This window comes from Pempheris klunzingeri, chromosome 7 (genome assembly GCF_042242105.1).
Source record: "Pempheris klunzingeri isolate RE-2024b chromosome 7, fPemKlu1.hap1, whole genome shotgun sequence".
Taxonomy (NCBI): domain Eukaryota; kingdom Metazoa; phylum Chordata; class Actinopteri; order Acropomatiformes; family Pempheridae; genus Pempheris; species Pempheris klunzingeri.
In genome coordinates this window covers 21,320,727-21,464,905 of record NC_092018.1, presented here as the reverse complement: position 1 = coordinate 21,464,905, position 144,179 = coordinate 21,320,727, and the positions used below count along the sequence as shown (strand labels likewise).

The following is a 144,179-nucleotide window of genomic DNA, read 5'->3' as shown; positions in this document are numbered from 1 at the left end:
TGGAGTGTGAAAATGATTCACGCTCCATCAGGCTCTCTGCACCACAGGTCACAAGACTTCATCTCCGACATGACCCAGTGATTTTCCTCGACACCGGCTCTGGTAGTTAGATTGGACATTGCACGCTGCACTTTTCTTTCCCTCGTGTTGCCGGGTCACAAGATCGTCTGCATCACACACACACACACACACCTCACTATATGTTAGAGGAACACGAGAGGACGTGGTGCGTGCAGGCGTACGCAGATTTGGACCACCAAAGTCTGACTCGTGCTCTGTTTCAGAGGGCAACCCGGAGGAGACAAGAGAGATTAGAAGGTTAAATAGAGTGCAGTGAAAGATCAGGAGGATTATGGTCACCCTGAAAAACAGCCGCAGATTTAGAAGAAGCAGAAAAGCCAAAAGAAAAGGAGTGCACAGATTCACTGTTGCAAGCAACTGCTAATCCTGACCAGACATTTTCACTGCTTTCAAAATTCAACTGAGAGTATATGTCTAAGGTCACTACACAAGATAAGTGATCTTCCTTTGTTAAACACACATGATATTTTGTCTTTGTGTTTACTTTGGTCTTGGATGCCCCACAGGCCTCTTGGTATCTGGCCTGAGTATGTGACCACCAGGTGACAGGAGGCTGCAATATAGAACTGTGAAATATTCTGTATGTTTGAGGTTCAGGTCTCAACTGTTGCTGCTCACAGTTCTTAAGAGATTAAAGAGACCAAAAAATGAAAATTAATGAATTAAAAAAATGAGCCAATATTGTCATTATGCAATCAGGCCACATGACCATAACAAAGACTTTACATGACAGTGTAGGGGCGGGTGACACATTGTGTCAGATGATATTCACGTGTCTCCCGTGAGAGAGTTTGTCATCCACTTTACATCCTGAAATGCATCTGGGTGTGTTAGGCTACAAATCAGAACTGCCTTCTAACAATGTTGGATTTCTCTGTGATTTTTGTGGTGAAATACTTTGATACAGAACTTTGATAAAAACAGACATTCATTTCTGGTTATTGAATCCATCGTCCGTCTTAGTGAAAATGTTTCATATCACAATTTATATAGATATGAAATTACATATAGATATAGAATTTCATCCGTACTGGTCAACCCTGCCTAACTCTCTATTGCATGGTGTCATATGGCAACAATTACTATCTCATTTTTACTAAAAGGCAGTGATATAAAATCCATGTTTTACTTTTTAGTCATCAAAATGGTGTCCTTTACTATGTTAACCCTTGTGCACCCCTAGGTACATTTTTTGCACGAAGGGTGCAAACAGTATGACGTATTATGGGCTGTTTTTTGTATAAACTATCAATTATATTACATTAATTTCATTGTGGAAATTGTAGGTTATACATTTCACCAAGTATTAGTTGGACTTGTTTAGTCTTGTTTTCAATAAAACCTGGCCTTTTGTACACGTAAAACAATAACAAGCAGCCTCTATAGACATCAGTTTGTTTAGACCCAAAGGTTTTGTACTGAAACGTACATTTAAGCACACGTTAACTGTTTTTTTTTCCACCCGACAGCTTTCAAGTCCAAGATCAAGGAGGTGAAGCGAGAAAACATGGACCGCAAGGTTATCCTACAGAAGAGGAAGAAGATGTTGAAACAAGGGAACCTGAAGAAGAAGGACATGAAGACACTGGTGTTGTACCTGAAGAACGGCGCGGACTGCCCCTGCCAGCAGCTGGACAACCTGGGAAACCAGTATCTTATCATGGGCCGCAAAGTGGATAAGCAGTACCTCCTCACAGGCATCCATAAATGGGACAAGTCCAGCAAAGAGTTCAAAAAGGCCATCAAGAAACTCAAGACCTACAAATGTCCTGCCTTCGAGAACGTCTTCAAATAACACGGCCTCCATCCGCCTTTGGTCGCATCTCATCCACATATGAACTTGCACAAGCATTAAAATCCCAAACTTTGCTTTCTATCAACCTGTTTATACATCTATATAACTTTGTATAATTACAGATGTACTTTGAAAGTTTTAGTTGAGCATGGTGAGTAACAACGCCACAAAAGAAGGTTGGGTTTCCCTTTTTCTTCTGCTTCAGAAAAGGACATTGTAGTAAAAGCCCCTCCTCAGTGAAATCATTTCCACTATACGTATGTAGATACTTTGTTACACTCTTACATTACAATAGATAGAATAGCGGATTTTGCTCAAAGGAATAGTTTGACATTTTGGCAAATACAACTTTGCTTTATTACTGAGCGTTAAATGAGAAGATTGATACCACTCATATGGTTGCATGGTGCCTATGAAGCTGGGACCAGAGGCTGGTTAGCTAAGCTTAGCTTAACAGAAAGACTGGAAGCAGGGGGGGGGCAGCTAGCTTGTCACAATGTATGCCCAAATGTGAAAACCATAAACTGTTGTTTTTCCATTTTCTTTTTGTACAGATTAAACAAATGAAACGGACTGTATTGATTAGTGAGTTTTAGAGGTGCTGGTGGTCAGTTTTCTGTGGATGCAGGCTAACCATGTGTCCGTCCTAGCTTCATACAAGCATACAAACCTGAAACTGGTGAATATCTTATCTGAGTCTCAGCAAGAAAAACTATTCCTTTGAATCTCTCATTCTGAGTGCATAGTGATAAATCATATAATCAATGATTACAGAACGACTAGAGAATCAGCAGTTGCAGGTATTTGGAGCTTAAAAACCACACACCAGCTCCATGTATTGGTCCTATTGAATAACTTATTGGCAGATGTTTGAGAGAGTGCTGCTGTCAGCTGATTGTTGTTCCAAACTGCACTACCAATCATTATGATCACTTTCATATTTTCATTTCATTGTTCCATTTTTTCTGTTACTTGAAAAACTTGAAGAGAATCATAACCACCATCAGAAGATAACATGTAGGCCTGTGTGGCAAATTTCATGATTTCTTGAATTCCTTGTTGTGTGTTGTCAGCTGACCTTTGGCTGTCTGTCTCTTTACATCCAATCTACCTGCAGTAATCAGTATTCATCGGTCATGTATTCATACATGTTTCAAAGTGCAAATATTTCTGACTGTGTTCTGGTTTATTTTGCTCAAGTGTCGCTGGTCTGTTTTAGCACTATTTTGTTTCAGATCTGAATGTGAGCAGTGCATTACTGCCTATTACATGTACATACAAATTTTACATAAATATGAAAAACTGAATTGTGTCTGTGATATTATTTGGTCTTCTTTTATGGATTTATTTATGGAGCTTTTCCACCAGTACCTACTCGGCTCGACTCGACCTTTTTGGTTTTCCACTCTGTCTTGTCAGTTTTGGTGCAGTGTGGTCTACTGGGAGCAGTGCTGCTTGTAGAGTCTGACAGCTGCTAGAAGGAAGGACCTGCAATCCACTGAGGGTGGAGGAGTTTGTTGCTGAAGGAGCTCTCCAGTGATGTCAGTGTGTCCTTCATGGGGTGTGGGAGTCATTCCGTCTCACGGATGACAGCTTTGCCATCATCTCCTCTCTCCCACCACCTCCACTGGGTCGTGGGGGCGACCCAGGTCAGAGCTGGCCTTCTTGATGAACTTGTCCAGTCTCCTCCAGTCCACAGCTGCGATGCTGTTCCCCCAGCAGACCACTCCATATAAGATGGGTGATGCCACAACAGAGTAGTAGAAGGTCCTAAGCACTCCAAAAGTCCTGAGCCTCCTGAGCAGGTAGAGTCTGCTCTGCCCTTTCCTTTAAAGTGCATTTGAATTGTCAGTCCAGTCAAGTTTATTGTTCAGGTGAACACCCAGGTACTTGTAAGATGTCCCAATCTCCACAAATTCCTGCATTAGTTCTCTGTACTCCCTGTACTCACCTTTCATCTCCATCACCACCAGTGGAGATGAAAGGCTGAAATGATGGCCGAATCATCAGAGAACTTTTACAGGAGACAGGTGTGTGAGTTGTCTGCAGTGTAAAGGATGAAGAGAAATGGAGCCAGGACCATTCCCTGCAGGGCCCCAAAGTTCCCGGAGGTGTGGAGTCTTGGGGACAGGTACCATGCAGGATGTTTTCCACAGCTGTGGCACCCTCCCCAGCTTCAGGCTCAAGTTGAAGATATGTTCCACAATCCTGCACAGCTGGTCTGCACAAGACTTCAGAAGCCCGGAGCTGATGCCATTTGGACCCGCAGCCTTCTTCGTCACTATCGTCCTGAGCTGGTTCCTCACCTGGAGTGTGCTGTGAGGGACAGGTTGGAGCAGGGGGGCTGTGTAGCTGGAGTATGTACTAGATATCTAAAGCTTGCTCATGTGGGGATTCTTGAATCCTTAATGTTGAATTCCTGAATCGTTGGGTCTCTCTCTAATTAAAGAGTTTGGTCTGAGCTGCTCTTTATGGAAAGCGTCTTGAGATAATACTGTTATGAATTGGCGCTATATAAATAAAGATTGATTGATATGTGATTTATTCAGCATATATAATGATAAAGCTTTTTATTGATCCTGCAGTGGGGAAAGTTTGCTGTTATTGCAGCGCAAAGAACAGACATAAAGCACACAATCAAAGAAAGAGAAAATTAAATAAACATAATATATACAGAAAAGCCTTATATACACAAAAGAAGATTATATACACAATAATTATAAAGAAACAACAACAGGGTGGGATGGGATGGAAACATTATATGGATTATTGCACAGTTGTCCATGGATTGGTTGAGTAATAATACAGTGCATTTAGTAGTGGTTGTGGTTGTGGTTGGTGCAGCAGGTTATAGTGCAGCATTGTACAGTCTGACTGCAGTCGGAATGAAGGACCTGTGGAGGCGCTCCTTCTTACACCTGGGGTGTACGAGTCTTTCTCTGAAGGAGCTGCTTAAGGCCCCCACAGTCTGATGCAGAGAGTGGGAGGTGTTGTCCATGACGGTGGACAGTTTGGCCAAGATCCTCCTCTATGGAGTCCAGGGGGCAGCCACAGACGGAGCTGGCTCTTTTTATCATTTATTTTTATGACCCTATTTGCAACCCTAAACTGAGAACTACAAACGTGATGCTGGTTTGCATTAAATTGCATGGTGCAGTTCTGGAGAATTGTTTTTTTTTTTTGTAAAGAGCTCTCTAAAACAGTTGGTCCCATGTGTGTAACCCCTTATGATGCTGAACTATAAGCCTTCAAACATGAACTGAGGTCAAGGTTTCCAGGTCTAATTTCAGAGAGCACTTTGAAGGCCCATTTACGTTAACATTAACATGCATATTAGCACAGAATCCAAAGAACTCCTAATGAAAGCAGCAATGCGGTGAAGTAAATCTTCACAGAGCCGCAAATGCTAGGCTGGATTAGCCAACAGGCAAAGCAGGAAAATGGCTCAGAGGCCCAGAGCCTCAGGTCTCCAAAGAGTTACGGCTGTGGATGAGGTACTTACTAGTGACCTGATTAATTCCAAATATTTCAGTTATTATGGGGCTTACATAACACGTGTCGTGTGCTAAAACAAATGTATATTTAATCAAAATATCACAAACTAATAGAAACATTGTTATGCCAGGAGGCGAACAGAACCAGAACCCACACGCACGACTCAAAAATATCAAAATAAACTTAAAATAAAGACAAATAAGGACAGGAAGTCTGAAACGAGAGGAGGACAGGGAATTTCAAAATAAAACCGGAAGTGACAAGAGACGAGACAATAACTAAACTCAAGATCATAACAAACATAGGCTTCCCATTGCAGCTGCTTCAGTCATTCATGAAAGAACATCAATCATATCCATTAACTAAAGTGTACGCGAGGTTCAAATGAATGAATGAATGAATATATTGATTCTCCACTTGAATAGGAGAAAATACAGCCTAAATATAAAAAGTTCTTCATTGATTGATTGATATCATTTCAGTCTTTTGCACATGATGTGTGATGCTGTTAAAACAAAATGGAGTATTAGAGTGTGAAGTGCCAAGACAATCAGGTAACGCTCTGACAATCATGTCAGAGTGCACTTTCATGCCAAACTAACAATTTCACACTGTTTGGAAAGATAAAGCAGGTCGTTGCCAGATCTTCACACTGAAGGATGTCTCCCAATCCCTCTGATGATGATAAATTCTTATCTGGGTGTCTTCAGGTCCATTGTGGTTTCACAGGCTGCTGGTGTGACGGTATGTGTGTGTTATGTATGCTCATCCTGACATCTACATAATTAGCAGCTCATGCTGACGGTGAACTTTCATGGTTTCTTAACCAAAGGGCAGCGCTCTTTAATCAACTCATATTTCAATGGTGGTTCTTCACTAAGCCTGTGCGGATGGATATGTGTCCACGCTGAACAGGCCTGATGTTCTCATGCCATTCGATTTGATTCATGAACAGTAACAATGTGTACAGAAACCAAATCACTGAAAGAGGCAGCTTGTGTTTTCTGTGAGCAAGAAACATAGTTTTGAGTAACTCGATGACAAACATTTTAATGTAAATACTTTTATGAGCTGAAATCCATCATGTCAGTACAACATGCGTAAACAACAAAACATGAAACCATTCTGTCAATAAAAAGGCTTGTTAAAAACCAGGAAGTATCAAACAGACCAGCATCTTGGCCATCTGGTTCCAGTAATGGCTTTGGTATTGGAAAATACATCTCAGATGTGGACTTTGCTTTCTAATCATTACTTCAGCTGCCTTCAAAAGAGCCCCAGAAATCCCGGGGCCAAGAACCAGCTTTGTCCTATTAAGAGTCGATCTGCAGAAAACATCCTGTTGGATCCATCATCTCACTAAAAACCTCAAATTGACAAAGCTGATGAAATACTATGTTGATTGGTTCCACGTCAGAGGCTAGGAGAGTATTTAATTATCCCTCCAATATTACTACCACAGACTTGATTTCAGTCTGTGTGATGACATGCTACTAAGTTAACAACTGGAGAGTCCGTCTGGATAGAGAGTTCTCAGTTATAGAGGCAACACAACCTTCCGAAATGTGCCTCTATTTAATCAAAACCCTTTGGCCTGATGAAAAACTACACTGCCTTTACAGTATATTGTGTATTACACAGCTGGTAAAAGATATATAGAAATGTAGCTCCAAATACTAAGTGATCAATGCGAAATGACATGCTAAATATGGAAAACCAAAACAAATTCAAATGACACCGGCATAGTAAAACACAATCCAGTCCAACAGCAGCTTCATGCACACAGTGTGAGGCTGAATCAACATCTCTGTCTCAGCTAAGGTTAAATGTTATAATATAAATCCTACTGACAGCATTAAAGTTATTATCCTCAAGGCTGCTCCACTCAATATTTCACACTGACAAAGCAATAGAATTATTACATATACTTTTATGTACATTTAATTCTACGTACTTTTGTTTTGGCCTGAGATGTTGAGAAATTGAAAAGAAAACTTTTAAAGCATTTGAATGTCTTTTATCTCATTACTTTTAGAAGTTTTAATGCATGTCTTATCCACAACTATTAGAACTTTAAATCCTACAGATGTTTTTTTTTTTTACACTATTTACAAGTGTTGCAACACTTTCTGCAAAAGCCTTCAGCAGCCCACCATTTCAGAGAACTACTTCCCAGAGACGTTCCCCTGTGTTCTGGGAGATCACAGTGAATGTTGTCTGTGACTAATAACTCCACAACAGAGGAGACTCTGCTTACCTCTCTCTCGCCTCTGTGCTTCAAAGACACATCTGGAGAACCTTTGGACACCACTGTCTATTTAAGATGCAGCTCCACATCCTCACATTAACAGGAGGAAACAATAAAGTGTTATTAAGACTTATAGTGCAAATATTTGGCAGCAAATAAACTGTCGTAACGCAACTTTCCTTTTTTCATTGTCTTTACCAAATGTTTGGTTTCATGGATCTCTGAGCCATGACTGAGCCGTGAGGTTTTAAAAAGTGAGGCACTTCTCTATTCTTGATCCACGTATGTGCTTTCAAAGCTGCTGCCAGTTTCCCAACTGCTATAAAAGCATCCATGTATTTTATGGTATAGCTGCGTTCTCTGTTTCATGGCGCGCCATCAGCAGCCAGCAGCTTAACAGGATATTTTTGCATAGAGAGCTCAGTCAGCCATCATGGGCCATCATAAAGGACGAGCGTACTGTAACTACAAACGGCATTTAGAATGTAGCACTGAAATGATTCCCTGGTGGCACAAGGGTGACATACATCCCCTTTAACACATTTTGGTCTGGAACTGACATCCTGTGTCTGTGGCTCTTATAGTGACCCTGAGCTACGGAGCAAACCGGTAATGTCTCTAGCTTGTCTGCAGGATTCAGGCAGCGGGATGAGTCGACATATTGCGTTAGCAACCAGGTTCCTGTTAAATTCTGGGAAAGCAGTCAAATTGGCAGATTAGTCAGTTCAATCTTGTGGCTGTTAACCACCCAGAACCTCGGGCTGGTTGCCTCGCGCTAGTGCCGCTCGTAGCGTGCTGTTACAAGTCCAACAGCCACTGAAATCCTGAAGGAGAAAAGGATAACTTGCAAATAAAATAACACAAAGAAACAATTGTTTTCTTTTTCACCCAAGTCCACAAAGGGGAGAGTGTGTGTGTGTGTGTGTGTGTGTGTGTGTGTGTGGGGGGGGGTTGGATTTCATATGTGGCCGGTGGCCATATGTTTTTGAATAGCCATTAGTTTTAAGAGGATGATGTCATTACAAGTTCGCTGTTCCAGTAACTATATTCCTGCAGTCCTGGATCGGATCCCTGAAATGACTCCTGCTGTGATTCTTAGTCCTCACTGAGGAAAGTGAGGAAATATTTGCAGTAAACATAATCTGATTGGTGAGTGGAGTGTACTTCCTCAGTCGGAGCATGTGAAGTTTTAATGAAATTTTGGCTTTTGTTGCACAAGGGATTGACCTGGAGGATGCATGAAAAGAATCCCATGTTCTTCCAGCAGTGGTAGATTTTTGATTCATTGTGATTTCAATTCATAGCTTTTAGCATAGCTTCCTGTTTAGAAACCCCACTGAGTTTTCTCCTCTTCGCCTGTGGCGAGGATGTGAGCAAATATGAGTCTCTGGATAAAGTTGTGTGGTGCCAGTGTCAACATGGCTGTGCTGGTTTGGGAGCACTTCTCTGACTATAAATCACCAGCGACAAGTCGTAAAAACATTTGGTGAAAAAATGAGGATTTATGATTGGCCCCGTCAGAAACAAGCACAGAGGGAAATGTGAAGTTGTGCTGCAGTGGAAGCAGCTGGGTCAACTTTGGGGACCTGATCTTAAAATGTTGTGACGTACTGGTGGATGTTGCTTTAAACAGGAATCAGACAGTGACATTTAGACATTTAGAAGTTATTCACTGGTTTACACTGCATTATTAGTGGGTTATGCAGTTCAAATCCATTCTACATTCCCACAACGCATTCATTTGTGTAATTCTTCCTCATAAAGTGACTAATTCATGTAACGTCAATCAGTTAGCTACTTCTTACTATAAAGATTTCAAACATAGCAAACTGTTCCACAAATAAAACTGTGGGTAAACTGAGCTGGGTGGGTTCCCCTGTTTGCAACTCACACCGCGTACATTTATGGCAAATTCTCCGGCAGCAGTAGATGCATGAGGTGAGAGCTCCGTGGCTCTGAGTCCGCCAAATGCATCATGACAGCCTGTTAAAAGTTCAGTTCTTGCTCAATAAAGCCACTCCTGCTTCCAAAGCCAACAATTTGAACTGCATTTCACAAATTGTTCCCCCAATAAACTACAAGCAGCTGTGGCCAGGATGTATGGGGGGGGGGGCTACACCCTGGAGTATACTCATTCCTCTGACAGGCATCTTCTGTACCTCAGTAGTGTTTACAGTAACTTCAAACATCAAAATCAACTGTTGTCCCAAATCCATCTCAAGTACACAGTGAACCAGTACTGGGGGGCTGGGGGCAGAAAAGGGGGAGGGCTGTGTACTTTTATTTCTGCTGAAGGGACCATTAAGGACAAAACGCTGTCGGCTCATGTCCACTGGAAGGAGACATGGAAGCCTTTTCTGATTTCCCAATCAGCAGGACATCAGTTTTCACTTCCTTCCAAAATGATTCCAAACCTTTTGCATTTCTTCCATTCTTCCTTTCTCTTGGGAGGACAGTGTGCCCTGAGAGGGGAGGGGGCTCAGTCTTCATGTGTGAGTTTTAGTGTAAAACAGTCTACAAGCAGGCGGCTCTCTGAGGTAATTACTATGAATTTTTAATTATGTCAATCAGATTGCTGATTGCTTAGAAGAGTAAAGAGGGCGAACCTCAAGGTGTCGACTACCCCTGTGATAAACTGAATTTTGACCTGAATGTTGAAAAGTCAGGGATCGAATTGAAACGTGCAAGGCAAATTTCATGATAATCCATACAGCAGCTGTTGAGATGTTTCACTCAAAATGATGAATATCGACCTCATGATGGCGCTAGATGAAAAGTCAGAGGATCACCAGAGTCAGTCCACTTTATTTTGCAGCGCAGAAGTAAGTTAGTCTAACTAGCTTATTTAGCTCGTGATTTTTGACACTGATTTAATGATAAGTATATGATTGTTTTGATTGTGACCTAAAATTCAAATACGTTGTGGAACATTAACTAGGCATACATATGGCATGCTATTTATCATGCACCATAAAAATGAGTAACTGGTTGCTGTCATTGTAGCATAACATTAAGCCGTTTTCCACTGAAAGATATGACTGGCATAGACATCGGGACATTTTCTCACCAGATCTGAAGTGGCAATGGGTGTGTGTGTTGATAACACCCTCTACATGCCAGTCACATCTATGTCGGCAGAAAATGGCTTAACGTTATGTTACAATGACAGCAACCACTTACTTTATTCAAAGTGTTTGTGGTGAATAATAAGTAATGTGTCATATGTACTCTGGGTTAACGCTCGACCACATGATATGTTGTATGATGTGATATGTGATAAACACGAAAAGGTACAATACAGTGTTATTTTCTGCCATGGGCTGCCAACATTAGGCTAACAATAGCCATGTTAAGTAAGGCTAGCTCTGATATTAGCTTTGGGTGCATTGGTAAGGATATATGAAATAAATGTTACTTCGCTGTCATTTCAAAAACATTGCACATATTCCAACAGCAGATTTAGAAAAGAGGAAGCTATAGATTCTTTTTTGTGTGTGCCAGTGAACCAAGATAGAGCTGCTTTCACAGTTTGTTTGTCTCAAGTGTCTCCTGGAAGGGCAGAAACTGTACATCAGTGAGAAAATTCCCAAAGCAAGGATCGCCTGGCAACGTCTTTGATCATTTCAAACAGCCCGCTGGAAAGTTAACAGTGGATCCATGGAGCCAGCAGGCATTGAAAGTTACTCACTCATTTATAATAGCAGCTTTCACTGAATACTGTCTCTCTCCAGGGTTTGTTCCATCATGCCCTTTGTAACCCCTTCACATTAGGGATCATTCTCTGGGTCAGGTGGCGGCTTTGAACTGTAACCGCCTACTCATTATGTTATCATGATATATTTAAGCAAAGAAGACAGCTTTATGGGGGTTTTCCACGTGAAATGAACACACATTGCATATTCTGTTTTCCTGGCATAGTTCCCTCAAAGGTAAAAGCGATCTTTGAAAAGAATCCACATATTTAGGAGCTGTGATTAGGAATTTACCCTTCCCTTGGGTAACAAGTGAAACTACTTACGTAAGAGTCACTGAATACACAATGCTCACTATCTGTAATTTGCAACAACTACATTATCTAAACTAAAGCATTCAGTTTATTATATGTCTTGCATGTTTAACCCTGCAGCAATAAGCAGGATCAAGGACCAAATAATTCATTGGAGTCGCCTCACTTATTGATAAAAATGGGGATTTTTGCATGACCTAGAGACATAAGCATGGGAAAGGATACCATGACTGTTAGATTGTAGACACTCAGATCATTTTGTAAATTATGGTTGATAGTGATTGCAGGTGATGGTAGAAAAACTGTCTACTGTCTGCTTAATGGCTTATCATTTAGATTTTGAGGCCCATAATTAATGGTGAAGCGAGTTAAAGGAATATTCTGACTGTGTACATCTGTTGAATCACTCTCATAAGTCACAATGTGGATTGTACTTCTAAACTGACACCCCAAATGTAACTCTGGCAAAGCTATGGAAGTCCGTTTCTGCCAGGAAAAGAACAAAAAAGAATTGTTAAGACTGACAAAACCAGACAAACTCAAACTGATTACTACAAAGTCACAAAAATATGAAAAAGTCATAGTTGTGAAATAAGTCAACATTAAAGTTGAGATAATAAGTCAAAATGTTACTTTTGACTTAAGTAAAGATTTAGATCCAGTATATCATAAATTGGACTTACCTTGAGGTTTTGTGTTGTTCTTCTAAAAGCTGCTTTGAAAGTACAGCATAACTTTTACCCTCACCCCAAAACCAACTTCACCCTTCAAAACCAGCTGGAACATGGACGTGAAAGATTACAGCCATAAACATAATGTGGCCTAATGGAGTGTTTACTTTGTGTGACAGGAAATGACAATGGTCCCTTAACAGGCATGATGTAATTGGTTGTTTTAGCTGGCTGTTCAAGCGAGTGCTTCCTGATAATATTACCTAGAAGAAGCATATATAAGGTAAATAGTATCGGTCCAAGCACTGAACCTTGTAGAACTCCATGTCTAACTTTAGTGTGGACAGAGGACTCATTGTTGACATGTACCAACTGAAATCAATCTGATCAATAGGACTTAAACCAGCTTAATGTGGCTCCTTTTATGCCAGTGAAGTGTTCCAGTCTCTGTAATAGGATGTGATGGTCAATGGTGTCGAAAGCAGCACTCAGGTCTAACAAGACCAGTACAGAGAGAAGTCCTCTGTCTGATGCCATAAGGAGGTCGTTTCTAACCTTCACCAGTGCTGTCTCTGTGCTATGGTTCGCTCTAAAACCTGACTGAAAATCCTCAAATAGACTATTGGAATTTTGAAAATTACATAACTGGTTGGCTACTACTTTCTCCAGGATCTTGGAGAGAAAGGGGAGGTTGGATAAAGGTTTATAGTTGGCTAATACACCTGAATCAAGAGTAGGCTTTTTCAGGAGAGGTTTAATTACTGCTACTTTAAAGGACTGTGGTACGTAGCCTGTTAGTAAAGACTGATTGATCATATTCAGTAAGGACGTGTTAATTAAGGGCAGGACTTCCTTAAGTAGCCCAGTAGGAATGGGGTCTAGGAGACATGTTGACGGTCTGGATGAGGAGATTATTGAAGTTGAATCAGAGTCTGTTGAGGACAGGAGGTGATGAATTTAGTCTCTAATAGTTAGAATTTTATCATTAAAGAAGCTCATGAAGTCGTTGATACTGAGCTCTAAAGGATCACAAGGATCTGTGGAGTTCTGGCTCTTTGTCAGCCTGGCTAACGTGCTGAACAGAAAATCTAGGGCTGTTTTTATTTTCTTCAATCAGTGAGGAGTAATAGGCAGCTCTGGCATTACAGAGGGCCTTTCTATAGGTTTTCACACACACAACCCCCAAATCCACTCTCCTGGGTTCTCTTAGCGTTAGCTTTGGCCACAGACAGCTAAAAAATTGCCAAAACAAGACTCCATAAAAGCAGAACAGGCTGATTAGCTTTAGCTCTTCCTGGTCATCAAGGACTCAAAGCATGCCGCTGGCGACCAGGTAGTGCAGCAGGACTCGATCAATATAGCACAAACTGAGGTACAGATTTCTTCAGTACATTTACCAACAACACTGACTGGACAGTTCCCTTTAACTCCATGAAATCTCCCATTCAACATTTTTTTGACAAGTCCTTGGGGTGTACCGTCCATATTCTCTCTGAAATCTAACTACACCTTGTACTATTGGAAGTTAAACAATAATCCTTTTGTTAGCATACAAAACAGCTCCAATGAAGATTTGCTGGCACACTTGCATCTACTTGCGTTATCGCAACTTAGTTTCTTCCATATTCATACCCACCAACCCTGTCTTTTCCTGTCACATTCTTTTCGTAGATTTTAACACGGGCAGTCATCATGTTTAACTGTCTGTGAACAGTAATAAGCCTAAAGTGAAATTCCTTCTGGATTATTCTTGTGCAAACACTATTTGTTGAGGATTGGTGTCACCTCCTCAGTTCTGTTCTGCGACTTGCTGCCAAGTCAGAGCTCATGAACAAGAACCTGAGGCTGCTTGGCACCTTGTGATGAGCCCATCAAGTCTGGGCATGGCCTCTGACAGCGGTTTGTTCACAACATGTCGGATGATTTGGGCCTTTGTGTTTGCTCTGATTAAATAAACTTGAAATCACAAGCTGCTAAGAAAGCACCCATAAATTTGATGTCAGAATGATATTCCAGTGGGAGGATTTTTCCAGCTCTATCTGTTTATATAGCATACTTAAAGGGAAAAAAAGATTCCCCAGAGGCCTCTTGTTCATGTGTGTGGGTGCTCACACACAGCGAAACACACACACACACACACACACACACCGAATCACATACACTAAAGTGGAGGCCTTGCCTCACCAACACGTGTTTTTCTACACTCACCTCCCAGGACACAGTGTGCTGACAGTCAGAGGCCAGGCTTTCTCAGCCTTTTCTTGCCCATCACACCATTTTGAAGTCAATTGCCGTCAGTGACCAATAGTACAGACAGAACTCCAAAATATCAGTGGTAGAAACTTCATTTTGGATGTTCTGATGCAACCAAGCAAAACCACATAAGATGTAGACTCCAGTTTTTTCCAGTGTTTACTGTGCTCTTGAAAGATTTGAATGCCATTTGAATGACTAGCTGATGTGGTATTTAGAAACACAAGATACACATTTTTTAAGGTCCAGTTCACCCAAAATCATAAAAAAACAAAATTTCTCACTGACCCCTCGAGCTGCCTCGCTGTGCAGGTGGTTTTCATCTTAGTTGCAAAGGCTTTGAGATATCCATGTCTGCGAGTCTCTCCTCTACCCACATGGACAGGGAGAGAAATGGGACTCTGTTCATGGTGCTCATTGTATTAACCCTGTGAGCGATCTACTGACCTTGTGAACATTCTCACTGAAACTACTTTCTACCAAAGAAACAGCCCCAATGAAAACTGTTCAGCTGAAGAAAGTGTCACAGCTGATAACATCTTTGCTAATGTTTACGACCAAGTAACAAGAGGTTTGCTTTTAAGTAACATCAGTGATCATCTTCTTTTTTTTGTGATCTTACATAATTTTACACAATTTTCAGTCGGAGTCAGTGAGCCTTCCTGTAAACTAGTAAGATTAAAGACATCAGAAAGAACTGAGGCCTTAAAGACGGACCTCACAAGTTCTAACCAAATCAGGCCTGCTTTTGTGTTATACAGTAACCATTGTCCTTAGAGAGCACTGACTGAAAGGTAAATATAAAGGACAGCCATGGATGACTAAAGGTCTGCAAAGAAAAAGAAACATTTGTTTTCTTGGTATGTTTTTTACAACTATGAACTAGTGAGAGTGAGGAAAAATATAAATTGTTTAAGAACAAACTGACTTCCACTAAAATATTAGAGGACAGTAAGCATAGCATTCAAAGGACATGGAAAGTAAACAATTATATTATTCAGTACAGAAGTTACAAAGTCTGAATTTCCAACTTATCTTTTAATAGATTAATTGTTAATATGTTTGCACTTTAATGAGATTTGTTAAAATTTTTGTCACCGATATACAGTTATTTCCCTGTGGGGGGAAACATATAAAGATAATTTTGTTTGGCGTTAATAAATTGCCTCTAAATATTAAGAAAACTAAATAAATGTTTCATGGAAATCGCCAAGAAACAGTTGGCGATATTAAACAAAAGCTCTGTCATGTCAAAATTGAAAGACAGCATATTGAAATTGTAAATCCTGCGATAATAAGTCATTATACTAAACTACACTGAACAAAAATATAAACGCAACACTTTTGTTTTTGCTCCCATTTTTCATGAGCCGAACTCAAAGATCTAAAACATTTTCTATATACAAAAAAACCCCATTTCTCTCAAATATTGTTCACAAATCTGTCTAAATCTGTGTTAGTGAGCACTTCTCCTTTGCCGAGATAATCCATCCCACCTCACAGGTGTGGCATATCAAGGTGCTGATTAGACAGCATGATTACTGCACAGGTGTGCCTTAGGCTGGCCACAATAAAAGGCCACTCTGAAATGTTCAGTTTTATCACACAGCATAATACCACAGATGTTGCAAGTTTTGAGGGAGCGTGCAATTGGCATGCTGACTGCAGGAATATCCACCAGAGCTGTTGCCCCGTGAATTGAATGTTCATTTCTCTACCATAAGCCTTCTCCAAAGGCTCCAACGGACTTTCAAAATAATAATAATGATCTGTGTTAATGCGCGATAAAACAATTGTCCGTGTTAATTAATTAATGCGTTAATGCATTAATTTATTTATATATATACACACACATCTATGTGAGTACAGAAAGCCAGCTGGAACCCAGTTCCCAAAGTGGATATAAACTGTGTGAGAACTGTTCTGTCACAATAGAGAGATGACAGAATCTGAATATGCCAGAGATCCTTGAAGATCTCCCTGAGGAGCTTAGGCTGCAGTCCATGTATGAAAAAACACATTCCCCTACCACCAAAGGAATAACAGAAAGAGATGTTGAGAAATAGGCTTGGCAATAAGTTTGGTAGTGAAATGAAATCAACATTGAGGCACTAGATGGATGTAGCATTTACTCTAAACTCTCATGATCTGCTTTTAATTCTAACCTTCTGTCTGGATGTTTTCTTCTGTTTTGTTCAAACCATGACCAGAAGCTTACACAGCTAACTTTGAATAAATTGGAGCTCTCAAAACATAAACCACAATCCCAAACCTAGCCCTAATGCTAATTTCAACAAACTAATTTTAGGTTTTAGTCACATTAGCAACATGGTCTGTCAGTGGATTGTCCACACTGAAATACTTTTTTCCACAGACAATCATGGTCTCTAGAGAATGAATCCTAAAAATTCCCTAGTATCATCACACGGTCCAAATTTGATGATTCCCAGAACTTTGGTTTAGAACCATATATAATATTGATGTGTAGAGGTGTCTTGGGAGTTGGTATCAGACACCAAGGGGAGTGACAAACTATTTGCCGATCTGGGAACCAGAACAGATTGATAATGACACAAACGTCTAATTTGTGCGAAGGCTGCATTTCAAAAAAGATGAGACCCTTCAATAAGCGCCAGACTTTGAATTTATTTGAAGAAAGAGTCTCTCCAACAATTGAAGTGAAAATAAATCAACTCCATTCCTGCTCAGCAAGTTGTAAGACTTCTCTGGTTTCCGGCATTACTGAATAGAAAACATAGAAAACTACACAATAGATGAACATTTGAACATGAAAAATGACTAGAGCTGGTTCCCCGCCTCGTAGTATAATGCATACCTTGTGCTGTGATGGCCATTATTAGCTGGGATACAGTAAAAAGGGAGGAATGCCTGTGTGAACCATGGACAGCAGAATAATCTGAAGAATGAGTCTGCGGGAAAGGCTGGCTCGTATTTCGTTGGCCCTGGATGGGAGACTGAAGTGCTATTTGTCCAAGTCTGCAGGGCTCACAATGAGCGCCATGGTGTTTCTGTTAAGGCCCTACGTATCAGCAATGTCAGCCAGAGCATGACCCACTGGTCTTATAATAAGGTGGGTCTCAGAGAGCCAAACACAAGAGCAAACCCAATTCTGCTGATAGTTAATATTAACACGTGGAAATTCATAAGAAAGTGGCAGACATGCGCATGAGATACTAACATGACTGAAACTGCTTTTAAAAAGCATTAAGGCTAACATCCTTCAAATAATAGATGGCGCTAACTGGCTGATGTATGGCTAACTAAAAGGTCAGTACTGATGCGCTGATATCGGGCTAAATCCAGAGGGAGGTGGGTCTAGAAACAAGTGTTGTGATACAGATGGATCCCTGGATGAATTTTGTGCCAGTGGCAGAGTTGAGCCGATTATAGGATGGGTGTAAAATGTGACTGAATAATCATCTTCCTCCACCACTCTCATTGAAATGTCTTTTTTTTCCTTCCTTTTTCACCAAAGCACATATTTTCCATCGTCCTCTGATGCAGACTGACATAGGAGAGGGAAACCCCACATAAAATCACTGTTCCTACCTTTAAGGCTAACATAAATGTTAATTTTGTGAAGGCGTGGCGCACATCATCACAGATAGCAGAGTCAAAGAGATGAAGAGGGGGATGAGGTCAGCGCTTTTATGTGGAAAAAAAAACAGACCTCAAGACAACAGATTTTTGTCTGACTGACATGAATCCTTTTCATTTTCAGCTACATCACACATTTAGCCACTGAACAATTATACCACAGTGAATACACGTAATTAACTAACATACATTGTCAACATCAAAAGCATTCTATGTAATTCAGCCTCATCGACTGCTGGACTCTTTATTAGATTGTTTGTTCACTTGTTTATTTCAGTGAACTTTGTAAAGCACTGTGAGACACTCTGTTGTGATATTGGGCTATACAAATAAAATTGAATTGAATAATTCCATAAGAATTACTTGAGTATAAGTCTGTTATGAGCAGGCTCTTATTATCAAGGAATTTGTCCCAACGAGGATCAAAACACCAAGTACTGTACTTGTACTTGATTGTACATTTCCATTTTATGCTACTTCTACGTTATGAAATCTCAAAGGGGAATTCTGTACTTGACATATTCACAACATAAAATACCCAACAGCATTTACTGGTAGTAGTACAGTGTATATTTGGGGAACCAAGCCTATTCAGTTTCATGCCGGGAGTTTGATGAAAAGATTGATAATGGTCACTCTCACATTTGTACGCAGCACTGGAGTTAATTTCCCAAAGGGAAATGTGACATTCTTATTTTAACCCACAGCATCAACTTTTCATAAACCCCACCAAGACGTTGTAGTGCCCAGACTGTGACAGTTTCATTTATTGTTACCAAGACGTCAAAGGTCCAATATCCCTGTGGCAATATTAGATGGTCAGGGGTGTCAGTATTTCATGAAGTGAGAAGGAAGAGTCGGCACAGCTGCTGTGAGAGTAGCTTTGTAATACTGACACAGGGGGGCACCTTGTGCTTCGGTATCAGAAGCCAAAGGAGGCAACGCGTTGGTATTTGACACCCTGGGAATGGAGAGGAGTTGAGGATACATACTGTAAACCTACTCATTTTTCCGTCGCCATTGCATTTATCCACTTCTTATATTATTTATTATATTATTATTCCCCCCTTATTTCACACCAGTCAGTTAACTGACCTACTGGCAGATTGATCACAGTTTGTCTTGAGCTGCATGTCTGGTAATTATGTTTTCCACCGCGATTTTCCTCTTGCTTGCTTTTCGTCCATAGGAAAGTGTAGAGAGCTGTGCACAGAAGTGCCCAGTGCGTTGTGATCTTCCAGCACTTATAAATGGTGATTCACATGGGCCTGATTATTAAAAGCCCCACATAACATAGTGTCTCTTATATTCAACTTGAACTTAACCATTGTGACAATCCTCGGACGAGACTAAAACAGTGTTTTCTCCAACATTCTGGCCCTGCAGGCCCTCATTATTATGCTGTCAGCTGTAACAATTTCATGATCAGTAATCAACTCTTGGACATATAATGATCATTACACAAGTGTCTGAATCAGAGAGGCCTCTGAAAACTAAATGAAAACAAGGTGGGGGCCAACTTTCAGTGGCTTTTTTTTCCCTAACCCTAACCCTAACCCTTTTTTTGGGGGGGGGGGGACTATTAGTAGCCTAACATGTCACTGTTTATCACAGAGTGTTTATCATGTGTCACTCATAAATCATAGATTTAGAGTCTACCCACTTCTCTGGCACCACTGGGGTGATAGCTCAGTGTTGCACTGCCCCAAGTGAACAAATGTGCTAATGCAGCTGATAATTGTTAGTTATTTGACTTTAGCAACATGCTGAATACTTGGGAAAAACTATTATTTCATACTATGGTATTCCTACTTCTGCCTTTAGAACCGGCAGTACATATGGCGTCACCTCTTCATGTGTTCTTCTAAGCCAATATGAATGTGTTTTGCTCCATGTGGGACACATTACAATGGTTATATGACTGTCCTGGAGGGAGTTTGGTAATAACTAGGTGTTTTATACTTGGGTGAGATTTCTGTCAAGGAGGCCTAACAGTGTGGCGTGAGCGGCTGCTACTGGGCTCCCTCTAGTGCTCCATCACAGCAAAGCTCAGCGTGGATCCAGCAGTTGGACACAGTGGTAGAGGCCTGGGAAAAAGAGACTGGTTTCTCTACTCAGCTACAATATCAGTGGCTGTTTCTGTTTAAGGTTGACCTCCTCTTATTATTATCCTAAACGTTTATGCAGTGATTTGAATGATTGATGATTGGTGCTTTTTTATGGAAATTACACAGATTATTTCCTTAAATTACTTGTATGTATCAGATTAAAGATTCTGCCACAGGGAAAATACAAAAGCCATTAAAAGTCGATGCTATTTCAATGTCTGCTTTTCTGATTGACAGTGATCCACAGTGCGGTTAAATCCCCCCACGCTGTGGCACCGAGGGGCTTAAACCAAACCACCCGACCTCAGATCTGGTCCCTGGATAGTGGCCTTTCCTTCACTCAGGCCAGGAGAGAATGAGGTGAGATGCTGTTAGACATTTACACTGATATTCAATCCTCCACTTGGCAGCACACAAGGTTCCTTATTCTCCATTCTCTCCACAGCGGGATGCCAAGACAAACATGCAGCCGCCTGGCAGCCCTCCATCTCTGTGGGCACGACTGGTGCACGACCGGTGACCCCCCGCCAAGCCGCCGCCCCCCCGAGAGGTGACTGCCATATGTGCTTGTTTTTTTTCTTTCCTTTCTCCCTCCTGGAATGTGGCTTTTAAATGGAAGCTGTCCTGATTGCCTGCCTGTGGTTGTTGGAAAGTGGTGCCAGTGGTTTGGGTTGAAATGCTACCAAATGAGGTGTGGAGGAGTGAACCATGATAAATGTACCCCTTCTTTACTCTTTCGCATCTGAGGAGAAGTGAAATTAAATACATTCACATCATATCAGGTACTAAATAAAATAAAACTAAAGATATAACTTTGATAATTCAAAGCATGTCCTTTTAATACTTGCTTGTGTTTCTCAGTCAAATCAACTTGAAGATTGACAATTTTATTCTTGTGTTCGGTTGCTGTGAAATATGTGTTTCCATCAGTGATACTTTAACCCTAATTTGGGGTCCTGGAGACCCCCGTGCCCTCTTTAACAGGTAAGGATACAAATGTAACATTGCTCTGTCTGGCTGATACTGCATCACTGTTAATTACAGTTCATTTTCATCTGCTTGATATCTGCGATTGGTGTTAACTATATTTCTTTATCCCGCATGAATCCAAATCTGTTCCTGGAGCTTAATAACGGTTAACAGTGGTTAACAGGGATGTGAGTGACATGACCATGTGAGATAATGTACTGTACATTTATTTGTCTGTGAATTACTTTTTGGAAAACACAAGGAATGCATGATGTCACATGAGACACAGTGACTTCAGGGGTTTTATTAATGACCAGTGTGTCAGCTACTGGGCCCTTTAGAGAGCAGCTCATGTACTTTCCCACTGGGCTTTGACTATCAACAGAAACACGGAATGCAAGCAGATAAGTTCATATTCAACAACCATAAAATCACCTGGAAAAGACACTTGCATGGAAAAAAGATTCAGCAAAACTCAAATGGGGAATGGGGTGGATGGTGGAACCACGGTATTACTCAATGGCGCCACCTTGTGACCAAAATCAGCAGCAAATGACTGTATGAGCCCATTTACAATCTGCTTCACATTTTTATTAAATGTTGCACCAACAAAGAACATATGTGCTCATACCAAAGCTAAGAAGAAAATTAAATCTGGAGAGATTTACCATGTGCATGGTACACATGCACTGACCGTATATCATAGAAGACATTCAGAGTCTGTAGTAGTGTGTGCAACAATGGTTTATGCTTATCATATTCATCACAAATACTTAATGGCCTGATGAGGTTGGAGGAGAAGAAACTTCAATAATTTGATAAACTGTATAATATTATATCACTCAAAAAACCCTAAAAAAACAAAAATAAAACTCAAAGCTGTTTAAATAAGGACACATTCAGTTCATTTAAATGCACATTACTTACATTGGCTGTTGCAACACCTGAATTTCCCCCATGGGGATCAATAAAGGATCGTTATTATTATGCAGTTCTGCATCACCTGCATGTCTTGTGGCCAAACTACCTTGAGATGGTGCTGTTGTCTAACATTATGACCCTGTCAGATCTTTATCAATCACCTAGCACAAGAGGCACATACAGCATAGAGCACACTCCTCACACTCCACATTGTATCTCATTGTGCTTGCATAAACTACACAAGACAGCAAAGACATACCAAAGAGTTGCACCATTAAAGACAGAATCCTCTGAGGTTTGGATAGTCCCAGGGTTCATACTTTATTCATCACCATGGATGAGGTGGAGGCACAAGGCCTCAGGTCCCATGTGAGCCAGTGATAGATGGTATGTTTAACTGTGGAATATTGATTCGTTCCCACACGCAGATGTGTTGGTTTTCCCTCCTGTGTCGAATATATCCTCCCCTGAGAAGCGCAGATCCTCCAACAACAAGCCCTTCTGCTGGAGGAAGCGGTCATCGACAGGCTCTCGTTCACCTCAGGTGGAGGGATTTTAGGGATGGTTGTTCCAGTAGATGATGGGGGGGGAAAGGACACAAACCTAGATGATTAAGGTTACTGCTTTAATGGTTTGTCAGTGTTGCAGAACAATAGAGAGACATACTTCTCCAAAGCTACAACAAACATACTTATAATAACACTTATTGTGCTGTGAGAGGAGACGTTCTGAATGAAGCACGTAAGAATTACCACCTGCCGTAGCGTGTCTCAGCTTGTTGCTTTGGTTTCATGGTCCACTGAAGATAAAGTTGGAGATAAAATGACTAAAACCTACAGACATAAAGAAAGAAAGGAACTGACAGTGCACCACCTGCTAAAGTTAGCGATTCACTGGTCCAAATTTAGGACCCAACACAGACCCCTACAGAAGCCGCCCACATTGAGCCTGGGTCTGTTCGAAGTTTCTTCCCGTTAAAGAAACCTAGAAGTTTTCTCGAAGGTTTGGAGAGTAATTACACTGCAACTAGATCATCTATGGGAAGAAAAAATAAATGTGTTGGTTCAAGTCAGATATTTAAGATACTATTCTAGAAAATGAAGCTTGGATTGGCAGTTTTCACAGTTTACAAAGCAGGATTGTAAAGATATCTATGGAACATAACAAATGCCTAAATGATATAATAATATTACAATGATATTAAAAGTTCTGTAACGTAATGCAAAGCGAATGTGTTAGTCTCCATAGCAACAGCTGATGAGCCTCATCGATAATGATGAAAAACAGATAACAAGCTTGATTGTTTTTAAAATCTTAACGATAGTCCACCATGTTGTTGAGTTGTCAAGGACTCTTTCGTGCTTTTATGTTGGGAGATGTTTAATAGGAAGCGGTGACAGTGAGGAAAAGCCGAGCGTCTTCACCTCCGTAGAAACAGTCGAGCTGTTTCTGCCATTTAAAACAGACAAAAAATGAATTCAAATGGATGGTCATAGCATTAAGCGGCTGTATTGTTGACTTATCAAGCATATGTAGTTAAAAAACAAATATAAAATGTGCTTCTGTGCTCCCAGATTGTTCTGTACCACTACCACTAATAACAATAATACACTAATAATAAAGCTTATTACATGTGTGGAATTGGATTGAATGTTACATTGGATTAACTGTAGGTGATGTGTTTCCCATTGACAGTGACCGTCTCTAAATAAATTCTTCAATCAATATACTGTGGGAAAAAAACCATATCAAATGCCATATCATGCCATATCTGTATTTGTATAGCGCCTTTCTAGTCATTTTGACTACTCAAAGGGCCTTTACATCACATCCTCATTCGCACATTCACACATCATTCATTCAGGAGGAGTCAAAGTTGGAGGAGGAGACTTGTCTTTCACACACTGAAGCTGCTTCAGGAGCAGGTTGGGGTTCAGTTTCTTGCCCGAGGACACTTCGACACGCTGACTCATAGCCGGGGATCAAACCGTCGACCTCCCAATTGACGGACGACCCACTCTAACTCTGAGCCACAGCCACCCCTGACATGTGGGTGTTTAATACTTGTAATGAATCCAGCTGACTTATTTTAGCCAGACTAGAAGCAGTTTGAAGCTGCTGTCTGTTTTAGCACATGGCAGCTTGTGCTCTGCTAAAACCTTAATCAAGAGAACTGAAGGTTCATGTTGCTGATAAGGAATGATCAGCCCTCTGTCATGCCTGAAAGCTGGGGGATTTTCCCTGTCTGCCTCAGTTATGTCCCTTTGAGGTTATAATGAGGTTAGCGAAGGATTTGCTGAGTGGTTTTCACTAGGCATTGTTTTCCTCCCTCTCTCGTCATCCTGGCAGAGGTACTGAGCTTTAATCCTCCCCTCGGTTTTGTCTGTCTGGCAAGGTGAGGATAAGGACAAGGTGACAGCCCGGGGATGATTTCAAGTAAACATGATCCACTATCTCATCTAGCAGCAACAGCACTGCCACCACCACAAGAGCCAACAAGAGGGCACACAAGCATGTTGCCACCCCCTTGGAGGTAGTCAGCTTGAAAGCTCATTGTTTAACCTGAAACTGTCCATCTCCGGAATCATTCTAAAAATGCTGAAAGCAAGTCATGAAATGCATCATTTCATCCAGTTTCATCAAAAGTCAGACAAGAAGGCCTCATGTTTAGCATGTGATAGACAGCTGGAAAACTGAACAAATGAACAGATGGATGAGACCGATCTGAACGATAAATCACACAAAGCCACAGCATCAGCACTGTGGAGTCATGACAATTTGTGGTTTACATATTCATTCATTTGTATAATAATAATAATAATAAAAATAAAAATAATAATAATGATGATAATGCACTTTACATTTGGAAAACAATTCTCAAAGTGCTGCAGATAAAATAAAACACAAGACACAAAACATTTAAGAACAGGGCCTAAAAACTAGCATAAAGCAGAGTGCTGTTTCCAGGGAAACTGTTCAATTAGGGGTAAGCCCTCTTAAAGAGATGTGTGTATTTATCTGAGACCTTCTAATTTATCCTAAGCAATGTATAGATTTTACACAAATCACCAAAATGAATAGAATGAAATACAAATAAAGAAGCCATGGTGTCATGTCATGTCATGTCATGTCTATCATGGAGTTCCAGTGCTGCTGGGGTTGGAGGGTCCTGACAGTAAAGACTAGCCGAGTAGTAGAAGAAGGACACATGCAGGCAGGATTAATGGTTTATTTTCTCTATTTACCACACAAAACAGTTACAGCTCAGGCTGGTTGTTGGTGAGGCTTGTGGAAAAGTTCTGTACAAAAATGGAAAAACTAAAATAAAAGCTGTCAAACTTGTCAAAGGGACAGCCTTCCATCAATGGCTGTTGTACTGGAAGCTCAACAGAGGTAGACTCACTATATTTCAAAATAAAAGGCAAACACATTAAGCAAATCCACACTCTAACTGTGCTAACATAGAGGCATTTACAAAATCAGTTGTGGAGGGTACTTTGTGAGGAGACTACTCTCTAAAGCCCCCCCCCCCTACTCTACCCAGTGGACAGGAACCTCTCGCTTCCTGTTTGGCAGCCTGGACCTTTAACCTGTAACGAGGACTGCAGCTCATGGAACAAGCATCTGGGTCACTGAAGTTGAGATGAGTGAATTTGTGACACTGTGTGTGTGTGTGTGTGTGTGTGTGTGTGTGTGTGTGTGTGTGTGTGTGTGTGTGTGTGAAACGTGCAGTTATTTCATTGACATGTAAAAGCTGCCAATAAATGAAATGAAACAACCAAGAGGCAGAGATGGAAAAACAGGGTTTTCCTAAAACACTGAGGTTTGGGCCTCATGCAAGAACATCTTCTAAAATGTCTCATATTTTCTCTTAATTCTCTGGCAAGAGAAAAAAACAAGCAAATCCTCCTCCAGATGTACCAAATGTTCTTGATCATCTGATCTGCACCGACTCAAGTGAGCTGAATGATGAGTCCCACTTGGTCATAAACTGGAGGTGTGTAATAACATAGGTAACGCTTCCTAAACATCATCGAAGGGCAGGTTTGGTGCTGTGTGCGAATACTGTGACATCTGCCCAAGAACTGGAGCGACGCCACCAAACGACGGCTGTCAGAACGGGTTCAGCTGTCGGGAAATCCACAATCTGCTAAATAAACTGAAACAAAGCAAAAGCAAGTTTATAGCAGATTTTCATAGAGAAAGATTTAAGAAATACATACACACATACAGAATATTTATAAGAATAGAAAACAAAAAGCACAAAGACAAAAAACAAATCAAACAGCAAATAAGACATTTTGTAGGAAAGAAGAAACGATGAAGAAACAGTAACAGCAAACAGGACAGTAAACGTGACTGTCGTCAAATAGATCCTTGTGGTCGCTGAGCTGTAAATGTGAATGGAGTGGTCACAAGTGCCGTACGGACCGCATCAAATCTAAGGACTCTTAGATCTCTTTATACTTTGTCATAAACTGTAGCCGTCACCATCAAACATTACCTGGAATTACTGCCAGATTTGCTGTCGATGGCTTCACATCTCTCAACTGGAACAGAAAAACGGACAGATCAGGTCATCGAATGCGTTATGATAAGAGGATACAGTTTTCTCGTTAGTTTCTCAGTAAGTGCGCCTTGTTCATTGCCATTGTCATTCAACATGACTGGTTATGCGATTCATCATCATGTATCATGTATGAGGGACATTTAGACACCTGATCTCATACACTACATACATCCTGTGCTCGGTTACCACATGGACTAATGAGACTTGCAAGGGTGTCTGTGCCTGTTTCATTCCTTCAGTTATTGCTCATGTCACCGTACGTAGCAACCAAAGTGTGAATTCAGTGGCTGTAAAAGTTTTTGATTCAGAGTTAGAAAGTTGCAGTATTTTCACCTCTTTTATGTTTCCCATGTTGATATGTTGTTTTGACAAAAGGGTATTGTGGTAGTATTGTAGTTTTTTTTCTTACACAAGGCAAGGGTCCCGACCCCAGTCATTTTTGTACAGTCCGTTACTACGTTGTTTTTCTGTCCCACCCCCTGAGGTCATAATCAAGGATGCAGGCAGACTGACCTGTGATTGACCAGTCCCAGTGGTGTAGCTGCAGAGTACCACAACCCAGCGCGCACAGTATATCTTCCCAGAGCCAGCAAACTGGCTGATCAGCACTCAATTCCCTGCTCCCAGTTTCACAGGAGCTTGGCTGCTCCACCTGCATAGAGAAGCTGTGAAAAACAGCACTCGGCCAGGTTTCCATTGATCACAGCACTTCTGCAGATGAAAACATCACGGTCTGTTACTCCGGAGAGTTCCATCTCAGCTAACCACCTTCACTGCTATCATTTTAGAGTCGTTTGAAAAGTGCAGCTCTGAATCAGTGCAGTGGACAGAGGAGACCTGCGCCGCCTCTGCCTTTGGTAAGGCATGAAAAAGCATAAACAGCCATTAATGGTAAATGCTCTGTATTTTTACAGCACCTTTCTAGTCATTTTAACTACTCAAAGTGTTTTTACATCAATGCCTAACTTAAGATCGGTAGCATCAAGCATAAAGCTGTGCTTCCACTGCACTAAATAACTAGCATGCAATGGGCCTGTTAGAATACAAGAACACATGCTACATTGTGTGTGTGTGTGTGTGGGGGGGCATTTGAGCATCTGTGGATGCACATTTCAGTTAAACATTTAGACATTTAGTGTACGTTTAAGAGCCATGTGGGATGACTGAGTAGATATAAAGTAGGCCCATTGCCTTGCTGCAGGGCATTTCATCCGACTGTTGATGAATATTGGCCATCAGTGAGTATTAAATCTGCGAAGTTGCATCAGGCAAATGCTGCTACGGGATGAGAGTCAGAAGTTTGATTGGGTGCTCATTGTAAGCTCCAAACTGTTGGTCAAAGTTAATTACCCTCCCTTTGCCTGTTGGACTGAAGGCCCCCTGTGGCAGATGCTCCACAGACGCTGCACAGATGCCATCAATAAAAGCAGGCACAACAGGAAATGGGAGCAGCCATCGATTCATTCTCAAATCAGTCCATATAATTGATTGATTCAACAAGCAAAGACAGACAAAGGTCATTTCAAATTCATGTTACTGTAAGCGGGGTGTGGGTGTAGTTGTGTTTGAGGAGAAGTTCTACATAACTTTTTATGGATGAACCATTTTCCAGCACCTTTTTGTGGAGTTTTGGACAACACAGATTTGTGCTATGTTGTACTGTAACTGTATTTTCTATTTATGTGTGCTCTGGTGAAAAGTTGCCTTCGTGTATGAGTCAGTATTTCAATATGAACAAATGACTGTAATGTGTAAATGTGGGAGGGGTTGCTTGTAGTTTTAAATTCACTGATAATTCTCACACACCTTCAGCTGTACTGTTGTCCCTCTGCTCATTGTTTCGGTGTTCAGATAACACCACTGTCCACTACCTGCTTAGCACAGAACAGCAGGCAGACAAAGTTAATGACTTACAAATAATCTAGCAGCTAAAGAGCAGACATGTCATATGTCTGATTTTGACTTTGACACATCCAGTGGGATTATCACCGTAGACATTAAGGCTGCTCACTGAGTGCATACTGACTTAATCTTTATCTTCTCTATTTTCTACTCTTAATGTGTTTTATTCTTATATATCTATGCCAGGGGTGTCCAAACTACGGCCCGCGGGCCAACTGCGTCCAATTTTCATAGGCCCGCAGGAAATTCTACAAATGTATTGGAACACGGCCCACACATGGAACCTGCGCTGGACTGTATTGTACTTCTTAGTCTCACCGCTAGGTGGAGTAACTGTCTTGAACGAGGCAGCTTCTCTATAAAATGAGTAATAGAAGAAGAAATGTGCTACAGGTGACCCAAAATGGCAGAATTAAGGAAACGTAAGAGAGCAAGTGAGTGTAGAAAGTTTGAGACGCGGTGTGCGATGAGAGCACAGCTAATAACTAATGAAGATCACTTTGCATTACGGAGGAGCTGCTTGATGTTAGCAGTCTAAAGAGCACCACGACAGGTGAGGATGTTTTTGAAGCTGTGCCAGGTGCAGTTGGCATGATGGGACTTAAATGGGACGAGCTGTGTGGAGGTACGACGGATGGGGCTCCAGCTGGGACAGGTGGGTGCAAAGGAATCTACGGTGTCTGCCGAGGGGCAAGAAAGTCAAGGTAAGGCTGTTTATTCGAGCACTAGGGCTCTAGCACAGACTATTTCAAGCTTCCCTCTCTGATGCTGTTGCTGGTGCTGGTGCTGGTGCTGATGCTGATGCTGGTGCTGGGGGGGAGGGGGCGGGGGCGGGGGTGGGCTAAGTCGTGGCTCTGTGCTGCAGCAGTTTTATTCCCTGAGATCAGAAATGGAGCAGTTTTGAAGAGAGGAGGACCTCTTCATGAGCTCAGTGACCCTCTCTGGTTGGCTGTATGTTTAGTGGATCTCACTGATCACCTGAACACACTGAACAAGAGCCTACAAGGCAAAGAGCAGCTTGTACCACAACTAATAAATGAAAGCCACTAATGGAAAGGTTGTTTTTTTCTTGAGTTCAGTTATCAAGCAGAATGTACCTCCATTTGATTGATGTTGCCAACTTTAATCCACTAGAGGTGAGGCGATATACATCACCTCTAGTGGATTAAAGTGAGCAATATAGCTCCCTTCTAGTGAGTGGCCCAGCCCTTTGGATGTTTTTCTGTGTGTGGCCCTCAGTGAAAAAAGTTTGGACACCGCTGATAGAATCTATGCACTGTGGGGAGCATCCTTGTTGATTTCCTCCTTTGGCCAGCTTATTATACCAGCGGGGTATCTGATGCTTGGGGGGGGCGTATGTGTTGATGGCTCCGACCTTGTTCTTCCCATTTGGCTGACTTTTCAGGACCTGTCTTACTCTGTGTAGGTATTTGGCCAGGTATGTGCTAGCCTGATAGCAATACAAGTAGTAGTAGTAGTATCCACGTTTGTAGAAGCTGTAGAACACTAACTCGCTCACTGTAGTGGTAGGGGCAACAGCAACAGTGGTAGCAGTCAGAAAACTAGTAAAACAAGAAGCGGTAGAAGCACTCCTGATATAAATGGAGGCAGGAGTTGTGGTGGTAGACTAGAGACACTGCAGTATCAGTATCACCTGTGGTAGTCGTAGTACTCTCTGTAACAGAGCCCAGCACTGTAGTGAAGCACTGAGCGCTGCTCTCGTCATGTTTTTCCCCTTGACAGAATTGAATTTGCAAAGATGTTCCAGGTACGTTCTGGCAGACACATGTGTCACAGCAGCAAAGAAATGTTCAGACTATTGATTTTATGCATCAAAATTAAAAGCAAGCAATCTTGTTCTTACTGTCTCAGTAATAAAAACTGTATGAGAGGGTGGCCTGCAATTGTGCGTGTGTGTGTGTGTGTGTGCGCTTGTTCATGTAATGAATGCACCCAAGTGGAATGTGTTTGCATGTGTGTGTGTTTTCATGCAAACAGCTGGGTCATGTAAACGTACTAAAGCAGTGTAATGGCTGGAAACATGCCAGGTGTGTTCATGCACATGCTCTCAAGCCCATGGACTTGTATGCAAGTACTGTTGGTAAACATTAACCAAAGCACTAAAAATAAAAGTTCTACATAACCAGAGATACATGAATCGACTCCAGAAGATGAATAAAGCAAAAACATTTAGAGACTCCATTACCAGGCGCCAATAAAGTGCGGGGATGCTAAATCTTTTCTTTTCACATTCGTTATGAAAACAAATTCTGGTAAAGAGGACAGATAAATGAAAAGGGACAAGAAGCATCAGTCATCTTGAACACGGGCTCTTCACTGTCGCACACGCTCATGGCAGCATGCAGTCATGGTTCCCTCAGTAGTGCATGGAGTGATGCCTGTGATGACCTACACACTCTCACCCTTGGGGAGTAAAGATGGAAAGACAGCGCACTGCCAAGAGACTATTGACTCAGAGCTGCGTGTTGGGCTGGCAATATTGTTTTGGGCACAGAGTGCATGTTGTCCAGAGAGTAAAGACGTTGACCACAAATGTAGTCGGTATGGCGTAAGGATTACCAGATCCCTGCTCTAGCCTTCTCTGTTTTTGCTGAGGATGTCTGAGGCACACACACACACACACACACACACAGGACAGATGTCTTTTGTGGAGGTGAATGTAACGTTTAGAGAGAATGAAAGATGAATGAAAGAGAATAAGGATATCTTGGCTACTAGAGTTCCACACACAGGTTACTGTCCTGTCCTATTGTTTCTACGCAAAGAGGTTCAGCTTCAAGATTCACTAATCACAATTTTAGATCCTGCTGCTGTTCTGCTTAGGTCCGAACCCCCTGAGTGGCTATGGATACTTGTTCCAAAACGGAGCAACCGTCAGTCACCTCCTCTACGTGGATGACATCAAGCTGTATGCCAGGAATGAGTGAGACATCGACTCACTGATCCACATCACCAGGATCTATAGCAACGACATCAGAATGTCATTCGGACTAGATAAGTGTGGTCAGTTGGTATCAAAGTACCAGCAGCATTGTAAATGTTAAGGACAGCTACAAATTAAGGAAGTCAGCCACTGCTGAGCCTCCACAGAGTAAGACAGGTCTTGAAAAGTCGGATGAATGAGAAGAACAAGGTTCGAGCTATCATCATGGAGGGTTTCATCCCAAGTCCAGCACCCTGAGACTATATACTAAGCGGAGCGAGGGGGGCCGAGGACTGATGAGTGTCAGAGCCACTGTCCTGCACGAAACAACCAAGATCCAGAAATACATCAGGAAGATAGTCCCTGAAGATGAGCTGCTAAGTGAATACCTCCGGCACCAGAAACCTGATAATGCAGGAACCCTCCTGGATGGAGAGGCTCCTACATGGCCTGCATAGCAGCGGTCGATGAATGTTAAATGGTCTGAATTTGTATGGTGCCTTTGTCGTGACCCGGGCCCGCTCCCTTAATAGGTCCTTATTGGATCCCCGGCCGCCAGCAACATGAAACAGACAGGATGCAGTTAGCTCCGTCTGGGGGGACCCAAGTCTGTCCAGGGGCTGCTCCTGGTGAGCCCTGGTGTCCTCACTGCATGTGGGTCATTCCAGCAAACGTCCCCGGCTCCCAGCACGCGTCCCCTGCATCGGCGTTGTGGGCCCTCAGGCTGTTCCCCTCACACAGCCGATGTAGATCCAAAATAGTGTACCTTATGGGTTACAATGAGGAAAGGGTGAGAAAGTAAGCAAACTGACTCAGTAATGTCAGTTACCATATCTGCCCATCTTAAGTTCGTTAACATTAGCCACCATGAGCTAGTGGTCATACCAAGGCTGCAGCAGCAGGGGGCATTTTAACTACTCATAAGAAGCATGTTTTATTTCCTCTTTCAAAGAGTTCATTGTTTTGCTGCACGGTTGGTTGCAAATCCAAATTTTAATGTTTAAATTTTCACAGTTCAAAGCCATTGTAACACATGCTACTACAGAAACTGCTACAGAGTGGTTAATTGTCACAGACTATACCATAGCACTGTAAACAGCTGCACATCTCCACTATCACCAGCTGAAAGTTTTTCATTTATCCATGAGTGCGAGCCTCTCGGCAAAGTGTCTTTTGTGCTTTATTCAACTCAACCCCCAGTGCTGTTGTCACATAATTGAAACGTGTGTGAGTAATTGCCTGTTGTGCTCCTGTGATGCACCAAGCAATATTAATCAAGCTCTCAACAACGGAGCACCAGAGTGTGTCCAGCCATCTATGTCCGCTTACCATATCTACCCATTTACCAACAGGGCCTGTGCAGAATATAAATCAGAAGTTCTGCATTATTTAGAGGGTGAAAGATGAGAGAGACAGGGAGAGAGAGAGGATCCAATCAAACTCACTGGTCGACTGTGACCCTGTGTGATCAGCTAGGCATTGGATTGTGTTTAGGGATCGTTTTTTGTTTCAATATTTTATTGAAATTACATTGATTGTGCAAAACCATGAGAAATGCAAAGCTTTTTCAGGTTTATCCCTTACAACCTACCACCCACCTGCAACAGGGATGCTAAGAACGAATATGCAAAATAGATCACATTTAGAGCTAAAAAGTAATACCTATAGTATACATAATCAACATATGTATATTCAAGTCTACATATTTCAGCATGCACATAAATAGCCAAGGGGGAAAAATATAACAAAAAATAAATAGATAAGCAACGAACAAAACAAATAATAAATATAAAAAAAAGTTAAAGCATGATAAGATGTAAAATTACAAGAATTATGCACAAATATGTGAGCAAGCACATTAATGCGCCCACTTACCGAAACAATTTTAGTGTTGATAATCAAGTCCAAAGTCTTTAATCAAGAGAGAGACCCAATGATTAAAGAGTTCAATATTAACGATTCAAGAATCCCCACATGAGCAGCATCAGGAGACAGTGGCAAGAAAAACTCCCCTATAACGGGAAGAAACCTTAAACAGAACCAGACATGGGGGGGGGGGGCAGTCTGGGAGCACAGTGCTCTAGTGGGGTAGTACGGTACTATGAGCTCTTTAAGATATTAGCAACTAAATCCAAGAATTGAGATAATCTGCAAAGCCAAGCCATTTATATATATATTCCGACAACCACGTTACCAGGTTAGAACAGCCATTCAGTTGATGATGAGCGGGGAGACAGCCTGCTTTATCTCCATATTCTTAAACAGCACCTCGAGAGAGCAGTCTTTCCTTGTAGAGGTCCGGTGAATGAGAAATATCAGTTCAGCAGCATTTATTAGCATGAACTGAATTTGAAATAATTTTGCCTCTAATGAATGTTTTAAAAATGTCCCACAGTAGACAAGGCAAAGTGTTCTCTGTGAAACTGATGACCTCAGTGTACAGAAGTTGGGATCAGCTAGGAGCAGAGGATTGAGGCACCACAGTCTAAAGTTCTTAGATATAGGTGCAAAGCGAAGGGCAAATCCTACAGTAGCATGGTCTGGGATTGAGCTGGAGCTTTCTGCTCCTAAACCCCACATCCCTGCACACACCCCTCTACTTATCTGCCTCTCAGCTCCTGACAGCTTTTTTCCGCCAGTTCACTATCCACTCGCCCTGAATCCTCTGTCCACCAATCAGGTGCCTGGCAGCTGATTCTGTGCTTGGTCTTCAGAACAGTGACATCTCCAGAGGTCAGTAAAGGTCCATAAAGGCCATAAGACCTATCAAAAACTATTATAGTGACTGAGTGTTCAGATTTGAAAGAGTGTAACAAGCCTTTCATGAAATTGTGCTCGCCCCAGTTAGGGGCATGCACAGAGACAAGAATCACAGGTTTCTGATTGAGTGTGCCAGAGACAATCACATAGCAACCATTAACATCTGCAAGAACATCACTGTGTGTACATTGAACATTCTTCCCGATCAATAATGCTACACCCCTTGTTTTTGGATGTTCTGGATCTGTCCAATCCAAGGTCTTCTGCATGTTGGAGTCATACACATGTGTTTTCCTAGATCGAAAATGATGTCTGCTTTTAGATCTTTGATGTGAGAGAAGATTTTTGTATGTTTTTACTGGGGCATTCTGCCCACCAACATTCATAGAAATGAACCTTTGAGCCCATCCACCACCAGCTCACCACCCCTACACCAGCCATAATCAGATGTGAGATACAGAATGTAGTATATTGGATCGGTACCATTGTCTGAACAGTATGATATTATATATGTGCACTCGTGTAGAAGAAAAGATTTAATGACGGTGTTATCAAAACTAAATTAATGAAAATAGATAAATAGAACTTGAATAACAAAGGATTAAGGAATGGTACAAACAATATAACAGAATATATATGTGAACATACTACAAGAATAAAAAATCAAGTCCGTAACAATAATTCGTCTTCCAATGCAACCTGGCCATCGAGGTTGAATAAAGACTGTCGACAGCTGAGGGAAAGCCACAGCCCCACTTCTACCATGTCTATCCATGGTGAGAGTATCCATAGTTAGATCTTTTAACAGGATTAGCCTAGTGTGTAGCAGCTATAAGACTGAAACTATCAAACGATCAGCTGACTGCATGGAGAATTACTCTACCTCTGACATTTGTGTGGTGTGAACACTTCACTCATTTTGTTTTTGCTCTTGTTTAGGAAAATAAAGAGCATCAAACTAATCATATCAGTTGACCATTCCAATGAATCTGTCAATCATAAGTACTGAATTCTTCGCACACAGATCGCTGACCTCTTCCTTAAAGGAAACACACAGTCACCTGCCTTTTGAATAAATACTAGGTCATTTATTGATAGCTGCATGCCTGTCGAAATTGACTCATTAGTAAAAACATATGAGGAGAGAAAATGAATGCTATTTAGTTATGAAGATAGTAAAAAACGTGTGAAGTTCAGGACTATCAGTGCACGCTGGAAAATGATCTTTTTTCTTACTTAGGGTTAGGGTAACTTTTAACACTACAGAGCACCAATTTCGTGTTCATCGTGTTCGCCTGCGTCCCGGCGTCGCTCAGCTCGCCCTGTAGTCAGGCGATATCCACAGAGGGCGGCCAGGCAGCGGCATTAGGAGCCGGTCACCTCTTGTCCTCAGCTGGTGGAAAACCCCAGCCTGAGATGAAGGAGAATCGCTGTGCAAATATGTTGGCTGTCACCAGTGTTTTACAAGCTGGCGTCTGTTGGTTGATGTATCAGGAGTCTTGAACCTTCATTGGATTGAATATTAACTCTGAAATCCCTTTCCTTGACTTTACTCACAGAAAAATCAGTGAATACGTCATTTTGCTGGCAAATGAAATTACTTAACAAAACAAAAAGGCCATTTAAAAGAATATCAACGATATCAAAAGGTTAAAATGAAGTATAAAAAGATGGTTTGAAAATGATTAATGTACACATGCTGCTCAGGTAATCAAAGAATCTCCAGAGATAAACGTTCTGCTATGTTAAGTAGAGCAGCTCCTGAATGTCATCAGGTTAATGTCACTTAGGTATAGAATTAAAATTAGTCAGATTTTAGGTTACAAACATGGCAACGGAACTGTTCGTCAAACGTTACATATGCTGATCAGTGTTAGCTTGGTTGAGTAATACAATCTTATATTGAAAACAAGAAGGAAAAGCAGTGGGAGTCACAAAGGAATGTCTGATATTTATATAAGATAAGATATTCCTTTATATGGCGCTGGGACTGTATCAACCTCTGGACAGAAAAAAGCTGAGAGGAGGGGCAGAGTGGATTGGTGTGTGTGTTGTGTGAGTGTTTAAGCCAGAGAGAGGTCGCGGGGCAAAGAGAAAGAAAATTGCCTCTTCTAAAAGTCGGTGTCCATAAGGGTGATATCTTGTCGGGGCGTTGCATTGAGTCACACTGAGGGTTCTTCTCCTGTGTGTGTCCACCTTGGCTGATACGAGGCTGTGATGAGGCCACCTTCTCTGCCTTCTTGTTCCCAGAACCTGGGAGCTGGCTGGTAGGTGGAGCTGGGAGGGCTGCTTGCTCTCACCTGCCCATCTGGGTGGGGTTTGCTGCACAATCTGACATAGATAAAAAAAAAAAAAAAAGACAGACCCATGCAGCCAGCTGGTCACATGTTGAAAGCACTGGAGAAATAAAAAAAAAAAGTGATCCTCACAGTGCTTCCAGTGCCCTCCAGGTGAGACAGGGATCTCCCCAATGCCAGGCTGGTATGCAAACTGCAGGGGATCCATGTTTGGGCTCACCAGGGGGCGGAGATGGATTAGGACGATCCTCCCAGTATCAAATCTGTTGAAAAACAGATTTAGCTTGTAAGCCCAGTCTCTGTCTCCAGGTTCAGGGTCCCTCCTACTGCTTTTGTCCTGCCCTGACATAGTTTTGAGACCTCTCCAAACTGCCCTCACGTTGTTCCGCTGCAGGTGGTCCTCCATTTTCCTCCTGTAGTTGGCCTTGCACTGTCTGATCTTTCTTTTAAGATCCCTCTGCACCCTCCTCAGTTCCTCTCTGTCACCAGATTTAAAAGCCCTCCTTTTCTCCTGCAACAAGGCTCTCAGCTCAGCAGTCACCCAGGGCTCGTTGTTTGAGAAACACCGCACCCTCTTGGTGGGCATGTTGGTCTCTACACAGAAATGAATGTAATCAGAACATGCATGAAACCATATCTTCCCTCACAGTTGAGGTAAAGAAAGTCAGTTCCGATCCAGTGAGGAGAGTTATCATTTATATCAGTTATATATTTACAAAAAAATTCTATGAAATTCTATGAAGTCACTCACTCATGTTTTGGGCTGTATGCCAGGCTGTCAGGAATCAAATGTTCTTGCTACATTTGGGAGAGTTTCATGTAGGACAAGGTAGTAACTGTTACTGTCTTCTAATCACCAAGAAACAGTTATAGCTTATCCACTAGCTACTTTTTGCAGGCCACTGCAAAAGCGGCGGTCTCTTTGGCCATGGCAAGCCCCTTCCTGGTACCGTCTTTCAGCGTGATGATTAGCCAGGCTGGGAAAAGCACAGCTCGTTTGAGGCCCAGGTTGTATAACGTCACCTTGGCGTCCCAGATAGCTTGCTCGTTGCTTGTGAACATTGGGGATGTGGCCTCTCGGATCACCTAGTCTTTCATTTGGTAGCGATACAATCTGACAACCACTGCTTAATAGGGGTCCGTGGGCTGGGTCTAGGTGTGGTGTTAGGTGTGCAGGGGCTGCTACACGTGGCTGAAGCTTCATCCCTCTTGGCATCATCTTTCCAGGCCACTTATGTTGATTTTGAAGTCATCTGTCTTATGGTTATTATCCTACCATGTTCTTTGTTAGTGAGCGTGCAGTCTATACATGCATATATATATATGCAATACTGAAAATATGTATTTAAATAAAGGATAACAGGAGACTGAAACATTCTGAGTCACTCAGAGCTTTCCTTCATCAGGTCGGAACTGCTATAACACAATTCTACTGAGGGATCATAAAGGAGGAGAAACTGCTAATCTGCTACTGTGACACCGTATTTGACCTCCGTGTTCTGCCAGACTCTATGATTTACCAGTTAAAATTTATGAGCCATGTTTATACACTACTGATTTGCAACAGCAAATGCTTTGTGAGACATATGCAATGGCGCCACTTCCAAAATACAATGTGTGAATCAAGATGATGCAAGATGCAACACAAGGTTGCATACGCAAACGCATCAACACAGTGTTCAGTGAGTGAGACAGCACAGGTGAGAGAGAGAGGGAGAGCCGGAAAGGAGCATGTTAAAAGGAGTTCAAAGAGGAGACTCGTATGCATGGAGATAGAAAATAAAGAGTTGTATACTCATTTCTGTCAGGTGAAAGTCGCTCCAGTTACTCAAAGTCCAGCCAGACTGGTGCAAAACAAACATTATATTATATTCATATAAGAATTATATTTATGACTATTTATTCCTGTAGCCTTACTAACAGAAGTGCAACTGACTACCTGACTGACTCAAAAGACAATATTAGTTACTAGTACATTAAAAGGAACGCTTACCCACTCTCAGGTCCACATCGCCATACTGAAGCTGTCTGCTTGTGCCCCTGTCACACCGGCTGCATCCTGCCATTGGATCTTCACCCCTGCTGTTAGGCATCGAGCACGCTGGGTTAGCTTTGACTCCGCGGGCTGTTTGCCAGTTCTGTGCTTACGTGCCTGCAGAGGAGTTGCTGTCACAGTGCTCCAGGCGGAGGGAGGTAGTGATGGGAGATGGGAGGGCTGCCCCGACACCACATCCCACAGTGGGATTCATCCCTGGTGGAGCCTGGTGCTTTGGAGGCCCTTTCAAGGTGCTATCCATGAAGACAGCACTCCTCCTAGTCAGCTAAAGTCAGCTAGGTGAGTGAGAGTCGTTTTTGCCATCCTGTCTTTCTATGAGAGAGGACAAGAGTGCAATGTACTCACAGTCATTTCATTCACACTCAAAGTCCTAACAAATTGTTTTAGGTCAAGAGTTATTTCCCTTGAAGGGTTCTGGCCCGTGCCTCAGTGACTCTGCCCAGGGCACTCTCTGTCAGTAAGTTTTGTGCTCAGCAAACATCAAGGGGACACAGTGAGCTGTTTGTTCATTATAGGGGGGACTAACAAGGTGGGGCTCTGTCAAAAGAATTATCGTCTTATTGCTGTATAATGCCATCATGCAAACCTACAGTACAGCTGGAATACAGCCTCCTTCAGGCATTTGGGTACATTTCAGCACATTCCTCAGAGGCGTGACAGTGGCAGACATCTGTGCAGCAGCGTCTTGGGCCTCTCTGTGCCTTTTCATCCATTTCTATCCTCCCTGACTCATTCAGTTTTGAGCCAAACAGTGTGCCTTTAATCCCAGCACCAGGGATTAGTAGGCTGAAGTTAGGACCATTACACACGTAATCAAGTCTGTGGAAAGGGATATTATCATTGGCCCCTTCAACACAGAGCTGACATGGTGTTAACCACAGCAGGTATCTCCCTGTCCTATTACTTTTGGCATTTACAGAGTGATGTTGATCTGCTTGTGGACCTTAGCCCTTAACACAATAGTGATAGCTCTTACGAGGGAGGAGCCTGTATGAATTAGAATGATAGTATCGATTGTACAAGTATAGGCACAGCCCTCTCAGACTTAAGCTCCCTGCTCCGCTGGCATTAGCTGAAGAAAATACTAGCATTTGAGAGCAGAGTTAAGGTCCTGACAGTGTTATATGCTGTACATGAGAGTGGCAACTATACAGTGTACAGTGGTGGGAAAGGAAATCTTCTCGACTGTCCGTGCATGCAGGGATAAACTCAATAGTGATAGCTTTTAGCTTTTATATGAAATAGAATTTTGAGTGACAATACATAACTAAAATTTGTGCACATAAAATCACATGCCATCTCAGTCAGTAGAAATCAAATGGTGTGAAATGAAAGCTCGATGCTCCCCCATGAGTAGATATTTTGCAAAATGTCCTTAACAAAGTGTGCTATTTCTAGGCCATTTGGTGAGACTGGGTTGGATAAAAGGCAGTAGATGACAAAGCAGCTCTTCCTGTGAGAAAGACACAGAGCTCCACTTTGGACCAGTGAATTTGCTGAACAACAGCAAGTAATAATGGCTGTAACTGTAACACACTGGGGTGGGGGTGAAAAATGCATGTCCAGATTTCAGATATGATTAAAATAAAAGACCAGCACCGCTGCTCTGCAATTCACTCACTGCAATCACCCCACCTCCCCCAGCCTTAGAGAGATAAAAGGAATAGTCTGAATGGGCTGACACAAGGTGATGCTGAAGGGTAAAAGGTGGTTATTGGAACCACCATATTTTCCGACCGCTTAGACGAGGGGGGGGGGGGGGGGGGGGGGGATGGAGGAAGAATGACTTAACATCTTTGTGCCCCTCTGCAGCAATATATGAGGACTGTGAGTGAAAGAAGAAAATGAATTTATGGTGGAAGGTGCGATGAGATATAAATACATGTTAATGTGTGTGTGTGAGAATTCTTCTGGCGTGCCCCCCCCTGCGCTCTCTGCATCAGTGGAACTCATATTTCACCTGTCAGGATCTGTCATCTCCACTGCTGTCATGCCAGTCCCCTGGGCCAGCTGTCTCCTCTGTGTGTGTGTGTGTGTGTGTGTGTGGTATCACTAAAAGCTGATTGTTTTATTAAAAAAACAAATACTACCACTCAATCAAACTCAATTCACTCTCTGATTTTAATAGATATTTGATTAGAAGTCGGTCTAGCACCCCCTGGAAGAATTATGTGCAACAGGGTATGTGTAGTGTGTAGTGTGCAATGACCCCCCCCACACACACACACACACCAGCCATGTCCACACTGTGTAATTCTTCCACACTCATAATACAACAGTTCTTTCTCTGTGTTAGAGGTCTGCCAGCATCCATCAGGGGCCAATGTTGTGTAGCCGTCACTCCTACTGTGCAAACAGACACACCAGGGTTACTTTACTTTGCCTTAATCCTTCAGTAAAAAGCTCCTGCTTCTGCCCACTCTTTCTGTGTTTGGGGCTTCTGAACTGTGACACCCATGAATTGTAATTTTATACGTAAGTTCAGAATTTCCCCACATTCATCAAAAGCGGCGAATGCTCAGAATCAGCGATGACCTCCGCGTCCTTGACGAGACAGCTCTACATTTATTGGATTGCTTGTCACGAAATGTGTCACATACATTCGTGGTCCCCAGAGGATGGATTTTTAAAAACTTTGATCCCGACTTTTCATCTAGCGCCATCATCAGGTCACGTTTTGTCTTTGTCCAAGACTTTAGTTTATGATCGAAAACCTGCAAAACCAGTGACGCTCCCATCAGCCTCAGCTGTACTTTGTGTTTGGCACAATGTTGCTGAGTATTACAATATATCTATATATATATACAATATATCTAAGCTGCCATTGGTGCAGTGAGATGTGACCATTTAAGAACCTACACAAATCCTTCGAGATGATGTCTGTGAGCTACAATAAAGAAGTTCGTTTCATTTGAGACAGTTTTATATTTGATTTTGCATGTGCATGACTTTTTCTGTGACTCTATGACAGATCACACGTGTAGGCATAGTAGACATGATGTAGCTCCTCCTCACTATTTTGGTTGTTAGGTTGAACGTTTGGATTAGAAAATATTGTCTCAACTTAAAACTATGCTCGCCCTGCTCATTTTTGCATGTCAGTACAGTGAAAGTCATTTTTGCCTCGGACTCTTTGTATGGCCATTAAAACAGCTGTTTCTTTTTAAGATCAAATATGATGAGCGGGACTGGGTCTTATTTTTTTCCTGGTTTCGGGGTCACAGTCAGTTTGATGCTTGCATGGTGGTTGGTTGCTACGGGCTACGAGGCGCAGATTGACTGACGGTGGCATTCGTTCTCTTCGTGTGGCAGCTCAAACTGAAAAAGAAGAGAAATAGAGGTCAGGCAGGAGCAAAAACAGCATGCCAGCCACAGACCGGCATGTGTGCTGCTGACTGACACTGACACTTAGAGGCTTCCCACAACAAACTGGGCCACGTTGTAAACGCTTCATTGTAGCTGCCTGCCGTGTTTAGAATAATGTAACCTCATTCAAGCGCACTTGTTTGAACTTCTGGTCGAGATCAGAATCAGAATCAGAATCAGAATCAGAATTCCTTTAATAATCCCCAGGGGGAAATTGCTTTCTGTTACACACAGCTCCAAAAGAATAAGAATAAACTTCAAACACAAAAGTAATAATAATGATAATAATAATAATAATGATAATAATATATCCTCTCTCAGTGGAGAAATGATTCCTGCTTCTTTCCTCAAGGAGCCTGGTGAGGTTGTATTCTATTACCAGAGGCAGGCATTTCACCCAGAAACCCACAACCTTTAGGAATGGCCTATATTTAGCTGTTAAGATATATATCTGGGAGTTAGTGCTTATTTCAATAGGAGTCTTTGCATTTAGTCCACTGTTGCTAAGTGCAGCAGTTTGTCACAGTCCTCGCTGAACGTCTATTGAAGAACATTCAAATTGACGCAAATATGCAGATACTGTAATGTACTCAGCCCATAAAGGAGGTGGGAATCCGATTTTGGAAATGATGTATAAAGGGAAGAATTAATATTCAGTGCTGAGCTACAACCACTCCTCCATAATGCATATCATGAATATATTCCAGTGCTGAGAACTGAGTAATGAGATGCAAAGAAATCTACAAATGAACAAAAATAGATCATCTGCCTGCGACACATTTTTGCTTCTCCCAGCTCCATTCAGTGGCCAACATGCTGCTGTGATCAAAGAGCCCTTCTCCACAGGGAGCAGGGCGGCCTGGTGGCGTGGCCGACTCTGTTCCCAACTGGAAGGTCACAGGTTTGATTCCCATAGCAGCCGGTACGTTAATTATCGGTCAGGTGTCCCACTGAATGCCTGCTTGCTCGCTAAATGGATAAATGCACAAAAGATGTGTGTGGGGCACAGAAGCCCCTGAGGATGCGACATGTTTCCTGTTGCAAACAGAGCTTGTCGTGACAGTCCAACCATCTGGACCACGAGCTCTGTGCTCAAGGGCAGATGAAAGACATTTGCCTGCTCTTTTTTTCTTCTCCCCCCCCCTCAGCTGAATGCAATTCTGTACTGACCCGATATTCTGACCTAGTTGAAATCATCAGCAGCAGAGACATTTCACAAATGACATTGCCAACCTTATTTGCACATAAATGTTTGCTTGCAGCTACGCACCGCCTTTAAACCTCAACCCACATTCTGAAGCAGCCACCGAAGGAGGAGCTGATCGTATCACTCGTCTACTTCATACTCCTTTGACTCGTGCTGTTTCTGTAGCATGACAGCTGCTGCACAGCCCAAATCTCTGCAGTCTGACACCTAGGGCTCATTTCCACCATACACTCCACAAACTGAATTACTTGTCCCCCGCTAATAAAGATTGCAGCGGCAATGACCTCACGTTTACCCAACCACCCCTCCATCTACACATCGGAATGGCTTTGCAAGGAGGGTCAGGCCCCTCCAGCTCGTCAAAAACGTACATCATATATCTGCATATTTGAACGGGCAGAATAGCTGGACAGAATCCTGTTGAATACAAACAGTCCTGTAGAAGAAGGTGTTTCCCTTCTCGTTAATCCCCCGTCATGTTGGGCCGTCAGACCGATGAGCGTGACAGTCGAAGGCCGTTTGCACGTTTCTCTGCTCTCACCTGAAACCTCAGTTGGACGTATGAGCAGCATTTCATCACATTACAAGTTGGCTCACACGGCTGTCAGGGGGAAACCTGACCCCTCGAGAAACTGAGAATGGACCATAAAATGAAGTAGCAGGAGCCGCTTTATGTCCGGCAGTTCAACTTTTAAAATGATAACACAACAAAATGTTCATATTGATTCATTCTTTTCGGTGAGGGAGCAGGGGGTGTCTTTTTTTAAGGATTCTCACACTTTCACACAATGATTATTCAAAGTTATTTGTGTGAGAATGTGCAGATGAGTGTATGTAGGGGAACTCCAAATGAAAGTTTGTCCATGGCCCCCAGAGAGGCGTGTTCTGATTGGCCAGGTGTCTCGACAGAGTCTCTTGGTAAGGGCCAGACGTGGGGGGGGGGGCTGCGGTTTGGGTGTTTTAGGGTCACACACTGACCACGTCATCAAGGTTAGGGGAGCTCTGTTGTCATGGTTACAGTATCAAACACCTGAGGCAGGTCGATCGTGTTGATGCTTTAAAAGGCAGCGGTGCCCGGGGGGGGGGGGGGGGGGGGGGGCCTGTCTCCTGCTCCCCAGCGGCGGCAGCTCCTCGGGACAGAGTGAGCGCTTCGGGTGCAGACCTGATGATACTAGCTGATGTGAGCAGCCCCTTCCTGGCCTGCCGATGAGCGCCGCGCGGCCAATGGGAGCGCAGCAGGGCGGAGAGCAGCGCGCGGTGTCCTCCGCTGGAGCAGCGCCGCCGACAGCAGACGCGTGTCCGCTCCTCAGCATCTCCGGTCCATGGATTACACACTGTCCCTGCAAGTGCAACACCAGCTGGCCGTCTTCCCGACACACTTCTGCCAGGGCTACAGCGTGGAGTTACAGGTACTCTTCTTTAGCCTTCCCCTCTCTCGCTCCCTGTCCTCTGAGCGGTCCGCGGTCGGAGGCATGCATGCGTGCAGAGGGCTCAGTGGACTTTATGGAGACGCTTTACTGCGGGAGGGGGGGAAGCCACGGCTGTCGTGTAGCATGCTGATTTTTTTTTCCCCCCCCTCAGCGACGTTGTTGTTGTGTGCAGCCATAGACGGGGGGGGGGGGGGGGGTAAAAGTACGCGGAGCAGCCTAGTGGAGGTTGACCTCATGTCTCATAGAGAGCACCCCCACCCCCACCATGCCATCTCAGGTTGCTCCGGGATGGTTGCTGTCAAGGTGACTCCCCCCCCCCCTTCACCTCTGAGGGTTACAGCCGCCAGCATGAAGCACATTGAAACAACTTCTCTGCAGACCTCAGGTCAGCTCATCACCTCTCTGATTAGTGGCCCGTGGCCCCCAGAGGGGATGGACAGCCCTGCAGACACCTCAGTGCTACGAAGGATCACTTTTACCATCATTGTTATGCTAAACTGATGAACTTACATTGTCCCTGAAATGTTCCAAAGTAGTGGAAAGTCATGTGCAGTGTCGTCTCTCACTGCCCAACATGACTTCTTTTTTCCAATAGCTTGTTATTTCTGACTGAATGTCAAACACACATATGGGGGGGAAAAAAAAAACCTGTTGAGAAGCTGAAAGGAGCATATTGTTGTCATGTTAGAAATGGCTACGACTTTGTCAATTGACTCATTGATTAATTAACTAATTGTTTAAGAAGTATTCATGGGTAAAAACCGGGCCTCAGAGCTCATTTCCCTCCCGCACAGAAAAACCAACAAAAAAGGAAAAAATGGAACACAGCCGTTCCCGCTTTTACTTTGATGTGTCTCAGGTGGCTTTTTTTTTATGACATGCAGCACTGAAATTGTTGCTTTGTTCAGTTTTTCCCATGCACAGTCTCTATCTGTGTCTGCTTTTATTCCCCACAGTGGGAAGTAAACTCTGGCATTCTACATTAGGGCAGCACTTAACAAGTGTTTTCATTATCGATTATTTCCTTGAGTAATCAGCTAATTGTCTTGTCTATAGAACGTGAGAAATGGTGAAAAATGTGGCCAAGGTGATGTGTTCAAACGACGAATCTGAAGATATTCAGTTTACAGTCGTGAAAGACAAAGAAAACCTATAACATGGCTCATCTGAGGGGCTGGAGTCACTGATGCTTTCTTATTTTAGCTTAAAAAAAAGAATTTTCTGTTGATCGACTATTAAGGATGCCTGGAAAGCAGATTTCTTCGGGGGAAAGAATCTCCACATGAGCTGTAAAACAGACTGTAATCATTAGCAGATACATAGAAGAGTCGCCTTTTGTGAAGCGCCATTGTTTGTGTTTCCCCAACAGTTGGTTTTATGAGCGCAGGGGGCGTCGCTTTGTTCAGACAGCAGATATTTCATTGTGAAAGTGGAGCCTTGTTTTCCTCCTGCAGCACCAGTTCAACACGTACTTAAGAGCCAGATATGGATGAAGTGTTTTATTCTGCAGCCTCCAGCGTGAAGAAAGACAGAACGCAGCCTTTCACCAGCCGGGGCGCTTCCAGCTCCATCTCCATCTGCCTCATTTAAAGTTGGCTCTCTGCTCTGAGAGGCTGCATGATATCATCAGCTTCTCCTCCTGGAAACCACAAGATGGCTCCATCCTGGCACCGTGGGGAAGCTTTCTTCAGCATTTGTGCCATGACACAGACCTGCCCATGTCACTCGGAGACACCACGGGGCCGCTGTGATTAAACGGCAACACGTTCCGCGTGGCCCTAACCCTCCGTCACACCCTTCCTTTAATGGACCACACACTGTCCCGCATCTCTTCAGGGGCTCTAGTTTCTTTAGTGGAGAAAAACCAAACCACTTCCATTGCTGCTGTCAGTATCGTGTGATTCGTGTGCTTCAGTAATTGTTTGCCTTTGTAAAGTTAAAATTGTCCTGCTGCTTTGTTGCTTTCCATTTGCAGGTCATTCTTCATTATTTCCTTCATAGAAGGTCAACTGAGATGGCTCTGAGGTATTTTATAAATAGCACGCTAAATAACAAAGAGCTCCAATAACCTGAACACATTTATTTTCCCACAGTGCACAAAGTTTTTTTTTTTTAAACAAAACAGCTGGGCAAAGTCAGCAGCATCGCACAGAAGATGTGTGCTTTACGTCAGAGATGACAAATCTTTTATTCCACGTCTTCATAACAGCAGAATGACTTGTCTTTAAAGGAGATCCATCGTGGTCAACAGCACCGAGAATAAAACAAACCACGGCACTTTTCAGTGGCAGCATGAAGTGAAGCTAGATAATAACGACCACAAGTGAATTATTTAACAGAACAAATATTTTACCATCTTCTCTCACAAACCAATGAGTTTCAAGGCTCATTTTTGATAAAAAAAAAAAAGATTGTTACTTGTAATGAACATCTATTATATTCAAGCCCCCACCAAATGACTGCCGGGAAAATCTCTCTGTATTTCACAGTATACAGAGTTTGGTCATCTGTGGTGACATTACCTATGTTTACATCAACCAGCAGTAGTTGGTTTGCCAGAACTGAAGATGGGAGCAGGCCACAGCAGTCAGGAGTCTGAGAAACTTTTCTGATACTCCAGATACAAAAGGAAACTGCATTCAGGTGAAGCATTTCAGTTAAAAACAGAGGGCAGTCGACAGGGACAAACACAGATAACCACCACACGTGTGATGGCATTTCTGTAATTACTCTCACTGCCAGAGTGGGGCCAAAAGTTCTTACGCTGTGGGTTTAAGTTGACACGGCAAATGACCAGGTACCGTTCTGATGCGCAGCTATAAAAGTACACCTACTTTTTAGTGTGGGGAAAGCTCTGGTATTGGATCCATGATACCCTGAGGTGAGCTAATCGAACTTGTACAGGGAGAGAAAAGGCCGGAACATTTTACCAAAAAGGCTGTAAAACTTAGCTTTTAGTCACTGAGGTAAATGACATGGGAGTTCAACCTTTACTGGACTCCTCACACTGAGCTAATGCTACACAGAATTCACTGGACAGCTTTTTAAGCTGCAGGAGAAAATATATGATTTTGTATTCCCTGATTGGCAATCGCTGCACCAAGAGAGTCTTTTAAATGTTAAACAGGCTCGATATATGGATCTACACACCTCACCTTACAGATAAGAGCTTTATGAATAAGACTTGGTGAGGCTTTTATCAGACAGAATATAACCTCAGCCGGCTGCACTGGGGATAATCTAAGAGCTCCTCAATCTACTGACTCTTGCAACAGGTGTGTGCTGTAATGTTTCCTTTACAGCAGGTGTCACATCACCTGTTTGAATCCTGAAGCTTGATGTTGTGCCCACAGTGGAAAAGAATTAATCTCATTAGACTGACCAGTGTCACATTTTATATTGTTACAGCGACTCAACGTTTGCCCTAAATGTGTGCTCTGGCTGAACACCAAGCTGATTTAATTACTGAAGTGCAGGCAGCCTGCCCAGTGTGCGTGCTAATGTTTTCACTCAGCAGATCTGTGGACGGCGCTTAGGTCACACTGCATGGGAATAGGCCACTTAGCAGCAAACACAAAGTATCTGCTCATCGTTTTGACCTTGGGGCATGGCAGTACAATTTGGCTTGTCTTTGCCTTCCTAAAAGCCAAAGCAGCAGCGATGGAGACAGAAAGGGAGGCAGATCACTCAACAGGCCTCTGGGATATTAAGTACAGTGTCTCTGCTGTGAGAGTGTGCAGCATCACTCATCCCCCCCACCCCCACCCCCGACACACACTCCCCAGGGAACAATGCTGGAGTGTCTCACTGGCCCTGGAGCACCAGCAGGCCAAAATGCTGCTGATGACATATGCAAAGGTTTGCAGGTCTGCAGAACCCACAGTGAGCACAGGCGAGCTAACCCACATCTGCAGCTCTCCCCTCCTTCCAGCGGCTCATCTCATTTACTTTGAAGATAACTTTTTGAAATGATATTGACATTTAGCGAACTAAAAGCCAACTGGTACCAGAAGCAGGCCATGCTGTCAGTTGGCCCTGGGCAACAATGGCCTGTAATTAACCAACAGACACCTGATAAAAATATGTTATATCAAAGCTAACAATAGCAGCGTTACATCATTCGGATTTGGCCTCCTTGGGGTCATGATGATGCTTTGGGGAATGGTTCATTGCAATCATAGTGAAAACTTTTAATGTAGATGTACTCATCATGTATCATCAAAATTTCAATTTAACCAAAATGTTGGTTTGCAAAATGAATGACATTTAACTGTACTTAGTGCTGTGCACTAAATTGCAAATATTAGTATTTAGCAACACACCAACTAAATGGTTGAACGCTACAACTGCTAAACACGAGCATGTTAGCATTGTCATTCTTAGCTGCCATGCTAGTGACTCTGACTCAGACTGAGTTCTGTTGCTATCAAGTGTCATCAACATTCAGAGACTGGCTTCAACACTTCTACGGACACCTTGCACTGGGAGATTACATAATGATGAACATAATGATTATGATAGTAGATAAAATGGATTAGTTAAGTGATTAGTTAAGCAATGGCATGTGATACTAGATGGATTTGGAGGTTTAAAAAGTTTGATAACAATATACCAGGCAGTATGGTGGTTTGCACTGTTGTCTCGTAGTAAGACCGGCTGGTTTGGAGTTTGAACCTTTCTGTTTGCATGCATCTCTGTGCTTGCGTGGGTTCTCTGGTCCTCTGGCTTCCTCCCACAGACATGCAGGTTAATTGGTGACTCTAAATTGCCTGTAGGCGTGAGTGTGAATGGTTGTTTCTATATGTCAGCAATGTGATTGACAGGGCATACCCAACCTCTCACCCAATGGCAGCTGGGATTGGCTTAAGCCCACCCCGCAACCCTGAAGGATAAGCAGAATAGACAGTATATGGATGGATGGACGATATACCAGCCAGTATATATAGTGTTAAACACTAATCGCAAAGCTTTTTGCAGTGTAAAAATGATCTTGTCAGGAGGACTTATCGGTCTAGCTGTGGTGATAATAATTCTCTGGGTTTTTGTCATCTAACCCCGATAAGAAAAAACAAAGCTATTCTTGTCATTGATCTCCATAATAGCGGGTTAACCAAAAGGTCGGCAGGCCGATGCCTGGCTCCTGCCATCCATTTGAAGTCGAAGTGTCCGAGGGCACCACAGTGAACCCCACATCGCTTCCTGCTGCACAGGCCAGTGCATTGCTGTGTTTGTGTCAGTGTGAGTGAGTGGATGAATAAGAAGCCCACTGTAAAGCAGTGTGTATGCACTGTAGAGGTACAGTCCATTTACTATTGACCACAACTATGAGGTAGTGGCTGCTATACTATAAATAGTATGAGCTGATACAGCCCACTCAACAGTGCGCACAGAGAGGACACAATGTGTTGAGCTGTTGTTGGGGTCAGTGCTCCGCCTGATACGGGTGTTAAAACATGCACCATTTCTGATTCGGCAAAGTTACCATGGCGAGTAGAGTCCAAAATATGGAACTGGATGGTCTCGTGGTGATTGCCTTTTGCATTTGATAATATATGTTGGTGTTCTGTCAATCAGATTAGGATTCTTGACTTGCTCCATCAACATTGTTGAATTCCTCAACTTTTACTCAAAAAGGTGAAAAATGTCTCACATATAGTACATGTCATAACACAATATGTTTATTTATTTATTTACATGTTTATTTGTTAGGGACGGTGCACCTTAATGAACATCAATGTAAAATACAAGATGGAAACACGCCGGAGTTAGCAAGAATGGGAATTTACATCTGCCGTCCCTAGGCAGGTAACAAAGAGAGAAACATTACAAATGACAATATTAAAATGCAAATAAACAAATACACAGGGCTCGTGTCACTCAGGACCTCAGATAATTCCTTGTTTTTAAACCACTGAGCTCTTTGCTACAGCTCGCTGTCAATTTGATGATGGAGAAAAGTCGAAGGCTGATCAGCCATAACAGTGTCTCACAAGAGGAATCTGACGTCTCTGCGTGGGGGTTGCCGTGCCACCCCATATGAATACAGTTACACTTTAAATGAAATTAACTGAGGAGGAGACAGCACATGTGCGCTCTGGCTCTCGGAGAGCACTGCTCAGTTCAAATAAGGTTGAGCAGTTTTAGGCAGAGCCAGGCTTAAGACAACGTTGGTCAGTCGGTCCGTCTACCACTTTGGTCCAGACTGAATTATATTTACAACCACTGGATCTATTGCCATGAAACTTTGTACAGTGATGTACAGGCTTATTGTTTCTTTTTCTTTTTAAGCAGGTTGACTTATTTTGCATTTAGTGACATATCCCAACAGTGACTGGATGGTTTGCCATGTAAAGTTTGTACAGACATTCACAGTCTCCAGTGCATGAAATCTAAGGACTTTGTTAGCGCCTCTAGATGAAGAAGTCAGGTGATCACCAGTTTTCATTTATCCTGTGAACTATCTCCACATCTGTCTGAAGAAGACACTCATAGTTTCCAGATGAACGGCTTTAGTGATCCCCTCACTTTTTACCTTGTGTACCTAGCATGTTGACATGTTTGATTTCATGGGAAATGACTTCACAGCTACTAAATGGAAAACCATGGTACATATATTTGTGTTCAACCTGACTTTTCGTCTAGTGGTTATCATCTGCTTCAGTTTGTTGAATATATATGACAAAATACCTGCAAAACTGTTGACATTCTCACTTATGTGCTGAAACTCAAAGCGTTGCCGTGCATAAGTACAGCCTGACAGAGCTGCTTGGGTAGCTGTAGAGTCTTCAATCATCTGTTTTCAAAACCTTTTGAATAAGAGATGTTTATCCACACAGTCTGAAAAGAGAGAAAGAAAAGAGACAGGCTCACCATGCAGCCCGGACCATTTCTGGAGTGTCCATTGGTCAATAGTGTGTTTATTAAAGGAATTTTAATCAGAATCTGTTGGCGTGATGGACAATGTGGGTTTTAAACTTGCTACTGGTATCAAAGTCAGTCTTCTTGTGTCATGACAGGAGCTGTGCCCTGTGGAGCTGTTGATCAGAATTCAGTATCTGACCTATTCTCAGCCAATGGTACATCTACTAGAAAGGTCTGTGTGAGTCCAGCTCGTCTGTGTTGGGGTACGTCCAGCTTGCCAGCTTTACACTCTCCCTAATGAATTACAACTGACCTTTTATAGCTGCAACATCTGCTGGGCACTTGCTACCATGACCAATCACCCCCCCCCCAGTCTTGAGTCTCCAGCTCTGTGTAGCTTGCCTCTGCTGATTTGCTTGCTTATCATAGTAGAAGACAGATGGGAAACAGTGATGACTAGGTGTGAGAAACAAGCCGGCCTCCTGCTAATTTGACCATCAACATGAAGCGCACTGTTCCTTCTGTGACTCCTCTGTCCCTTGTTTCTCCTTCTCCAAAGTAGCAATACGACTTCTGTAATGAGCTCACAGTGGCGTGCTGAGACAGCCTGGTTGTAACGATGCTGACAGCAGCTGCTCTGATCAGATTTTGATGATTGAATTGCGAAGAGAACCTCCTATTGGCTTACAATTCTGACGCCTTCCTTTATTCAATTATAGCGGGTGAAAATTAATATTTTTCTCAGCATCATCATTTAGAAGAGAGTCAACTTCTTTTCAATTTCAGCGGTATATCTGACAGTAAAGTCCATTAGCTTAATGAATTGATCACCAAGGAGAGGAACATGTTGACTGCCAGTCAAGAAAGTGTGTTTGATAAGTCAATAATATGACCAGTTAATGCAACACAGACCCTGACAGAAAGCCGCCCCCCCTCTGAGCCTGGTTCTGTTCGAGGTTTCTTCCCGTTAAAGGGGAGTTCTTCCTGTCACTGTGTCCTAATATAATATCTGATGCTGCTCATGTGGGGATTCTTGAATCCTTAATTTTGAATTCCTGAATCGTTGGGTCTCTCTCTTATTAAAGAGTTTGGTCTGAGCTGCTCTTTATGGAAAGCGTCTTGAAATGACACCGTATATTGGCGCTATATATATAAAGATTGATTGATTGATTGAATTTCTTCTTCCATCCGGAATAATCATGTTTTTTGCCAACAAAAGGCGAAGACGCTCCTCTGTTCCTCACTGTCACCACTTCCTGTTAAATATCTCCCAACATATAAATGTTTCCTTGACAGCTCAACAATATGGCGGGCTACCGGTAAAGCCATCAGCCGCAATGGCTTCCTTCTTGATTCAAAAAACAATCAAGCAAATGGATGGTCATAGCATTAACCAAGCTGATCAAATCTCAAACTTTGAATAGCTATATTAAATCCAGTGTTAGAAAATGGAAAGAATATGGCACAAGAGCAACTTTACCCAAGAGAACTGATTGACTGGGCAAGGAGAGAGTCAATTAGGGAGCAACCAAGAGGCCAATGGTAACTCTGGGGAGCTGGAAGGGGAAGGAAGCTGTTGCTACAGCTAAATGCTTCTTGGTCTACATCACTGAGACATAGTAGGAAAATAAACACACAAACTGTTCATTTTCTTTATGTGTTTATTCTTCACTGCAGGGTCAGCCTCAAACTGAGGTGAAAATGCAAATCTAAAAACACTAGGAACGAATCCTTCTTCTGGCTGTGCAAAATAAAATCTAAGATACGAGTTGTTTTCTTTCCCAGACTGCTGCTGCTGCATCTCCTCATGCTGCTGCTGATGCTTATGTTCCTTAACAGAATTTAGGGTGATTAATCATTCATTTCCAGCATCTGTGCACCCTTTCTAAAAGAGGCAGTGGGCCCAACACTGGCAGAAACTGATAGAGCACTCAAAGCTGCTCATTTATGTTGTTTGTCCTGTAGAATCTGAACAGGAAATGGTGTTGCTTTCGACTGATTACTTGACTGAGGACGGGAGTGGCTCTTCACTGATTTATTTCTCTTCTTGGCGAGCTGTTTGTCTGCTGCTTTGGTCCCTGACAAGTTTTATCTTTGCGCCATAAGTGTGGCTGTGGCCTCTGGGCTACTGGGTCCCAGACAGCACAGAACTATCAGCTCAGAGTTTTTTCGTTATGGCAGAGGGACGTTTGGTGTTTGGCAGGCTGTGAACGGTGTGTTTCTCACAGTGTATTTGGCTAAAAACTGCTGCCTGCTGCTAAAAACAGAGTTGATGAAACACGTTCACGTACACATTCTGTTATGCAGCTGAAAACCATCTTTCATTAAATCATCCCCTCTTGGTGTAGAGCTGCTACCTGGCCAGAAAAGAGATGTCAACGTCACAGGTTTTGTTGCATACAGCTTTAAGTTCGGGTTGGGTTCTGGTTTGGTTATTCTCAAATGTTTATTAAGAAAAGTATCTCTTCCCTCTGACTGCAGCAGCAGTGTCACGTGTTGCATGAAGGTGCACGATGGCCATTGGGAAGAGAGACAGAGATGAAGTGCAGCTGATGTGTTTCACCGCCTGGAAAACCAACCATTAATAATGAAAGGAAACAAAGTAAAAACGTGTTTCACAGCTTCAGCTCAGGTTTGTGACTCTGATGTAGCTGCGGTTCAGTTGGGTTAAAGATGTGGGCCTTTCAATCATCATCAATAAAATGTATTATTATTATTATTATTTTGACCACTCAAAGCACTTTTACATTACATCCTGATTCACACATCATTTATATGGGAGGAATCTAAGTTGGAGGAAACTATTCTTTCACACACATTCACACTCACACACAGGAGCAAATTGAGATTCAGTGTCTCGCTCAAGGACACCTCGGCATGCTTAGAGGAGCTGGGAATCGAACTGCCGACCTTCCAATACATGACCCACTCTACCTCTGAGCCACAGCTGCTCAGCACTGTTGTATTTTCTGACAGTGATGTGATTATTTCTCCACATATCTCTTTTTAACATTTTTAAGGGATCAAAAATATTTGTTGAAATAATGAATATTGATACCTACAGAGCCCCAGAAAGCTCAGAGCGAGAATTTCTAGGTGTTTCTGTTTGTGAAATGCTTTAGAAGGCTGAGCTGTAGGATGGTTTTGTGGTATGTAACGTGTTGTTATACCCTCAGCTGTGTCCAGCTCACGCACATTTAGATAAAGAACTACCATGGCTAGATAACCTGGCTGTCACTGTCATCAGGACCAGAGTCCTGTGGTTGGACATGGGCAGTGAACTGGCATGGTCGTGTTGGCTGAGCCTTGGATTGAACTGTATTCTTGAACTCCTGTGGTGTTTTGGTAACATGTCAGCCTATCTGGTAGGAGCACAGTGGGGTCAAATCCCGTGTGGAAAAATGATGCTTGCTTGGCTGATGACAACAAGAGCAGCAAAGAGTACAGCTGACACATCCACAACCACAGAGAGCAGCAGCATACGCGCAAAAAATACTGTGAGAGAACACAAATTTTATTGAGCGGTTACACTCTAGGGCTCCATGCATATCAATATCAGCCTCAAACTCCAGTATTGGTGTGATTTACATTTAAAGCACACGTCACTTCATATAGAGCTGCAAGGTGGTCTAAAAATAGAATAGGCTTTATCACTAAGGAAGGTTTTTAGTCTACTCTTAAATGTAGAGAGGGTGTCTGCTTACTTACTCTGATTCCCTATCCCAGAGTAGCCCTTCTTTAGTAGATATAAATTGGAAGGCTAAGTTGGCCACTTGGCTCGCTGGAGTTTTGCAGTAGCTAGGGCGTTTGACCACACATGTCCCTGCCCGCGACCTGCAGCAGAGAAGAGATCTCAGACCGGCCGAGCCGAGCAGAATAACTTCAGTTTTAGCTGAGTTTAGCAGCAGAAAATTGCTGCTCATCCAGGACGTAACCTTCACCAGTGCTGTCTCTGTGCTATGGTTTGAAAATCCTCAAATAGACTATTGGAATTTAGGAAGTTACACAGCTGGTTGGCTGCTGCATTCTCCAGGATCTTTGAGAGAAAGGGAAGGTTGGATAAAGGTCTATAGTTGGCTAATACACCTGAATCAAGAGTAGGCTTTTTCAGGAGAGGTTTAATTACTGCTACTTTAAAGGACTGAGGTACATAGCCTGTTAGTAAAGACTGATTGATCATATCCAGTAAGGACGTGTTCATTAAGGCAGGACTTCCTTAAGTAGTCCAGTAGGAATGGGGTCTAGGAGACATGTTGATGGTCTGGATGAGGAGATTATTGAAGCCAATTCAGGAAGATCAATTGGAGAAAAACAGTCCAAATGCACATTAAGCCCAACAGCTATTTCCACGATTCCTGAGTTTGAGGTTGAATCAGAGTCTGTTGAGGACAGGAGGTGATGAAGTTAGTCTCTAATAGTTAGAATTTTATCATTAAAGAAGCTCATGAAGTCGTTGATACTGAGCTCTAAAGGATCACAAGGATCTGTGGAGTTCTGGGTCTTTGTCAACCTGGCTAACATGCTGAACAGAAATCTAGGGCTGTTTTTATTTTCTTCTATATTCTATTTCTTCTATTCTATCTCATGTTTCCTTTACCCGAAGACTGTGCTGTAATATTTTCCATATGTATTATTAACCATACCTGTAGCTCCAGGCAGAAAACAGCATGTTGGAAGCAGGTCAGAACTCATCATTTATTTACATGCCATCAGGAGATGATGTGGGAAGTACATGACACACCGTACAGCTAAAAACATCCAATATACGACAAGAGAGGCCCTTGGTAATGTCAGAAATCTGTTGGTTTGTCCACTAACAAGAATCCAGTGAGCCTGAGAAATGAAGTCAGTTTTGGGCCAGAATGAAATCCACCAGGCGTTCCTGCATACCCTTTGGAATATTCGTAGAATTATTTAAGTGTGTTGTGTTTGTACTCCTCCTGTGCAGTGCCTCAACTTCCAGCTGGGTCGTTGTGAAGTTTTGATGGTTACATTTTCTCTGGAAAGCATAATTTGTATGTGAAACAGAACAAACCACAACTAAAATTAGCACCAGTCCTTATCTGCTGGCCATTTTGTCTCGGAGAAGACAATTCAAACAAGTTTGAGAGAGTCTGCTTTTCTACCCACGTGGCCTCAGTTCTCGTCTGTCCTGTTGCTGCTAATGAAGACGTGCTGATGTAAACGAGGATGAGTTGAGCCTGACTGCCTCCAAATATGAAATGTGAGCCCCTAATAGAATGAATTAGTAATAGGTGGCAGAGATGGCTCAGGTGTGTCTGTGAAAAAGGAAACACAGCACACAGCAGTCCCTTCATCCATTTGTTTTAAAGATTTTTTGGGGGGTTTTCCAGAAAAAAAGTGTCAGAGTGATCTGTTCTTATTTATTTATCATCCTCAAATATAATTTGAGCTTTATGGCTGATGTTTTAGCGGGATGTTTGATATTAAATGTTTTTTTCTGACTCATTGCTTGGAAAAGCTGCTCAGCATGTGTCACTAATGCAAATGCTTGAGGTAATGAAATATTGAGTAACAGTGATGAAAGTCTGAAATGAGATTATTGTTTACTTGCTCTGTTACACCTCGGTTGGTTTGTCTTAACTCCCCACAGACGTATGAAGGCTGTGTGATAGTGACAACAGAAATCTGATGGCTTTTCTGTATAAATAGAAAATCTGGTGGGCATAACTGTTATACTAGTCTCTTTTTCAGCACTCTGTCAGACAGCGAATGAGCTCCAGCCTCACAGTTTTAATAAAGTGACAGATCTGACCTCACTTGGAGAGGCAGACACAGGCCCAGAATAACACCTCATGTCTCAGGGTGCCTCAAACTACTTGTCTTGAAATTTGTTTCTGTTCCTGTGGTCAGTGGCACTGCTGCTCACTTCACTGCCACAAAGTGCGTCCAGGTCAGTAATCATGTCTGCGTTTGTCTCTTTCTCCAGATGAAGTCAACAGAGGTGGACCAAGGGCTCTTCACAGACAGCTACTGCAAAGTGTGCAGCGCTCAGCTCATCTCCGAGTCCCAGAGGGTCGCTCACTATGAGGTGAACACTCCCCTCACATTACCTCACACGACTGTGATACACTACACTCTGTCGGAGTTAATGAAGGGCTCGGGGTCACGCTGTTTTGGCTCTGACCCCCCAGAGGCGCTTTGCTGATCTATACACCTGAGCCCTGTAGCTGACATACTGTCACCACACACACAGCACACCTGAGTTTACCCACTTCTTTTTTCACTGAACCTCAGTAGAGGACTCCAGTGGAAATGAAGGAATACTAGCAGTAGAAACTGAACTGGAGGTCATTTCTTCCCTGCTCCTACTTTAGGAGGAGGGGAGGTGTAGGCTCGAAATCAGCTGATTGTTAGCAGACAGACTGCTCGCTATCTTGACCTGCAGTGGAGTTGTGGTGAGGGGGTGGGCCTGGACCAAAACAAGAGAAATGCACCACACATATATTAGCTTCTTCATTCATGCTTCAGAACCACTGGCTCACTCATGAGCTGCTTGGTTACATGTTGGTTTGTGGTATTTCTGACTGATTTCATATCCTTGTAGATTGAAGATGAAGTGCCAGGCTGTTTCCAGCACATCCAACTATTTCTGATTGAGCTGGATACTTACATATGAGTCATACACCCGCATATACCACCACCTGATGGTGATATACCACACTAGTGTCCGGGCTGGCTGGTGTTGCCTTAATGACAGCCGGAAACTGGAAGCTGATTTTCCATCGTTTGTCCTAATTGAGAGCAGGTTGCTGCTGAAGAGAAATCTCACCAAAGAGAAATAAAGTTTCATTAAATCTGTGTGACAGTACCACTCTGGTCAAAGTTTGTCAAACTTTGGTTTTGAGTCAACTTTTCTTCTGCAGCCCTGAACAAGTCAGACTGTGTCTCCTGCTGGGCGCTGGGGAGTGAGGGCTATTTAAAGTGGTCCACGGCTGACAGGAGAACTGCTTTGTTCTGCACGGTGTTGCAAGGGACAAGAAGTGGCTGTACCAATCCAAATCAAAAATTCATTTTGTTATTGTGTGGGGAATGCTGAATACAGCATTTGGCCTGTTGCCTCCTGGAGATGGGGTGTATTGTTCTCTTTTAGCACAGTCAGGGTCTAATACATGGTGACATGTTTGGGTCATGGTGACGACAGCAAGAGAAAAGAAACACATGGGAGTAAAGGATGTGCAAACTTTCCTTCTAGCCCGTTCCTTCAGATACAGGAAGGTGGCTTGCACTTAAGGAGATGAGTTGTTTCAGTTTTGTCTGTAATTCTCAATTTTTACTGTGTGCAAAGTTTCACTCTTTGTGGCAGTTACAGCAAAACCAGACGGCTTTGGTGGATATTGAGAATGTAAATGATGTCTTTGAAAAATACATTTTGTCAGTGACTACTAAACGTGATGCCCGGGCTGAATGACCTTCAGTGGTCATAATAAAAGGACAGATTGTCCCTGACTTATTGGAGTCCAGCAATCAAGCACAGCACCTGAATAGCTTCCTTCAAATATATCTCCATATTTGTTTGGAATTTGTTAAAGATTGGTGATCACCACCATGACTGAACAGACGAAAGGATTAACAGAGACTGGAGACAGTAAAGTGCTTATTGGATTGTTCACCAGTGTCTGAAACCCACTTTGGAACAGTGTCGTTGGGGGGGCTGTGTACAGGAAGTTCTGTAATGCTGTGAAGCCAACAACCTGACCCTTTTCCTGCAGTGACTGGCAAAGGGTGACCAGGTGCGTCCTACTAAATCAAGTTAATGATTTAACTTAGGAGCAGGGCCGTGCCTCGAACCACACCTCTAATCTCCTGTCAAGTTTCTTTCACCCAGTCAACCCATTCAGTGTGGTTTGTCTTCTTGAGGGCAAACAGACCAGCATCATGCACAAGTAAGCATTTTCATAATGGAAACGGGTCATCTTCCTATGTATCCTGAACTGCACGATGATCTGTTTGAAACCAGCGTCCCGTCAGCTACACAGCAGTCAGGCCATAGCCAAGCTTCTAAGAGGACCTGCTTGCATTCTGTGGTTAGCATTTTCAATTTCGTTGTACTTGTTCCAATGACAATAAAGACATTCATTCATTCATACCATGCCCCACCCGGAGGCCTACACCACTGGCATGGTAGAGGGAGCTGGCACCAATACACTAATGCTCACTGTTCAGTTTCTGATTGTCCGTCATGGCACACTGCACCCTCCTCTTCCATTTAGTGGTCTCAGAGATTCCTAAAAGTGAAAAGCATTCCCTCCCACAGCAAAGACAATAAATCACAACTATTTCATCTCCACTCAGCCTCAAGAATCCAGCAACAACAGCCACCAAGCCTCCGGCAGCTGCGGGTTCCTTGCTGGGGTCAACCATGGGTGACGTCACAGGGTCTCCACTGCCTCCACAGGCACAAGCCGCAACATCGGCTCCTTCTGGCAGGGGGCAAGTCATGTTATCCCCTGTGCCTGCTCCCTTTGTGTCTGTTCTGTTGCAGGTCATCTCAGCCATCTTTTCATCCTGGTGTCCACAGGCTGCACAAACATCCCAAGCACATACAGTGGCAAGAAAAAGTATGCGAACCTTTTGGAATTTCATGGTTTTCTGCATTAATTTGTCATAAAATGTGATCTGATCGTAATCTAAGTTAAGGGAACTGACAAATATAATGCGCCCAAAATAATAACACAGAAAAAAATGTCTTTATTGAGAACAACCATAAAAACCTCATAGTGCTAGTGGTGAACCCTTGAGTTAATGACCTCTAATTGGAGTCAGGTGTTAACATACCTGGGGTCTTGTTAAGAAAATGAGTTTGGAGGTGTGGAGTGGACTAGAGCTTCTTTGACTGATAAAAACGACTAAAACACAAAAAGAATACGCTTATGTGAGCCATGCCTCGCCAAAAAGAGCTTTCAGAGGATCTACAGTCAAGTATTGTTGATTTACATAAAGCTGGAAAGGGTTACAAAGTTATTCCAAAGACTTTAGAAATTCACCAGTCTACAGTTAGGCAAACGATCTACAAATGGAGACACTTTGGGACTGTGGCTACTCTACCAAGAAGTGGGCGCCCAGTCAAAATGACCCCAAGAAAACACGACGAAGACTCATCAATGAGGCAAAGAAACAACTGGTTGAGGTTATTGCTGCCAAGGGGGGGGGGGTGTCAACCAGTTATTAATTCCAAGGGTTCGCTTACTTTTTCCACTACCATTTTTAATGTAGAATGAGTGTGTTCAATACAGACATGAAAGATCAGAATTTATTTATTATTTTAGGCACATTATATTTGTCAGTGACCCCCTGACTTAGATGAAGATCAGAACACATTTTATGACAAATTTAATGCAGAAAACCATGAAATTCCAAAAGGTTCACATACTTTTTCTTGCCACTGTACATTCTTTCATCCTATCATCCCTTCCTTCAGCTGCTATCAATAACACGGCTCCTGCTCCCCCCTTTTCTCTCTCAGTCAAAATGGAAGCACAGGACTTGCATCCTGCAACTCCAGGGGTTACAGGCTACTCAAGCAGTTCCTCAATGTCCTCCTTCACTTCCACCTGCTCTATCCTTTCCCCCTGATTCCAACCACCTTGGCGGCAGCCTTTCCAAGTGTTACCACCTGCATGTCTGCTCCTTCTGTGGAGGTGCTCACGCTAGGAATACTTGCCCCCATAATCCGACCATGCGTACTGACCAACCAGCAGACACTGCCGCTGCTCTACAAACAATCCTGACAGAGAGTTTGTCCACTATCTTATCACCAGCTTCACACACAGTTTCCATCTGGGCATAGACATACTTTCTGATGCTTCTCACGCCTGCAACGACCTCCAATCCGCTCTTGTAGAATCTCATACTCTTGATATTCAGGGTTTTTGTAAGGAAATAACCCAGTTTTGGTTACTTTCCGCAGTTTCGCTAGACCACACCATCTCTGCTCAGAAAAGGATGATTAACATGGTGGACAGAGGTGCCGTGGTGGGTGTGAACATGATTGACATCCACGAGAAGTGTCTGACCACATTAGATCAAAAATCATTAAAATGCTGCCAATAAAAGTGGGAGTGTCCAGGTCGCACAGAACTGTGTCCCTCGGAAAATGTGAAGGAACTAATAAGACAGCAGCATCAAGTCACTTGCTTTCCAAAAGTTTGAGGGTTTCCATAAGATATCATTTTGCCACAGTCCGTCACCAGGAAGTCAACCAAATACCATTTGAAGATAATATGTAATGACTGCTGACAGGCAGTAAAAGAGTGAAAAACACCTTTTTCTCATAATTGTCTGTATTATACATCTAAACTATATTTGACATATTTAACTAGATTTTCATCTCTTGATATATGTAGGGGGCGGCGCTCTAGCACCCTCTACTGGTCAGCTGCCACTGCGCTTATCTCTGTTCATCAGTTCATCCTCAGGGCAGAACATGTTCCTGGTTGACACAACAGCATTGCTGCTTCTTTGTCTCGTTTTTCTTGGAAATTGGCCCCAGAATCAGATTTTCATCCAACACCAGTCCCACCGTTTTGAGCCATAGCATTCAACTAGCCCCACAGCTGCGAAAACTCTCCAGTGCTTTACAAGAAGCCATCGTCAACAGCCTCGCTCCAAGCGCTCTCTCAATTCTCTCTCATTCCCTTCTCTGGACATCATGTCTATCTGCAATTTCATCACCCCTTCTCAAAATCCGGTCTTCCACCACCCAGACCTACTTAGCAGGAATGAACCTCTTCGTCAAATTGGTCCCTTGTACTTCTACCTCCCATTTCCATGTTATAATGTTGATCAAAAGCTTCCGAAAACAGGAACCTGCTGTCACAGCAAAACATTTGCCACTCACTGTTGACTAGCTTGGCCTCTGCATCCGTTCACTTTGATCAGGTTACATATCTGCTATGGTTAACCCTAGAATACATGTTCTTGCTGGCCTATTTTGGCTTCCTGAGGTGCTCCGAATTTGCCCTGACTTTATCTGCCTACAATCCTTCTCATCATCTCAGTCTGTCCAACATCTCCATTCACACTCCTGATTCACACTCTGAAATAGTAAAACGGATAACTTCGGAATTTCTCTCCCCATCTACCTTTTCTGCCTCGACTCCTATCTTTGGCCACATGAGGCTAAATACATCGATTCCAGATTACCTGCAAAGGCATCACCGTAACGCTCTCTCTGATATAGGGAAAATAAGGAAAATGGCCACTTAGTACTGTGTCAGTGCAGTATTAAAACTGGGTATCTTGGACAAAACCATCCAGGTCCTCGGCCGCTGGTCATCTCAGGCATGTCGCTTCTAAATATATTATAATATCGATGATCTCTGTCACGCCCGCATTCATCGCAGTTCAATGTAAATCTGACTCTTTTGGGGGCCTGAAATTACCTTGGGTGGAGAATATGCCTGAGATGGAACCCCCACACTGAGTTTCCCTCCACCAGTCTCTCTCTCTCTGTCTCTGTCCCTGTCTCTGTCCCTGTCTCTGTCCCTGTCTCTGCCCCTGTCTCTCTCTCTGTATCTCTGTCTCTCTCTCTCTCTCTTTCTGTTTCTGTGATTGTCAGTAGACCCTTCTCCTGGTAGGAAAATGAACAGGTAGGCGTAGAAGGGAGGGACAGGGCCAGTGGAGGATGTCTGCTAGTTAATTGATCGTAGGTATTAAAATACCGTATTACAATACATTATTATATTCAAAACTGCATTATTTCTTGGCCACTGGGGGCGACAAAACAAGCTGTAAACACAACATTGACACGTTATTTCCTTTTGCAGTGGTCTTAACAAGCACCAAGCAGAAATATCAGCGTTCATTTTGAGCCTTTTTTCCAGCCACCCATTGAATTTAAGTCCGAATGCCCTCTTAGTTCCATTTTGGTCCTCACCAGGGGAATTTCTGGCTGTTTAGCTGCTAAATGGCTCACTACCTAGCTTTGTTGTCTGTCTATGATCAGCGTGCAGTGGGCTTTGAAAATGATTTCCAATTGCTGTAGAGAAGGAACTGAAAAAGCTCCTCTGAGTCAGCATGTCAAAGCGTCCTTGGGCAAGACACTGAACCCCAACTTGCTCCTGAAGCAGCTTCAGTGTGTGAATGTGTGTGAAAGAACAGTCTCCTCCAACTTATATTCCACCTGTATGAATGATGTGTGAATGGGTGAATGAGGATGTGATGGAAAAGCGCTTTGAGTAGTTGAAATGACTAGAGAGGTGATGCACAAATACAGAGCATTTACCGTTTACCATTTACACCACACAGAGAAAGGACATTTAAGTAGGCCAGGAGAAGCCCAGCTAGAAGCCTATAAAAATATACATTTTTTTTCCCAGTTTTGTTAATTGGGGTTTCATTTTTGACATTTTTGTGTATAAAATGGTCAGAAACTTCACTGTCAAGTGAGTTAACAGTTAACTCAGTCTCATTGCCTTTTGTGGACGTGGACGTGGACGTGGACTTATCATGCTTACTGTCATACATGTTCACCCCCCAAAGACGCTCTGTCAGCCAGGAAAAATCAAGTCATGTGCAACAAAATGTAAGTGAGTTTGCTGCACGTAAAGGGTTTGTATTTTTGCCCTTGTATTACAGTTCTGTTTAAATTCAGACACAACCTCAGGACTGAGTCAACGCTGTTTCAGTTACTTGAGCTATGACAAAAGGTAATATCAGGTATTAGTATCCAGGTTATGTGAGGATGACTTATTTAAAAGAGTGGGAGCCCAGAAATTCTGTATTTCAGAAGCATCAACGAGACCTGCCACAACAGAATATCTTTAGCACAGTTTCGTCCATCAGTGTGTTTCAGCTACTCTTGCCTCAATAATCTCTTTTCCCACAGGGACAGAGACAGAGACAGGATCAATGCCTGGCAAGTGCTGCAAAATATCACCACACTAATATAATCACAAAACTGTTGGGACATGCAGCAGCCAGCTACAGTGACAGTCACAGCAGGATTCAGCTGCTCGGAGGAGACTCTAATGATAGCGTTTGGCTGACTTGTGCTGTTCTGACTGCTGTGCTCTTTATCCATGTCATGTCTGTCCATTAATTGGTTTCCATTATCTTGGATGCATTGCAAAATGAGTCACTGTAGTAACGTTTGTGCTACTGGCGGCAAACACTTTTCTCTGTTGGTTTGCAAGAGTAAAGAGGTTCAACAGACACATGCAGCAGCAATGCTGACAAACTATGTGAGCATGGTAACATCATAAAAGTTAAGATGATGCCATCTGCTAATATAGTTTTTTGATATCACGACTTAAACATGTTTCTGGCACTTGATCAAATATTTTATAGGGCTACCCAATAAACTGAATATATATGGTCAGTTGTAGTTTGTGGACTTCTGAATCCCTTACAGACCTTAAAGAAAATCCATTTTATCAATCAAACTTACTATGATCATACTATCCCCCCCCCCAGCATTAGCACAGTTTTACTTATTTCACTTGAGAGATTTCTGTGCGTGTGTTTAAGGTTTAGGCGTGTGGACAAGACCATGGGGCTTAATAGCTGCACTTACCTCTGGCGATGTCGTCTGCCCTCATGGATGCCGGCGTAATTGTCTCATCCTCACTTTTCCCCAGTTTTGAATACTTGCAAGTTGTTTGTGATTATCATCCAGTGTGCGTCATTCAAGTAGAATGTCATGACCCGTCCTTGGGTTTTGGAGTTTGTCCTTCTTGCTTCTTTATTTCCTGTTTTTATTTTGGTTTCGTACCCTTTCCCCTCGTTTCTGGTGGATTCACTTCCTCCCATTACACAGTGTGTTTTCCCGCCACCACTGATTGTGTCTCCACCCCTCCCACCTGTGTCTCGTTGCCTGCCCCGGTCTATTTAGTCTGTGTCCTCTGTGCCAGTTCGTCTTCGTTCCCTGTGACAAGTGTTCCAGCAGTTTTTCTTGTGTACTACATTCCTGGTTTTTGATTCCTGCTCTTGCCTTCGACTCTGTCTCTGCCTTGCCCCTCCTGGATTTGTTTGCCTTCTCTCTGACTGCCTACCCATGTACCGAATCTGCTAGTAAAAACTTTTACCTTATCTGCCAGTTGTCTCGAGTCATGCTATTGAGTCCACCCGCTTGTGGTTTCCGAGCTACTAAGATGTGTGCATACAGATGTCATCCATTCATTTTGAGTGAAAAAGTAAGGACAATAAGCTGACACTGGGGACTTGGTCTGGATATAATCAGACTGAAAAATAGTTTTTAATTCGTCACCAGTTTTTGAGTTAATTTCAGTATCTTGATCAAGTCACTGTTCTCTTTGTCTGTGTTCTTGTCCATCCTGAGCTTAGGGGAAAAGGAAGAGGTGTATTGTTCATACAATAGACTGTATATAAAGATTGATGACAGGACAGCTCAGCAAAAAGTGAAGCCAAAACATCTGGATGGAGCTCCTTGGTGGCTGACCATCTTTATATACAGTCTGTGTTTCAGACGAGTCGATGTCTTTGTATACAGTCTGTGTTTCAGACGAGTCGATGTCTTTGTATACAGTCTGTGTTTCAGACGAGTCGATGTCTTTGTATACAGTCTGTGTTTCAGACGAGTCAATGTCTTTGTATACAGTCTGAGGAGACGAGTCGCTGTCTTTGTATACAGTCTGTGTTTCAGACAAGTCGATGTCTTTGTATACAGTCTGAGGAGACGAGTCGATGTCTTTATAAAAAAAGTCCTAATGTGATTTCTACACTTTCGTCTTTGCTAAGAATCGTTGCCATTGGATCTTCTATTTTTAACTTTCAAGTTAAAGTTCAAGTCTGGCCACCTAGGTTTTTTTCACAACCTGATCGATTCTTTCCTGTCTTTTGTCTTTTTTGCTAAGTGGTAGTTCCTTGAGTTACATGCTAATGCTACCATGGCAACATGTTTACAATAGCAAGGTCAGCATGCTTAGCAGGTATACGCTCACCATGTTCACCATCTTAATGAATCAATTTGGCATGGTAATCATTCCTAATTAGTGCCAAATGCAAAGAAGAGTTGAGGCTGGTGGGAATGTCATTAGTTGATTAGCATTTGGTCATATGCCTAATTATTGGACACATTTTGTTGATGGCAATAGTTGAAAGTCAGTTGATGATCAAAGCTATTACATGCCAAGGGGATTTTATGGCAACTCATCAAACAGTTAGTAAGATTTCCTTCCAAACCACAAATAATAACCTCATGGTGTTGCTACAGCAGAGATCAGGGGATCACCATCGTCAATAGGATTCATCCTCTGGGAACCCAGGGCCATGCTACTGGCATACAAATATCCTCACACAAATCTTAACATTGTAGAACTTTTCATTTTTTTTCTAAGGCCTTCAAGCTAACATCTGCTAACCCTTAGCTATTAGAGCGCTGTCCGCTCACATGGTTCCATCAGCTCATCACCAACTTGCAGCATGTGTGGGAGTCAGTTATTGATGAGCTAATCTGCATCTCCATGCCCACTCTTTTTGACCTTATATATATATACACTACTCACAAAAAGTTAGGGATATTCGACTTTCAGGTGAAATATATGGAAAATGTAAAAAGTGAATGCTACAGTGATATTATATCATGAAAGTAGGGCATTTAAGTAGAAGCATGCAATGGTAATTTCTTCATTTTAAACAATTTATTTGAAGAAAATCTAACAGTGGTAGGTATACCACAACAAAAAATGTTCAGTGTCTCAATAAATTGGGATGTGGCCAAAGGACGTCCACTCCTCTCCTTTCTGTGACTCTTCCAGTCACTCTGTATCACTGTTACAACCTCCTGATGACACTCTGTGACCCTCTAAGCTCAGTGAACACCTCCGTCTGAGGACTTCCTGTTTGAAGCCTCGCAATGGCGAGGTGCTGCTGATCAATTGTTAGGTGTCGTCTTGGTCTCGTGATGTCAGAATGTGAACAGCAGGATGAGGAGGACTGTTTAAATACCAATTCTAACTGAAGCAGGAAATGTATTGGTGGATTCATGGATCAAACCTGTTGTGAATGTTGCTGTTAAGCTTCTTGTTAGAGAACAGCAACTTGTGCAAAAAGTACTGAAACACTGAACAGTTGGACATGTGCATTCAAAAGTTTAGAGAAGGTCACATTAAGTTCACCTGGAAAGGTTAGAATGCATTTTAGGTTCATCCTGAAATTTCACCTGAAAGCTGAATATCCCTAACTTTTTGTGAGTAGTGTGTGTGTGTATATATATGTGTGTGTGTGTATATATATATATATATATATATATATATATATATATATAGATTTTTAAAGGAGAGGATGAGTGAAGCCCAGTTCTGTAGCTCAGCACCAGTACTAGTAAGTGTCCTCTGGTATTCTACAGGAGCGAAGAAAAAGAAAGAAATCTTTAAATTTCTGCCTAACATGGGACTTAGCATGGGCACTCTGAGCTGTGGTGCATGTTTACTATCGTAAATACACCAGCTGCCACATTGATTTGATGAAGCCAGTCTCCACACTAAAAAATAGAGGACACCTCACTGAAGGGCAGCGCCGGTGGTTTCTCTGCAGCCCTGCTTTGTCCCTGCAGCAGTCTGTCATGAGCTGAATGTGTTTGTCAGATAAAGAAAGAAACTAATTTCTATGATCCCTGCTTAATTACTTTGCATGCATCATTAGCCTAGTGAGGTCTCCTAATAGTTTCAGCAGTTCTGTCAAAGAGTTTATAGATGCTCTCATCTGCGTCTGCAAGAGCTGCACTAATCCATCATCTGCTGTCATTTTCATAGGCTTCGGGCTTAATGGGATGGAGATTTTAGCCATTGCTAGAGCTGACACAAAGTAATCTACAGCAGTGAAATAAGACTGAATCATGATGATGTCTGCTGATAATTAAAGAGGCTAAATAGTGAGGCTTTAATGGGGAACAAATATTTTAAAGTCCTTCTCATCAAATGAAAATGGAAAAAGACAAACATGACCTGGTCAGGAATCTGTCTATGTGCTAAACACACACAAGAAAGAAGGTCATCAAAATGCCTTCAAACGTGTTGGCACAAAGAGAAGTGGCCTGTGTCAGCAGAAGCTGCACTGCCGAGCTGCTTAGCCGCTTTTGTTTAGTTCACTCTAACACAACCGCTCTCACACACTTTCTTTATGAGCCTATCTCCCTGAACCGAGGGAGGTCATGGAAACAGGTCTGAGAGGTCAGTGGTTTGGGGGGGCATGGGGGTGGATACAGACATACAAATTGAGACAGACAGATGGACAGGAGGAGAGAGAGAGAGAGAGAGAGAGAGAGGGAGAGGGAGGTGAAACAGCGCTCTGGGCTCCTCAGAGATGACTGAACCAGTGTGAGGAGAGCCTGAGTCTCTGTGACGGGGAGGCGATCAGACGATGAAGCGTGTCAAACTAAAAGGGATACAGATTCCACTCGCTCTTCGATTGAATTCTTTCACAGTTTCAGCGTGACTGAGCTCATGCTGTTGATTAATTAGCAAAGTAATGTGATTGCTTTTTCAGAGACTGAGCCTTGATGGGGAATAACATATCAAGGTTAAAAGGACAGATCAGAGAAAAGCAGAGTGATAGTGTGCATGAATGTACTAGAATAAAAGAACAGATTGTTCTCCCAAAATGCACCTGGGCAAAAGAGAAAATAGAATTATTTTCTATGCATTTTAATTAACACATTTTTAGAAGAAGTACAATTTCCAAAAAAAAGTTACTGAAGTACAAGTGACTACTCACTCTTCTATTTTATGGTTTGAGTTATTTTGGAGGTTTTTTGTTACGTAGTGCATAAGAGGAAAGCTGTGCTCATACACTGTTTTCATCAGTCCAGCTTTCATGAGAAACCATCTTGAAATCCACTGAAGGAAAGAAGAACAGAGGCTGTTGAAGCTTTGGGACATAGGAATGAGATCTAATGTTAGGAGCCATCAGAAAGAAAATCAGTGGAGTGAAAAGTCCTCAGGCCAAGCACAGAATCATGACATATATACTCTTTCCATGTGAGTGTGACAGTGCGCGGACAGAGCTTCTTGTGAGGGGAAGTGCAGCTGTCTTGGTGTGGTGACGGAGACAGGTGCAGCGTATCACCCAAACGCTGACGGGGTTCTTGCGCAGGTCTGCTCTGCAAGTGGCATCATCAGTAATGTGAACGTACACCTGAGGCGACATAAACATCCATGTGATGTCATTTCCCTGGAGGCCAGTGAAACGGCTGCATTTCTGCTTTCTAATACGGATGCTGCATAAAGCGGACGGGCCCGTTCTCTTTGGTCTCGGAGGGTTTTGCTTGCGGTCCATACCGTGGCAGTGTTCTGTCCCACTGCTGCCATGGATTGGCTCATGTATGCGAAGCCCAGTCAGTTTCCAGTGTACTGCTGTAGTCTAGAAAGGGTTAAACTACAGAAAAAATCATGTTGAATGGTCTGAGGTTTCAAGTGTTGTTAAATCAATGAGGGGGTGAGGCTGCTGTTGTCAGCAGTGAAGAAATAAGGTGGTTAAAAAAGTAAACTTTTGCATTGATTCATGCTCCAATTGCAATCACCCGTGATGGTACAGGCCAGCTGAAGTGAGGTTTATTTCCAACAGAGGAGAAATTGGCAGGTATTAGACAAATGCAAGAGGACAGGGGACACAGGAGCCTGATACTAGTGATAATAGTAAGAATAAGAGAACGGAATAATCCAAGCAACACAAAACAATTAACACGATAACAAGAACACACACAGAAGCCTTCTTCACCATAAACGACAAATACGGCCAATAAAGTGATGTTGGTGTATTTTTACATACAAAAACCTCTATTAGTCAGATTATTTTGTCCACGTGTGGGCAGCACAACTCAACATTAACATATGATCCTCCATATAAAGTTGACTTGGCTAACGTGTTAGCAGACACCTGCCAAAGCACATGCAGAGCAACACTGGCATTCATTCATTCACCTGATTCATTCTCCACTGACTCCTGTTATGTTTTCCACTATGTCTGCCTGCTGTTTGGTGCTGTGCAGGTAGATTATTGGAACCTCAAGCCGTTGAAAGTATACCAGAACAGTAAAGCTGTGGGCTGTAAAACCAGAACGGAGGAGCTGTTGAGTTGGGTGATAATTCTCTGAGGGTTTGTCACTGCAAACGACCCCTCTCACATCACACATTGTCATTTGAGCAGTTGTTAATGGACATATTGATTGGTGCAGCTTTAACTGTAAAAAAGGTACACATAAACACACACACACATACACATTGGGAGCAACTTGAGTTGAGGGGGACTTAAACGTGGACAGGCAGAAGCAGAGATTGAACCACCAGCTCCTGTATCACCTGAGCTACAGTCACTGAAACTTTCTTAGTGTGGCAGGTTGTCTTTGATTGACAGCTGACAAGCAACATAGCCAGAATCAATGTACAGTATATCTACACAGTCTACATTTCTACACACTACTGATGATTTCTGTTAGTAATACATTTTTATTTTTTCTGATTGGACAGACAGCATTCGCCATTTTAACACTATTAGTACTCTAAAACCGAGTAACCTGAATAACGACCCAACCACGTCTGTCAGTATGATGCATTAGTTTCCAACATTTTAAGGCTCTGAGGGTGATCTACTCAAATGAAGTGAAACCAAGACGGTTGTAAAAAGCTTTTGAAAACTACAATGCCATTTGCATGAATGTGGAAATGGTTGTCAGTGTTGGGCTTCACCAGAAAATGGTGGAGGCTACATGTTTCTCTGTCTTTTCAACAAAGGGCTCCATCTCTGAACTCAATTTCCCAGAGTCCCTTAGTTTCATACATATGCGCTAAACACACCCCTGGACCCAGCTTTACAGCCACCATTGGCCAATGTGTGACACAACCTCAGGCCACAAAACCAGACCTCCTCCACTGATCTTTCTCTGATCTCTCATCTGGACTGTGGAGAGTCCAGCTCTCCTCCCAGAGCTCTCACACCTCTCCTCTGGACCCCTGAGGATCCAGGTTGGCTCTCTCTGACTTCAACTTAGCTCAGCTCTCACACCTCTCCTCTGGACCTCCGAGGGTCCAGCTCTGTTTCACCTTGGGATCTACTGGAGACCACTTCAGCGCTGCACCTCATCTCACCGGGACCCCTGAGAGTCCAGTTCCAGGCCTGCTGCTTTCTCCTCCAGCCCCAGCCTCAGTGTGGCTTGTACCAGAGCAGACCAGAGCAACAGGAGCACGTCGGCAAGTTAGCACCGAGCTGCTGACTAGCAAGGAACCAAGGAGCGACCGGATTCCTCCATCCTGCAACTAGGACAGCAAGGACAAAGAAGCACAACCTTCTTCCAGCCTGGTTCATCAACAGGCTGAGAAAGCAGCACACTGAAGGACCTTCTTCTTCCCTTTAGAGGACTGCTAACAAACTCTAACTGGGCAGATATAGCAGAGCATTACTGTATATATGGCTAAGCAATGGTGTAACTTTGTTAATGTATTGGTTTTGATTTGCTTTAATGATCATTGAGTTTGATTATTGTGATGTGTTGTAGTTTACCAGGTTGCATTATTTTGCTTAGTCACATGTACACACACCCACACACACACACACACTCTCTCTCTCCATATTGTTTCTTAGCTAGTCACACTTGGTTAGATTCTTTGTTTGATTTTGTTATGTTTTAATAAATGTTTTAACCCATATGCTGTTTTTAATATTGTGTAAGTATTTTACGAGACTGAATCAGTTCAATCTTTTTCCTCGTTTTATTGAGGTGGTGACCCAATCGTGTCGCAACCCTGATGGATTTCCTTTTTTTTTGTCCTCGTACTGGATCCCAGATAGGCTGATATGCTGGTGTTGACATGTTTGTGTCTATCAGATCATATTTGACTTCCTCCATTTTCAAACAAAAATGCTCTGGAATGAAATCACTGACCCCTGTGCAGGTAATGTCACAATTCCCCGCACACCTACCCTAGAAATCCAGTCCAAATCTGACTGTATGTGACCTGTTCTGTGATGTTCACCATCCTATAGGAGGACAGGGCACTCCTATTGTAGTATTTTATTATGTGTTATCCTCTTTAGCTGTCAGCCTCACAGACTTTCACTCTCCTGGCTCTATGTTCCTCCAGTCAAGCGTATCTAGGGGTGGTCCACGTGGTGAATAACTTGTAAACAATTTGATTCATTTTCAAAATGTTATTTGCTCAAGTGTTAACTAACCATAACTCTTCAGTGTCTCGTACAGACACAGAGACGGTGTCTCATGCAAACGCTTAAGGGGGCCTCGTGCGTGGGTATCAGACGCCAAAGGAGGTGACACAGTGGCAGTAACTGACATACTAGGAATGAGGCTAGTGTGGCTCTCTGATGGAAAACCCATCTGTCATCTGAAGAGTGTCATTATTTTCATTGCACATTATTGTTTGTAATGGTACATGCATGCCTCCCATACATATAGATGAATATGGAGACAGCAGGGAGCTCCAGTCTGCTGCTGGTTGCTACTTCACAGCTACAGTGGAGCACAGTGGGCTCAAGTTCTGTGGTCAAGAGCAACAGATGGAATGAGTCTGTATTCATCCACCTTCTACTACACGACTGCCTCCCCCACATAATTATATAGTTTACATGTCTGACAAAGGGTGCATTTTTATTATTTCCAACAAGAAATGGGGCTACCTTCTAGTTGGTTGTGGTGTGACAGTCTATTATGGGATGTAAAAAAACATTTTGAACGTGGAAAATATACAGCGGGTAAAGTATTGAACACGTCACCATTTATCTCAGTAAATATATTTCTAAAGGTGCTAGTGTGTTCCGATGTCTGGAACAAATGTGATGGAAATCCACCCAGCAGTAGCTGAGGTATTTCACTCAAAACATTAAATGTCAATGGTCAACTGGTAGTGTTAATTAAAAGAGCAGGGCATCGTCAAAGTCAGTAAGATTCATCCTCTGGGGACCATGAATATCATTGCAACCCAGCCAGTAGTTGTTGGGACAGTGAATTGACCAGCTTCTTTTTAGAAGCATGCTGGGCCAAGAACAGTCATAAAAATGATATATTTAACAGAAACAAAATGAACAAAACAAATAAAAGAACACTGCAGGACTGCAAGCCAGGCACAAGGTCCTAAGGAGCGCGAGACCCTGTGCCACTGCTCAGCCCATGCAACGGTTCTGTTATTCATTTTCTTGCCAGGAATTAGCAGAATTAGTTTAGATTGTCACTGCCCTGCTCAAGGCATAATCCGACAAAGGGCCCCCTGTAAAACCTCACCATGCTGATGGGAAATAAACCAATGAGACAAAGTACTAATTTGTGAGCGTTAGAGATGCTGGAGGGCACATTTTTTCACCTTAGGACAGAACTTGCAGTTTCTGCGTGTTCCATGTATTGTGGTAGAAAAGTGAATAATCTTACAACCCAAAATGTGGGAGTATTAATGTGGAGCAGCTAGTCCTTGAAATACCTACAGTGCCAGACTCTATGTTCCTGACATGTTAGCGTTGCCTTGACCCTGAGCGGAGATCCAAACCAATTGTAATTATGTATCTGGCCCCACTTGGTAAATAGGAAGTTATGCAAAAAAGAAGAAATATATAATTACAATAAAACAATGAGCAAATTAATAGAATTTCAAATGTGCAAAATATAAATGTCAGTGTACACTCCAGTCCAGTTGTGCATGCATGCATGCTGATGTCCTCTGTAAGCTGGTGAAGTGGAACATTCCTGTGCAGTTCTGCTGCAGAGAGGAGATGTTACCTCAGTGCGCCTGGGCACCGAAAGAGCAATTGATTGCGAGTAAAAAAACAAACAAAAAACACTGATATGATTTCAGGTGGTGAACCAAAGCCCAGCCTGCTGTGAGTGGTGCCTTTGTGGCAGCTCTAACAGTGAACTGATTTTAAACTCTGGTTTGTTGTCTAGTTCCTGTGCTCTATGAATGACTCCATATTATTGTTCCTTATCAAGGGAGACCTAAAAGTCCTACTTTTAGCACAGGAATAAACACTTGGAATGGTACAAAGCTGATTCTGCCTTCGTTTAAAGAAGTCATCTGACTGTTTAATGGAAAGTTGGGGAGAAAATTTGACTTGCAAATGCTCAAATATTCCTTCTTCACTGTTCCTACTGACTTAAAAACGTCGGTGCTCCTGCAGTGAGCATATTATATTCATGGGTATTATGACATCAACAGGACCACTTCACATTCCCAAAATAAGCACAAAACAAGACGGGTGATTTATACAAAGGCAGAATAGGCTTTGTTCTTGTTCATTTGAGCTAAATGTGTCATAATGATTTTTCTTCTTTTTTCAGTTCATATTTTGCAAATACTTGCAGTAGAATTTGGTTAAAGGGGAACCAATCAAAAGAGGATCATTTTTTTATGAAAGCGTTAACTGTCATATATCCTTTTCAAGCTGGATCATTTTTTCCCTTCAAAGAAGTGGCAGAGCTCAGGTTGTGGTATCTCTGCCAGGAAACCAGACAAATAAGACAAACAGAGTCGATGGCGAACGAGGCGGGATAAGTTGGTCTGTCCTGCCCTTGTGAAGAGAAGCTGTCCTTCTGGCTGACAAAGGAACGCACAGGGCCCCTGTCCACACTGCTACAAGCCTCACTAGATGCTATCTTGTCACTATAAACTTACCCTCTTCTATGGATTCCCCTGACGATGCATCGACAATAGCTTTCCTTTCCTCCTTCTGTATCTCAACATGCAAAGCTTCTACGAAACAGACTTATTTTCAGCTAAACTAATATGCCCTGCTGTGGCTGAACTATCAGCCAGCCTGGGGGATCGATGAGCTGCTGGTAAGAAGACTCTTGCTTCACCTTCAGGGAACCAAACACTAATTATCAATTCAGCCCAGTGTCAGCGAGCAGTGCACTTCATCATTTTTTCTACATTTGATATTTCATTTTCTTATTTTAAGTACTCTCAAACATGAGATGTATTTCTGAAACAGGAATATATTTGGAAATAAACCCATTCCACCGTCCATTAGGACAAAAGTGCAGGATCAGCATCAAATTGACCTCCTTGATGGAGAAACTTAAGATTAGACATGATGGTGTCACATATGAGTACATACTCACTGTAGTTGATGTCTTTAGTTGATACACGTGGCTGAGACCATCCATCCATCCATTATCCATCCATCCATTATCTATACCGCTTATCGGTCAGGGTTGCGGGGGAGCTGGACCCAGTCCCAGCTGACTTTGGGTGAGAGGCAGGATCACCCTTGACTGGTTGCCAGCCAACCACAAGGCCAACACATAGAGACAGACAACCACTCATGCTCACACCCACAGGCAATTTAGGGTCACCAATTAACCTAACCTCCTCCTAACCTGCTCTTTGGACTGTGGGAGGAAGCCGTACCTGGAGTACCTGGAGAAAACATGCAAACTCCACACAGAGAGACCGCAGGTTCAAACCTGGATTCGAACCTTCTTGCTGTGAGGCAACAGTCCTAACCACCGTACCATTATTATTATTTTCTTTTATTTAAATGGGGGCATTCATTGTGGACAGCAACGAAAGAATTTCATTGTACATGGAAACCTGTTTCCTCACTGTGCATATGATAATAAACACTTTGAATCCTTGAAGAGATTAATGTGATGATGGCATCGGAGAGGAGCCACAGGAGTGCCAGGGAAAAAGAGCATGTATGAACTGGATTAGGCATTTACTAGCTTAATGTGTCGCTCCTTATCTGGAGGCGCCAGCCAACCCAAACCACAAGATTCACATCAGTTACATCTCTAATTCAATTGTTCAAGGTCTCAGGTCTAATCCATGTGCCAGAAATTAAACACCTTTGTCACACTATGTTGAAGAGAATGAGTGGGATACGTTCTTGTTAGTATGTCACAATGTGGGACCTCTAGTGATCACATGACGCTACAAATTGCTGGTGAGATTTTGAATGTTCAGTTGCTCAGTTGATCATTGGCTATATCCTAGGGATTAATGCCTCTTCTGTTACATCTCTGTCGAGTACATATTGTGTCAGGTTGCCGCTGCTGGTCCTTGAATACAACGCTGAGTGGCACAGAGGACATTACTTAGGTACTTAGGAGGAGATTGTCAAAGATATGAGAATGAATCAGTCTGCATGTCGATGTGTCCTTGCGCAAAACAAGGAACCGCAAATTGCTCCTGAAGCTTTGATGTGCGAGTGTGTGTGAATGACTAGCTTCCTCCTGATAACTGGCAACCTGTCATCAGTGTATGAACAGTGTGTGAACGGGTGAATGTGAATGTAGTGTTGAAGCTCTTTGAGTGTGCAAAAAGACTAGAAGGAGCTATACAGGTACAGTTCATTTAGCATTTACCAAGGAGATGAATATGAGCAACCCACACTGGACCAAACCACCTGGATGATGAACTGAGAGCCTTGACTCGGACCATTACAATAACACTTATTAACTGTCATTAGTATGATAAGATTCTACAAAAAGAGCCCTCTGCTAAAGCCAAGAACAAAGGCCTGACAGAAGTGGCTGCCCTGTCTGACTGACAGTCGACGACCTGCAGCCTGTGAGGAGACCACATCAAAACAAGAATGTACCACTTTAATAGTGCTTCGCTTCTAACTTGTTTCCTTTTCTCTCCCTCAGAGTCGGAAACACGCTAACAAAGTGCGGCTGTACTACATGCTGCATCCTGTGGACGGAGGCTGCCCTGCCAAGAAGCTCAGAACAGACAATGTGAGTCCTGTGTGAATTACACGTCGTCCTGTCTCTCCTGTCCTCACGGCTCAGTAATCACTGACACACATGCACACCCTCACCCACAGCTTCCAAGTCTCACATGGAAGCCTTTATTGTTAATAGATTTTCCTGCTTTTCCCAAAACCACTGTAATAGAAGAACTGACAGATAAACAGCAGTGCCACATTTCTAGACCACTGAACAATGCAACAGTGACGGCGCTGCCATTGGATGCATGGGGTTCATCAAACACAGAAAGACATTGTGAGGTACCCAGCCCTCCCGCACCCCCCCCCTATCATGTAAATTGGAAGTACATGACAGGTGCAATTATGTGGCCTGTCGTTCCCTGTTTGATAACTGCTCGGCTGGTGACGTGTGTTGTTTGGTTAATGTAGCCGTTACCACTTAAAGCAACTTGTGTTCCTCTTTGCCTCCGCTGATTTCTCCTTCCCCAGAGAGGCATCGCATGTTGAGATTTTATGTTAGCGTCTCAGTGAAAATGGGCTCTTCCATTCCAAACCCTTTGTCAGGTGGAGTTAGGCGTTGTCGTGGGGCAGTGGAAGAGGTGAGGATGAGGAGAGGCTGTGGAAGGATTGTGGTCACTGCTGTGATTACTGGGAGCTATCAGTGCTTTGTGAACCAGATCGCTGCCTCAGCTCATCGTCCAGTCTGTTTCTCCTTTCCTGTATTTCCCCTCTAAGACATCACTGTCTTCTCTGTCGCTCTCTTTTTCTGTCCTCATTTCCTCATCTATTTCCCCACCATTCTTTTTCCTCTTACATCTTATTTTCCTTTTCTTTCAATTCATCTATGTTGCACACTTGGACTAATAAATAGAATTGCCAGGCGTGCGTGGGTCATGGACATGTCTTTTATTCTCCTGCAAATACAAAACCACAAGCACAACTTCAGCGGTCTGTTCGGGCACGTGCGGTACCTGTGCACCCTAAAGACAAAACAATAAATATACGCTAGCACAATCTCTATGAAAACAGGATACAAGTTTAATAGTTTTTTACCTACTAGGTAGCAAACGGCAAGGGCGGCACTTCACAGAGAACCGGCTAACTTCGACATATTACTTTATATACAATTATAGTCGGCGGTTTCTCTCACACACTGGTTACATATTTGTGTCGCTACATTTATACATCATCTTATGACTTTTGCTCACCTGCAAATACAAAACCACAAGCACAACTTCAGCACGGCCGCTTACTGCGGGACATTCTCGATCTGTTCGGGCACCTGCGGTACCTGTGCACCCTAAAGACCCCTAAGCTGCCCAGAAGTGCCTGTGTGAGCTCGCTCATACTATTTACTAATAAACCTGCTCAACATAGGATTAGTGCTGCCTGAATACAAATCACGTTACAAATCAAGATAACACACAATAAAACCTGAGAATGGGGGGGTACCCAGTGTCCATATTACGTTGACATATTACTGTGGGTCCCACATCTATGTTCCTCGTGTTTCCACTTTCCTCTGCTTTTCTTTCCTTTCCTTCCTTTTCTTTTCTATCCTAGTCTTTCTTTACTTTGCTATCCTTTCCTTTTCTTTCTGTTTCTCTATTCTCCTTCACCCCATGTCCAAGACTATCCACTGTCTTTTCCCTCCCTGTCTTTCTCTGTTCTTTCCTACTTCTCTTATCCCGATTTTTCCTCTCCTTTTCAAAGTCTTTTTCTTCCTTCTTCTACCCTGCCATTTTCTCTACTTTTCGGTCTTATTTCATCCTCCCTTCCTTACATTTCAACTAAAGGTCTTTCTGTGGCTGTTGCTTTCATTATTTTTTGTGATATGAGATGCAGGAGTCTTGTCGTCTGTCTCCTGTCAACGTTCTGCTCATGCTTTCATCACTCGCTGTGAAGCTGAGTAATGAGTGATGAGACTCAGCTGTAGGAATGTGGACGTCACAGCTCATCATTCCTTCACTCTTTGTGCTTCCCATTCCCATCCTGTCAGGCAGCACAGGTCACCATCGCATTTGTCTGTAGCGATTAGGAAAAAAAAAAGAAAACCTTAAACTTCATTTAAAGACCCATTCATTCAAATTTGTCTCTTACAATGTGATATGGCTCATTTTACTCAGGGGCGATTTCTGTTTGTCAAAGCAGCAGAGGCCAAGACTTTAGTGTCCAAAAACACCAAAACTTACAACACCAATGATGCGGCTCAGTAGTGTCTTTCATCGGGATATAATCAGCGTTATTTTGTGAAAAAAGAAGACGTTGAAGAACAGTTTTCTCAGGATGGTTAGAACTCATCATGATGAGAAAAATGAACTGTGTGATGTGTGAAATCAGTGTTAAGCAACAGCAGTACTATCAGCGCAATATACTTAAAGTAACGGGAGTGGTACATTATTATATACCCCGTTATTGGAGTTTAATTATTAATGCATAAATGAACCCAGCCAAATGTCAAGTAAACTGCACAACATTTGATTTCAATTTAGAAATGTGAAAAGATGAAATAGCATTAAATGAAGTGCCTCTAAATTTGTGCTGAACTGTAATACTAATGGCAGTCAAGCCAGCATGTGGAATAGTGATCGTTAAATGTACTCATGCCGAGACATTCATACAAAGTATCTGAAGTGTGTGTGTATTTCATTCCTCTGTGGCCTTCACTATTACTCCAACTGCTCTCAGTATCAAAGCGGTTTGCATTTCACGTGGACTCTGTGTCTGCTTTGTACTGGCTGTGTTAACAGGGACAAAATTAATTTGGTATGTACATGGATACAGCTGTTTTCCCAGAATCACTGTCCATGCTGCAGTATCTCTGAGCAGGGGAGCCAACAGGAAAAGGTGCTCTAGTCGAGTGCTTCGTGCTAGTTCATGTGAGGTGGCCTCGATGGCTTGTGTCATCTAAGGCCTTGGCGTGGAGGAGGATTGGGCTCAGTGTTTCTGTGAAGTCTGCGATTTAAAGGTCTGGGAGCTGCTTTTATCTTTTCAGAGCTTAAATAAGTGCAGGGAGAGTAAGAGAGCTCATTGTAGGAGCATCCCACTATACCGGAGTAAAGATGAAGACGACGCACTGTCGTTTTTATGCATAATCAGCTGTGGTTGTATCTGATGGAGATGGAGTCTAATCTTAGCCTTCTACTGCATATGCTTGGTCATTCCTCTTACTTTTCTTTTTAATAATACAAACATTTTATGGTCAGTAAGCAAAAGTGAGATAGAGATAATAGGTATCATGTAGAAATGTCCCAAAGTACGAATGTTCCATTTTTGGAAAAATAGACTTTTGATGCATATATTCATTATTGAAATGTCTGCCCCGTCTGAGGCACTCACACTCATCGAGGCGGGTTCCCAGTGAAGATATACGTCTTTAAAAAATGGGCCATGAATATCTGCTTTTCATTTTAAAAAAAAAACAGGGCACTTTAGTTTTTAGTAAACATCACTCAAACAAGAGGAAATAGGCAGGGCCTTTTTCAGCCACAGACTGGTGCACTAGTGAGGCTGAGTCAGAATAAACTCTCGTGGTGATGAGGAAACACGTCAGTCGATGCAACAGTGTAGCTCATTGATGCTTTTTTAATCATTCTTGGACAGCAGTGGAGCTCTGTGGCTCAGAGGAAGAAGACCCACAATACCTGCTAGGTATGCTGCTGTTTTCTTTATGGGATTTGTTGACAGTTAAAAACTATAGAATGTCACCAAATGCATGTTCTATTCAAACATCATATTGCTCACGATGACTTAGTGTGGAGCTTTACTGTATCTTGCTATTATCTACTTTATATTACAGTTCATAACCAAGTAACCAAGAGTTATTTGAAGAGGACAGAAATGGATCAACAACTTATCAGTTGTCCTGATCATTTACAAAACCGCAGCTTTGTGTTGGAGTGTTTCACAAATTGTTCATGACAGATAAATGAAAGTTTAAAAGGAAAACTTGTTTGATAGGATTAAGTCGATGACCATAAAGTCTGTAAGCCTATTCAATAAATCAGCCTGTGTCGCATTTGCTTCAGGCTGTATTTGGCTTTGGAGGTTACTCATATTCAACGCTTACATGTCTCAGGAGAGGGTTTGACACCAAAGGCAAGCTTTTTTAATAATGCCATGGGCTGCTTTATATATGCATGCAATTATAGAAAAAAAAAACAACCAAACGAGGCTCATTACATGTAAATGCACAGGACATTATGTTATTAGGCATCCATCAAACCCAAATTCAGCTACAGTGCATTTCATTTGACTTTATTGACAGTGAGTTGTAATCAAGATGCCATCCATCAGGAAAACAACCCTCAACTCTGTCTAGACAGGTAATTTCCTCTCCGTGTGCTTTTCACAAATCAACTGGACACATCAGCTCTCTAATGTGCACATGGAGCTGTGTAGGATAGCAACAGAACGGTTGCTGAGTCATGTAGCTAGCTGCAGAAACCAGTCAGGAGACGAGAGTGAGAGCCACGGGAAGAGTTTGTAGCTGATAGAACAGCCCATCTGAGCCTCAAGGCAATTCAACTGAAGTGTGTGGGGTGTGTGAAGGTTTACTATCCTTCTGCTGCAGCTGCCCTGCTTCCCTCTGAGAGTTTACTGTCTGGAGCCTTGTCGTTCTGTTGTGTGCCATCTATTATGTGTTTTGATGGTGACAATAAATTCAGTTTAACACACCAGTATTCTACAGTGCATACATTAACATTTGAAGGGAAAAAAAAGAGCATCTTTAGGGTCAAAGTAAGACCACTGAGTAGTCAAAAGGTGAATTAAGTAACTGAACTCCTTCACAATGGATAACTGTAACATCCATAGTGGATTATAAGTACTGTATTTAACCATTGGTGGGAGGACCTCAAGGATAAATGGTACATGGTCTATATTTGTATAGCGCCTTTCTAGTCATTTCGACTACTCGAAATGACCCATTTCACACATCATTCATTCAGGAGGAATCGAAGTTGGAGGAGACTATTCTTTCACACACATTCACACACTGAGGCTGCTTCTGGAGCAAGTTGGGGTTCAGTGTCTTGCCCAAAGTGACTGCTGACGTCCAACCTCCCGATTGATGAGGTTCCGTCTAACCAAAACCCTGTCAGACTCTGCTGTTGACCCTAAGGGGTCAGGCAGTCGGTCTGTCAATCATTCTGTCTTTTAGTCTGTCAGTCAGTTCATCGGTCAGTGTCGATGGGTCATGAGGTTGCAGGTTAGACAACTAATCAGCTGTAGCAACCTGTTTTCTTCCTTTTAATGGTAAAAACTCTAACCAATAAGTTTTTTTAAAAACACAATGACATATTTCTTACTACAAAAAGGTGGGATTCAGCTCTCTAAAGCACGGCTCACTACTATGTTATGACTGTGGTTGGACTGTGACGTAACATTGCAAAATTTGTGATCAAACAAGGAGCAGCTCACACAGTGTTTCATCTTTGTTTTCTCTAGTGTCACATTAAATCTATGTTGGGTCTGCAGTCTGACCTTAGGCTCTTGGTAAAAGGGCACATTGCCTTGATGGGAGAGGGCTCCACTTAAACTACACAGATGTGATGCGACCAGGCTGCACTTATAAGGTGGCACTGTCTAAAAATACACTCGGCTGCACAGCCTCCAGAGACTGTGGGAGTGCGTATGGCCTGGCATGGCCGGCATCTGGACCTGGTTGAGCTGATGGCATCTGACAACTGTACATGCTGCTGGTCATGCTAGTCACTGTGATAACCTGCTCTCATGCGGGGAGGGAGTGTCGGTTAGTAGTTTGTTTTCTGGGCTTTGCAGCTTTAAGGTTTCAGATGGTAAAAAGCAAGTTTTGGACCAGTGTGGTTGGGTTACTGTGACTGTGACTCTTATTTTCATAGCCAGATATGCAAAGCCAGCTAAGCAGAATTATGTTAGGTGATAATATAACAAAGACAAACAATGAATTAACATGAACCTGTGTGGAGGCTGCAGCTTTGCCAGTTGGAGACCTGATCAGCATCTGTGCATTTCACTCTGCTTGAGAGGTTTTTAATTTATTACTGCACTTCATTCGTCCTTCTGTTCAGTACTGGATTTTCATTTAAGTATTTTCCTACAAATTTTGAAATGTCACATTTGTATAGATTAACACTCAAGCACACTACACTTTTTTGTAGATAACAGTGCTGGAAATATTTGTGTGACGCAGTTTGTATATTATAAATGTGCTGTAATGACGAGTGCATTAAATGATGAGTTGATGGACAGAGAAATTATTTTACAGATGTTAAACTGTAAGTCATTCCAGACATTTGTTGGTTTTTGGGAACTTATAATGACTAGTGATTTTTGGTTTTTATTTTTACATATTGTCAACAACCAGAGTAATCATTTTAGAGAAGAGTCACACATTAGTTGGCTCAGTAGAATATAGCCTCTCAATGAAATGCCTCTGTGTTGTATTCTTGGTCATCATTGGCTCAAACATAGTCCATAAATTACAGATCTCACATTTGATTGTTTTGCAGATATAAACATAACAAGCCAGAAAATATTGGCAGACTGATTATGGACAATACAGAATGTCATTGCTTTTTATAAAACTTGCTGTCATTGTTTAGCTTATTTTCATTCCTGTTCAGCAAAATATGGTTTGGTTTGTGTGTGTGTGTGTGTGTAGTGTAATTGATATTGTACATACAGTGCTTTGCAGGTATTTTTGTAATCTGTAAATTACACACACAGCAGCACTAGTGATACGGCACTGTGCAAAGGTCATCACATTATCACTTCATTTTATGACTAAGAACAAAAAGCCAAATGACAAAAAAAGATTGCGGGAATTTCAGATATAAGTAGACATAAGATCACACACAGGACTAGTTCACAGTTAAAACTCTGTTTTGGCATTGTTATTTCATTTTATTCATATATTTTTTTTTATCTTCATCAGACCAACATTGTCACCTCAAAGTATGATTTCCATGTGCGTGCTCACAGTAGCCAGGGGTTGGCCTAATGTAGCATGGATTCTCTACCAATCGACGACTATACCTCCATTCACTTAAGAAATAAACTTGACACTCAATAAGCAGTGTAATGCACAACAGGAGGGTTTGATGTTCGATGGAATCCCCCTTACAGAGTTGTAGCATGAGGCAACGCTGTTAATGAATAAAACAATAATCCACTGTTACACATTCCCTCCCAGGAACCATCATAACTGTGTTTCTGAAAGCAGGGAACATCTTTTTATTTGTCTCTTTATGTTGTATAAAATCTTTGCTGAGACACTTAAATTGCTTAGATGGTACCTTATATACTTTGTGCTGCCTTATCCCCGGGGTTCTGCTGACGTCAGTACAGAGATAATACTCGTCACATAACAGCAGTGCAGGAGGAGACTTCACTGTCAGCACGTTAACTTCTTATACATCTGTTCATGCATACTACATGAAACTGGAATACATGAGCCTTAAACAATTAAGCTCTTTGATCAGCATACCACTATACTATTAGCGCATTAGCAGAGAACTTTTGCTGATTCAAATCTTCACAGCAGCTGAAAGAGAGACGTATAAAGTACCTTTTTCCTACCTCTAAAATAGCTGTCGAGGAGCCTTTCAACAAAATCTTTAAACCATGAAGTGCTTCCATGGAGCCAAGAGGAACCCATTGCTATACTTTGGTGGTCCCTTTTGATTCTTTTAACAAGACCAAGAGTTTACAGCCATGCTAGTCCCTCTGTTAGGTTGCACATGGTAATGTCAGTATGCTAACGTGCTCAAAGCCTAGTTTTCAGGTCTTTGATCATGAACCAAAGTGGCTGCCATGAGGCATGTTGACTGTGGCTATCAGTTTGCAAGTTTCCTGATAATGACCAGCTCTCCGGACCTCAGCCCAGTGACAATTCAACATTAACGTGTCAGAAAGCTGTTTGAGATCATTCCATCCCACTGGTGCTTGAGGAAAAGTTAGAAGAAAAAAAGCCAGTAGAGTAAACTATAAACCCTGAATCTGTACAAAAATTTAACGGCAACCCAATTACATGTTGAGCTGCTCACAGGATAGGTGAAAGTTTCGTTCTGCTGGCATAAGCAGGAAAAGTATTATCACCCAAGTCAATAGGATTCATCCTCTGGAAACCACGTATGTTTGTCCAAAATTTCATGGCAACCCATTGAATAGTTGTAAAGATCCAAGGGTCCAAGGAAACGTGTGGAGCTGAGCTGATAGCATGAATACAAATGATTCTCTGGCTGAATGAACCTGGACAAAAATCATCAGTTACATAACTAAAGTGTACATCTCAAGGATTTTACCTAAACATAACCCCATTCTGATTTTGCGCATAAACCTTCCCATAATACGTAAAACAGTAATCTTTGAAGATTGAATTCTTCACCACTCTGATCAGGAAGAACAGGCCCTAAACACAAAATTCCTTTTTTTTTTTTTCTTCATACGTTGCGCTTGTACAGTTGTTTGGCTGGTTCTGGTGTTTGCCTGTCAGTATATTCAACTGCCAGCTCCCATTAAATCAGGCCTGCAGTGTTGCCACCAGATCCTTGTAGAGAGGCGGTGCAGTCGCACTGGAGATGGCGCAGGTGCCCAGCGTTGCTTTGACTGAATGAGAAGTGACTGCAGTCTCATGCACTGTTGCCTCAACCTTTCCTTGGGCAACAGCTAACAGATTGTACACTTGGCGCACACACATGCTTATAGCGTGTACACACATTTCTTATAGCATGTATGCACACTAAATCTGTAGTATGGCCTGAGAGCACCAGGACCAGAAAGAAAGTTTACTGAGAGATCACATGCAGAAAACTAGAGCTCTGTTCTACTATAGCATTTGTAAAGGACATGGCGTGCCACCAAAATGGAAGGCTCCTGCTTAATCTGGCAAGACAGCGTGAAAACCTATAGAAAGGCCCTCTGTAATGCCAGAGCTGCCTATTACTCCTCACTGATAGAAGAAAATTAAAAGAGCCCTAGATTTCTGTTCAGCACGTTAGCCAGGCTGACAAAGAGCCAGAACTCCACTGATCCTTGTGATCCTTTAGACTGGAACAGTTCACTGGCATAAAAGGAACCACATTAAACTGGTTTAAGTCCTATTTTTCAGATCGATTTCAGTTTGTGCACGTTAACAATGAGTCCTCTGTCCACACTAAAGTTAGACATGGAGTTCCACAAGGTTCAGTGCTTGGACCGATACTATTTACCTTGTACATGCTTCCTCTAGGTAATATTATCAGGAAGCACTCCAATAATTCCCACTTATGCTGTTATGATACCAAATTATACTTAAAAGCCAGATGAATCCAAGCCAGATGAATCCAATCAGTTGACTAAACTTCAAGTCTGCTTTAAGGACATAAAGTCCTGGATGAGCAGCAACTTTCTGCTGCTAAAGTCAGATAAAATTGAAGTTATTCTGCTCGGCCCCAGACACCTTAGAGACACCTTAACTACTCTGGATGGCATTACTCTGGCCTCCAGCTCCACTGTGAGGAATCTGGGAGTCTTATTTGATCAGGATTTGTCCTTTAACTCCCACATTAAACAGATTACCAGAACTGTCATTTTCCATCTTCGTAATATTGCTAAAATCAGGCCCAGTTTTTTTTCTGCATCATCCTGTCTATGGATGATGAGACACTCTAACAGACGCAATGTAATAGGAAAAGGTAAAGTTCAGGAAAATTTCTCCATCCATAGCTGCAAGTGGTATAAAGACACAAAATAATAGGCAAATTGTCAGTTTGCAATTAAAGTATTCAATATTACATGACAATAAATTTGCCACTACATCAACAACATTAAATAAGGTGTGTGCAACATAGGTGTTTTTATTAATAATCTCAATCTCTGTCAGAAAATGTATTTCAAAATGCTACTGCTGCTTTTTAAAGTCATGAATGGTTTAGAACCAAAATACATTTCTGACCTGCAGCTTTACTATGAACCATCCAGACCTCTCAGATTGTGGGACAAATCTGCTTTCTCTCCCCAGAGTCAAAACTGAACATGAAGAGTCAGCATTCAATTTTTATGCACCATGTATCTGGAACAAACTCCCAGAAAACTAGCAACTCTCAGCTAAAGATACTTCAGATACTTCATTCAGATACTGCAATGAATATGAAAAATCTCCAAATTTGCAGCAGCAAAGAACAAGAACAACAGGTGCCTATTTAAGTAGAATATAATATAAATAGAATTTTTTAAAAAAGCTATGCAGTATATCCAAATATAACAAAGAGATTCCACTGTAGTAGAATGGATGAAGTGATGAATTATTGCACCAGTCAGAAAAACAGTATTGCACATACTTGAATGAGGATAAGATATTGTACATGAGTCCAGTTGAATGAATAGTTCTGATTGTACAGTCTAACAGCAGCAGGCAGGAAGGATTTGTGGTACCTTTCCTTCACACACCGTGGGTGGAGCAGCCAAAAGACTTTTATTGTCTTTTAATGCATCTTAACTACTCATGTGGATAAATACTTACTAATTAAAAGAAGTTATGGAGCTCTATTATTGGAAAGCCACAGTAAACAGTAAGGTTTTAAGGCCTGATTTAAATGCACTGACAGTTTTAACACATTAGGTGTTCAAGAAGCTTGTTCCATAGGTGGGGAGCAGAGAAACTTAAAGCTGCTTCACCTTGCTTGGTTCTGATTCTATACTTACAGCAACTATAGTACTGACAATAGTAATGTGACTAATAGATTAGCATTATGGTAGCACTGAAAAACATGATGAGTGGCAGACGATCCACAGCAGTGATTCATGAAGCCAGAGAACCACTGCAGGAGAACCAGGACCAGGATCCACAGGAACCTGAGAACCACAGCTGGAGAACCAGGACCAGGATCCACAGGAACCAGAGAACCACAGCAGGAGAACCAGGACCAGGATCCACAGGAACCTGAGAACCACAGCTGGAGAACCAGGACCAGGATCCACAGGAACCAGAGGGATGAGAAAAGCAGCGTGTATCATCCACAATCACAAGGTGCACTTGAACGCTGGCATCAAACACTTAAATCCATGCTCAGCAAGTACTGTAATGACACAAGGAAGGACTGGAATGAGGGTATACCTTTTGTTCTTTTTGCCATTGGGGATGCCAGACAACAGTCTTTGGGGTTCAGCCCAGCTGAACTTGTGTTTGGTCACAACGTGCGTGGCCCTTTGAAAGTGTTGAAAGAGCAGTTTGTTTGTAGTGCCTCTCCTAAACATAATGTGTCAGTTTTTGTCTGCACCGTGCAGCCGTGCCATCCTATTTCATCCTATTTGGTGAAGCAGGTTGGTCTTTTCCAGTTCCCACTTCTAGGTGTGAACTGCAGCGTTTTATGGGCATGGTGAGCTACTACCGGTGTTTCTGTAAGAACTTTTCTGTAGTGGTCATTCCCTTAACTGGATTGTGCAATCCTGTGGTCCCTTTTGTGTAAACAGATGAGTGTGACCATGCTTTTAGTGCTGCTAAGTCTCTCCTCTGTAGTGTTCCTGTGTTGGCTGCACCTAACTTCTCTCTGCCGTTTAAAGTTGAGGTTGATACAAGCGCTACCGGGGCTGGTGCGGTGCTTCTGCAGGATGGTGATGGAGATGTGTGCCATCCTGTGTGCTATTTCTCAGTCAAATAAAAAAAAAAAAAAAACATCAGTTGAACTACTCCCTCATTAAGACACTGGCTGTGCTGCTGGCCTATACAGACCATAACCCTCTTGTGTTCCTAGCACAGTGTACAATCACAACCAGCAGTTGATGTGCTGGGCTGTCCTTGTCCAGGAGTACAACCTTGCCATAATGCACAAAAAGGGAGCAGACAACATGGTGGCTGACGCCCTGTCCTGTGGGTGAGACAAATCAAGAGTGCATTAGTGAGCTATTTTTCTTGTTTATGTCGAGAGGTAAGTTAAATTTTGATCTAGAAAAATGTTACCTTGTGACATGAACTATGTGAATAGGTGTTTTTTTTAACAACTAGTTTTACTAGTTTGTTCTTATGGGAGGGGGTGTTACAAGCCCCACGTGTGTGTGTGTGTGTGTGTGTGTGTGTGTGTGTGTGTGCTGGTGCCTTGTTTATCTCTCTCTCTCTCTCCCCACAGGTTCCTCCTCTGCACTAGAGGTGTCCCTAATCTGTTGATTAGCAGGACTGTATATGAAGCAGGGGAGTACTTCATGCACTCTCTCCCCCTCTTTCATTGAGCCAACACAAGTGTGAATGGATGTGTGATTGTCGTTAGATCAGTGTGATCTTTGTGAGGCAGTAGGTTTCCCAGTGGCACTCGAGCCTGCAGTGATTTTATTGCTTGTGGTCTTTTCATCAGTTGATCCGTGGCATTCAGGTTTTGAGCTCGTTTTAAATTGTGTAATCTCTTTGGTTTACTTCTTGAATAGATATTTGTTTTCTACTCATAAATTTGTTTTTCCCGTCATTATTCCTCGTGGGTTCTGGCACATCCACTCATTGATGTGTTTGATACATTTGTTTAGCAAATGAAAGGGACTGTAGTCGTGCGGAGACACTGTTCCAAGAGTTGTGTGTCATCTGGAAAGCGTTGCTCATGACAAGGACATGGAGTGCCCCATTTAACCTGTAGCCACAGTGACCTGACCCCAGATAAGCAGAAAATGGATGGATGTTTTTTTTCTCAGTAACTGTAATGATTATGATTAATTGTATTTAGTAATTTAATTGCATAACACTGTTACTTGTAACTAGCTACTCCCCAACACTGATCATTTAGTAAAGAGATTCCAGATAATTCCACTGTTCTGCAGCATGTCGGCATTTTGAATGCTTATAAAATTATAATTAAAAAATATTTTTAGCTTTTTTGTTTTAATGCAGCATTTTTAGCCACTTTTTCCTGACTTGTGGGAGCAGTTCTAAATAAGGCTTAGAATGAAGATAAATGCACACAAAGCTGAATAAACACAAAGGCACTGCAGTGTTAGATGGCGTATCAAATACTTGAAGGGAAATGAAGCGTCAATCCCCTGCTGTTTGAAAAATGAGTTGAGGATTAGATGATGCCTCCTGAGCTGTATTTTGCAGCTCCCCCTCAGTGTTGAACCTGGACTCCATGCCTCCATTTCTCTTTTGAAAGTGCAAATGTCCTCTGAGCTTTTTTGTAAAGGGGATGAATGTGAATTGCTGCCCAGCGAGGGAGGCAGGCCATTATTCTTAGTGAAGGGCTGTGATTTTAGCAGAAAAAAACCTCACCTCACAGAAAGCAGAGCCCAGCAGAATGAAGGCAAGTGCTCATATGTACAGTACAGATCTAAGGATAATGAACCAATTGAAAAATGGAACTTCAAAGAGTTCAACAATGTCTATAGAAAGAGAGCCATTTCCAGCCATGGGAAGGTATGAGGGAACTGATAACATTGTCCCCCCTCAGTTAGACTGGAACTGCATACATCACATGGGAGTGTATTTCTCTTTTTCCCAGTATAAAGTTTGAATAATCTGGGTCATTTTGATTTTCCATATTCCCATACTTCCACAGTAGGCGAGGATGAATACTAAAAATGTGGATTTGGTACCAGGGATTCTCAACTTGGCTCAAAAATGGGTCAAAAAACCAATTTAACAGCAGATTCTTCTTGACGTTGCATTCCAAATTCACTGGCTTTTACCTATTGGGAACACTAGACACGTTGCTCAATTTTGTGTCCCACTCACAGCAAGAAGAAACTGTTGAAAAATGTTTGGACTCCACTGAGCATGTCTTACAGGTTGGGTGGACTGTGACTTCAACAATGGAAAACTAATTTGGGTGAACATGTCAGCTTCGTATGGTTATTTAAAAGTACTGAGTGTGCAATCATCACAGCTGTATATTTTGCTGAGTCTGTGTAACTGATTAAAATATCCTCCAAGTCCCATAGCTGGGTCATCTACAGTGTGAACCTGCTGTTCACAATTATATTGCACTGTGAAAACAGAAGGATGAGTAGAAAATTGTTTAACCTTGTGAAAAAAACAGAGAATGGGGCAAATGCTGGATTAACACAATTGTGTCAATCAATGTGGCCCCAAGAACATATTTATATTCTTAACCCAAATCTCTCTTTTCTTATGTGAGGTGTGCTGACACAAGACTGCAGTCTGTTTCAGGAAGACTTGCTTGTGTTATGTGGCTTGTATATGAGTTAAAAACCTGCTCGCATCAGCATTTCAAATGGCCATATTTAGCTGAAAAATGCTTCACGTTGATTAATTAATTTCACAATGTACTCCTTAGTAAATCTGTGCATATGTTATGTGTGGAACTGAACTTAATCAAACTCAATCAAAATCTAAATTTGTGCCCCTGACCATTAAAAAAATCGTTTCAGCAGGGGAGTCCAAAACTCTATCACCAACTCTCTCTGCAAGTAGTTACCACATCGCCATATTTTTTGACACCATGATGCATTGTCCCAGTGTGTGGGTGAACTTTCAGTCAGTCAATCAATCAATCAATCAATCAATCAATTATATAGCACCAATTCATAACGGCATTATCTCAAGACGCTTTCCATAAAGCCAAACTCTTTAATTAAGAGAGAGACCCAACGATTCAGGAATTCAGAATTAAGGTTTCAAGAATCGCCCAAAACTCCCCTTTAACAGGAAGAAACCTCAAACAGAAGCAGGCTCAGATGTGCACAAACAGACAACAGTCTAAATGATAACAGTAACTATATTACTGACAACAGGAATATGACTAATAATGATCAATATAGTAACATTGAAAAACATGACAATAGTTAATATATGAATTATAATAACAGGATTAATATCATTAAAAAGTGGCGGCGGCTGATGATCCACAGCAGTGATTCATGAAGCCAGAGAACCACAGCAGCAGAACCAGGACTTGGCTTTCAGTCCAAATTCTGTTAAACGTCGAGACACTGTATGACGAGACAGATCCTTACCCTGTTCAGCGCTGAAATGGTGGGCAATTCCAGCTGCAGTGTTGAACTGATTGCCCATTAAGATCCTTTGCATTATCCTGTCCTCTCTTGCATTTGTCTTTCGTGGACGACCAGCCTTCTTGGGGGACTTGAATGAGTTTGTGATGTTGTAAAGATGTAATATTCTAGAAATTACAGATTTGGAACGACCAACTTCTCTTGCTATGGCCTTCATCTGGACAACCTGCTTCCGGAGGGTTTCAGTCACTTCAGAAGGGCTCACCATTTTGCAAAGTCAGTGAAAACTGGAAAGTTATGCTGCCAGTTAAACAGGGTTTGTCAGATAATTAAGGAAATTAGCACCAGGTGCCACATTAACACCAATAAGTGGGCGGTATCTGAAAGTGTTCTCTAATTTTTATCAGTGTTCTCTTTCAAATATCTCATTCAAGTTTTTCAAACTGTGCTTCAGAATATATGTAACTCATGAAATATGCTTTATGCTATATGCTATTTTACTCCTGTTTGGATCATTTCAAATAGGCAGTAGGCAGTGACTTTGAAATTCAGGAAATTGTAGGTTGTTCTCTGATTTTGATCACCACTGTATGTAATATCGGTCCAAGCACTGAACCTTGTGGAACTCCATGTCTAACTTTAGTGTGGACAGAGGACTCATTGTTAACATGTACAAACTGAAATCGATCTGATAAATAGGACTTAAACCATCTTAATGTGGTTCCTTTTATGCCAGTGAACTGTTCCAGTCTCTGTAACAGGATGTGATGGTCAATGGTGTCAAAAGCAGCACTCAGGTCTAACAAGACCAGTACAGAGAGAAGTCCTCTGTCTGATGCCATAAGGAGGTGGTTTGTAACCTTCACCAGTGTGTCTCTGTGCTATGGTTCGCTCTAAAACCTGACTGAAAATCGTCAAATATGCTATTGGAATTTAAATTACACAGCTGATGGCTACTGCTTTCTCAAGGATCTTGGAGAGAAAGAGAAGGCTGAATAAATAACTGCTAAGATGCAAAAAAGTGTGGGACAAGGCACAGGTCTATGACAAAATGGGGGAATGCAACAAGTTATCTTATATCACTTATGCATGTTGTTCAAAAACTCTTGGTGCAAGGGCTTATTTGCATGAGGACCAATGTCTTGAATGAGTGTGTAACGCCACTTCTGCTATCACTGTTGCCTAGTGATGAGTTTGGGCAAGGTTTATTGTCTGTCCATGTTGGCACGGCCAGCTGTTAAATGTGAAGGTCACTGTGTTGTATGTGTGGCTGAAGCAGCAGCAGCAGCGACCACTGTGTCAGTCCTGCTTAGTGCTCCCCTGTAGGCTCCGCTTGGCAGCAATAGACTGCATTGTCCACAGCTATGTAGGGAGCAAGTCCTTTTCATCCTTTTTTGCAGGGATACCCTTGCACTTGGCTGTCCTATTCCTGTGCCTTAGGGAAGATGCACATGAGTAGTGAGTGTTCCCTGACCTCCAGATTTAGCTCAGGCATTATATGATGCTAAGCCAGGCAAGGATCCAGCCAATCCAGCCCAGGCTAGCTGCAGCCCAAAGCTATTACCTTAAGGAGAAGTAAAGCTTGTTGACTCCAGCATTAGAAAGAAAATATTGCATCCTAAATGGAGCCTCTGCAAATCCGAGTGTGTTGGCGCTGTGGCATTTCTAATGCAGTGACAAAAGAAAACAGTAACAGTCCAGTCCAGTAAGCCATCACACAGCCTGTCGTCTGTATTACGCCACAAACACATTCAGGCAAGGACACGCTGCTTCACTTAAACCAACATGAAAATGTGCAGCACAGTGCTGACAGCAAAGAGAATTTACTGCTTGCAAATCAAAAAGATTATTTTATTATGCCTCACATGAATGGGAATGAGGCAGACCCCCCCCCCTCCCTCTCTCTTCTCAGAATGCAGTGTCTCTCCCTGTCGCTGTGTCTCTCTCTGTCTATATATATATATATTTATATATTTATATATATATATATATATATACACACGTGTGTGTGTGTGTATGAAGTGGCAGGGTGGCAGGCAGGTCAAAAACTATTATTAAATTGTTAGTTTATAGTTTTAATCAACCACATAATTATGGATCCTTCCTGGTTGGAGGTGGCAGCACCTTCCTGAATATATATTTACTTATTATGACTATGAAATCTTGCAATACAGTTGCTCTGCTGCTGCTACCGTAGCTGAAAGAAGGCTGAGTGTCTGTGTGTGTGTGTGTGTGTGTGTGTATGTGTGTGCGCGCGCAAAGAGTTAGTGAAGGACAAGGCCAAGGGCAGAATGAGGAGCTTTGTGTGTGTGTGTGTGTGTGTGTGTGTGTGTGTGTGTGTGTGTGTGTGTCTGAGAGTGACTCAGAGTGTTCCTCAGTTATCACACACTGTGGGAGGAAGGCTGTGTCTTTGTCTTCTCTTCATCCACACACACACACACACACAGTGATGATCTGCACTAGATTACAGTTTACAACAAATAGCATTTCAGTAAAGGGTCCAATTTGAAATTCCAGCATGGGACCCCCGCTGTAAAACACATCCAGCTTAGTTTCTGATGGGATTCTCAGAACTCTTGTCTAGTTTTGGCTGAATGTGTATTATCACACAATTCAAAGCTATAAAATACCGTCAACCAAATCTGACCAACATGTAATTTGTTTTTTTGTGAAAGTAAAAAAAATGTTCAGTAAAATAAATGTCTGTTGAGTCACTGTCGAATGAGGCAACCCAAAGCCATCCCATATTGCCCACTGACTAAAAAGCTCTTTGCAGTATTACTAGAAGATTAGAACTGGGTGTTGAGGGTGACATTGGAGGGGAATAAAATCGCAAGTGGCCCACAGTGAGTGATTAGTCCTTTCCATCACCCAGCAGTGGTCTTTCTGTCAGGGACAAACTCACTCTTATATATCCATGGTTTCGACTCACTGGTGTGTCACAGTAGCATTCTGTACATTAGCCATGCATATCCCCACCTGAATATTTGCTTAATGCAAATTAGAACATCCCACATCATTTCATTAGTTTTCTTTTGAGAGAAACTTTTTTTGTAGTCAGAGTCTTATCTTCCATCATAAAAAATCAGAGTGTGTTGACATGAAGTTCAACACTTTTTAAAAGGGCAAGAGGTGATTTCACCCACCTGTGCTTCAAATCCAATCCTGTTTTCATTATCAAACCATTACTTAACTTGATATCCAGCCTTATGTCCAGGTGAAAATTTGCATGACCCCTCACTGCTATTGTTGAGTATCTAGTGATTTGGAAAAAATGATTTAAAATGTCACCTGTGTTAATGTAGTTGCAGTGGTATGTATGCTGTGTGACTGTATGCAAATCCTTCCAAAGTCAACAAACATTTTGCACCACTGGAATATAATGAGTCAGATCACATACAGTCAGGGCTTGTAGCTCAATCAATCAATGTTGCTCTGGTCCAGTGTATAAAAGTGTGAATAACGCTGTTGGCTTCTTTCTAATCTCATAGTTCCAACCTTTTAAGAAAGCTACATTTCAATCAGTCAATCAATCAAGTCTAGTCAAGACTAAACTCTTTAATTAGAGAGAGACCCAACGATTCAGGAATTCAACATTAAGGATTCAAGAATCCCCACATGAGCAGCATCAGATATTATATTAGGACACAGTGGCGGGAAGAACTCCCCTTTAATGAGAAAAACTCCCCTTTAACAGGAAGAAACCTCGAACAGAAACAGGCTCAGAGGTGGGGGGCTTTCTGTCGGGGTCCGCGTTGGAGAGGGGGAGAGAGAGAGAGAGCAAACGGCAACTAAAATACTAACGGCAACTATAGTGCTGACAATAGGAATATGACTAATAATTAGCAATATGGTAATAAAACATGAGAATGCAACATGACCAGTATTGATAAAAAGTGTTGGTGGCTGACGATCCGCAGCAGTGACTCATGAAGCCAGAGAACCACAGCAGCAGGACCAGGATCCACAGGAACCTGAGGGAGAGAGAGGGAGAGGGAGAGGGAGAGAGAGACAGAGAGAGAGAGAGAGAGAGTCTAGTTGCATGTTTTAAAGATTTTGAATTATAATTATATAATTGATTAGCTTGACAATTTGGAAATCACTTATTTGCTGTCCTGCAAAGAGGCAGATGAGATGATAAATACCACTCATATGTCTGTACACTAATTATGAAGCTATAACCAGCAATTAATTAGTTTAGTATAGTATAAAGACTGGAAACAGCTAGCCTAGACTAGAAAGAAAGTCTGCTAATGAGCATCTCTAAAGCTCACTAATTAACACATTATATCTCCTGTGGTCTGGTACCATCATGAGGTTGCCAGGCAGTCAGAGTTAGGAACGGCCCACAAATAGTCTAGCACATAATGAAACCCCATTAAACTGCAACTTGCTGTTTTCAGAGTTGGGTAATGTGTTAATTATTGAACTTTGGAGGTGCTGGTAGGCAGATAGATACCTAAGCTAAGATAAGCTAAGCTCTTCTGGCTCTACTTTCAATTTTATTATGCAGAAAATAAGGTCCTCTTATCTAACGCTTACATGAAATTTTGATGTGGATCTTTTGAAAAAATGCCAACTATTCCTTTAACATTGTTTACCTCCTATATGAGGGAAATTTTGCACTTTGTTTATGGGTGTTAGCCTATGCACAATGGCAAAACAAGAAAACAACAACACAACAAGAACAAAACCAGATTCCAGGCTGAAAAACAGTGTTTTACAGTCCTTGCTGGCTTTATGTCAGTTGCACCGATGATTGCTGTGGTCTCTTCAGCAGTACAAGAAAAATCAATGCTTGACGGAGCAATTTGTAGACATTTCTGACTCTGAGATGTCGTGACTGTATAAACTTGTGGACCACTTTAGAGCTGGTTTTCCACACTGTTGCATGGGGTAAGTCAATTAAATTGCACTCTACTTCCTTAAAATAGTCATCAATTTGGTGACCGCAGTTGTCTGGATCAAACTTTTCAATGCCTCTAGCTAGAAACTCAAGCTCCTGTCTGGTGAAGGATCACAGAATCAGAAAGAGGAAGTTTAGTTGGGCTTTCAGTGGTTTTTGTGGCCGGAGGTTGTAAAATTATGTGTTCCACCTTGGCCAATGGCGGCTGTAAAGCTGGGTCCAAGGGGGATTTAGCAGCTATCTGTGAAACTAAAGGACTCTGGATAACTGAGTTCAGAGATGGAGCCCTTTGTTCAACAGACAAAGAAACATGTAGTCTTCACCATTTGGTGAGGCCCAACACTGCTAAAAGACTCAGTGCCCGCGAATCCTGTTGGGTGTTGTGCTTTGGCCACTTCAACTTCATCATTACCCACTGTCTGGGGTTCAGAAATGCTAAGCTCAATTGTGGTGGTAAATCATTGGTCAAGGCAGCCCAGCAGGACCCTGATGCCATCTTTTCCAAAGTTCCCCAGTCGGGAGACTCTTCCCATTTTGCCTACCATCCAGGGATAGGGAAAACCATGTCCCCGTTGAAACAGCACTAGTGGAAGTGGAGAGAGATACTCAAGCCTTTGTCTCCACCTTTACCGTCTGTTCTCAAGGAAATGCCACTCATCAACCACTTGCTGGTCTGCTCCATCCTCTGCTTGTCCCTGGCCGTCCTTGGTCCCATATTGCATTAAATTTTGTCAGTGGGCTTCCATCGTCACAATTTGGTCATCAAGGGGGAGGGACAAAAGCAAAATGGCATTTTAGGGGGTACTCCAGACTTATTTGGTATTTTCAAAAATATAACATTGTTTTCTTCTAGTCCAGGTAAAATTTACACAACTGCATGTTTTAGTATTTTGTACATGCATTATTTGAAATTTGATGGGTGGGACGTAAAATGGAATGAATATCAAAAGATATCAGATATCAAAATGCTGTAGGAACTTGGTTTTATGTCATTTACACTCAAAACTTTGATTTTAACAGGAGCAATATCATTTTAAAAGTTTAGTAAATTGTGATATCATCGTGGAATGACACATAAGATGTTACAACAATAAAGAATTTGGTAGCAAAGACTGCAGCTGAGTTAGCAGGCAGGTACCATTTCTGAACAAATCTGAGTTGAACCTTCCAGGATCAAGGCTTAGAAAAGAAATGGTATGGTCCAGCTTATGAGTGGGCCCAGTTACATGTTGAGAGAAACCTTAGGCCTCCAGTAAGTTTCTTAGCTCACCTGTCAGCACTAAAAACATTTAGAAAGTTAAAATTTAGTGGTAACACCTTTGTCAGTATAAAAGTATCACAGTAGTCCAGCCAGCTGTAAAAATAGTGTGTCCAGTTTATGATCTGTCATATTAATTAACTATTAATAACTATTGCATCATTTACAGTTAATGATCTCACATTCAGTAAGTTATTCAGCAAGTTATAAAAATGTCTCATTCAGCCCAGTAGCTGATACTGCAGTCGGTGAGGGAGGGGCATTAATCGGAGTCACATTTTGATGGTTGGCTGACTTGTTAAATAAATGTAATAAATTGGGAGCACTTGGCTTCTACAACTTGACAGGCATTTAGAATCATGGGAACTGTAAACGGAGGACAGTGTTTTTGGTGAGAAGTCTGGTGGCTCTGTCATCCCTCTTGTAAGGTCCCCTTGGGTCCAGAAATAATCAAAATTATTAATGAACCCAATTCCAGTGGCAGTACAAAAGTTCAGTAGCCATTGGTGAGCACTAATGAAATGTTCACTACCTCTCCTCTGAGAGGGAATCTGGCCTTAAAGAATACAGAGCTTGTTAGTGTTTAATTGACTGCTTAAATCATTAGCATCATTAATGCCCACATGAACAATAATAGTATGGGCTGTTGGGTGGATGTCAGTAAGAACAGGAATGAATGTCACTCAATTTTACCACGAGGCCAGCAGTATCTTAAGTAATTCCATTTGGATTTCAGACAGAGATGCCATGGAGCCAGCTACAATAAGCTTCTCCAAGAATGACACTGGTTAGCAAGTAAATCTCAACTTAAACATTAATGTAATCAAATCAAATATAAAACCAAAGCTATTTGCCACTGCCAGGGCATTAACGTTTCATCTAGTTTGTTACAGAAAAAAAAAAGTTAACCTCAGAGTCCAGAGCCACGATCATAACTTAATAATCATTTTAGATTTAAAATGAAAATATCCATCTAAGAGTTCAGTACCTTTCTCCATTTTTCTGTCCCCGCCAGTTCTTTGCTGTTCTTAGCAGTCTTAGGCCCACCTGAAATTCAGAGTAATATAGTAATTCTATTCAATATAATATAAAATATATAGTATTTCATTCCTTCTTATGTAAAACACTAAGAAATGGTCAGATGAATGGTACAATTATTGACAAGTGAGAAGAACTCCTTGTAATTTTTAGCTACATTAGGTGGATGATCCTTCCTCTAGACGGACCACAGACTAATGCAGTCAAGAGTCCTTCTGCTGGCTGACTAAAAGTGGTGCTGTGAGTAATTGAGTGGAGTGCTGAAATCTCCTGTTTGTTAGTTTGAGCACAGTGAAAAGCAAATACTTTTTAAAAAGCTCTAAAATAAAGTCAGTGCAAAGTGGCAGCTGTTGTGTGCTGTTGTGCTGTGCCTCACATCCTGCATTCCTAATGAGTGCAAGCAGTGTGAAGTGGGCTCACATTACTCATTTGCATTTGCAATTAGCTTGGTTACTGCTTAGATTATTTTTGACAGCATGTGTTAACACTGAGTCAGACCTGCTCTGGTTAACAAATGACATAAATCAACCACCATTAGATGATTTCAATGTAACTAATGTGAATTCAAGCTAAGTACATGTGCTGTTGTCCATGAAGGATGCCACAGATTTTTTTTTTAACCTGTTGCAATGTAATTGTTCCAAGTATTAAAACACAGAATCCATATGTATTCATGATTGTGATCATATTATCAAGGACATTAGAATTTTCCTTTAAGGCACCATGGATGTCTGCGTCGGATGTATTGGCAATCCATTCAAAAGCTGTCAAGACATCTTGACTTTCAATTAAAGTGAGGGATTATCAAAATCAGTAGGCTTCATCCTCTGGGGACCATGAATGTCTGCACTAGTTGTTTAGGTATTGTACGACCAAAGAGCAGATCATCATTACAATCTTTAGAGCCATGCTGCTAGTATGGCTAAAAAAATCATAATACTACTGCTGCATATGTTTCTATGAATAAAAGTCAAGTCAGTGTATGACCCCCTCTGTCTTTAGATCCTTAATGGATCAGGAAAAACTCCACAAAATATCCCTATATGGGAAAAAAGACCAGCAATATCCCAGCACAAGCAAATTATGATGACAAAATATCTGATACATGTGCATTATGAAATATATTTAAAGACTGTGGATCTAGGAGGACAACAAACAATCCCAGGCACCACTGAACAGACCAGAGCCACGGGACACAGGTGCAATCTAATTAAACTGATAAAGAATGAGCACTAATTGAAAGTGATGACGAAACAAATTAGTTTTTGTGCATATTTTGGAACATTGTCTAAACCTGGAAATATGCTTCTGCTAATGTCTCTGCAAGCCTACGTTCAGGAGGATGTTATGGATGACGACAGATCACGGGACCTGATGTGGATACCTTCATCAGTCAAAACTAACAGAACAGATGTATATTGATTTCTCTACTTTGAAGAATCTAAAATATGAAACATATTCTCCCTTTTTTTATTTACTACACAATTCCATATATGTGTTCCTTCATAGTTTTAATGTCTTCAATATTAAACATATACATCATGTAGGTGAATTAGCTCATTATCTCAGTCTGTCTCAAGCTGAGACAATTCAGCTGAAAAGACATGCACACACATTTCCCTGTGTTCAGGCCAGCTGTTCATGGGCTGTATCTGGCAGAAGAGGGCACCAGGTGCAGGGACAGGCATTTGAATGAGGTCATGAAGTTCACTTGCCTCTCCTTCGCTTCCACTCTACCAACCCATCATTGACCTTGCCGGGTATTGTTTTCCTCTCCTTCGTCTCTCTTCACTCTAAAAACTGATGGAGTATCAGGGAGTGGTCCTCTATCGGCTGTACGGTGCCCTTTAAATACATAGTTAATTCCATTTGCATCCCACCAGGAATGTTGCACCTCTTCGCTCACCTGAATTAGAAGCGATAGAGGTTGGTGACGTGTTCACTCTGCAGCTGTCTTGCTAAAACAGTATATTGTGCTTTCTTCCTAATGCATTTGACATATGTGATGGAATCCTATTTTAAAGACTCCATTAAAAAAAATGTTTTGGAGTCTCTGATGTATCATTCATTAGATGTTACTGTGGTTTTTTTAGGGCAGCGACGAGGGCGACGTGGACAAGAATAAGTGCTGCACGCTGTGTAACATGTCCTTCACTTCGGCAGTGGTGGCACAGTCACACTACCAGGGTAAAATCCACGCCAAGAGGCTAAAACTGCTACTGGGGGAGCAGCCTGCCATCACAGCCAAAGGTACACTATAGCCCCTGTTAAAAATACATTGTGGGTGTAAATGATAAAGGAGTTACTTGTGTCCAATGGGGATTTATTATTGAGAAGAAAATGAACCATGAAATGAGGCACACGTTGCTATACGTATTTGCTTGTGTTACTATGTACATGTGAGGTGGAGTAGAGCCTCGTAGTTGATTTTAAAGAATTATGTAGCACTCAGTTCAGACTCAGTGTGTGTTCTGCCCACATCTCTCCCCCTGCTCTCTCTGAGATGGAGTCCTAACCGATAGAATCAGTCAGTGGCTGTTGTATTGTAGTCCAGTGTGCACATTAGTGTAACTTCACCGTCTTGATTCAGTGCTCAGAAACTCCACATACACACAGAGGTGCTGTAAGGGTCAGAATATACTGCAGGAGCAACACACTAGTTGTTGTTCCTGTAACTGAGCATCTTCTATGCACTTGCTCTGTTTTGAGAAATGTCTTTGGTATCAGCAGTTTAAGTACGAGTAGTGCACTGAGACATTCACGCCCTTCTTTTGTCTCAACACATTTTTTGAGATAAATAGTTCAATAGTTTTTTGGGAAATGCGGATACTGACTGTCTAAGCAAGAGTCACAGTAGATGACAAGACTGACTGTCTAAACGGCACATTTTCATTTTCCCACTGTATCAAATACTGCCGTTTTGTCACTCCCTTTGGCACGTGATACCGACACACAAGGCAGCATCTGCATGAGTTGTCCTTTGGTGTCTGTATGAGATGATGAATGACAACGTAGCATATAACAACAGTAGAGTCTGCATGTGAAGGATGGAGAGGTGGTTCGAGACTGATGTTAGCGTCCCATGTGAAACTCAAGCAAGAACTTATTTTCATTTTATCAGCTTTTGTTATGTGAGTAATGTGTGTATTTTATCTTATTTTGTTTTATCGTAACATATTTTCCTAAAACCAACCAAGTCGTTTTAGTGCCTAAACTTTACCAAACTTTACCAAACTTGTTACAGATTCAGAATGTTAACCAAGTCTTTTTTTATCATTACCATGATGATGGAAGTGCGGTATACCCTGGAGTAATGTTAGATGGTAAGGGCTTCAGTATTTGATGAAACGGAATTTGAGAACCATTTGCAATGCAGAAGGGTGCCTTGTGTGTTGGTATCAGTCCTCAAGGAGGTAACAAAGAGCCTGTCTCTGACATATTGTGAATGAGAACAGGCTGGTCTAAAGGTAACAGCATCTGAATGAAAATCCAGAGCAGGTCTGGTCATGTATTGTATATTAGCATGTATTGTATATTAGTGAGGTTGCAACCCAGTCTCACAGAAGTTTGTGAAATAGAAGTATAATCTATGAATTCGTGTCTGTGGACACAAATTTCTTATTGTCTTCTTGTCCCTCAGCACGATTTTCGAATGTATTGTATTGAATGTATTGCTATGGGATTATCTTTTTTTGTCTATATCACGTCTTTTTTCCTGTCACTTCTGTAGGATCAGGGAGTACAGAAGCTGTGCTGCTATTTCTCATTTTATATTAGTTTTTAAACTATAACCGCTGCATTACTCAGTCCACATCAGTCCACGGCGGTCCGGAGGGTCTGCTGCCGGTCAAAAATGTATTTGATAAGTCAACAATATGACAGGTTAATGCTACAATCATCTATTTTAAGTGTTATTACTGATTCTGCTGTACTAGATATTTGATTTGTGCGATATTTTTATCTAAAAAAAAGTCCACTGTGTTGTGGCTACGTTCGACTATTGTTTTGGGTTCTCCACCGTCAGTTGGCTTCATTCCATTTCGAATTGCCACAGGTCGGTCGTAAATTGAATGCAAACACCCCTGTGTCTTTTGAGAAAAAGCTTTTTATAGCCTGTGATTGTAAATGTGAAGCTGCTCATTTAATTTTATACTTAGAAGAATATGTGGCACTCAAACGTTGTTTGTATGTATGTGTGTGTGTGTGCTGGATTTTACACTTCACACCCCTCATTTAATCCTTGCACTTGTCACTTTCATCAACCTGGACTTTAGACTGTGAAATGCAACAAGTCTGTGTGTGTCTATGCATGTGCAATTTAGATTTAATCACCAACTGCTCCTTACCTTGGGGTGATTGAGGCCTGCTGTTGCTGTTCATGCTGGCAGCTGCTCACTTTGAGTCTACTGACAAAGTGGCAGTTGTCTGAGAATAATGAGAGATCACGGGGAAAACGGTGAATGAGAAACATAGCAAACATTATATTTTCCGATTCTTCTGGAGTCTAATACTTGAATTCACAGTGAGCAGTGTGAATGTGAAAAGATCAGCCATAGACTTTGTTTACCATGGCTTGTTGGCGCTCCAGTTGAAGTCATTTATATGCACGTCACACTTCACTCAGATAGCCCTTTCCTCTTTATTTGTAGGACCTTTACTGTTGACTCTGATAAGACGCTGCATTTTTATAGTGATATTATTTGAAGTCTCCCATTGTTGGATCATCGATCCATCAAATTCGTCCTGCATTAATAATGCCTCAGCCACTGCAGCCTTTTTTTCCTCCAGAGTGGTAGCACTGAATAATTGGCACGCAAAGGTCTTGTCTTTGAGTTAATGTTTGCTGGACATATCCTTAAAATCTCTGGCTGAAAAAAACACAACAGTAAATAATTACTTTGACTGCAGCAGCACCAGAATGGCATTCAGGCATAGAAAGGGGGACAGAGGATGTCATTTCTGCTGAGTTAGTTCAGGCCAACAGTATTTTGCACAGCTTTAGCCAGAGAGAAAATGTGTTTCCTTTTGTTTGGAGCTTAACTTTTAATCTGAATGCTAGTTCCTGTGTGACCTGAGACTACACTAAGAAGAGCAAAGGAGGCCAAGAACTACTGTAAGATGCAGGCAGGAACAGTGAACATAACCACGTGGCTGGCATAATGTACAGGGACATCTGCACTGAGTATGGGCTGAAAGTCCCACGGGCAGAGATGGTTGAGAATGACTGAGCTATGATCCTGTGGGACTTCCAGATCTAGGCTGGATGTGGAACTGGTGATGGCTAACCCACCTGACATCGTGCTGATTGACAAACAGCAGAAAAAGTTGTTGGGAGGCAAAGGCAACAGTGGTGCCAGTGGTGATGGGAGCACTGGGGGTTGTGACCCAGAAACTGGGAGAGCGGCTCCTGCAGATTCCAGGTACAATATCTGAGATCTCTCCAGAACATCAACTTAGATACTGACAGCAGAACACTCAAACTCCCAGGCCTCTGGTAGAGGACCCAAGCTTGAGGCAGACACACCATTTTGGGTGTGCATCACATACACTTTCTTGTTTGCTTCATCCTTGCTGCAGTCTACCAGCAGTAAGAACGAGTGAGTTCTTATGCTTGCTTTTCTGATGTTTTATTTCTCCTAGGAACTTAGGATAGAGGTATTCAATTCAATTTTCAATTAAATTTATTTGTATAGCCCAATATCACAACAGAGTTGTCTCACAGTGCTTTACACAGTTCACTGAAATAAACAAGTGTAAGCGAACAAACAATCTAATAAAGAGTCCAGCAGTCGATGAGGCCAATGGATCAGTCCGGTGGATCAGTCCTAGGCATCACCTGCCCTTTATGACCCTCCTTCTTCGGGAAGGAAAAACTCAAAAAACCCAGTGGGAAAAGAGAAACCTCCGGGAGCACCACAGTGAAGGAGAGATCCAGCTCCCAAGGACGGACAGGCTGTAGCCTTGGACAGACGCACATCCATTGGCTGATGGAGAACCACATCAGCGGGACCAGGACCAGGATCCATAGGAACCAGGGAACCACATCAGCAGAACCAGGACCAGGATCCACAGGAACCAGAGAACCACATCAGCGGGACCGGGACCAGGATCCACAGGAACCAGAGAACCACATCAGCAGGGCCAGGACCAGGATCCACAGGATCAACAGGAACCTGAGAGATGAGAAAGCATAGAAAGGCTCCGGGGAAGATAGCATGAGACATGAGAGGATGGAGAGGAAGAGGAGGAGAGAGAATAGAGGAGCTCAGTGCACCATTGGAGTCCCCTGGCAGTCTAAGCCAGTAGCAGCATAACTAGGGGCTGGTCTAAGGCCTGATCCAGCCCTTAAATATAAGCCTTATCAAAAAGGAAGGTTTTTAGTCTACTCTTAAATGTAGAGAGGGTGTCTGCCCCCCGAACCCAAACTGGAAGGAGGTTCCACAGGAGAGGAGCCTGATAGCTGAAAGCTCTGCCTCCTGAACTACTTTTGGAGACTTTAGGAACCACCAGTAGACCTGCATTCTGGGAGCGCAGTGCTCTAGTGGGGTAGTACGGTACTATGAGCTCTTTAAGATATGATGGAGCCTGAACATTAAGAACCTTGTAGGTGAGGAGAAGGATTTTAAACTCTATTCTAGATTTTACTGGAAGCCAATGAAGAGAAGCCAGTACAGGAGAAATGTGGTCTCTTCTTTTAGTTCTCGTCAGAACACGAGCAGCAGCGTTCTGGATCAGGTATATGATTTATTTAGAATTTTATTTTCTATGTGGAAAGTAGAAGCTCTGTATTAGTGAATTGTATGATTGTTTTTTGGGGCATTGCTCAGCTGAGAAGCTTTACAAAAATAACACTGCTTCTTTGCTGTTACTGAGAAATTATGAAAGGCATGAAAAAGCTTGACTAATATAATGTTCAAAGAGTGCTGACTGCTATAAAGTTTGAATGAAGTTTCAAGGTGAATGTATGCATGAGTACAAAGACTTTAAGACGAGTTGAAAATGTTCAAAAATAAGGAAATATATAAAGAAAACTTTCAAGAATATCTCTTTGCCAGATCCAAAAGCAATCAGGACTGAGCAAACTTTTTTTTTTCCTCCACTGTGATATAATATAGATATTGGTCTAATGTACCATATCTGATATGCCAAAAAGTAAATGCTCTGTATTTGTATAGCGACTTTCTCGTCATTTCAACCACTCAAAGCGTTTTTACATCACATCCTCATTCACCCATTCACACATCATTCATACAGGAGGAGTCTAAGTTGGAGGAGACTGTTCTTTCACACACATTCACACACTGAAGCTGCCTCAGGAGCAAGTCGGGGTTCAGTGTATTGCCCAAGGACACTTTGACACGCTGACTCATAAGAACCTGGGATCGAAGCACTTCTGATTGAGGGACAACCCACTCTGCCTCTACCTCTGAGCCACAGTCATCTCAAAAAGACACTACACAACACTATTTCATTGTGTTTTTACTTTACTTTCTAAAAACTCTGATTGCAGTCTGGTGATGTGGAGCTCAGAGTGCGCCCTTATGCTATTTGCTTCTTTGCCACTTTTCAGTGACAGACAGCCATTAAGCATGCCATCTGTGGCCAATGGTTCAGAACAGAGGCAGATCTACCACATGCAAAAGAGGAAGTGACACAGCCATCAATTGCATTGACACTGAAGAAAAAACATGCTTACCTTTTTGGATGGCAGCTGCTGAGCCATTTCTTTGTGCAGAGATCCATTAAATTTAAATTTGACCATTTCATCACTAAAAATTTCATCACAAAAAGAACAATTATTCAGTGCCTCTCATGGATCCTTTAGAGTGGAAAAGCCTGAAGTTGCAAAACTGTTCCATCAGTATTCATAGATATGATCGAATACAAATATCAGACCCACATATTACCCTCACACACAAATGCTTTGATTTGACTCACCATTAATATATCCAATAATCCATCATGAAATTCATTCTGGGAAAAGATAGCGTCAATGAAAGGTTGGCTCCGCTTGCTTTGGACTGAGCTTGGATTCTCTCCTAAAACATACATCTAAAGCACCACTATTGTACAGGCACCTAGATCTGTCACAATAGAGAATGTCAGGAAGATAAATCAAGGGCACCAGGCAGCCTGGGTTATTGATTTCTACACAAGTAATGTCAGCGGACTGGTCGAGTTCCTCTGCCGATCCCCTTGCCTCTCGGGATCCGCTGTTTCTCCAGCCTGCTTTTAGCTTGCATACAGCTGCAAAAACTCTTGCTTTCATTTATTCATGCCTCATTCAAAACCCATGATAAACATTTTAAAATTGCACCATCATCGATCTGAAATCATTGTGTCGAAAAACCCTGTGTAAGATGTTCAAATTAACTTTTTGAAGATACAAGAATTCATCTGGCAGTCGAAATGAATGGTTCATGTTGTTCCCACAGGCTGTATCTTTATTGTGATATTTTCACTGATCCACATAGCACATGCTCATCTGTATGCATGTTTAGCTGAATATCAGCTGCTAGTTTTGCAATTCCTAATCAGTTTCTATTTTAGAGGTCAGACTGGCTGAATGAATGTTAATTTGTCATTAGTACTTTTATGTAACCACAGCCGTCTGTATTTTCATATTCCTCCACATAGTTTCTCAAAGCACTATTTCCACATTCTGGCCTCTTTCCAGTTGTCTGAGCCATAAGCGAAATGGCTGCCATGAATGTCACTTCCTTTAACATCTACAGCTTAATGTGAAGATATAGTATATTCCTTGCACTGATTTACTGGGAAGTGATTTGGAGAAATCTGGAGATAAAATTCATGTTCATGACAACATGGCTATGGCTCTCCTTCAAATTGAACTGAGATTATTATCTGATGACCCTAATTGTTTAACAATTGCTTTTTAACTTCCCCCTTCTGATTCCCTGCTATTCAAACTGTCTAATGGGCTGCCTCAGAATTCAGACCATTTTCATTTTCATACATTCATATTGTAGGGACTCTGTTAACATTCTGGTGCTGTGCAGCAGGTCAATTCTGAGATCCAAAAGTAAATTGACTGCACTTGTATGGCACCTTTCTAGTCATTTTGACCACTCAAAGCACTGTAACACTACATTCATATTCACCCATTCCCAAATTGATGGCAGGGGCAGAGCTTAATCAAGCACACAGGATTGGAGGAGCCGGGAATCTAACCACTGATTCTCCAATTAGTAGACGACCTGTTCTACCACAGCCACATTTCAAAAGACTTTTTAGATATTGCCCTCACTGTTTTTCTTATTTCCAACGTTACAGAGTCTAAAGGACAAATAATACAGTTCAGGTTGACCTTTATAGGTCGCCAGCCTTACAAATAGTATGTAAGTCTCAGGGTTTTGCTTTTCATGGCCTTCACAGCTTGCAGAGATTTCCTTCAGAGACAAAGTAAAATTTGAGGCAATGTTTTGTTTCCAGGGTCATACAGGCAGAGTTTGTAGGCAGAGGAGAGGGTGGTGAGTAGAAAGCCCAAAAGGGAGTGGCATTGTAGGAAGAAATAACTGCATGAATTGAGAACACTTTGATCTCCTCTCCTCACAGTGGCTGGATCTCCTCAGATTTATAACTCTGTTCACACAAAATAGGTCTACTTTGTACTGCTTCTCTGTCTGCATGCAAATTCCATGCAAGGAGGGGCTTTGGCTTTTAAACACAACAGTACGCTAAACGAGTGTTGGAGAAATGACATGTTCTGATGAAAGGGATGTGTAAGCTATACCATTCTATAGATTAGATTTCTAATGGACTAATGGACATCAGAGTTTTCTGTTATTAGGCTGGTCATTAAGAGGAAGCAAATAAAAGAGCTGAATAAATAAATTAGAATGAGCTTCAAATGGACAACTGACACAGCCAAAACAAAATTCACATAGAGCAGTAGCAGAGCAATCCCAATGTGTTTTCTGCAGTGCTGCTTTTGCATCAAAACGTCACAACTCCTATTTGTTTCAATGCCTTGCTAATAAAGGCCAAACAAATGATGTGCTACAGTATAAAATGCATTTTCATTCATGTGAAAATAAGGCTGTTTATGAAAAGCTGCAAGCAGCATGGTTTGCAGTTTGAGCCTAGGGCCTTTCCGTGTGGAGTTTGCATGTTCTTCCCATGCTTGCGTGGGTTCTCTCTGAGAACTTGTGCTTCCTCCCACAGTCCAAAGACATGCAGGTTAATTGCTGACTCTAAATTGCCTGTAGGGGTGAATGTGAGCCTCAGTGGTTGTCTGTCTCTATGTGTTGACCAGGGTGTACCCCGCCTATCAGCTGGAATTGGCACTCATTTGCAAACCAGATGTTGTCTCAGGCACGCCTGATGTAACTAATCAAGGGCCTCATTAGTTGCATCAGGTGTGCTTGAGATAGAATACATCAAATACCTGGACTGGCTGGAGGGGGGGTGTTCACAGTGACGTTTGGGTGCATGTTAGAAATATGGGTACGTCTAGAGAATTGTCCAACAACTTGGTGGCAGCAGGGACTGAGGTTTCACCTCCTACAGCAAAAGCGCATACTAAACGCTGAAGGCCTCCGTGCCAGATCTCCAAGACACCTCCATAACTGAACCAAAAGCACAAGACAAGTCTGCTCCAATATGCCAAAGTCCTGTGTTTTATACACAGACTCTGGCCACCTAGCATCAACAGAACCTAGCACTGTGTGGACTGCAATAAATCTTTATTGCACGGTCCACTCTGGTCCACTACCAGAGAAATTATTAGTCAAATCTCTTGTGTTAAAGAGGCCCATAAGTTTAAAAAAAAATTTTGAGGCATTAAAATGATTGCAAGACCTAAGCAAAGATCGTCTATCATCATCAGTAAGACCTGTCCATACAGCAGCCTCCTCCAGCAAAGTGTAATCACTCTGATTTGATATTCTTACTGCTTTATGTCAGTGTCCCGGCCATTCGGCCTGCAGTCCGCCAGTTTTACCTAAAGTATTTACGTTCAGTCTGAGGGGGCAGGCTCCTCATTCATAACAGGCTGTGTTTTTGCAGGATGGCTCTCCTTAGTCATAGAAAACCCAGCGGGCACATAAAGGAATGAAACCATTTCCTCCCATTTAGTGCATCATTAGAGACATACTGTGTGACACCCCTCTGTGCTTTCACTGAGAGCAAAGCTAATATCCATCACCAAGTGGCAGATGCTGCCAACTTGGTGTGGCACCTGCTGCCTAAAGGACACTTAAACTCTGCGAAAAGGCCCCCACCTCTCTGTAATATAGGTTCAAGTGTCAGCAAGACAAAATGTGCCTTCTTTTGCTGCACAGAGATGAATTTATGTGCTTTGGAGACAAAGGACCAAGCACAGAGAGCATGATAAAAAAAATACTGAGAGGATTGCAGCTTTTTTTTTTTTTTTTGACATTGATGTCTGAGAATAACATTTTTTAGAGAATCATCAGTACGCCAGGGTATGAATCATCCAAGCCTGGTCTTGATTTATCATCAAGTCGAGGTGAGAGTACACATGCCGTATTTCATAATGGCAGCCTACATGGCTGGTTAGTCAGGACACACACACACACACACACACAAACACACACACACTGCAGAAGCTTATTGGGTGGATGACCTCTTTGCTGTCTGACCAAACGTAAGGGTGAGGGATTTTGCCTGCTGGTTTGGACAGTAAAAATGATGAGAGATTTAAGTCATCTAGCACAGAGAGAGAGAGAGACACGAAACAAACAGCAACCAAAATACTAACAGTAATTATAGCACTGACAATAGGAATGTGACTAATAATGATTAATAATAATGAGTAGTGCAAATGTTGCAATGTTCACATTTATTGCACATAGTGAGCACAGTGCTTGCACCTGTTAGGTGTGTGGGTAGTGCTCAGGCCTGAGATGTATGAGTAGGGTTTGAGTTCGGTACTGTGATGGCTTTTGGAAAGAAGCTGTCCTTAAGTCTGGAGGTGTGGGCTTTGATGAGTCTGTAGCGCCATGTCTTGATTACTCTCTGGAGATTTCTGCAGTCGCTTCCTGTGCAGTTTCCATACCACGCTGTGATGCTGTATGTGAGTACTGACTCGATGGAGCACTGGTAAAAGGCTCTAAGCAGGTTGGTCTTCTTAAGTGTCCTCAAGAAGTAGAGCCGCTGTTGAGCCTTTTTTTTTTTACCAGCGCCGTGGTGTTGACAGTCCATGTGAGTGACTCTGAAATGTGACCCTCTCCACCTCCTCTCCTTTGATAGTTAGTGGAGAGAGGGCCTCCTTGTTCTTGCCAAAGTTGAAGATGATTTCCTTTGTCTTTTTGATGTTCAGTGGGGTAGTACGGTACTATGAGTTCTGATGAGAAATGAGATTTCATGTGTGAAGCAGTGAGTTTTTGAGGTGTTGGTAGGCACGTTATGGGAATTTGGACAAAGCTAGACTAGTTGTTTCCCTCTTCTTTCAGTCTTTATGCTAAACTAAACTAGTTGTCCTCAAGTACCAGCTCCATATATCAGTTAGCTCGCTACTATTCCTTTAAAAGGTGATTTGTGAAATAAAGTCAATACTTTTATTATCTTATTTTATTTTATTTTATTTTATTACTTCTAGTAGCAATATTACCAATTAACCACCTCTTCTACGAAAGCTAGGACTTATTACCAACAACAATGATAATGATTATTATTACATGTAGAATCTTTGAATGCAGTTTGCAGTGGACAAAAAGTACGAGGTGAAGTTGTTGCGGAAACTATTTTAGCCTTCGCTTTCTTCACGTACTGTTAATATTCCTCTTTCTTGGAGTTTTCCACAGCTGTTAAATTCTCATCATCCCTCTCTTCACTCTAGTAGATAACCATATAGATATTATTGTTAAAACCAAGAGCTATGCTTTCAGGTTATGTCTCGTATGCCATATGTCTTAATCCTCTTTAGTTCTCTCTCTCTACATATATATATATATCCAGCTTCCAACTGTAATCTTTGGAAAGCTTCTTTGGAAAGGGGAAAAGGCCCAATGAGGAGACAGAAGAAGAAGAGCCTACGACTTCCAAGAAAAAGAAAGCTGCATTTAAAAGACAATATCAGGAGTCCTACTTAAAATACGGCTTTATCGCCACAGGTGATTCTCACGCGCCAAGCCCGCTCTGCATAATATGTGGCAACAAGCTAGCAGGTACTGAAGGTATGAGGTAATGAAGCCTTCAAAACTGCTTTGGCACATGGAGACCAAGCACCCTGCATGAAAATATATTTGTTTTTATGCCGGTCGTATCATTTTATTTCGTCGTATTTATCCCCCACACCTTGAAGGCCAGTCCGTGAAAATATTGCCTTACATGAAACCTGTCCGTGGCGCAAAAAAAGGTTGGGGACCGCTGCTGTAGATGTCCTCTGACTTCCAACTGTCTGACAGTTTACATTATGACTATTAGGGGTCATCTTATAACCATAAAGTCCCAGATTCAAATCCTTGATAGTAGACAGCTGCTGTGGAGGGAGCAAGAGTAAAAGTGCTGAATGTGAAATATTGTGCAGATGCAAACTCTGCTCTGTCTATATCTCAGCTCTGACTTGCTGAGGGCTGAAGTCAAAATGCTGAAAGTTTCACTTCTTTACATTCTGTCCGTCCTGTGTTTTTCACTGGAGTTGCCACTTCAAAACGTTAACTGGTTCAATGGAACGCAATGGGACAATGCTAAATGTTGACTTAGGGTGGGCTGAGCATTCGAGTGTGAAAACTGATTAAGTTGAAAGTGCCTCTTTGTGTCGGGGAGCTTTCAGTGCAACGCGGCGCTCATTCAGGGTTAATAATGTCATACATGCTTGAAGGCACAAGTGGGCAGCCACGAGGAGAGCAAGATCTTTAATTTGTTTGCCAAGTAGAATTTAGGTTTTCCTCTTCAATCATTTAATGGAGATAACAGCTTGTTATTCAGAAAGCTGCACTAGCAGGGCTGCAGTCATTGTTACTTTGCTGCTGATCAGTGGTCATTAAGGCCCTTACATTGTTGTCTGTCTGCCTGCTACAAATCTCCACAAAGCTAACTTGTGTATTTAGGCTGTGCCGGCATGCCATTACTAATCCACATTCTCGTTACAAAAAAACTAAAAATGGTGCTACAAAAAACATTTCCATTTCCCTATAAATTGCAGACTTGCAGCACATTGTCCTATAGCATTGAAGTGCTCTGTCCTCCAGTTTTTCTTAGATTTTTTGCACAAACTATTAGAAATACTCAACACCACAACGCAATCCAATACACCACAAACAAGTATCCCGGGTGATTGTGATTTTTGACTGTATAGGTGTATTTCAGTGGAGTACAGAACTGTAATAGATTGTGTTGGGAAATATAATATTTGTTTTCTTATCCACCTACAGTAGATAGAGCCCCTTTAATTACCCTGCAGAGCCTCAATTTTGTGTTTTTTTTGCCTTTCCTTCAGAGGCGTCTCCCAGTCCCGTAAAGAGTTTCCCAGAAATGTCTCCTATGACATCCCCGCGACAGCGCCGCGACTCGGACCGCTACTGCCAGCTATGCAATGCCTGGTTCAACAACCCTGGCATGGCTCAACAACATTATGATGGCAAAAAGCACAAGAAGAATGCTGCCAGAGCAGACCTGCTGGAACAGCTGGGCAAGACCCTGGACATGGGAGAGATGAAAGGTACAGAGCAATGCTGAGACGTGAAATATTGTCTTTATTCTGACTGATCACATTCATGCTTTTTACTCTTTTGCATGTAAATGAAGACTGTGATGTGGCAACTTCCAGATTTATGCCAATGGCCCAGTGTCAGACTTACATTTAGGCCTAAGTAGTGACTGAGGGAACAGCCATGCATGGTGTTAAGTAATGACACAGTGTCCTATTGAGTGGAGCTTCTCATCCATCGATGCATTCATCCATTATCTTCCGCTTGTCCGGGGTCGGGTCACAGTGGCAACAGGTGATGCAGGGCACTCCAGGCACCCTTCTCCCAAGCAACGCTCTCCAGCTCCTCCTGGGGGATCCCAAAGCGTTCCCCGGCCAGATGAGAGATGTAATCCCTCCAGTGAGTTCTGGGTCTGCCCCAGGATCTCTTCCCGGAGGGACATGCCCAGAAAACCTCTAAGGGGAGGCACCCAGGAGGCATCCTGATCAGATGCCCGAACCACCTCAACTGGCTCCTTTCGATGTGAAGGAGCAGCAGCTCTACTCCGAGCCCCCTCCAGGTGTCCGAGCTCCTCACCCTATCTCTAAGGCTGAGCCCAGACACCCTACAGAGAAAACTAATTTCAGCAGCTTGTATCCACAATTTTGTTCTTTCGGTCATTACCCAGAGCTCATGACCACAGGTGAGGGTTGGAACGTAAATCAAGAGCTTCGCCTACCGGCTCAGCTCCTTCTTCACCACAACGGACCGGTACAGCGCCCACATTGCTGCAGACACTGCACCAATCCGTCTGTCCATCTCACGCTCCATTTTACCGTCATTCATGAATAAGACCCCGAGACACTTAAAGTCCCCCACTTGGGGCAGCAACTCACTCCCAACCCAGAGGGGGCAATCCACCTTAGTACCTGTGCTGATGGTCCTGGTGCTGGATGTGATGTTCCTCTACCTCACCTGCTGCCTCCAGTCTCAGGAAGTCTTTGATCCATTGGTTACTTCTGTTGGCTGTGCAACCTTTGTTATTTGCCATTCCGACACTGGATGCTACAAGATGTTTAAATGGTAATTCTTGTGATCACTTGGCAGACCCTGTAGACAGTAATGTGGCATGTGTCACTCAGTGATAGAAAGACAGCATGACACATTTGTGAATAATTGGGATCATGTGTAAGTCCTCCACTGTTGAACTGTAAGGCCCTCTTGGTTCAAGCTGTCAGCTTGACTCCTTCTGGATTCCACCAGAGTGTTGTAAGCTTTTAATTTTGCAGAAGAGGAGGAGAGAAGGTCTTGCTTGTCCTCTTCCTGTCACAATTTGTCAATAACAATTGCATAATATCATTCCAGCTGGTGAAGGGCTAACTGCCAGAGGAGCAGAGGGAGCCCAGAGGTGTTGTAAAGGGCATCAGCGCGTGACTTTAGCGAATGGGGGAAACAAACCCTCACAGCTGATTGGACATGGACCCCAAACTACAGGCCTGACTGGTTCTGTATGCCTATAGGTGCACTGTAGCTGGTTGATGGCAAATTGAATGGTTGAAGCTTGGTTGAAGTTGGCTATTGACATGCGGTGAACAGATTTCTTTTACAGATCCTGTGGCCAACATTTATGCAACATCATCACTGAGCATTGTAGTTCAGCATAATGTATTTGCAATAATAAAAAAAAACAAATGATCAACACATTTTTAGAGTCTCAACCCAGTTGCACCATTTGCTTTTTTTCAGTAACCCCTTAGCAAATACAGTACATACATGAATATGACTACATTATTTGGATATCCACAAACAATGCACTCTGAACAGTTACGAACAACATCCACAGGTTTGCAGTGGAGTTTGGATCTTGGCTCTTAATCATCAGATTTAGACTTTTTGTTCAGTGTCAGAGCAATCCATGGTGAATATTGTCACACGCAGGTGTTAGTCTTACCACTTGATTTGATATCGAAGCCTGTCACTGTGTACAACTTGACAGTAGACACAAGGCTGAGTACCTGAGGCTGTCTTGTAATGCATGTGTGGTTTTTTCAAATTTTTGTCATTAGCTTTCTAATTGATTTAGACTTAAATAATTATTAATATAATTAATGTTCAGTGTCTATTTTTACATTGCTGCATTTGATTGACAAGTTAAAGTTCAAACATATTACATTTATTGTTGAAATATTGTCAATATAGAAACACTTACTGTTACTGTGATTTTCTCTTAAGGTCAGGAGCACTTTCCCTAACACAGGTCATGATTCCTCACTAAAGGCTCTTCTCCACTCTAGCATAACACCCTCCCTACCTCTGGCTTCCTCTCTTTTGCACTATGCATGTGTGTTAGGAGGAGACGAACATCCCGAACATCAACATAGTCATTATGGAGAGGCTGAAAATGTCAGCATGCTAGCTGCACTATTCAGCACTTGGGCTAATGAGTATTTCTCTCGAGCGATTATCAATTAGTAATGAAGTGGCAAATCATCCTATCAGGCCAAAGCAGCACTGTGGGCACGTGGAGAGGAGAAGAGGAGTGCAGCAGGCAAAGCAGACGCCCAGGCAGCCGGCACAGAGAGGGGGAGGCAGGAGATGCTGCTGCAGCTGGAGAAGGCATCCTTCACAGCTTCTAATAAGAACTCTTTTCTAGATTTCTTCTTTTCATCTATCTCCATATCTGCTTTTGGACCATTTTGTCTTTTTCCATTTTCCAGTTCTCGACTTGCCATTCCCTCTCACTGACCTCCAGCACTGTCCTTGTGCACTTCTCAACTTGCTGATAAAATGTGCAATCTGACTCTGAAGATTGCCATGTGATGAAATATTCAACAACTCCCATAAAGGAGGAGGTGCCGTCACCCATGGGTGTGCATATTGTATATTGTTGTGTAGATGCCGCTGTGCAGCTATGCAAAGCTGAAGGCAGAGACATGAGAGGGGGGAAAGGAGGAGAAAGAAAGTAACGGTCTATTAGCACTCCTCTTCCTGCGCTGATTTGTAGATGCTTCAGGGTCAAATGTACCTGCTCCACATCATTAAAAAAAGAAACCTTTGTTTTTTAAAAGGAAGTCCTTCAAAGTTTTATACCGAGAAGATGCAGAGTTTTTCGTGGCTCTTCCTAACTGGCTGAGGAAATGTAGCCTTACTTTGCAGCATACTGTAAAACTGATGTAACTGCTCATCTGTGCTCTGCAAAGCACTATAAGGACTGCAAAATATCCAATACTCTCATGATGAGACGTTTCATTTACTGTAACATCAAGGACAGAAATTTTGGAGAATTTTAAATGTGATGGAGAATACCAATGCAGTGGATAGTCCATTAAGACACTAATGTTGGCATACTGTGTGAGCACTTTTCTCTGGATATCGCTGCAGTGGAATTAAAAGTTTTTCTTACTATAGATGCACAGATCCAAGTTTGTCTTTCCTGATCTCTATTTCGATAACTCAACTCATCTCCTCGTCTGCTGATGGAGAGTACTGATTTGATATTATTGCTCTCTTTTTCCCATATTAAATCTGCATATCTGTATACATTTGTGGAACTATTTTTAATCAGTTTAATGTGAGGTAAAAAAAAGGCCAGGGATAAGTGTCGCATCAAAAACTCAGTCAGTGGCACACAGTGAGTGAATGAAAACCTGAATTATGTAATAACATTGATGAACAACGTGTGGATTTGGCATTTCATTGCCAGTACTCTTCATAAAATACTGCTTCATAAAATCTGTATCAAAACTACCATTTGGAACAATGGTAGATTCAGATTGATGCATTCCTATTCCATGCATTCATCCATAGAATCATTACATTTTAAAGCACAGTACATCATCCGAATGTAAACTACACAACAGAATACACATGACAGCTTCATTATGCGCCCATCCCTCAATGCTGGAATAACTTAACACAACTGTATTAAAGGGTATGGACCATGTGAGCCCAATACAAACTATAGAGATGAGAGTATTATTATTGACAGAGGTTGTCTCTACATTGATGTTGGATATTGTCAGGATTTGGTCAATACAGGTATTGATACTGCCAGTGCATGGGCTGCACTGCGCTGACTAAACACAGCAAGTGTATTGCTCACTGTCCAGTTACAGCGCAATGTCACAGCAAGCTGACATTAACTCACTCTTCAGAGCATTTTCACATGCTGGCTATACAGGCCACAACCCTCATGTAGTCTGCTCACTAATCATCACTACACAGGGGGAAACGTTCATTCAGCAGACAGACTGAAAGTGTTGCTGAATGTTGAGCAAATGAATGAATGAAAACATGAATGAAAAGTTGTGAACCTTTGCACCCATATCAGAAGTGGTGAAAAAGTTATATAATAACTATTAAATATTCTATGGGTCTTGGACATGGGTGTAGCAAAATGGTTTGAGAGCACCCTATACCAAATTTCAAAAAATGAAGCCCCCCCTATGACTTGATGATGCGTTAGTGTGAAGACTGTATGTGAATTTCACACAGGGAATTTCAATGTCTTCCATGAACAAAGAAACTGTTGTGACTCGACTTCGCATTGGTCAGATCTTTACCAAATTTCACACGCTACATAGAGTCCCGGCCTGAAGACATCTACTAGCAAATTTGGAATTATCGTCACAGTGCCATTTACAGGCAACAGGAAATTACATCTTTTATACTTTGATGTATGCCTTGCAGCAGGTTAATCGCAGCCACCTCAAATTCAGTCCAAAAAAGTAGACATTGACGATAGATCGTGAAACTTTCAAGTTTTCATCAAATGTGATTGTAAATTAGCAAACTAGTCTGATGAGATTAATCCTATCTACCTCAGAGGTCAAGGTCTGAATATATAAAACATATTAACAATGAAACGTTGTTGAAAGTCTGTGCAAAACTTGAATGGTCTCGGTGATGCAATGAACTTCGATGTCTTGCAATGAAACAGGAAGTTCTTGTAACGTCAGTGTACATTGTCCAATCTGCACCAAACTTCACATGTTTGATAAGAGTCCCAGCCTGAAGACGTCTACGTGTCAATTAGTGGTCAAAGTAATTGTCCCACCTACTGGCAACAGGAAGTAAGCCTTTTACAATTATCTCTTGATTTACATTCAATTTTCTTAGTGTTGTCCACCCTTCTTGCGAGGGCCTGATCACTGCTTGAACTAAAAATGTTTTTATACATACATTTGTACAAAGCAAATAGGTGTCTTTTTACAGACGCAAAACTGAAGCACAAATGAACAAGAAACAAAGTCATCTCTTGTAGGCTACATGCATAAACCCCAAAAGCATGGTAAAAATTAAAAGATTTTCTAATCCACAAAAATGAGCTCAGATAAACCATGTTGGGAGGTTTCCAACAGGAAGTACTCATTCCTCTTCATCTAATAGATCCATACGTTTCATGAAAGCAGTAAATGGTCCCTGAACCTTTTAATTCATGTCATGCTTCCCCTTTTGTATATACATCACTGTTCGTCGTAGAAAAGTTGTGTAATTTGTGTAACCCGATACATAATGCTTTGTTCATTATTCCTGAACAGCTAACTGCGTCCTATTTCCAACACCAGTCTTATCTGTGATTTGGTCTGCTTTATTGCTTCCCGACAGTTGCTAACAATTTGTTTGATACAAATTCAGATTTAGCATATCCTCTTTCAGCCTGGACTCCCTGCTCCCTGCTCCCTGCTGAATGAACTAAACTTTTCCCCTCAAGTGGGGCAGATGGCTGCTGGTTAATTTAGCATGAACCCTGGACCTGCACCACCTTTCCCTGCTCATAAACAGCCCGCACTGCACTGCTGATCAGTCATACTGCCACTGTGTTCCCTCCCATGGGCTCAGGCAATAGGTCTCAATTAGCAGAGAGACGGCTAAAGATTTACTACGGAACAAATGAAATAACTCAACTCAGCAGCCCAATCTGTGGCTCATTGGTGGGTCAATGTGCAGGCCAGTGTGCATCACAAATGAAAGGGACTGTTTGTTTCATTTAGGGGTGCGTGTCTTGATCATATACACAGACAATCACTGCAACTCAAAGTTGATTTCATTTCATTATTGATGAAAGTGTGATTAAGATGAATCAGTTTAGTGATTGTGTATGCAGTCAGGGATACACTGTCTAGCTGGTTGCTAAGGGGGATGATTCACTAAAATGCTGCAGATTGAGTCTTGTTTACCACAGTTGCTGCGTCTGTCATAGCTCTTTAGTATTTTCAGTAACCCACTATGGACACAAGTCCCTGTAAATAAAACAGTAAGTGGCCTCTGTAACCAGGAGGAGTTGATGCCAGTTAGAAGAAGCATTAGCTGTCAATGCTAGCATTACTCACATTGCGTTGGCTGTTTCTCAGTAACTTTTTTAATTTCTAGTGTGGTTTTGCAGAATGTGGGATCTGTTTGTCTTTACACCCATGGATCCAACAAAAAAGTTAAACTTGTTTGCATGAAGGCTCTTGTTGTAAGTCACATTACTAAATCTTTGGCATCTTTTTCATCTTTTTTTTTTGTCTCGGTATTGTACCCATTGGCTACTTTCTTTCAAAAGTTACCTCCTTAAGATCAAATGAAGATGCAAGACATCATATATCATCTTCTATCGCATGCATCAGCTCAACACTTCCAACTTAACCCAAATAGATGAGAGTGCAGAGCACATTTTTCTTCTTCTGTGTCCTATCCTGAGCTGCTCCTGTGTTCTCAGCAAAGGGACAACAACAAACAGGTCCCCAATGACTCGCTGCCAATGCCTCAGAAAGTAGGAAGTAAAGGTGATGCACTGCAGAGTCCCAGACACTCTGGGCGCTTCATTGTTCATGCAGGGCGCCATGAGGTAAGAGCTGCAGGCGGCTGGCAGTGATGGATACCAAGGCTGCTGTATAATCTTTCACCCTTTCAAAAATTGTTTCAGAAGCAAGCTGTCAAAGGGGCCCCTGCCGCGCAGACCCTCACTGCCTGCTGCAGAACTTTAATGTCAGCTCATGGCTGCATCGGGGGGCAACCGTGCAAAATTGAAATCTCAGTCCTGGTGGCGGTCGTCTGACAGAGTGGTTATTGTACAGCTTATCAGGAGGAAAGTGAAAGGGAGAGATTTGCCTCTCTTTCTCTGAGGAATTGCCCTACATCAAAATGTGAGAGGGAAAGAGCTGACATCAACATCTGAGAAGTAAGTTGTAACCTGCCACTATCCCACCAGAAGAAAATAAGAACGCTTTCTAAGTTTCGGCAGCTCCTTCCATGGTCTGGAGATTTAGAGGAAACGATCATTCACGGGGGAAATTTGATCAAGGAGGATATGGAAATGTGGTTCAGTGAGTGCAGGGTGACATTTATGTTCTCTTGGCCTTGTGCTCTGAGGCATATTTATGCAGGAGTTAACTCAGTTGTCAGAGTGAGACAATGAAGACGGCCATTTCTCATACCACATCAGATTAGTACAACATGACAGCAATTACACAGGGTGCTTATAATTTGCAACAACAGGGCGCTGACTCTGATTCTTTACTCTCAGCGACTGTGACTGTGTGAATTTCCTTTTAGTTTTTGGCAATTTATCATGGTTCCCAGAGTCCTTATGAATTCGGTGTTCCCCTGACCTTTCCTCTAGCACCATTATGAGGTTGATATTTGTGGTTTTTAATGAGACGTCTTGACAGCTAAAGGATGGATTGCCATGAAATTTTAAAGAGACATTTGTGGCCCCGCCCTTGATGAATTTAAATAACTTCGTTGCAGTGATCATGTGACCCAGTACTGCATCATCAAACTAATCTCATTGTTCATTAAACATTAGTGGCACTGCTTGGGCACAGTCAAAGGCTGATTACCTTGAGCTGGGACAGAGAGATTACTGGTAATTTCCTAAAAACACATGGGGCTGTGTTGACCCATAAACTGGCTAAAGGGTGAGCTTGCGGTTGGAGGACCAATAACAAATTGTTAACAATGTATTTAAGTGCATGACAAAGTGTGTATCCTAACACTTCTCAATCTGGAAAAAAGCTTAAGCTTTCAGAGTCAGCTGTGAAATGTCTTTGTCTGGATTTGGAATGCATGACATTTCATTGTCTGCCTGCTTCTCATGGATTTGTTCCACTGTGTGAAAACACACAGGAATGCTCACCTAAAGTAAGCCTGTATGAAATGTATCTGCAGGGAGGAAATGTTTTTGCATGAGGGCTGCCTAGGTTTGATGGACTCTCTTGATGGTTTGCAGGAGAATGAGAATCACGTTATTGTATAAAGATGTGATAGTGACAGATTTGTATTTACAATCCTCACTGTACTATAACTGTGGATGAAAAGCAGACAGTGGTTTCAGGTATTTTCTTGTACATTTTGACATTGTTCATTGTATTTCTATTTGATTCCAGGTCTGAAAAGGAGTTATACCTGTGAAGTCTGCAGTGTGACACTCAACTCCGTGGCACAGTACCATGCACATCTGCAGGGCTCAAAGCACCAAAACAAGTGAGTGACTCAGACTGTTACTGTTAAATGCAGCAACAGAGCGAATTTCCACTTAAAGCTGCTATACTAAATGCTGCTTTCTGGAATGAAACATGTTGTTTTCTTTGCTTTCATGTGTCCTTGAAATCCCCTACTTCTTAAGGAGGCCTTTGCACCTCGGATGCAGTGTGTTACACGCTGCATACATAAATGATGAGAATATCGGGGGAGCTGCATTGCTGAGACAGAATTTTCAGATGGGTTTATTTTGCTGAAGGCACCCTGTGATTTTCTTTTTTCCTATTCAAATTTAGTCTCCAATTTTAAGGAAAATTCTCTAATTGTGCCTTTTCCTGCTTTCACACTGTAGCTGCAGGAGCCAATCTCAAGCTGAGAGTCAACAAACTCTTGTAGCATAGACAGAACAAATACACAGCCTGCTGCAAATCACACTCCATCACAGCAGTAATCTTAAATGAATAGAAGACGATGCTTTTTGAAAATTCATGTACCATTAAGCAAATCTACAAGTTTTCCCAAAAAGTGGAACAGATATTGAAGTTAACACTGATTGTCACACTGTATCTGGATACTTTGTGTTCAGTCCTTGCACAGGTTTTTGTCTTTTTTCTATTTCAAGAAGTTTTTTTTTAATTTTTTAGAATGTTTTTTTTTATGACGCTAGGTTGTCTATGTATATTCAATACATATATATTTACTGTAACCACATGTCTGTGTACTATGGGATGTTTAAGCCTGGTGTCTTTATGTTTGGAATGTAGACAGCAGTGAGATATTTTGTTATTGGTCAGCAAAATACCCCTATAACAGATACCAACTCATGCATGCTACTAAAGAAATTGAGCTCATAATACATAAGGGACCTTGATTTAAACTTGCTGTTATCTCTTCATTTCTACGTGGAAAGAGTTAGCAGAGTTAGTTCAATCGAACAGAAAGGAGGAAATATATAACAATTACGATTACACTTGATGTAGTCATTTATTTGTTGAACCTATGCACTTAAATGGTCAGACTGCATGGTTATCATTCTAAACTGCTGTTTGAATCATTAAATCATCAACATTGTAGTGGCTCCAAACTTGGAACTTGTTAAGTGCCTTACCTTGACTTTTGTTTTCCTTCTCAACTCAAACTACAGTACCATGCATGTTTATTCATTCTTTTATGTTCTTGCAGTTCTCTTGGCACAGATTATTTGGCCAAATGCAGTTTCAGTAGGGACAAGAGAACTGGGAACTCTGTGGGGTTTTGCATGGGCCCTAGGCAGTAGGTGTGAACTGATGGGGTTTACATGGTGCATGTGCTGGAATTAATTCCCCCTGTTGGCCAGCTTCTGGCTGCATACATCCAGAGGGATGCTGGCATCAGGAGACGTGACATGCCGTTTAACAGCCCCTTGCTTTAGTCACGGATGCCTGCATTGCCTTGTCGGAGCCACTGGGTTTCCATGCGGATCTCATCATCCTGTAGAACATGAACACACACACACACACGCACACACACACACACACCCATCCAAAGCTAAGCAGAGGTCTTGCAGGGAATTCAGAACACACACAACCTCCCGAGCCCCCACTTCCACCCCAACTAGCAACAGTGCCATAGGTCTATTTTGGTCATTTGTTTAATGGCAGTTTACACAGAGAGAACAAAGGCATATCTGCTTTACAAAACCTGAGGATAATATTTGATGTGTGTGGTGCCTTTACAGTCAGTCTAATGCCATATTTCCATTGCATGGTAGAATTTGGATCAGCTCAACTTACTTTTCTCAATAGCTAACGTCATAGTTGCCTCAAACAATATATCCGGCCACAGATGCTCAAACATGTGCACAGGAGTCGCAACATAGTTAGTTTGCAAACAGGCAAAAGCTTTTCTCCGCTACATATGCAGAATAGTCGACTATAGTTGACCATTTGATTGTTAGCATTCACTTCCTTTGTGTTACAGCTTTTGCATTTGGTGTTTTTTTATTATTGCAATGGCTAAGCTCTCAGAGCCACTGTAGTTTTAAGTTTTTGTCATTCAAAAAGAGCAACAGAGACTAATTTCAGCACAGTGTTCAAACTCTAAATGAATGCTAATGTTGCTTCTTGTCTGCTGGACTTGTAGTTAGGCAGTTGTTTTCTGGCACTTCACTTCTTTATGACTTCATGCCGTGATAGTAGGTCAGCGTTGTGTTTTCACCTTCTTGCAATGACCCCAAATGACCAAAAATTAAATTAAAACAGGTTTGAAGAAACTGGTGGAGATATTATTTTGGAGAAAAAAAACACAGGACATAATGTAAAAGGTATAAAGTATTCAGTACTATGAGGACCACCAAGTTAGAGTTTGTTTGAAGGACCAATAGCACAGAGAACAAAAGGACAATCTATATATATTAATCCTACCTTTGGTAAGACAGTACCTCCACTCTGAGGGATGGCGAGGGTCCAATAGTCTGTGATGACCCTGACTTTGAACAGGTGCTGAAGGTCATTTAGGCTCATTAAGTTTTTCACTTTGCTCCCGTTTGGACTAGGACTGACAAACCAACAAGTCATACATTACCATTTAATTTGACCTTAATTTGACCTTTTCTCCCATATCATATATCAGATGCATTCTGTAAATGAATGGGGGCTATCAGATGTCAGTTTGAACATCAGCATCTGTTACACCCAGCCAAGGGGAAACCTGGGCGCAACACAAGGGAGATGACTCCCCTCTTTCCTCGCTCCCTAGGATGACCCGTGCTACAGCAGATGTAATACAAACAGAGTGGTTTTATTAGTGAGAAGCTTCAGCTTCACGGTGAGATCAGTCCAGAACAATAAACAAAACATCTTATTAAATACATCAACTAAATTACCTAACTGAAAAAAATAAAATGAAAGAAAATACAGGCCTACTTAATATAGGCAACTCAAACACTGGACAGACAGGGTAAAAGCACCACCCTCTGGCAGGGAGGAAACACAACAGAAAGTCATCCCCAAACCATTATGACCTGGGTCATAACAGCATCTCTCAACAGAATAATGAGTGATACCCCAGTTATTGATTGTTATTCTAATTGATGTCTTTAAAGACATCTGTTGCGCAATAAAACTCAAATTAGTAATGTCATTTATATTGTTTGCAATCCTGCACTGTATTCGGTCTCTGCTGCTATCGATAGGTCAACTCAGGCTGACAGTGTAATTATTGTGCCGTCACCTCTTCCCAGGATAGCCATCCATCAAGGACCCTTACATGTGAATGTATTTATCCTACATGCATAAGCACAGACACGCATGCCTACAGATAGGCTTTAGACTCAATCATGCTAATGACTTGCACAAACTGATGCTGTATGCATGCTGTATGCCCTCACTGCTGAGGCATGGGAATCTATTGCAGCTCATTTGACGCAGCAGTTAAAGGATTCACATCGTAGACCTTGCGCAGTGCGACTAAGGTGGTTATAGTCAATACTTGCAGATAACAATTCAGCATTCTTGACATCCATTCATTTGAAATTACTGATGTGGAAAAGCAATATGTACTGTTTTTTCTCATTGTGCTTTCTGATACTTGAAAGCTGTTAAAAACTCCATTGTGTAATATTCGATGGACATCAGTCAGAAAAAAGCCTATTTTTTTAAAGCTAAAAATACATAAAGGCAAGCAAAGTGGCCTAGTTAGCCTTCCAATTTATATATTCCGGAATAAGGAATAGGATAGGAATGGATATTCAAATCCATTCAGTGCAAGTCATCAGAGTAAGGTAGTGACCATAAATGTATTGAATGTTCCAATTACTCTGTGCATCTATGTGCATTACTGCTGTCAATTTTTATGTGTAATACCAAGGGTTACATTAGTTGCAGTTATGCACTGTACACCAACATATATTGCATATATAAAGTATACTCAGTATATATATATAGAGATAAATATACAGTGCTTGGCATTCTCCCTATTTTGTTGCCTTACAACCTGGAATTAAAATTGAGTTTTTGGATGGTTTGTATCATTTGATTTACACCACATGAAGATGCAAAATATTTTTTATTGTGAAACAAGCAAGAAATAAGACAGAAAAACAGAAAACTTCAGCGTGCATTACTATTCAACCCCCCAAAATCAGCCACCTTTTGCAGCAATTACAGCTGCAAGTCTCTTGGGATATGTCTCTATAAGCTTGGCAATCTAGCCACTGGGATTTTTGTCCATTCTTCAAGGCAAAACTGCTCCAGCTCCTTTCAAGTTGGATGGGTTCCGCTGGTGTACAGCAATCTTTAAGTCATACCACAGATTCTCAAGTGGATTGAGGTCTGGGCTTTGCCTAGGCCGTTCCAAGACTTTTAAATGTTTCACCTTAAACCACTCGAGTGTTGCTTTAGCAGTATGCTTAGGGTCATTGTCCTGCTGGAAGGCGAACCTCCGTCCCAGTCTCAAATCTCTGAAAGACTGAAACAGGTTTTCCTCAAGAATTTCCCAGTATTTAGCACCATCCATCATTCCTTCAATTCTGACCAGTTTCCCAGTTCCTGCCAATGAAAAACACCCTCACAGCATGATGCTGCCACCACCATGCTTCACTGTGGGGATGGTGTTCTTGGGGTGATGAGGTGTTGAGTTTGCACCAGACATAGCATTTTCCTTGATGGCCAAAAAGTTCAATTTTAGTCTCATTTCACCAGAGTACCTTCTTCCATATGTTTGGGGAGTCTCCCACATGCCCTTTGGCGAACTCCAAACGTGCTTTCTTACTTTTTTCTGTAAGCGATGGCTTTTTTCTGGCCACTCTTCCATAAAGCCCAGCTCTGTGGAGTGTTAGAGTGATCCTATGGACAGATATTCCAATCTCCGCTGTGGAGCTTTCCAGCTCCTTCAGGCTTCATGTTTGGTCTCTTTGTTGCCTCTCTGATGAATGCCCTCCTTGCATGGTCCGTGAGTTTTGTTGGGTGGCCCTCTCTTGTTTGAGGCGGCCCTCAGATTTGTTGTGGTGCCATATTCTTTCCATTTTGTAATAATGGATTTAATGGTGCTCCGTGGGATGTTCAAAGTTTCAGATATTTTTTATAACCCAACCCTGATCTGTGCTCCTTGGTCTTCATGGTGCTGCTTGCTTGGTTGTGCCCCTTGCTTAGTGATGTTGCAGACTGTGGGTGTATATATACTGATATCACATGACAGATCATGTGAAATTGGCAAACCCCAGAAACCGCTGTAGCAGTTTCTGGTTGGTCGGGGTAGGCCAATCTGTCACCTTCTCCAGATCCACTCTCACTCTCAATCTCACTCACAGACACACATAAGGGAGAGAGACAGGGGGAACATGGGGAACAGGGGGAACAGGGAAAAAGACAAGGATCCTAACAACTGTATGTTTAGCATTTTTAATGTAGGCAGATCATCTTGACCTGGTAATTTTAAAAGTAGCTCGCAAGCCGAAAAAGTGTGGGCACCCCTGCTTGTAGTTTACACAGACATGAAGCAGAATCTAATATTGTAATGTCTGAGTGCATTCATATCCGTTTCTCCTGCTGCAGTGCCTATGCTGTCATCTGTCCAGTTTAACACCCAGTACTTATACGTCACACATGCCCATTTTAGAAACAGGCCAGTGGCAGAGCAGAGGCAGGCATATGGATTCTCCAGTTTAGTTCAGCTGCATAACATTTCTTCACAGTTGTTGTCCTGTATTTGCTCATCTGCTGTGCCCAGTTTACTGGCAGTTTATCTGTGGCTTGCTTCTCAAGACAATCCTCACTGTTTTGTTGCATAGCAGATTCTTTGCTTCCAAAAAGGGAATTAGTTTCTATAGCTTCACTTAACAAGGACACACATACCCATTCGTGTAGATGAATATGTTGATTTACAGAGACTCCATCAATGGACATTTTGGCTCGACTTTTTTTTTTTACAATCCTTTTAAAAGCTCTCCCCATGGAATAAATCTACAGCTCACTCTCTGGGCCCATTTAACATATCTGCACATTAATTCAAAATGAATTTATCTTTTCATCATTAGATTGGTTTTCAATGCCTGTATAATTCACCATTAACAGAATCACAATCATTACCAAACATTAAGCACAGGTATTCTAAACATTTTGACAATTTTAGATGCAAAGTACCCATGGGTTGTGCATTTGTCCTCTCAAGATTCAAGATTCAAGACCTTTATTTGTCACATACACAGTTATATACAGTATAATGCACAGTGAAATGTTCTGAGTGCCTGTTCCAGACTGAAACAATAATAAAATGAAAATAAATATTAAATAACACACAAAGTGAAACAATAAGAGGAAAAACACAAGGATATATATATATGTATATATATATATAAATAATGATGAATGCAAAAAAGAGTTAACACCACTGTTCATCAATGGCGAGGAGGTGGAGAGGGTGACAAGTTTCAAATTCTTGGGCACCCACATCACAGAGGATCTAAAATGGACTGTCAACACCAATATGCTGGTAAAAAAGGCACAGCAGCGGTTATACTTCCTGAGAACACTCAGGGAGATCAACCTGTCCCAACGCCTGCTGGTGGCCTATTACCGATGCACCATTGAGAGTATTGTGACTCATGGCATCCGTTGCTCTGCAGCAGACAAAAAGGCTCTGCAGAGGATTATAAAAACTGCACAAAACATCACCAACTCCCAACTATCAGCTCTGAACAATATCTTCACCTCTTGCTGCCTGCAGAAGTCACATAACATCCTTAAAGACCCCTCCCACCCTGCCAAACACCTCTTTGAACTTCTGCCATCTGGCAGAAGATACAGGTCCATCAAAACACGCACCACACGACTCCGGAACAGTTTTTACCCCACAGCCATAATCACACTGAACTATGAATCACACTGAACAGTGGAAGTGCAATATTTGGAAGTACAATAATTGTGCATTTGACTGTCCTATTGTACTGGCCTGGGTATATTTGGTACTGATGTGAGCGTGTGATGTTTTAGAATGTTGTGTGAATCAGTGATTGGATGCTGTTGTGTGAGTGATGTACATTGTTTTAGTTATTTATTCTAATTATTCTCTTTTTTATGAGTCCGTATCCTGACTGTGCACTGTGCCTTAATTTGGCGTGTATAATGACAATAAAGTATCTTGATCTATTTTGATCTTGATCCTGATCTTAATGAACAGCTAAGGGTAGAGCTTCACTAAAAGAATTCAAAAAATTAATAAAATATGCTTTGCATGTAACTGATCAGAAGAAGCTCTCTTCCATCAGTCACACTGGGGCTCAAAGTGTCTTCTGGCTGATGTTGAATCCACTGAAATGTCAAATGTTCATTGGCATTGATAAACAACAACACCCTGCTATTACAATCTGATGTTCACGTTTCTCAGTTTCGAAAAAAAAAAAAGTCAACCAGTGCTGTTAATGTAGTGTCAAACAGTTGTCTTCATAATAATAAACGTTTCAAGAATATATGTCACTTTTCAGTGATTTTCCACCCATTGACTATAATTGGCAGCACCACTGAAGCAACCTGACAATGGACAATTCCTTTGGGTGTCACTGACAGGTCCATCTACAGTGCTCCTTTTGTGTTTTCTCAGGCATGGTTGTCGATGCAAGAGGCTAACCATGAGAGCAATCAGCCCCTTGAGGCTCTATCCTGCCTGCCATAAATCCCCATCATGCATCACCAGCATGATTCTTCCCTTCCACTCAACCTATTTCAAAGTTAAACATGTGCATACAAATGATCATATCTTCAAAGCCCAGAAGAACGCTCTCTAATGAGTCTTGACAGTTTCTCTCATTGCGATTCAGACAGCATATTTACTCTGTCTGTTCAAAAGGAAGCAAGATTCAGCCGGTAGCATTTGTTATCTGTACAGTATGCAAAGGCTGTAGCAGCTGTAGTGGAGCTGCAGTCTCTGCTGGGAAACTGACCGGTGCTTCTTTAGACATGAACACAAAACACATTGATGCATCCTAGGAAATCATCAATCAAGCCATACAATTTGTCTCATTTTCAAGTTCAGCTTAATAAAAAATTGCATTGGAAGATTGAAATTGTGATCTTATGATCTAAACATCTGATATCCATTGCACGTACTTCACGTATTTAAAGGTGCTTTCAGGTGATGAGTTATGAGTTACACTGTCAGAGTGATCCATCTGGATCATCAACATCTGGAGTAGTAGTTCAGGTGCGTTGACTGGGCTCGTTTGGGTATGATCAAGGTCATCGGGTTTCCTTTAATTCCTTTAAAACACCTTACAGGACAACTGCCTTTGTTGGAACTGCAGCCTTTCTCCAGCCTGGCTTATCAAACAGCAGCTAAGAAAGCAGCACACCAAAGGAGCTCTCTCTTTCTCCCTCCAAGGACCGGTAACACCAACCTTAAAATGGGCACACATGGCATGGCATAACTGTACAGCTCAGCAACAGTGTGACCTTGTTAATGTACAGGTGATTTGCTCTGATGTTATTCACTGAGTTTGACTGCTGTGATGTGTTATCGTCTCGCCACACTGCTAAGTTGATGTTAATTGTGCTTCACGCTGACACAGGGTCTAAGATAAGATAAGATCAACTTTATTCATCCCGAAGGAAATTATTTTGCCTCAATACAATTACAGAAAATTTGAGTAATATACACAATTATAGATGGGTTAGTAATGAAATAAAAATCAAAATAAGAATAAAAAGTACAAAGTGAAAAGTGTCTAAGTGGATGCAAAGAAATAGTGCCTAACAAATTAAATAGAAATAAGTACAAAATGTAAGCTAGGTAACAAGAAGCGGAGTGCACCTCGGTGGTCTCAGTCTACGACTGAAGGTGCTCTGACAGGACGTCAGTGTGGCATACAGGGGGTGAGAGGTGTTGTCCATGATGCTGAGCAGCTTTCTCAGCATCCTCCTCTCTGACACCTCCACCACAGACTCCAACTCGACTCCCAGGTCAGAACCAGCTCTCCTGATGAGATTGTTGAGTCTGTTAGCATCAGCTGTCTTCAGCCTATAGGTGCAGGCTAGGAGAGGATGGTTAGTCTCCATGTAGACCCTGTGTCTGTGGGAGCTACTGACCTCAGCTTGCCTTTATGGCTGCACAGTAAACTACAACACATCACAATAATCAAACTCAATGATCATTAAAGCAAATCAAAACCAATACATTAACAAAGTTAAACCATTGCTTAGCCATGTATACAGTAATGCTCTGCTATATCTGCCCAGTTAGAGTTTGTTAGCAGTCCTCTAAAGGGAAGAAGAAGGTCCTTCAGTGTGCTGCTTTCTCAGCCTGTTGATGAACCAGGCTGGAAGAAGGTTGTGCTTCTTTGTCCTTGCTGTCCTGGTTGCAGGATGGAGAAATCCGGTCGCTCCTCTGTTCCTTCCTTGTTAGCAGCTCGGTGGTGCCAACACCTGGCACCATTATTCTACACCCTCAAGTACACATCTGCTTAGATTTGTTTTAATTAATGCTATTTAATATACATGCCATCCTTTTTAATGTTATACAGGAGTAAATTAAGCCAACCATTACTCTGACCAGAACTTCAAAGCTTCAATTGGCTATATGTTAAACTGTCTTTTCCTCTTTTTAAAGAAGTGGTGCCCCTGGATGGACATCACATCAAGGACTATTAATTAATGTAATTATTAATCATCTGTGATAATTACTCCAGATGGCCAAATTTAATCAAAATGCCTCTGAAATGGTACAACCCCAAGGTTACATTTACATTAAAATTTTATGCTGCTTCTTCTGCATTCGTTGGTATGAAACATCACAGGGTGGCAGGATTGGTAAACATGAACACAACGTTGGTGCTTTTAGGATTTGTGGGTATGAAAGTTCTATTAAAGTTTGCATGATCTTTATATATACTTCCATCCATGTGCCACCCAAAACCCCCAAATGCAGACAACTGAAAGTACTTGACTAGAAAAATGACACTTTCCTGGTCCTATGAATTACTGCATGATGATCTTTAGTTTAACACTTCATCCAAAATTGCACATTGAAAGCAAAAGAAAAGCGTCGGGACATGGTGTACGTAGTGTGCTAAAGCAGAGAGCAGCCGGGGCTGAGGCAGGGGGAATTTTCAGTGCCCATATTTTCCCCGCACTCATCTCTCATATAATGGCTCAAGGATTTACAACAATACACAGCAGGAGCTCTGTGAGGGGGCAGGCCATTTCTACACCTTGCACCCATTAGCTGCTCAGCAGAGGGATTTTTACAAACTACTTTATGTGGCAAGGTAGGCAGGTATCGACGAGGAGAGCAGCTCCACGGCATGACAATCATCACAGTGTGAAGGACAAAGAAGTAACACCACAGCGAGAGATCATCATTCTTTTTATATTTTCCCCTCATGTTTCCAATCATCAAACCCTAATTAATTCCCCAGTGCACAGAAAGATATCTGCAAGACCCAGTTGGCTACAGTGCAGGTAATTATCAGCCTCCAATTACAAAATCATGGGCATGTTATGAAGTTTCTCATATGCTATGGCTCTTGTGGTGGTGATTTTGGTGACATTTTGTAGAAACATTAAGGGTTACTAGAGGATGAATCCTACTGATTATTGGGACCTTCTGACCTGTTATGTCGTGGTACCAGCAGGTCAAATAGTTCACTTATCCAGTGGAGTATATCTATGCCTTCTGGATGAATTTGCACAACATTTGGTTTAGTCATTCATGAATCCCAGAAGATGAGTCTTGCTGACTTTGGTGATCCCCTGACTTTTCTTCCATTGCCAAGTTCACATTTAGAGCTTTGAGTATAATGTATCTACTAACATTGGTTAGATTGCCATTGTTCCAGACCCTCAATATTTTAAGGACACATATCATTAATTTGCAACAATCACATATGGCACAGCATAAACAGGATGTGGAGAAATATCTATAAATCACCTTCATGGGAATCTTTACATCCTGAGGACTGAGCAACAGATTGTCCTGTCATTGCAATTAAAAAATTAGCTTATTTGCTGAGAAACTGAGAACTGTCAACAGGCTCATTTTACATCCATCCATTGTCTATACCACTTATCCTTAAGGGTTTTGGGGGTGCTGGCGCCAATCCCATCTGACATTTGGTGGGAGGCTGGGTACAACCTGGATTGGCCGCCAGTTAACGCACAGTGCCGACACATAGATTCACCATTCACGCTCACACTCATCACCTGGGGGCAATTTAGAGTCACCAGGAAGTCGGAGCACCCGGAGAAAACCCATGCAAGTACGGGGAGAACATGTAAACTCCACACAGAAAAGTTCAAAGCCATAAATGTAAGAACTTGCCAATGGAGGAAAAAAGTCAGAATATCACCAAGAATATGACCAAGTCATCAAGACTCATCTTCTGGGATTCATGAGTGTCTAAATGCATCCCCGGTCATCACCAAAATTATCATTCCAATCATTTTATTATGTCCTTAGACATCTTGCTTAATTAGTTTAATTCAAAACAAAACACATTATTTGTCTAATATAATATGTCTAGTTTGAAGTCTAACATCACTTTAACATTGTATTTTAGCACCCAAAGCTTTCACATTTTTGGGGGTTTTTTTGCCCTCCTTGGATTGAGCAGTGAAAATACTGCTGGGCCCATTTGACACCCTCTTAGACACCTCTGACTGAAACATCAGATGCAGAAAAAAGAAAATGTGCATGAGTAGAGGGATTTCCTTCCAGGCAGATTCAAAGCAGGGAGATATCAATGAGTTTTCATTTTTTTTATTTTGCAAGCAGTTGCAAGCCACTTTTGTGCTGCATAAAGAAGCTTCAGCATCCTCTGACATGTCCACCGGAAAACTCAATATTAGAAATAGTGTCTATATGTGTTTGTGTCTGCTGTAAAATACATTGAATTTCCCTTACATTTATGACTGTACAAACATACCATGGGGAATTATTAGATGTAAATCTCTTCAGCACTCCAGTGTTGTACAGTAAAATGGTTTCGGACAGGTGACTTCCTCCAACACAGACGACACGGACAATTATAAGCTGCAAACACAGTCGAGGCGAGAAAGGCTGTTTATCACGAAGAGGGAATTAACTTCAAAGGGATTTGAAAATATTCATGTGGAATGTACGCTCCAGGATGAATTATGCATGAAAAATGCCTCACTAGAGTAATGTGCTGACACAATTTGTCACACGCTACAGGAATACATAAGTTGCAGAGTAGCCATGTTTGAGGAGTAGATGCAGTTAGGTGGTGTGATTTCTCTTGGCCATTGGAGGTCATGCAGCTGTGTAACCTACACTGACTGCACTGTGAATTACTTATGACACCCTTCTTCGCCTGAAGAGGAAAGCTGGTAGCCTTGATACAGAGTAGCTTTGAAAAATTTCTTGCCTTTAAATCTGAGTGAGTGAGTGTGTGTGTGTGTGTGTGTGTGTGGAATGGTAGGGTTTGAAGACCAGGCTTGAGGCTATGTATTATCCCCAAGCGTCTTTAAAAGCCTGTCCTGCTGTCAGTTCAGGGAGGATGCACACTTGAGTGCTGACATTTTGATGGAGAGGAAACTGCAGCGAGGATTTCAGATACTCAGACAAGAATCTGTTTTCTGAGTTCAGCGCGTGAATCTACACACTGCCACTTGTACGGAGAAGGCCTTAAGATGTTTTTCTCAGTGCTCTCACTTGACTGATTAATCTATCCAAAGTGCTTATCAGTTAAGTTGGGAGACATCAAGCTGAGCTGAGAGAGGAATTTAATAAATAATCAATACTTGCTTTGTCAGAGGTGATTAATGTGAGGACTGGCAACACTTACACACAGCAGTGCCTCTGTAAACTTTCCTGTCAAGGCCTCTCAGGCACATGTAGATTAAGGTACTGACCTGATTATAAGAATTTGGCTTTATTTGTAAGAATTTGGCTTATGCGTCCTCACCATTTGTGCAGTAAAAAGGCAGTTTGTTTGGATGGGTGAGGGTTGGTTCAGTGTTGCAGTATGGAATGAAAGGATTGCCTGAGGGTCTTTTAGGGGCTGAGGCAGGGATGAAAGGAGGCTTATTGCATGGGGTTGTTGTGCTCAGTACTCTGGGACACCAATTTGGCTTTTGGAAATAATTAATAATTAGATTGGTTAGTGGGACTTAGTGTGAAGTCCAACTCGATTGCGGCACCAACTCGAGGAAAAAGATATAAAAAAAATACTAAGTTATCAATTTTGTGTTCTTATTAATAATCAGCCTTCTCTGTCAGATGCCTGGCTCCGTTGCCTGCCCGCCTGTTGCCGACTCCACTTCCACATCGACCACGAACTCTGCTTGGCGTTGGAGCCGAGAGGAAAGTTAAAGGACATTGCAACTTTTTCTCTGAGATTGTGCTGTGTTTGGGTCCTACCTCACATCCTGACATCTTTCCAACGGTCTAACTTAGTAGTAGTATTATTATTATCATGGTTGTTGTTTGCTGTCCAGGCCTGCTTTTTATGGAAAGCATCTTGAGATAACAGTTGTTGTGAATTTGGCACTACATAAATAAAGACCGATTGATTTATTGATCCACAATTACATTAAGTTTCGAGGAGGAATGAATTATACCAGCTTGTGGAAGGTAAGAAGCCATAGCTGGACTCCATGTAGGATGTGTTTTAATTACTGTACTTACTACTTTATACTTTAACTCCCACACTGCATTTAAATTAAGGTACATTTGAACTTGTACTTTGCTGGTGCAAAAGCCTGCTGCTCCTCACAATAAAGAAATGCTAGATTTGAAGCATCATTTGCATATGAAGTTGGCTGCATCCCAATCTCTGAAGAGATACGAGATAACAATAATACTAATTATAATATGTTATATATCTTAGATACAACATTTAACTTTAAATATGTTTATGTTACTTATTTTCAAATAGTCCTGGTTATCCAGAAAAAGAAAATATATGTACAATACATCTGTATTTGAAGCCAACAAATGACTCAAAAGGCATATATATGTATATATGTTCATATATATGTATGAAAACACAGTGTTTGTTGTGGTAGTATTGAACAAACATGTGCAACATGGGAATTGAGAATGCACAAGAACATAATGGTGAGGGTGGAACATATTGGTGAGTGTATTTGATATTGTAAGCCTATTAGAGATTAACAGAGAAGAACACACTGAGTGCTGAGGGATCAGACCTCTTACCTGCTGTTTACCAGGTGGTCTCTTGCAGAATGTAGGCACAGGTCTCAGAGGTGGCATGTAATCCAGCAGTCGGCTTTGAGATTGCTCACTGATGTGATGAGGTGCTACGTTACACAAAAAATAAAACTCTGCTCCTGAGACCTTCACATTGAGTCGCACTATGTTTAACCCCAGTTTGCCAGTTGTATCAAATGAAATATGGCTTCATGAGAGAAGAAATTATGTAATTTAATGATGCCTTGAAGGGGAAAAGCAGTCTTTGAATCTGATTGTCTTGCTGTGTGTTTCATCGGGGGAATTATGAAAGGAGATTTCCCCCTAATCCTGAATGCACTATGATTAAGGCACGTGTTGCAGCAATGTAAAGTGTAAGCTTGGGTGTACATTCATACACTTGAATGACGCCCATCTTGTAGAGCACCTCAAATTCAAGAGGAATATTAAAGGGAAGCAATCTGTTATCTTCCCAATTTCAGGCCACTCTCCAATTGCATTTTAATGAAAGTGGACAAAAAGATGGTAGTGCATGTGTGTGTGACAATGACAGGGATTAGACTATTGAATAGTATCATGATATGTGATAATGGTGAATGGTCTGTATTTGTATAGCGCCATTTTGGCTGTTCAAGTCGGTTTTACATCACATCCTCATTTACCAATTCATGCAACATTCATGCAGCAGGATGGCCAGCCTGCTGACACAGGGATGAAAGAAAAGAGGAAAAGACACAAATGGTAAATGGTCTGTTTGTATTGCACTTTTAATTTTAATCACATCCTCATTCACCCATACACACAGTTGGAGGAGACTATTCTTTCACACACATTCAGACACCCAAGCTACGCTTCAGGACTTTTACATGCTGTCTAAGGTCAGGCATGGAGGTTATATGTCTGCAAATTGTGGTTTTTAAGCTTGATTTTACAAACTGTGGGCTAAAATTGCACAGGTGTGTGTCCGTGCGTCTTCAAGGAAAACCTTGTGTACACAGCACTTTTTTTTTCTGCCCAATGTTTGCATCATTGATAAAACTTGATATAATCACACATTCACCAGTGCTATTTAGTAGCTTTTGGTACATTTTGGAATGTAAACTAAATTTTTAGGCTTGCTTTATATCAAATATAGTGAAAAATGTATTAGCCCCCATGTGAATTTTTGCTTTCAAAACACACCTAGTCAAACAATCAGCTTTCAAACCACACCTGTGCAGTCAATTGGCTTCCTAACAACACCTGAGCATTCAATCAGCATTGAACACATTATTGAGAGGGACTACTCTTACTCACCACGCCAAAGACAAAGGAAATCAGTGTTGAGCTCAGAAAGAAGATAGTGGAGGCTCAACACATAGCACCTGCTTTTTGTTTCCTTTGATAAGCTCGCCAGTAAAATTGTAATTCCTCTGCTTAGTTTACGTGACAACAACATTCCCACTGACAGAGGAAACTGTATTGATTATGTGTGGCAAAATAAAGTAACAAAAACAATGCTAACAGTCAATCTGTGGTGTTTCTAACCACCAGTTACACTGTCATTTTGTATCTCCACCGGGGCACACTGCAGGTTTCCTCTCATTTTCTTTCAATCTGTGCCATTAAGCCAAAGGCACACTGCTGGTACTGATTCTGCTGTCTGATAGACAGCCGTTGGTCTGTTGACCTCAGTGGGTTGAGCGATTAATCCTGTCTAGTAAAATACGTTTCTAATGTGCTGAGAGCAGTGAGAGTTGTTTCACTGGGGCATCACTTTACTTCAGTCATAAAAAATTCAGGTACGGAAAATGGTTTAGCACTTTGAACTTTCAAATACATGTGTAAGTGTTAGGTGAAGAGCTGAAATGTTTGACTCAGCCACACGGACGTAAAAAAGTATTGTGCAGATAACTCTGCCCTGGCAGCAGGGCAGGCCTCCAAAGATTTTAGAATTTTTAAGTGCTGTGTTCAGTCTCTCTATTATGTACTCTCTATATCATGGATAACCTAGTAACACACCACAGACAAAATACCAGGTCACATCATACCACCACTGGTCAAACCTTAGATTCTAACACAGACCGTCTCAGTGAACCTAGGGCGTCAGCATTCGGGACCTCTTCAGTACCTCTTCTGTTTCAGTACCATGTTTTTATTACACAACACCCTCTCTGTTTCTGACCCCCTGATTTACAAATTTAGCACATAGTGGAACTAAGGCACACTGACTGACTGGCTGATGAGGTTTTAGTACCCTCATGCTGTTATAGTCCAACCAAAGAACAGCTCAGCAGGCACTCCCCCCACCCACAATGAGCATGGGCCCACCCTTGAATTATTCAACACCCTTTGCAAATGAGGTGTTTTGGCAAAATTCACAAGCTTTCAGCAGTGTTCAATGAACAACTCAAACAGGAACAGTTGAAATAGCTCAACTGTTGTTGCGAGATCAACAGCGCACTGCTGGCGGCATGATGGCACAGAGGAAGAGGAGTTATTCTACGGCTGCAGAATAAAATACTGCAAGCTGCAATGTTTGCAGGAAACAAATACGCTACAGTGGCAACGCCACATATTTATATAAACACATAAAAACACAGTCAAAAGAGAACTCTGAGCTGCAAACTAAACAGAGGGAGGAGGAGGGGGATCCCCAAACCAGAACCAGACACAGACACAGAGACAGAGGTCACTGGCAGAGGCCTTTCGGCATGGTCAAGAATATCCAGGTAGCTGATTTATAGAAGTGAAAGTAAGATTTAGTCATCTCCAGCATTAGTTAATGTTATTGTGTTGTAAATGTAATTGGTCATCATAGTAGTCATTTTAGCAGACTGATTAAATATAGACTCCGACAGTCATATAATATATTCAGCCAGTTGAAATAAATCTAAATGAATTATTTTACCGGAACTGAAAAATGTATACTCAGATATATACCTCAAACCTGAAATATGAACATGGCTGAATATAATAAGCTTTTTGTGTTAACTGTCAGAAGAACATTTGTATTCCTATATTCAGGCTACATGCATGATAGGTTATAGACTTAATTATTTTGTTATTTCACCTAGGTGATTCCCCATTGATTTTTATTTGCCTTAAATCTTTGTCCTGTGTTTTATTATGATCATAATCATAATCAACTAATTAAAGGAAAAATCATAAAATCATTCAATGATCATGAAAATTCAATTTGCCTATTGATGATGCAATCATCATAAATTATGAAGCATTGTTCTCCCCTACACGAAAGTAGATAAGCTGGTATCATATCGGAAATACTGGCCCTGTATTTACGGTCATATTGTGTTGACTTTGGAGAAACCACCTGGAATATTAGTTGTGTTGAGCTGTTTCACCTGTTCTTGTTTGAGTTGTTCATTCAACACAGCTGAAAGCTTTAAGATAATTTTGAGTGCAACTATATGTGTGTCTCACTGTGCATGTTTCCTTATTCCCTATTTACCAATGAGATGTTCCACCAGGGTTTTGGACCCATGGAGATAGATCCTCTTTAATTCACTATTAAAAGGGCCCCAAACTGGTTTCTGAACGAGGAGGCGAGTAGGTAAGGAAACCACAGTGTTACTCAGGCATCTCTACTGACCTCTATGGAGTTGTTCATATACACTTTAATCCTATTTTACTTCATTGCCTCCTGCCCAACTGTGGGGAATCTCAAATGTCTGTTTGTAACCCTTTGTGATGGTCTCCTGTCCCTTACCAATCTGTGTAAAACAGTTTAGCCAGATCACAGTCTTAAAGCAGCACAGTTCTTTGGGGGAAACAGTGCCAATGAATGACTTGTTATTTGTGACTGATGTGGCTGATAAGATGTAAAATGTCGCATTAATAAATCTGACTCTGTCCTCTATCTGCCTGTGTTTCTCCAACAGTCTGAAGAATCAAATATGTGTCCAGTGAGCGCGGCACCACAATAAAACCCAACTACGGGATTGATGTCAGACAAGCTGAGGTCAGCTTGCCCCGCTCTTTCTGCCTCTGCCTGCTTCTGCTCTCCTCCACATCATTTCAATTTCTCCTTCGCCCCCCCCCCCCCACCCCCCAACAGACAAACATGGCTGAAACACACCTGAGACTCTGTGCACTGCATCACCTGTCTCAACTGTGGGGACACAGTCCGCTGTTAACAGTTTTCTGGCCGTGTGAAATCATTCCTCTCCAGCTGTGTGCTGTGTTTCTGTCCACTGGTGGTCTGAGAGCATTAAAGTGGATTTGACCCACAGCAGCCTTTCGACACATGCATGGACTAAATTCTTCTTTATTTTTCCACTGGATGGAGAAAGTACTGGAAGTGGAGTTTTGACTTGAGAATATGAGGGTTGGTTGTTGTTAACTATTTTTGTTTACTTTTACACTACTTGAATGAAACAGTGCATATTTATTTGAAATTGAAAGAAAATTGTTACTTCGCATTGTTGGTGTTTACTGAGTAAATCATTCTTTTTGCCCTCAGATCTTTATGTTACATGCAGTGCAACTCAACTACTCTGCTTTTATAAGATGCACGCTTGCAGTGGGACTAACTCCCCTTGCAGCGTAAAGGGGTTGATGGCAATAATGACAGTGGTTTTACCGAACATGGACTGTGGTAATGCAGCATACACAGTCTACTGTATGTGGTCACTGTTGAAGGCTGGAAATACTTCCTCTGGTTAAGATGCTTTCATTTCAGTATGTCTTCATCTCAGGGAGGTGTAACTGGTTGTTTTATTCAAACTTAACACTGCTGTTGAGAGTTGAACATTAACATGTACTCAATCCATTCCATATATACATATATATACATATATATATATATATATAGGTATATATATGTACAGTATCAGTCTAAAGTTTGGACGCACCTTCTCATTCAATCTTTTATTATTATTATCATTTTTGGTATTATTTTCTACATTGTAGATTAATATTGAAGGCCTCAAAACTATGAAGGAACACATATACAATGATGTAGTAAACAAAAAAGACTTGAACGAAAACAATATGAAAACGATATGATATAATGCAATACAATACGATTCAATGTAATCTGAATTTATTTTTATGGAAAAATCATGTCAGAATAACATGTTGTGTAATTTTTGAATAGACCCAAACAAAACAGACTTGCTGTATGATAAAACACACAGTGAACTATTTAAAATTGTTCAAGGCCGGGTGATATTGATATTAAACACTTTTTCTGTGGCTGGTATAGATGACACCAGTGCTAAGTCCACCTGTGCTTTCCACCTTTTGTAGTGGGTTGTTATTCAGGGACAAAGGAATCTGCTCTCTGTGCCTCGTGATCTCCTCACTGGCCCGGTCACCTGTGGCCGGTAGTGATGTGGTGCGCTGTGATGGTCACACAAGAAGTCAAGGCATTGGCTGTATTGGAAAGTTCTAGTTTAGCTTTGTTCTCCACTGTGGTATAAAGCTCAGGCACCATTTGTCGGTGAAATGCTGTCTACTTGATATCTTATACTTTGGCTCACAGCATATAACATTATGTCATCATTTTCACCTACATTGTAAGGTCTGAAGCCCTTAACAATGACACGGACTATAGATGCTGTGATTACCTTGGACCTCACAGAGTTGTAGCTTACATGTAGCAGAAATAAGATTTTAAGAACCGTAACACTAGAGAGTCCTCGCCGTCCACCAGCGTCGCTGTGCCGTCTTAACAGGTGAGTGTTCAGATTTGTCGTGCTACCGCTGTATTTAACCACTTCTACAGACGTTACATTTGGCCATACTTTTGTCCAATTTTTATGGAACCAAACATCTCAGATTTGGTCTCATCAGACTAACGTCCATTCCTTGTGTTTCCTGGCCCAAGCAATTCTCTTCTTCTTCTTGTTCTTCCTCAGTAGTGGCCTCTTTGCAGCAGTTCGACCATGACAGCCTGATTCACACAGTCTCTTCTGAACAATTGATGTTGAGATGCGTCTGCTACCTGAACTCTGGAAAGCATTTATGTGGGCTCTAACCTGAGGTGCTGTTAATTTTGCTTTTCTGAGGCTGGAAACTCTAATGAACTTCTGCAGCAACTCTTGGTCTTCCTTTCCTGGGGGGTCCTCATGAGAACCAGTTTCTTCACAGCATTTGATGGTTTTTGTGACTGCACTTGAGGATACATTCAAAGTTCCTGAAATTTTCCAGATTGACTTGACCTTCATGCCTTAAAGTCATAATGGACTGTTTATCTTTCCTCAGTTGAATGGTTCTTGCAATAATATGGATTAGAGCAGTTGTCAAATAGAGCTATTCTATACCAACCCTACCTCTGTACAACACAACTGACGGTCCCAAACTCATTAAGAAGGCAAGAAATTCTACAAATTAACTCTTGACAAGGCACACGTGGTAATTGAAAACCATTCCAGCTGACTGAGAGAATGCCAAGAGTGTGCAAAGCTGTCATCAAAGCCAAAATATAAAATATAAAACATATTCTGGTTTGTTTAACACTCTTTTACTTTACTAAATAATTCCATATGTGTTCCTTCACAAGTCTGATGTCTTCAATATTAATCTACAATGTAGAAAGTCATAAAAATAAAGACAAACCATTGAACCATTGAGAAGTAGTGTCCAAACTTTTGACAGGTACTAAATCTACCTAATGTAGCATTCTTTATTGTTATGTCAAGTTAAGATATAAAAGATGACTTTAAAGCCAGTGTTGTATAAAAGAGAACTATGAGGAAATTGTGAATGAATAATACGTGACTGTTGATCAAATGATCAAATGAATTTGTAGTCGCTATCTGTTTACAGGCGGAGTGATTTCTTCAGCTGTTATTTTTAGTGCTGTGCCAGCTACAGAACTGTGTGCGTGATCAAAATGTAGCTTTGACTCACGTTGAAGCATTTTTATGTTGGAGAAAACGTAGTTAATTGAGACCTGAAATCCCTTCGAGATGTAGAGCAACAGATTTGTACATACAAATCGAAGTGAGCTGAGAACAAACTGTTGCTGGCTGATGTCAGAGCTGCCAGCTCATGTGAAACGCCACCGCAGACGACGTTAAGAATAATTTATAGAAATGTGTTTTTTATTATCGCTAACAAGAATTGCACGTATGATTTATCATTGCAAGTCCAAAAAAAAAAAAGAGAATTGCTGAATTGCTTTACTGATCCAAATCTTGCTTTGGATCAGTTGTTTCTCCTTCATCACAGGTGTAACTGTCATACACCCTCTACTCCCCTTGTGCTCTGGGTTATGTGATCTATTGTGTCTGAGAAAAGAATAAAAGACTCTTGCTATTACACAAGCTCTGCTTTATATCATATTGCTTTCATTGTCCTGTTTACAACAATTTATGTTTGTGTAGCAAGTCCTTATAATCACTCATTTAAAAACACTACACATACCACCGTTTAGGCAGCACATAAAGAAGTGATCAGCAACAAAGGACATTTTAGTCAAGAGAGTAACTCACATAACATAACAAGTCCATTAAACGTGCCAGTTTGTCCAGCTAATGCTGCAGTATTGGACCTGACGGTCAGTGTACACACACACAGATCTCTGACTTCTGCTTCACATGAGGTTCTACACTGAAGTGGTCTGGAGAAGGATCCAGGTCCACAGCAACAAACAGCCACATCTGATTTGCTGATGGCGCACTTCTATGTAAAATTGAGTCCAGGAATGTGA

At 41.9% G+C, this 144,179-nt stretch overlaps 2 protein-coding genes across 2 annotated transcripts in view; both read left to right on the top strand.

Annotated features, from left to right (window-relative positions):
• The window catches only part of sfrp1a (secreted frizzled-related protein 1a), a 10,955-nt gene extending 7,772 nt beyond the window's left edge, over positions 1–3,183 (top strand). Inside the window, exon 3 of the mRNA XM_070834425.1 lies at positions 1,551–3,183. Coding sequence (XP_070690526.1) covers positions 1,551–1,876 — 326 coding nt within the window. The 3' untranslated portion in view covers positions 1,877–3,183. The remainder of the gene's footprint in view (positions 1–1,550) is intronic.
• Positions 3,184–44,589: 41,406 nt separating this feature from the next.
• On the top strand, positions 44,590–140,493 carry LOC139203869 (zinc finger matrin-type protein 4-like). The gene is made up of 7 exons (XM_070833765.1): positions 44,590–44,676; positions 57,509–57,610; positions 77,132–77,221; positions 101,396–101,552; positions 113,728–113,949; positions 122,290–122,386; positions 140,404–140,493. Exons 1-7 carry the CDS (start codon positions 44,590–44,592, stop codon positions 140,429–140,431), a joined length of 783 nt encoding a protein of 260 aa, XP_070689866.1. The 3' UTR covers positions 140,432–140,493.
• The last annotated feature ends 3,686 nt before the right edge of the window (positions 140,494–144,179 follow it).

Bases quoted from the DNA above. Each gene is read 5' to 3' on its own strand.
- LOC139203869 (XM_070833765.1), top strand. From the start codon at position 44,590: ATGGATTACACACTGTCCCTGCAAGTGCAACACCAGCTGGCCGTCTTC. The intron at 44,677-57,508 runs GTACTCTTCTTT...CTCTTTCTCCAG, and splicing joins GCTACAGCGTGGAGTTACAG to ATGAAGTCAACAGAGGTGGA. The intron at 57,611-77,131 runs GTGAACACTCCC...TCTCTCCCTCAG, and splicing joins AGAGGGTCGCTCACTATGAG to AGTCGGAAACACGCTAACAA.